Here is a 144,179-nt window from a genome sequence, read left to right as displayed (position 1 = left end):
TACCTCTACTCTATCTCTACTCCACCTCTAATCTACCTCTAATCTACCTCTAATCTACCTCCTATCTACCTCTAATCTACCTCCTACCTCTACTCTACCTCTAATCTACCTCTACTCTACCTCTAATCCACCTCTACTCTACCTCTACTCTACCTCTACTCTACCTCTACTCTAATCTACCTCCTATCTACCTCTAATCTACCTCCTACCTCTACTCTACCTCTACTCTAATCTACCTCTACTCTACCTCTACTCTACCTCTACTCTACCTCTACTCTACCTCTACTCTAATCTACCTCCTATCTACCTCTAATCTACCTCCTACCTCTACTCTACCTCTAATCCACCTCTAATCCACCTCTACTCTACCTCGACTCTACCTCTACTCTACCTCTACTCTACCTCTACTCTACTCTACCTCTACTCTACCTCTACTCTACCTCCTATCTACCTCTACTCTACCTCTACTCTACCTCCTACCTCTAATCTACATCTAATCTACCTCTAATCTACCTCTAATCTACCTCTAATCTACCTCTACTCTACCTCTACTCTATCTCTACTCTACCTCTACTCTAATCTACCTCTACTCTACCTCTACTCTAATCTACCTCTACTCTACCTCTACTCTACCTCCTACCTCTACTCTACCTCTAATCCACCTCTAATCCACCTCTACTCTACCTCTACTCTACCTCTACTCTACTCTACCTCTACTCTACCTCTACTCTACCTCTACTCTACCTCTACTCTATCTCTACTCTACCTCTACTCTAATCTACCTCTACTCTACCTCTACTCTAATCTACCTCTACTCTACCTCTACTCTACCTCCTACCTCTACTCTACCTCTAATCCACCTCTACTCTACCTCTACTCTACCTCTACTCTACTCTACCTCTACTCTACCTCTACTCTACCTCTACTCTACCTCCTATCTACCTCTAATCTACCTCTACTCTACCTCTACTCTACCTCCTACCTCTACTCTACCTCCTACCTCTACTCTACCTCTACTCTACCTCTAATCTACCTCTACTCTACCTCTACTCTACCTCTACTCTATCTCTACTCTACCTCTACTCTAATCTACCTCTACTCTACCTCTACTCTAATCTACCTCTACTCTACCTCTACTCTACCTCCTACCTCTACTCTACCTCTAATCCACCACTACTCTACCTCTACTCTACCTCTACTCTACTCTACCTCTACTCTACCTCTACTCTACCTCCTATCTACCTCTAATCTACCTCTACTCTACCTCTACTCTACCTCCTACCTCTACTCTACCTCCTACCTCTAATCTACCTCTAATCTACCTCTACTTTACCTCTACTCTACCTCTACTCTACCTCTAATCTACCTCTAATCTACCTCTAATCTACCTCTACTCTACCTCTACTCTACCTCCTACCTCTACTCTACCTCCTACCTCTAATCTACCTCTAATCTACCTCTACTTTACCTCTACTCTACCTCTACTCTACCTCCTATCTACCTCTACTCTACCTCTAATCCACCTCTACTCTACCTCTACTCTACCTCCTATCTCTACTCCACCTCTAATCTACCTCTAATCTACCTCCTATCTACCTCTAATCTCTACTCTACCTCTAATCTACCTCTACTCTACCTCCTATCTCTACTCCACCTCTAATCTACCTCTAATCTACCTCTAATCTACCTCCTATCTACCTCTAATCTACCTCCTACCTCTACTCTACCTCTAATCCACCTCTACTCTACCTCTAATCCACCTCTACTCTACCTCTACTCTACCTCTACTCTACCTATACTCTACCTCTACTCTAATCTACCTCCTATCTACCTCTAATCTACCTCTAATCTACCTCCTATCTACCTCTAATCTACCTCCTACCTCTACTCTACCTCTACTCTACCTCTAATCTACCTCCTATCTACCTCTAATCTACCTCCTACCTCTACTCTACCTCTACTCTACCTCTACTCTAATCTACCTCTACTCTACCTCTACTCTACCTCTACTCTAATCTACCTCTACTCTACCTCCTACCTCTACTCTACCTCTAATCCACCTCTAATCCACCTCTACTCTACCTCGACTCTACCTCTACTCTACCTCTACTCTACCTCTACTCTACTCTACCTCTACTCTACCTCTACTCTACCTCTACTCTACCTCCTATCTACCTCTACTCTACCTCTACTCTACCTCCTACCTCTAATCTACCTCTAATCTACCTCTAATCTACCTCTACTCTACCTCTACTCTACCTCTACTCTACCTCCTATCTACCTCCTATCTACCTCTAATCTACCTACCTCTACTCTACCTCTACTCTACCTCTACTCTACTCTACCTCCTACCTCTACTCTACCTCTACTCTACCTCTACTCTACCTCTACTCTACCTCTACTCTAGCTCTACTCTACCTCCTATCTACCTCTAATCTACCTCTACTCTACCTCTACTCTACCTCCTACCTCTACTCTACCTCTAATCTACCTCTAATCTACCTCTACTCTACCTCTACTCTACCTCTACTCTACCTCTAATCCACCTCTACTCTACCTCTAATCCACCTCTACTCTACCTCTACTCTACCTCTACTCTACCTCGACTCTACCTCTACTCTACCTCTACTCTACCTCTACCTCCTATCTACCTCTACTCTACCTCTACTCTACCTCCTACCTCTACTCTACCTCCTACCTCTAATCTACCTCTAATCTACCTCTACTCTACCTCTACTCTACCTCTACTCTAATCTACCTCTACTCTACCTCTACTCTACCTCTACTCTATCTCTACTCTACCTCTACTCTAATCTACCTCTACTCTACCTCTACTCTAATCTACCTTTACTCTACCTCTACTCTACCTCCTACCTCTACTCTACCTCTAATCCACCTCTAATCCACCTCTACTCTACCTCTACTCTACCTCTACTCTACCTCTACTCTACCTCCTATCTACCTCTAATCTACCTCTACTCTACCTCTACTCTACCTCCTACCTCTACTCTACCTCCTACCTCTAATCTACCTCTAATCTACCTCTACTCTACCTCTACTCTACCTCCTACCTCTACCTCCTACCTCTAATCTACCTCTAATCTACCTCTACTTTACCTCTACTCTACCTCTACTCTACCTCCTATCTACCTCTACTCTACCTCCTATCTCTACTCCACCTCTAATCTACCTCTAATCTACCTCCTACCTCTACTCTACCTCTAATCCACCTCTACTCTACCTCTAATCCACCTCTACTCTACCTCTACCTCTACTCTACCTCTACTCTACCTCTACTCTAATCTACCTCTACTCTACCTCTAATCTACCTCCTATCTACCTCTAATCTACCTCCTACCTCTACTCTACCTCTACTCTAATCTACCTCTACTCTACCTCTACTCTACCTCTACTCTAATCTACCTCTACTCTACCTCCTACCTCTACTCTACCTCTAATCCACCTCTAATCCACCTCTACTCTACCTCGACTCTACCTCTACTCTACCTCTACTCTACTCTACCTCTACTCTACCTCTACTCTACCTCTACTCTACCTCCTATCTACCTCTACTCTACCTCTACTCTACCTCCTACCTCTAATCTACATCTAATCTACCTCTAATCTACCTCTAATCTACCTCTAATCTACCTCTACTCTACCTCTACTCTACCTCCTATCTACCTCCTATCTACCTCTAATCTACCTACCTCTACTCTACCTCTACTCTACCTCTACTCTACTCTACCTCCTACCTCTACTCTACCTCTACTCTACCTCTAATCCACCTCTAATCCACCTCTACTCTACCTCTACTCTACCTCTACTCTACTCTACCTCTACTCTACCTCTACTCTACCTCTACTCTAGCTCTACTCTACCTCCTATCTACCTCTAATCTACCTCTACTCTACCTCTACTCTACCTCCTACCTCTACTCTACCTCTAATCTACCTCTAATCTACCTCTAATCTACCTCTACTCTACCTCTACTCTACCTCTACTCTACCTCTACTCTACCTCCTATCTACCTCTAATCTACCTCTAATCTACCTCCTATCTACCTCTACTCTACCTCTACTCTACCTCTACTCTAATCTACCTCTACTCTACCTCTACTCTACCTCTACTCTACCTCTACTCTACCTCCTATCTACCTCTACTCTACCTTTACTCTACCTCCTATCTACCTCTAATCTACCTCCTATCTACCTCTAATCTACCTACCTCTACTCTACCTCTACTCTACTCTAATCTACCTCTACTCTACCTCTACTCTACCTCTACTCTATCTCTACTCTACCTCTACTCTACCTCTACTCTACCTCTACTCTACCTCTACTCTAATCTACCTCTACTCTACCTCTACTCTACCTCTACTCTAATCTACCTCTACTCTACCTCCTACCTCTACTCTAATCTACCTCTACTCTACCTCTACTCTACCTCTACTCTAATCTACCTCTACTCTACCTCCTACCTCTACTCTACCTCTAATCCACCTCTAATCCACCTCTACTCTACCTCTAATCCACCTCTACTCTACCTCTACTCTACCTCTACTCTACCTCTACTCTAATCTACCTCCTATCTACCTTTAATCTACCTCCTACCTCTACTCTACCTCTACTCTACCTCTACTCTACCTCTACTCTAATCTACCTCTACTCTACCTCTACTCTACCTCTACTCTACCTCTACTCTACTCTACCTCTACTCTACCTCTACTCTACCTCTACTCTACCTCCTATCTACCTCTACTCTACCTCTACTCTACCTCCTACCTCTAATCTACATCTAATCCACCTCTACTCTACCTCTAATCCACCTCTACTCTACCTCCTACCTCTACTCTACCTCTACTCTAATCTACCTCTACTCTACCTCTAATCTACCTCCTATCTACCTCTAATCTACCTCCTACCTCTACTCTACCTCTACTCTACCTCTACTCTAATCTACCTCTACTCTACCTCCTACCTCTACTCTACCTCTAATCCACCTCTAATCCACCTCTACTCTACCTCTACTCTACCTCTACTCTACCTCTACCTCTACTCTACCTCTACTCTACCTCCTATCTACCTCTACTCTACCTCTACTCTACCTCCTACCTCTAATCTACCTCTAATCTACCTCTAATCTACCTCTAATCTACCTCTACTCTACCTCTACTCTACTCTACCTCTACTCTACCTCTAATCCACCTCTAATCCACCTCTACTCTACCTCTACTCTACCTCTACTCTACCTCTACTCTACCTCTACTCTACCTCTACTCTAGCTCTACTCTACCTCCTATCTACCTCTAATCTACCTCTACTCTACCTCTACTCTACCTCCTACCTCTACTCTACCTCTAATCTACCTCTAATCTACCTCTACTCTACCTCTACTCTACCTCTAATCCACCTCTACTCTACCTCTAATCCACCTCTACTCTACCTCTACTCTACCTCTACTCTACCTCTACTCTACCTCTACTCTACCTCTACCTCCTATCTACCTCTACTCTACCTCCTACCTCTACTCTACCTCCTACCTCTAATCTACCTCTAATCTACCTCTACTCTACCTCTACTCTACCTCTACTCTAATCTACCTCTACTCTACCTCTACTCTAATCTACCTCTACTCTACCTCTACTCTACCTCCTACCTCTACTCTACCTCTAATCCACCTCTAATCCACCTCTACTCTACCTCTACTCTACCTCTACTCTACTCTACCTCTACTCTACCTCTACTCTACCTCTACTCTACCTCCTATCTACCTCTAATCTACCTCTACTCTACCTCTACTCTACCTCCTACCTCTACTCTACCTCCTACCTCTACTCTACCTCTACTCTACCTCTAATCTACCTCTACTCTACCTCTACTCTACCTCTACTCTATCTCTACTCTACCTCTACTCTAATCTACCTCTACTCTACCTCTACTCTAATCTACCTCTACTCTACCTCTACTCTACCTCCTACCTCTACTCTACCTCTAATCCACCACTACTCTACCTCTACTCTACCTCTACTCTACCTCTACCTCTACTCTAATCTACCTCTACTCTACCTCTACTCTACCTCTAATCCACCTCTAATCCACCTCTACTCTACCTCTACTCTACCTCTACTCTACCTCTACTCTACCTCTACTCTACCTCTACTCTAGCTCTACTCTACCTCCTATCTACCTCTAATCTACCTCTACTCTACCTCTACTCTACCTCCTACCTCTACTCTACCTCTAATCTACCTCTAATCTACCTCTACTCTACCTCTACTCTACCTCTACTCTACCTCTAATCCACCTCTACTCTACCTCTAATCCACCTCTACTCTACCTCTACTCTACCTCTACTCTACCTCTACTCTACCTCTACTCTACCTCTACTCTACCTCTACCTCCTATCTACCTCTACTCTACCTCCTACCTCTACTCTACCTCCTACCTCTAATCTACCTCTAATCTACCTCTACTCTACCTCTACTCTACCTCTACTCTAATCTACCTCTACTCTACCTCTACTCTAATCTACCTCTACTCTACCTCTACTCTACCTCCTACCTCTACTCTACCTCTAATCCACCTCTAATCCACCTCTACTCTACCTCTACTCTACCTCTACTCTACTCTACCTCTACTCTACCTCTACTCTACCTCTACTCTACCTCCTATCTACCTCTAATCTACCTCTACTCTACCTCTACTCTACCTCCTACCTCTACTCTACCTCCTACCTCTAATCTACCTCTAATCTACCTCTACTTTACCTCTACTCTACCTCTACTCTACCTCCTATCTACCTCTAATCTACCTCTACTCTACCTCTACTCTACCTCCTACCTCTACCTCCTACCTCTAATCTACCTCTAATCTACCTCTACTTTACCTCTACTCTACCTCTACTCTACCTCCTATCTACCTCTACTCTACCTCTAATCCACCTCTACTCTACCTCTACTCTACCTCCTATCTACCTCTAATCTACCTCCTACCTCTACTCTACCTCTAATCCACCTCTACTCTACCTCTAATCCACCTCTACTCTACCTCTACCTCTACTCTACCTCTACTCTACCTCTACTCTAATCTACCTCCTATCTACCTCTAATCTACCTCTAATCTACCTCCTATCTACCTCTAATCTACCTCCTACCTCTACTCTACCTCTACTCTACCTCTACTCTAATCTACCTCTACTCTACCTCTAATCTACCTCCTATCTACCTCTAATCTACCTCCTACCTCTACTCTACCTCTACTCTACCTCTACTCTAATCTACCTCTACTCTACCTCTACTCTACCTCTACTCTACCTCTACTCTAATCTACCTCTACTCTACCTCCTACCTCTACTCTACCTCTAATCTACCTCTAATCTACCTCTACTCTACCTCTACTCTACCTCCTATCTACCTACCTCTACTCTACCTCTACTCTACTCTACCTCCTACCTCTACTCTACCTCTACTCTACCTCTAATCCACCTCTAATCCACCTCTACTCTACCTCTACTCTACCTCTACTCTACCTCTACTCTACCTCTACTCTAGCTCTACTCTACCTCCTATCTACCTCTAATCTACCTCTACTCTACCTCTACTCTACCTCCTACCTCTACTCTACCTCTAATCTACCTCTAATCTACCTCTACTCTACCTCTACTCTACCTCTACTCTACCTCCTATCTACCTCTACTCTACCTCTACTCTACCTCTACTCTAATCTACCTCTACTCTACCTCCTACCTCTAATCTACCTCTACTCTACCTCTACTCTACCTCTACTCTACCTCTACTCTACCTCTACTCTACCTCCTATCTACCTCTAATCTACCTCCTATCTACCTCTAATCTACCTACCTCTACTCTACCTCTACTCTACTCTACTCTACCTCTACTCTACCTCTACTCTACCTCTACTCTACCTCTACTCTACCTCTACTCTACTCTACCTCTACTCTACCTCTACTCTACCTCTACTCTACCTCCTATCTACCTCTACTCTACCTTTACTCTACCTCCTATCTACCTCTAATCTACCTCCTATCTACCTCTAATCTACCTACCTCTACTCTACCTCTACTCTACTCTAATCTACCTCTACTCTACCTCTACTCTACCTCTACTCTATCTCTACTCTACCTCTACTCTACCTCTACTCTACCTCTACTCTACCTCTACTCTAATCTACCTCTACTCTACCTCTACTCTACCTCTACTCTAATCTACCTCTACTCTACCTCCTACCTCTACTCTAATCTACCTCTACTCTACCTCTACCTCTACTCTACCTCTACTCTAATCTACCTCTACTCTACCTCTACTCTACCTCTACTCTACCTCCTACCTCTACTCTACCTCTAATCCACCTCTAATCCACCTCTACTCTACCTCTAATCCACCTCTACTCTACCTCTACTCTACCTCTACTCTACCTCTACTCTAATCTACCTCCTATCTACCTTTAATCTACCTCCTACCTCTACTCTACCTCTACTCTACCTCTACTCTACCTCTACTCTAATCTACCTCTACTCTACCTCTACCTCTACTCTACCTCTACTCTACCTCTACTCTACTCTACCTCTACTCTACCTCTACTCTACCTCTACTCTACCTCCTATCTACCTCTACTCTACCTCTACTCTACCTCCTACCTCTAATCTACATCTAATCCACCTCTACTCTACCTCTAATCCACCTCTACTCTACCTCTACCTCTACTCTACCTCTACTCTACCTCTACTCTAATCTACCTCCTATCTACCTCTAATCTACCTCTAATCTACCTCCTATCTACCTCTAATCTACCTCCTACCTCTACTCTACCTCTACTCTAATCTACCTCTACTCTACCTCTAATCTACCTCCTATCTACCTCTAATCTACCTCCTACCTCTACTCTACCTCTACTCTACCTCTACTCTAATCTACCTCTACTCTACCTCCTACCTCTACTCTACCTCTAATCCACCTCTAATCCACCTCTACTCTACCTCGACTCTACCTCTACTCTACCTCTACTCTACCTCTACCTCTACTCTACCTCTACTCTACCTCCTATCTACCTCTACTCTACCTCTACTCTACCTCCTACCTCTAATCTACATCTAATCTACCTCTAATCTACCTCTAATCTACCTCTAATCTACCTCTACTCTACCTCTACTCTACTCTACCTCCTACCTCTACTCTACCTCTAATCCACCTCTAATCCACCTCTACTCTACCTCTACTCTACCTCTACTCTACCTCTACTCTACCTCTACTCTAGCTCTACTCTACCTCCTATCTACCTCTAATCTACCTCTACTCTACCTCTACTCTACCTCCTACCTCTACTCTACCTCTAATCTACCTCTAATCTACCTCTACTCTACCTCTACTCTACCTCTACTCTACCTCTAATCCACCTCTACTCTACCTCTAATCCACCTCTACTCTACCTCTACTCTACCTCTACTCTACCTCTACTCTACCTCTACCTCCTATCTACCTCTACTCTACCTCCTACCTCTACTCTACCTCCTACCTCTAATCTACCTCTAATCTACCTCTACTCTACCTCTACTCTACCTCTACTCTAATCTACCTCTACTCTACCTCTACTCTATCTCTACTCTACCTCTACTCTAATCTACCTCTACTCTACCTCTACTCTAATCTACCTCTACTCTACCTCTACTCTACCTCCTACCTCTACTCTACCTCTAATCCACCTCTAATCCACCTCTACTCTACCTCTACTATACCTCTACTCTACCTCTACTCTACCTCTACTCTACCTCCTATCTACCTCTAATCTACCTCTACTCTACCTCTACTCTACCTCCTACCTCTACTCTACCTCCTACCTCTAATCTACCTCTACTTTACCTCTACTCTACCTCTACTCTACCTCCTATCTACCTCTAATCTACCTCTACTCTACCTCTACTCTACCTCCTACCTCTACCTCCTACCTCTAATCTACCTCTAATCTACCTCTACTTTACCTCTACTCTACCTCTACTCTACCTCCTATCTACCTCTACTCTACCTCTAATCCACCTCTACTCTACCTCTACTCTACCTCCTATCTACCTCTAATCTACCTCCTACCTCTACTCTACCTCTAATCCACCTCTACTCTACCTCTAATCCACCTCTACTCTACCTCTACCTCTACTCTACCTCTACTCTACCTCTACTCTAATCTACCTCCTATCTACCTCTAATCTACCTCTAATCTACCTCCTATCTACCTCTAATCTACCTCCTACCTCTACTCTACCTCTACTCTACCTCTACTCTAATCTACCTCTACTCTACCTCTAATCTACCTCCTATCTACCTCTAATCTACCTCCTACCTCTACTCTACCTCTACTCTACCTCTACTCTAATCTACCTCTACTCTACCTCTACTCTACCTCTACTCTACCTCTACTCTAATCTACCTCTACTCTACCTCCTACCTCTACTCTACCTCTAATCTACCTCTAATCTACCTCTACTCTACCTCTACTCTACCTCCTATCTACCTACCTCTACTCTACCTCTACTCTACTCTACCTCCTACCTCTACTCTACCTCTACTCTACCTCTAATCCACCTCTAATCCACCTCTACTCTACCTCTACTCTACCTCTACTCTACCTCTACTCTACCTCTACTCTACCTCTACTCTAGCTCTACTCTACCTCCTATCTACCTCTAATCTACCTCTACTCTACCTCTACTCTACCTCCTACCTCTACTCTACCTCTAATCTACCTCTAATCTACCTCTACTCTACCTCTACTCTACCTCTACTCTACCTCCTATCTACCTCTACTCTACCTCTACTCTACCTCTACTCTAATCTACCTCTACTCTACCTCCTACCTCTAATCTACCTCTACTCTACCTCTACTCTACCTCCTATCTACCTCTACTCTACCTCTACTCTACCTCCTATCTACCTCTAATCTACCTCCTATCTACCTCTAATCTACCTACCTCTACTCTACCTCTACTCTACTCTACTCTACCTCTACTCTACCTCTACTCTACCTCTACTCTATCTCTACTCTACCTCTACTCTACCTCTACTCTACCTCTACTCTAATCTACCTCTACTCTACCTCTACTCTAATCTACCTCTACTCTACCTCTACTCTACCTCTACTCTACCTCCTACCTCTACTCTACCTCTAATCCACCTCTACTCTACCTCTAATCCACCTCTACTCTACCTCTACTCTACCTCTACTCTACCTCTACTCTAATCTACCTCCTATCTACCTCTAATCTACCTCCTACCTCTACTCTACCTCTACTCTACCTCTACTCTAATCTACCTCTACTCTACCTCTAATCTACCTCCTATCTACCTCTACTCTACCTCCTACCTATACTCTACCTCCTACCTCTACTCTACCTCTAATCCACCTCTACTCTACCTCTACTCTACCTCTACTCTAATCTACCTCTACTCTACCTCTACTCTACCTCTACTCTAATCTACCTCTACTCTACCTCCTACCTCTACTCTACCTCTAATCCACCTCTAATCCACCTCTACTCTACCTCGACACTACCTCTACTCTACCTCTACTCTACCTCTACTCTACCTCTACTCTACCTCTACTCTACCTCCTATCTACCTCCTATCTACCTCTACTCTACCTCCTACCTCTAATCTACATCTAATCTACCTCTAATCTACCTCTAATCTACCTCTAATCTACCTCTACTCTACCTCTACTCTACCTCCTATCTACCTCCTATCTACCTCTAATCGACCTACCTCTACTCTACCTCTACTCTACTCTACCTCCTACCTCTACTCTACCTCTACTCTACCTCTAATCCACCTCTAATCCACCTCTACTCTACCTCTACTCTACCTCTACTCTACTCTACCTCTACTCTACCTCTACTCTACCTCTACTCTAGCTCTACTCTACCTCCTATCTACCTCTACTCTACCTCCTACCTCTAATCTACCTCTACTCTACCTCTACTCTACCTCCTATCTACCTCTACTCTACCTCTACTCTACCTCCTATCTACCTCTAATCTACCTCCTATCTACCTATCTCTACTCTACCTCTACTCTACCTCTACTCTACCTCTACTCTAATCTACCTCTACTCTACCTCTACTCTACCTCTACTCTACTACCTCTACTCTACCTCTACTCTACCTCTACTCTACCTCTACTCTACCTCTAATCTACCTCTACTCTACCTCTACTCTACTCTAATCTACCTCTACTCTACCTCTACTCTACCTCTACTCTACCTCCTACCTCTACTCTACCTCTAATCCACCTCTAATCCACCTCTACTCTACCTCTAATCCACCTCTACTCTACCTCTACTCTACCTCTACTCTAATCTACCTCCTATCTACCTCTAATCTACCTCCTACCTCTACTCTACCTCTACTCTACCTCTACTCTAATCTACCTCTACTCTACCTCTAATCTACCTCCTATCTACCTCTACTCTACCTCCTACCTATACTCTACCTCCTACCTCTACTCTACCTCTAATCCACCTCTACTCTACCTCTACTCTACCTCTACTCTAATCTACCTCTACTCTACCTCTACTCTACCTCTACTCTACCTCTACTCTAATCTACCTCTACTCTACCTATCTACCTACTCTACTCTACTCTCCTACCTCTACTCTACCTCTAATCCACCTCTAATCCACCTCTACTCTACCTCGACACTACCTCTACTCTACCTCTACTCTACCTCTACTCTACCTCTACTCTACCTCTACTCTACCTCCTATCTACCTCTACTCTACCTCTACTCTACCTCCTACCTCTAATCTACATCTAATCTACCTCTAATCTACCTCTAATCTACCTCTAATCTACCTCTACTCTACCTCTACCTCCTATCTACCTCCTATCTACCTCTAATCTACCTACCTCTACTCTACCTCTACTCTACTCTACCTCCTACCTCTACTCTACCTCTACTCTACCTCTAATCCACCTCTACTCTACCTCTACTCTACCTCTACTCTACTCTACCTCTACTCTACCTCTACTCTACCTCTACTCTAGCTCTACTCTACCTCTAATCTACCTCTACTCTACCTCTACTCTACCTCCTACCTCTACTCTACCTCTAATCTACCTCTACTCTACCTCTACTCTACCTCTACTCTACCTCTACTCTACCTCCTATCTACCTCTACTCTACCTCTACTCTACCTCTACTCTAATCTACCTCTACTCTACCTCCTACCTCTAATCTACCTCTACTCTACCTCTACTCTACCTCCTATCTACCTCTACTCTACCTCTACTCTACCTCCTATCTACCTCTAATCTACCTCCTATCTACCTCTAATCTACCTACCTCTACTCTACCTCTACTCTAATCTACCTCTACTCTACCTCTACTCTACTCTACCTCTACTCTACCTCTCTACTCTACCTCTACTCTACTCTACCTCTACTCTACCTCTACCTCTACTCTAATCTACCTCTACTCTACCTCTACTCTACCTCTACTCTAATCTACCTCTACTCTACCTCTACTCTACCTCTACTCTACCTCCTACCTCTACTCTACCTCTAATCCACCTCTAATCCACCTCTACTCTACCTCTAATCCACCTCTACTCTACCTCTACTCTACCTCTACTCTACCTCTACTCTAATCTACCTCCTATCTACCTCTAATCTACCTCCTACCTCTACTCTACCTCTACTCTACCTCTACTCTAATCTACCTCTACTCTACCTCTAATCTACCTCCTATCTACCTCTACTCTACCTCCTACCTATACTCTACCTCCTACCTCTACTCTACCTCTAATCCACCTCTACTCTACCTCTACTCTACCTCTACTCTACCTCTACTCTACCTCTACTCTACCTCATATCTACCTCTAATCTACCTCTAATCTACCTCCTACCTCTACTCTACCTCTACTCTAATATACCTCTACTCTACCTCTAATCTACCTCCTATCTACCTCTAATCTACCTCCTACCTCTACTCTACCTCCTACCTCTACTCTACCTCTAATCCACCTCTACTCTACCTCTACTCTACCTCTACTCTACCTCTACCTCTACTCTAATCTACCTCTACTCTACCTCTACTCTACCTCTACTCTATCTCTACTCTACCTCTACTCTATTCTACCTCTACTCTACCTCTACTCTACCTCTACTCTAATCTACCTCTACTCTACCTCTACTCTACCTCCTACCTCTACTCTACCTCTACTCTACCTCTAATCCACCTCTAATCCACCTCTACTCTACCTCGACTCTACCTCTACTCTACTCTACCTCTACTCTACCTCTACTCTACTCTACCTCTACTCTACCTCTACTCTACCTCCTATCTACCTCTACTCTACCTCTACTCTACCTCCTACCTCTAATCTACCTCTACTCTACCTCTACTCTACCTCCTATCTAACTCTACTCTACCTCTACTCTACCTCTACTCTACCTCTGCTCTACCTCCTATCTCTAATGTAATGATTCATCCATTGCAGTGCTTTTTAAAATGTTTTTAGCCTTTATTTAATTTAGGTCAGTTGGTTCTGTGTTTCTGGCACTGGGCCTAGGAGTTGTTTCTGGACTAGAGTCTGTTTGGGACCGGGTCTAGCAGTTGTTTGTGGGCATTGCCTATGTTGTGACCCGTTCTGTCTCCTCCTACCTAGTGGTGGCTCCTCCGCCAGCTCTGGCTGCAGTAGAGCAGAGCTCCAGTGGGGGGGGTCTCAACCCGTTCCTCAGCCCGGGAGCTGCAGTCCCCACATTCGGGGGCTTCGCGTTCTCACCCTTCGGTAAGTAGAAACCTAATAGTAGATAATGCTGAAACCAACTCTACAACTCTATTGGTCAAATCCAGTACTAGACGATGATAGTTGGGTTTTAGTCTGATGTGGAGACTTGCTCTACCTGTTGTTTTGAGGGAGACCGGTCGGATCAACCTGAAAGGTAGGTCTAGGAGCTAGTTGTACTTTAACATGGCTCAGCCATCCCCTACAGCAGTGTTGCTCAACTCCGGGCCCCCTTCCCACAGCCCAACTCCGGGCCCCCTTCCCACAGCCCAACTCCGGGCCCCCTTCCCACAGCCCAACTCCGGTCCAACCCCTCAACAGCCCAACTCCGGTCCCCCTCAACAGCCCAACTCCGGTCCCCCTCAACAGCCCAACTCCAGGACCCCTCAACAGCCCAACTCCGGTCCCCCTCAACAGTCCCCCTCAACAGCCCAACTCCGGTTCCCCCCCACAGCCCAACTCGGGCCCCCCCCACAGCCCATCCGGTCCCCCTCAACAGCCCAACTCCCCCTCAACAGCCCAACTCCAGGACCCCTCAACAGCCCAACTCCGGTTCCCCTCAACAGTCCCCCTCAACAGCCCAACTCCGCCCCCCCCCACAGCCCAACTCGGGTCCCCCCCACATCCCATCCGGTCCCCCTCAACAGCCCAACTCCGCCCCCACCCCCTCCCCCCCACAGCCCAACTCCGGTCCCCCTCCCCCCCAACAGCCCAACTCCGCCCCCCCCCCCCCCCCCCCCCCAAAGCCCAACTCGGGTCCCCCCCACAGCCCAACTCGGGTCCCCCCCACAGCCCAACTCGGGTCCCCCCCACAGCCCAACTCGGGTCCCCCCCACAGCCCAACTCGGGTCCCCCCCACAGCCCAACTCCGGTCCCCCCCACAGCCCAACTCCGGTCCCCCTCAACAGCCCAACTCCGCCCCCCCCTCCCCCCCACAGCCCAACTCCGGTCCCCCTCCCCCCCAACAGCCCAACTCCGGTCCCCCCCAACAGCCCAACACCGGAACAGCCAACTCCGGTCCCCCTCCCCCCAACAGCCCAACTCCGGTCCCCCTCAACAGCTCAACTCCGGAACAGCCCAACTCCGGTCCCCCTCAACAGCCCAACTCCGGAACAGCCCAACTCCGGTCCCCCCCCCCCCCACAGCCCAACTCCGCCCCACCCCCCTCCCCCTCAACAGCCCAACTCCGGTCCCCCTCAACAGCCCAACTCCGCCTCCCCCCACAGCCCAACTCCGGTCCCCCTCAACAGCCCAACTCCGGTCGCCCCCAACAGCCCAACTCCGGAACAGCCCAACTCCGGTCCCCCTCAACAGCCCAACTCCGGAACAGCCCAACTCCGGTCCCCCCCCACAGCCCAACTCCACCCCACCCCCCTCCCCCCCAACAGCCCAACTCCGGTCCCCCTCAACAGCCCAACTCCAGTCCCCCCCAACAGCCCAACTCCCGTCTCCCCCCCAACAGCCCAACTCCAGTGATCCAGTCCTCCTCAACAGCCCAACTCCAGTGATCCAGTCCCCCTCAACAGCCCAACTCCAGTGATCCAGTCCCCCTCAACAGCCCAACTCCAGTGATCCAGTCCCCCTCAACAGCCCAACTCCAGTGATCCAGTCCCCCTCAACAGCCCAACAGCCCAACGCCAGTGATCCAGTCCCCCTCAACAGCCCAACTCCAGTCCCCCACAACAGCCCAACTCCAGTCCCCCACAACAGCCCAACTCCAGTCCCCCACAACAGCCCAACTCCAGTCCCCCACAACAGCCCAACTCCAGTCCCCCACAACAGCCCAACTCCAGTCCCCCACAACAGCCCAACTCCAGTCCCCCACAACAGCCCAACTCCAGTCCCCCACAACAGCCCAACTCCAGTCCCCCATAACAGCCCAACTCCAGTCCCCCACAACAGCCCAACTCCAGTCCCCCACAACAGCCCAACTCCAGTCCCCCACAACAGCCCAACTCCAGTCCCCCACAACAGCCCAACTCCAGTCCCCCACAACAGCCCAACTCCAGTCCCCCACAACAGCCCAACTCCAGGCCCCCACAACAGCCCAACTCCATTCCCCCTCAACAGCCCAACTCCAGTGATCCAGTCCCCCTCAACAGCCCAACTCCAGTGATCCAGTCCCCCTCAACAGCCCAACTCCGGTCCCCCTCAACAGCCCAACTCCGGTCCCCCTCAACAGCCCAACTCCGGTCCCCCTCAACAGCCCAACTCCGGTCCCCCTCAACAGCCCAACTCCGGTCCCCCTCAACAGCCCAACTCCGGTCCCCCTCAACAGCCCAACTCCGGTCTCCCCTCCACAGCCCAACTCCGGTCTCCCACAACAGCCCAACTTCAGTCCCTCACAACAGCCCAACTCCATTCCCCCTCAACAGCCCAACTCCAGTGATCCAGTCCCCCTCAACAGCCCAACTCCAGTGATCCAGTCCCCCTCAACAGCCCAACTCCGGTCCCCCTCAACAGCCCAACTCCGGTCCCCGTCAACAGCCCAACTCCGGTCCCCCTCAACAGCCCAACTCCGGTCCCCCTCAACAGCCCAACTCCGGTCCCCCTCAACAGCCCAACTCCGGTCCCCCCTCCACAGCCCAACTCCGGTCTCCCCTCCACAGCCCAACTCCGGTCTCCCCTCCACAGCCCAACTCCGGTCTCCCCTCCACAGCCCAACTCCGGTCTCCCCTCCACAGCCCAACTCCGGTCTCCCCTCCACAGCCCAACTCCGGTCTCCCACAACAGCCCAACTTCAGTCCCTCACAACAGCCCAACTCCATTCCCCCTCAACAGCCCAACTCCAGTGATCCAGTCCCCCTCAACAGCCCAACTCCAGTGATCCAGTCCCCCTCAACAGCCCAACTCCGGTCCCCCTCAACAGCCCAACTCCGGTCTCCCCTCCACAGCCCAACTCCGGTCTCCCCTCCACAGCCCAACTCCGGTCTCCCCTCCACAGCCCAACTCCAGTGATCCAGTCCCCCCCAACAGCCCAACCTCTGTCCCAGGTTGTATCTAGTTTTACAGTAAAGTGAAGACACGTCACTATACAGCTGTGTCCCAGGTCTTCCTAGAGGTGTGCTGACTAACTCTTCTGTCGTCTCAGGATCCAAGCTCTCCTCCTCCAACGGCTCCAGACAGAGGATGATGCAGCGGAAGTCACGCAGGAAGCTGTAACTCAGGCAGAGAGAACGGTTTTGCTGAAGAGAGGGAGAGGGGATGCCCAAGCAGAGGTTGTGACTGTGGGAAGACCGGTTGGAGAGAACCAGACGGGACCTCTCTCTTGTCAGACATAATGTATTCACCTGATGAATCAGTACCTGTTGCTTTCAACAATGATACAGTATAACTTTTTAAAGACATGATTTACAATTATGTTGTTTTTTTCCCCAGACATATTTAATTATAATAAATCAGTCTGTAATGAATGCTTTTAAGTGACACGATGAAATAAATACACAGATCTGCTTTTAAACTCGTCTGTCTTGCTTCTTCATTCTGGTGGTGTATTCATTAGTGGGACACTGTTGCTAAATGTTTACGTCTGTTTGCTTCCTAGTCCTATAGCTGGCATCACAACACAAACACAGGCCTATGGAGGAAGTTCCTGAACAATGCGGGCAGTGTCCTGTCCCACAGAGAATAAATCACTGAGCGTGGTACTGTAGTGTTAACTACACTTTAACAAAAGTTGGAGCGATGTGTTCGGGTTAGCATGTAGTTGGAGAACAGGTTAACGTGCCGTTTCACAACGTATGCGGGAATGTCTACCTGTCCTTGTCTCCATGGTAACCATGGTTAGTCTGGGGTCTAACACACGCCTGTTATAGTGGGGTTTAACATGCCTGTTATAGTGTAGACTGGTTACTCTGGGGTCTAACACACGCCTGTTATAGTGTAGACTGGTTAGTCTGGGGTCTAACACACGCCTGTTATAGTGGGGTCTAACACGCCTGTTATAGTGTAGACTGGTTAGTCTGGGGTCTAACACACGCCTGTTATAGTGTGGACTGGTTAGTCTGGGGTCTAACACACGCCTGTTATAGTGTAGACTGGTTAGTCTGGGGTCTAACACACGCCTGTTATAGTGTGGACTGGTTAGTCTGGGGTCTAACAAACGCCTGTTATAGTGGGGTCTAACACGCCTGTTATAGTGTAGACTGGTTAGTCTGGGGTCTAACACGCCTGTTATAGTGTAGACTGGTTACTCTGGGGTCTAACACATGCCTGTTATAGTGTAGACTGGTTAGTCTGGGGTCTAACACACGCCTGTTATAGTGTGGACTGGTTAGTCTGGGGTCTAACACACACCTGTTATAGTGTAGACTGGTTAGTCTGGGGTCTAACACACGCCTGTTATAGTGTGGACTGGTTAGTCTGGAGTCTAACACGCCTGTTATAGTGGGGTCTAACACGCCTGTTATAGTGTGGACTGGTTAGTCTGGGGTCTAACACGCCTGTTATAGTGGGGTCTAACACGCTTGTTATAGTGTGGACTGGTTACTCTGGGGTTTAACACAGACTAACCAGTCCACACTATAACAGGCGTGTGTTAAACCCCAGACTAACCAGTCCACACTATAACAGGTGTGTGTTAGACCCCAGACTAACCAGTCTACACTATAACAGGCGTGTGTTAGACCCCAGACTAACCAGTCTACACTATAACAGGTGTGTGTTAGACCCCAGACTAACCAGTCCACACTATAACAGGCGTGTGTTAGACCCCAGACTAACCAGTCTACACTATAACAGGTGTGTGTTAGACCCCAGACTAACCAGTCTACACTATAACAGGTGTGTGTTAGACCCCAGACTAACCAGTCCACACTATAACAGGCGTGTGTTAGACCCCAGACTAACCAGTCTACACTATAACAGGTGTGTGTTAGACCCCAGACTAACCAGTCCACACTATAACAGGCGTGTGTTAGACCCAGTCCACACTATAACAGGCGTGTGTTAGACCCAGTCTACACTATAACAGGCGTGTGTTAGACCCAGTCTACACTATAACAGGCAAGTGTTAGGCTGATATAGTGACACAGACCTTAAGGACAAAACAAACCAATGTCAGTAAATGATCCTGTAGTGGCTAAGGTTTCTGGAATCTAAAAAGCACTTCTATCGACACAGTACAGGTTGGTCACTTACAGCCAGACACAACAATACAGGTTGGTCCCATACAGCCAGACACAACAATACAGGTTGGTCCCTTACAGCCAGACACAACAATACAGGTTGGTTCCATACAGCCAGACACAACAATACAGGTTGGTCCCTTACAGCTAGACACAACAATACAGGTTGGTCCCATACAGCCAGACACAACAATACAGGTTGGTCCCATACAGCCAGACACAACAATACAGGTTGGTCCCTTACAGCCAGAAACAACAATACAGGTTGGTTCCATCGACTCTGTCAATCACAGTATTCTTATCGGCAGACTCAATAGCCTTGGTTTCTCAAATGATTGCCTCGCCTGGTTCACCAACTACTTCTCTGATAGAGTTCACTATGTCAAATCAGAGGGCCTGTTGTCTGGGCCTCTGGCAGTCTCTATGGGGGTGCCACAGGGTTCAATTCTCGGGCCGACTCTCTTCTCTGTAAACATCAATGATGTCGCTCTTGCTGCTGGCGATTCTCTGATCCACCTCTACGCAGACGACACCATTCTGTATACTTCTGGCCCTCCCTTGGACACTGTGTTAACTAACCTCCAGACGAGCTTCAATGCCATACAACTCTTCTTCCGTGGCCTCAAACTGCTCTTAAATGCAAGTAAAACTAAATGCATGCTCTTCAACCGATCGCAACCAGCACCTGCCCGCCTGTCCAGCATCACTACTCTGGGCGGCTCTGACTTCAAATATGTGGACAACTACAAATACCTAGGTGTCTGGTTAGACTGTAAACTCTCCTTACAGACTCACATCAAGCATCTCCAATCCAAAATTAAATCTAGAATCGGCTTCCTATTTCACAACAAAGCCTCCTTCACTCATGCTGCCTAACATACCTGCATAAAACTGACTATCCTGCCGATCCTCGACTTCGGTGATGTCTTTTACAAAATAGCCTCCAACACTCTACTCAACAAATTGGATGCAGTCTATTACAGTGCCATCCGTTTTGTCACCAAAGCCCCATATACTACCCACCACTGCGACCGGTATGCTCTCGTAGGCTGGCCCTCGCTTCATATTCGTCGCCAAACCCACTGGCTCCAGGTCATCTACAAGTCTTTGCTAGGTAAAGCCCCGCCTTAACTCAGCTCACTGGTCACCATAGCAACACCCAGCAGGTACATTTCGCAGGTCACCCCCAAAGCCAATTCCTACTTTGGCCGCCTTTCCTTCCAGTTCTCGGCTGCCAATGACTGGAACGAATTGCAAAAATCACTGAAGTTGGAGACTCATTTCTCCCTCACTAACTTTAAGCATCAGCTGTCAGAGCAGCTCAGAGATCATTGCACCTGTACATAGTCAATCTGTAAATAGCCCATCCAACTACCTCATCCCCAACCTTAACGACCCAGCACCAACAACCCAACCTTTGCTCCTTTCTCCTTTATTTGTTTTGCTCCTTTGCACCCCAATATCTCTACGTGCACACATTCATCTGCACATCTATCACTCCAATGTTTAATTGCTAAATTGTAAATATTTCTCCACTATGGCCTATTTATTGCCTTACCTCCCTAATCTTAACTCATTTGCACACACTGTATATAGACTTTTATACTGTGTTATTGACAGTATGCTTGTTTATTCCATGTGTAACTCTGTTGTTGTTTGTGTCGCACTGCTTTGCTTTATCTTGGACAGGTCACAGGTGTAAATTAAAACTTGTTCTCAACTGGCCTACCTGGTTAAATAAAGGTGAAATAAAAATAAATAAACAAGATAGATGAGGGAAGTTAATGCCTGTATTATTCTCATACAGGTAGCCCATACATTCATTATTTGTAATGATTCGATTTTCATTGCTTTAAACTAGTAGCTCATCTTGACCGTGTGTTGTTCCTTCTCTCTGCAAGACATCAGTTACAAGGCAAGCATATCTTCAAACTGAGGACAGACACATATACACTAGACATATACACTAGACATATACACTAGACATATACACTAGACATAGACATATAGACATATACACTAGACATATACACTAGACATATACACTAGACATATACACCAGACATATACACTAGACATATACACTAGACATATACACCAGACACATACACTAGACATATACACTAGACATATACATCAGACATATACACTAGACATATACACTAGACATATACACTAGACATATACACTAGACATATACACTAGACATATACACTAGACATATACACCAGACATATACACCAGACATATACACCAGACACATACACTAGACATATACACCAGACATATACACTAGACATATACACTAGACATATACACTAGACATATACACCAGACATATACACTAGATATATACACTAGATATATACACCAGACATATACACTAGACATATACACCAGACATATACACCAGACATATACACTAGACATATACACCAGACACATACACTAGACATATACACTAGACATATACATCAGACATATACACTAGACATATACACTAGACATATACACTAGACATATACACTAGACATATACACTAGACATATACACCAGACATATACACCAGACACATACACTAGACATATACACCAGACATATACACTAGACATATACACTAGACATATACACTAGACATATACACCAGACATATACACTAGATATATACACTATATATATACACCAGACATATACACTAGACATATACACCAGACATATACACCAGACATATACACTAGACATATACACCAGACACATACACTAGACATATACACTAGACATATACACTAGACATATACACCAGACATATACACCAGACATATACACTAGACATATACACCAGACATATACACTAGACATAGACATATACACTAGACATATACACTAGACATATACACTAGACATATACACTAGACATATACACTAGACATATACACCAGACATATACACCAGACATATACACCAGACATATACACCAGACATATACACCAGACATATACACTAGACATATACACCAGACACATACACTAGACATATACACTAGACATATACATCAGACATATACACTAGACATATACACTAGACATATACACTAGACATATACACTAGACATATACACTAGACATATACACCAGACATATACACCAGACATATACACCAGACACATACACTAGACATATACACCAGACATATACACTAGACATATACACTAGACATATACACTAGACATATACACCAGACATATACACTAGATATTTACACTAGATATATACACCAGACATATACACTAGACATATACACCAGACATATACACCAGACATATACACTAGACATATACACCAGACACATACACTAGACATATACACTAGACATATACACTAGACATATACACCAGACATATACACCAGACATATACACTAGACATATACACCAGACATATACACTAGACATAGACATATACACTAGACATATACACTAGACATATACACTAGACATAGACACTAGACATATACACTAGACATAGACATATACACCAGACATAGACACTAGACATAGACATATACACTAGACATATACACTAAACATATACACTAGACATATACACTAGACATATACACTAGACATATACATCAGACATATACACTAGACATATACACCAGACATATACACCAGACATATACACTAGACATATACACTAGACATATACACCAGACATATACACTAGACATAGACATATACACTAGACATATACACTAGACATATACACTAGACATATACACTAGACATATACACTAGACATAGACATATACACCAGACATAGACACTAGACATAGACATATACACCAGACATATACATTAGACATATACACTAGACATATACACTAGACATATACACTAGACATAGACATATACACTAGACATATACACCAGACATATACACTAGACATATACACCAGACTTATACACTAGACATATACACCAGACATATACACTAGACATATACACTAGACATATACACCAGACAGGTCAAGGCTTTGTGCATGAATGGATTTGAGATGTTAGTTACGCTCAAAAAAATGTTGGATTGTTAAGGTTGGGTTGTTGGTGCTGGGTCGTTAAGGTTGGGTTGTTGGTGCTGGGTCATTAAGGTTGGGTTGTTGGTGCTGGGTCATTAAGGTTGGGCTGTTGGTGCTGGGTCGTTAAGGTTGGGTTGTTGGTGCTGGGTCGTTAAGGTTGGGTTGTTGGTGCTGGGTCATTAAGGTTGGGTTGTTGGTGCTGGGTCATTAAGGTTTGGTTGTTAAGTTTAGGTTGTTGGTGCTGGGTCATTAAGGTTGGGTTGTTGGTGCTGGGTCGTTAAGGTTGGGTTGTTGGTGCTGGGTCATTAAGGTTGGGTTGTTGGTGCTGGGTTGTTAAAGTTGGGTTGTTGGTGCTGGGTCATTAAGGTTGGGTCGTTAAGGTTGGGTTGTTGGTGCTGGGTCATTAAGGTTGGGCTGTTGGTGCTGGGTCATTAAGGTTGGGTTGTTAGTGCTGGGTCATTAAGGTTGAGTTGTTGGTGCTGGGTCATTAAGGTTGGGTTGTTAAGGTTAGGTTGTTGGTGCTGGGTCATTAAGGTTGGGTTGTTGGTGCTGGGTCATTAAGGTTGGGTTGTTGGTGCTGGGTCATTAAGGTTGGGTTGTTAAGGTTGGGTTGTTGGTGCTGGGTCATTATTGGGTTGTTGGTGCTGGGTCATTAAGGTTGGGTTGTTGGTGCTGGATCATTAAAGTTGGCTCATTAAGGTTGGGTTGTTGGTGCTGGTTCATTAAGGTTGGGTCACTAAGGTTGGGTTGTTGGTGCTGGGTCATTAAGGTTGGGTTGTTGGTGCTGGGTCAGTAAGGTTGGGTTGTTGGTGCTGGGTCATTAAGGTTGGGTTGTTGGTTCTGGGTCATTAAGGTTGGGTTGTTGGTGCTGGGTCATTAAGTTTGGGTCATTAAGGTTGGGTTGTTGGTGCTGGGTCATTAAGGTTGGGTTGTTAATGCTGGGTCATTAAGGTTGGGTCATTAAGGTTGGGCTGTTGGTGCTGGGTCATTAAGGTTGGGTCATTAAGGTTGGGCTGTTGGTGCTGGGTCATTAAGGTTGGGCTGTTGGTGCTGGGTTATTAAGGTTGGGTTGTTGGTGCTGGGTCATTAAGGTTGGGCTGTTGGTGCTGGGTCATTAAGGTTGGATCATTAAGGTTGGGCTGTTGGTGCTGGGTCGTTAAGGTTGGGCTGTTGGTGCTGGTTCATTAAGGTTGGGTTGTTGGTGCTGGGTCATTAAGGTTGGGTCAGTAAGGTTGGGTTGTTGGTGCTGGGTCATTAAGGTTGGGCTGTTGGTGCTGGGTCATTAAGGTTGGGTCATTAAGGTTGGGCTGTTGGTGCTGGGTCATTAAGGTTGGGTCATTAAGGTTGGGTTGTTGGTGCTGGTTCATTAAGGTTGGGCTGTTGGTGCTGGGTCATTAAGGTTGGGCTGTTGGTGCTGGGTCATTAAGGTTGGGTCATTAAGGTTGGGCTGTTGGTGCTGGGTCATTAAGGTTGGGTCATTAAGGTTGGGCTGTTGGTGCTGGGTCATTAAGGTTGGATATTCGAACCAGCCTGTGAGTTAATTCTCCCGCCACCAGTGTGTGAGTCTACCAGAACGTGAGAAAGTGTTGAGATGTGAAAACTGACTGAGTGGAAAACGCCTGCGGTTCTTTTGACAGACTAAGGGTGTTTTGGCCCTCTGACAACCGTAAAAACGGTAGATAATTAACAAATGTCATGCATTATGAATTTGATGGTCAATCAGGTCAAATAGGTTGTCCTATCACAAGGCCAGCAGCATATCACCCTGCATCCCATTGCTGGCTTGCTTCTGAAGCTAAGCAGGGTTGGTCCTGGTCGGTCCCTGGATGGGAGACCAGATGGTGTTGGAGGGCCTGAAGTAGGCACCCTTTCCTCTGGTCTACAAAAATATCCCAATACCCCAGAGAAGTGATTGGTAACAATGTACCCTTTTTTTAACTAGGCAAGTCAGGTAAGAACAATTTCTTATTTACAATGACGGCCTACACCGGCCAAACTTGGACGACGCTGAGCCAATTGTGCGCCGCCCAATGGGACTCCCAATCACGGCCCGGTTGTGATACAGTCTGGATGTAGCGGGGTGAGTGACTGGTTTCCAGGAAGTCAGGCGCAGGAGAGCAGAGATGGGTGATAACAGGATAACTTTAATATACACCCTGGCCCAAAGGTACAGGCGAGGCAGCACAAAGCACAGCCACGGTAACATGAACCGGATTAAACAAAACAAACCTAGCGCAAGCCAGCCTGTAGTGTAACACCCTACACAAAGAACAATTCCATACACAGACATGGGGGAAACAGAGGGTAATATACATTTAGTCTGATGAGGGAATGTGAACCAGGTGTGCTGGAAAACAAGACAAAACAAATGGAAAATGAATGGTGGAGCGGCGATGGCTAGAAGACCAGTAACGTTGACCGCCGAAGGCCGCCCGAACAAGGAAAGGGACCGACTTCGGCGGACACTGGATTCAAAGTCGTGACACTGGATTCAAACCAGGTTGTAGTGACGCCTCTAGCACTGAGACCACTGGGCCACTTGGGAGCCACATTGCCCTGTGTAAGGGGGCTGTCTTTCGGATGGGACGTTAAACGGGTGGCCTGACTCTCTGTGGTCACTAAAGATCCCATGGCACTTATCATAAGAGTAGGGGTGTTAACCCCGGTGTCTTGGCTAAATTCCCAATCTGGTCCTCATACCATCATGGTCACCTAATCAGCCCAGCTTACAATTGGCTCATTCATCCCACCTCCTCTCCCCTGTAACTATTACCCAGGTTGTTGCTGTAAATAAGAATGTTTTCTCATTCTACTTACCTGGTAGTAAAATAAGGGTTAAAGTGTTAGCTAACAATTGTTAGCTAGCAGCCATTTTCTGTGCAAATATCTCTGGCCAAGGATAACGTTAGCTAGCTAGATAATGTTAGCCTCGCAACTGACAGTGGCAGCTTTAGTCGGACTTGTGAAGTTGAGGAGGATGGATGCAAATTATGTTAGCTGACTAACATTAGTTTACCTTAAATTCGATGTAGCCAAGCTAGTATAGCTAGCTATGTTTCTAACCTGGCCTCTTTGATTCCAAAGTTGGAGGGTAAGTAAAATTGATAAATTACTTTTTGAGAGTGGGGACAGAGCTTTTGGGAGGGGGGGTGGCACTTATTTTCATTGACCCTGTGTAAAACAGCATCTAGGTCTTCCAGATTGTCATCGATAACCAATAGAACAACCCTAATGTAACCTTGAAAGACTAAACTTCATCAGATCCTCTTAGAACCCTGCAGCCACTTTGGGACTAGATACATTACATACACAGCTACCAGAGATAGTCTGGCCTTCATTTCACCATACTTGCTTTATTTGCACAGATATTCTGTCACAGTGACCAACCTAACACACAACACACATCACAGGCTGGGGTCAGCTCCTGGGCATTTAGGGGAACAGAGATGATGTAGCTGCCGTATCAACCCTCCCCTCAAAGTATTTCATTTAGAAATGTGGGTGAAATGATCTCTTAAGATCTCCCCCCTAGCTGTTAAGAGCATTGGGCCAGTGACTGAAAGGTCGCTGGTTCAAATCCCAGAGCCATCAAGGTGGAAAAACCTGCCATTCTACCCTTGAGCAATGCAGTTAACCCCCAACAACAACTGCTCCCCGAGCGCCGTGGATGTCGATTAAGCAGCCCCTCACACCTCTCTGATTCAGAGGGGTTGGGTTAAATGTAGAAGACACACCTCTCTGATTCAGAGGGGTTGGGTTAAATGTAGAAGACACACCTCTCTGATTCAGAGGGGTTGGGTTAAATGTAGAAGACACACCTCTCTGATTCAGAGGGGTTGGGTTAAACGCGGAAGACACATTTTAGTTGACTGCATTCAGTCGTGCATCTGACAAGGTGTCCCCCTTTCTCTTTTGCATCAGAAGTGATAGACCAGGAAGTGATAGACCAGGAAACACTTTTACTTTTTTACCTTTATATAACTAGGCAAGTCAGTTCAGGGGCAGAACAATACATTTTTACCTTGTCGGCTCGGGGATTCGATTTTGCAACCTTTCGGTTACTAGTCCAACGCTCTAACCACTAGGCTACCTGCCGCCCCACACTATAGCCTGAAGTTAAAGAAGAACATGAAAGACTTACACGCAGTGAGTATTCTGTAAACATCACCTTTTTTATACACGAGGAGAGGTCCTCAAGACACACACATAGGACTGTGGACACACCAAGCGACACAACAAGCTTGAGCAGTAGCCGAGTCTTGCCAGGTACATGTTGAGAGATTTGTGTATTTTAAAAACTGATTGTTAAAAGGAATTTATAATGAATTGAATACTTTGTGCTCACAACAGTGTCAAATGTGAGAGAGCAGCCCAGATGACCAAGTGGCTGAACAACAGCTGGCCGACCAACCAGGATGCAGAGGACATGGAGACCGTGATCCAGAGGTCTCAGTGGACCAGACAGAATGGGACAGTCAAGAGAGCGTCTGTATCCGCGTCTGCTGGATACTCTAGGCATGGTGGGTAGTTTTTTAACAAAAACATTAGACTTGAATTTGATTCTGTTTGCCTGTCTTACGCGACCCACGTGACTCACAGCGTAGGGAGAGCTGTGACCACATTGGTCCAGAAAGGAGGTTGTTCATTAATGCATTATTTGCTGATAAATTGTGCAACGAGGTTTCATTGGTTCACTCAGAGGAGATCTCTTATTGTTTAGATTAGAAAATCCAAACGTTGTAATAGAAAGGGGGCGGGGCTCAGGGGCTGTGTGTGGCCAACCAGTAAAAGCCCAGCCCCCTTCATTATCAACGCATTGTGCCAACCACATCAAAGAGCCATTCCAGACTCTGAAGTCAGGAGGTGTTAACCAGACTAGTCATTAATGGAAAAGTGATTGTTTGTCTGGCTACAACATAACACAATTTGAATCCATACGGGGCAAAATCTCAAAAGCATTACAAACAGCATTGGGTGTGTAAACGGTGGGAATGTCATTAAGGTCATTAAGGTGTAAATGTTAAGTTGTCTATTGTTTGTTTATTGTAAAAATAAATGAAAGTAAAGTATATAGTAGATCAGTACTGTTCTACATGTAACCTGGTCCCATCTGTTAGTAGATCATCAGTACTGTTCTACATGTAACCTGGTCCCATCTGTTACTAGATCAGTACTGTTCTACATGTAACCTGGTCCCATCTGTTACTAGATCAGCACTGTTCTACATGTAACCTGGTCCCATCTGTTAGTAGATCATTAGTACTGTTCTACATGTAACCTGGTCCCATCTGTTACTAGATCAGTACTGTTCTACATGTAACCTGGTCCCATCTGTTACTAGATCAGCACTGTTCTACATGTAACCTGGTCCAATCTGTTACTAGATCATCAGTACTGTTCTACATGTAACCTGGTCCCATCTGTTACTAGATCATCAGTACTGTTCTACATGTAACCTGGTCCCATCTGTTACTAGATCAGCACTGTTCTACATGTAACCTGGTCCAATCTGTTACTAGATCAGCACTGTTCTACATGTAACCTGGTCCAATCTGTTACTAGATCATCAGTACTGTTCTACATGTAACCTGGTCCAATCTGTTACTAGATCATCAGTACTGTTCTACATGTAACTTGGTCCCATCTGTTACTAGATCATCAGTACTGTTCTACATGTAACCTGGTCCCATCTGTTACTAGATCAGTACTGTTCTACATGTAACCTGGTCCCATCTGTTAGTAGATCATCAGTACTGTTCTACATGTAACCTGGTCCCATCTGTTAGTAGATCAGTACTGTTCTACATGTAACCTGGTCCCATCTGTTAGTAGATCAGTACTGTTCTAAATGTAACCTGGTCCCATCTGTTACTAGATCATCAGTACTGTTCTACATGTAACCTGGTCCCATCTGTTACTAGATCATCAGTACTGTTCTACATGTAACCTGGTCCCATCTGTTACTAGATCATCAGTACTGTTCTACATGTAACCTGGTCCCATCTGTTACTAGATCAGTACTGTTCTACATGTAACCTGGTCCCATCTGTTAGTAGATCATCAGAACTGTTCTACATGTAACCTGGTCCCATCTGTTAGTAGATCAGTACTGTTCTACATGTAACCTGGTACCATCTGTTAGTAGATCATCAGTACTGTTCTACATGTAACCTGGTACCATCTGTTACTAGATCAGTACTGTTCTACATGTAACCTGGTCCCATCTGTTAGTAGATCAGTACTGTTCTACATGTAACCTGATCCCACCTGTTACTAGATCAGTACTGTTCTACATGTAACCTGGTCCCATCTGTTACTAGATCAGTACTGTTCTACATGTAACCTGGTCCCATCTGTTACTAGATCAGTACTGTTCTACATGTAACCTGGTCCCATCTGTTACTAGATCAGTACTGTTCTACATGTAACCTGGTCCCATCTGTTACTAGATCAGTACTGCTCTACATGTAACCTGGTCCCATCTGTTACTAGATCAGTACTATTCTACATGTAACCTGGTCCCATCTGTTACTAGATCAGTACTGTTCTACATGTAACCTGGTCCCATCTGTTACTAGATCAGTACTATTCTACATGTAACCTGGTCCCATCTGTTACTAGATCAGTACTGTTCTACATGTAACCTGGTCCCATCTGTTAGTAGATCATCAGTACTGTTCTACATGTAACCTGGTCCCATCTGTTACTAGATCAGTACTGTTCTACATGTAACCTGGTCCCACCTGTTACTAGATCAGTACTGTTCTACATGTAACCTGGTCCCATCTGTTAGTAGATCAGTACTGTTCTACATGTAACCTGGTCCCATCTGTTAGTAGATCAGTACTGTTCTACATGTAACCTGGTCCCATCTGTTAGTAGATCAGTACTGTTCTACATGTAACCTGGTCCCATCTGTTACTAGATCAGTACTGTTCTACATGTAACCTGGTCCCACCTGTTACTAGATCAGTACTGTTCTACATGTAACCTGGTCCCACCTGTTACTAGATCAGTACTGTTCTACATGTAACCTGGTCCCATCTGTTAGTAGATCAGTACTGTTCTACATGTAACCTGGTCCCATCTGTTACTAGATCATCAGTACTGTTCTACATGTAACCTGGTCCCATCTGTTAGTAGATCATCAGTACTGTTCTACATGTAACCTGGTCCCATCTGTCACTAGAGCAGTACTGTTCTACATGTAACCTGGTCCCATCTGTTACTAGATCATTAGTACTGTTCTACATGTAACCTGGTCCCATCTGTTACTAGAGCAGTACTGTTCTACATGTAACCTGGTCCCATCTGTTACTAGATCATTAGTACTGTTCTACACGAAACAAAAATATAAACACAACATGTAAAGTGTTGGTCCCATGTTTCATGAGCTGAAATAAAAGATCCCAGAAATATTCCATACGCACAAACGACAAACGTATTTCTCTCCCATTTTAGCCCCAAATTTGTTTACATCCCTGTTAGTGAGCATGTCTCCTTTGCCAAGATAATCCATCCACCTGACAGGTGTGGCATATCAAGAAGCTGATTAAACAAGATGATCATTACACAGGTGCACCTTATGCTGGGGACAATAAATGGTCACTCTAAAATGTGCAGTTTTTTCACACAATGCCACAAGTTTTGAGGGAATGTGCATTTGGCATGCTGACTGCAGGAATGTCCACCAGAGCTGTTGCTAGAGAATTTAATGTTAATTTCTCTAACATAAGCTGCCTTCACTGTCGTTTTAGAGCATGTTTGGGATGCTCTGGATCGATGTGTTTGACAGCAATTCCTTTTGGAACATGTACATTTTCATGTGCAATAGCTCATAGATCTGACAGTGTGGTACCAGGACAACAACCTCTTCCTCAATGTAAGCAAGACAAAGGAGATGATCGTGGACTACAGGAAAAGAAGGGCTGAACAGGCCCCCCTTAACATCGACGGGGTTGTAGTGGAGCGGGTCGAGAGTTTCAAGTTCCTTGGTTTTCACATCACCAACAAACTATCATAGTCCAAACACACCAAGACAGTTGTGAAGAGGGCACGACAAAACCTTTCCCCTCTCAGGAGACTGAAAAGATTTGTCATGGATCCCCAGATTCTCAAAAAGTTCTACAGCTACACCATCGAGAGCATCCTGGGGTCAAGCTTCATGCCATCCAGGACCTCTATACCAGGTGGTGTCAGAGAAAGGCCCCATAAAATTGTCAAAAACTCAAGTCACCCAAGTCATAGACTGTTCTCTCTGCTACCGCACGGCAAGCGGTACCGGAGCACCAAGTCTAGGTCCAAAAGGCTCCTTAACAGCTTCTACCCCCAAGTCATAAGACTGCTGAACAACTAATCAAATGGCCACTGGACTATTTACATTGACACCCCCTCCTCCCTTTTGTTTTTACACTGCTGCTTCACGCTGTTAATTATTTATGCATAGTCACTTTACCCATACCTACATGTACAAATGACCTCGACTAACCTGTAACCCCATACATTGACTCGGTACCGGTACCCCCTGTATATAGCCTCATTATTGCTCTTTTATTGTGTTACTTTTTATTATCTTCTTAACCAACAATTCAGTTCAAGAAATATAAATAAGGGCTTGTAAGTAAGCATTTCACGGTAAGGTCTACTACACCTGTTGTATTCAGCACGTGACAAAGTTTGATTCGATTTGAATCCTACAGGTTAGTATATATATATATATATATATAAAACAATACTACAGGTTAGTATATATAATACTACAGGATAGTATATATATATATATAATAATACTACAGGATAGTATATATATATATAATAATACTACAGGTGAGTATATATATATATAATAATACTACAGGTTAGTATATATAATACTACAGGTTAGTATATATAATAATACTGCAGGTTAGTATATATAATAATACTACAGGTTAGTATATATAATACTACAGGTTAGTATATATAATACCACAACAGGTTAGTATATATAATACTACTACAGATTAGTATATATAATACTACAGGTTAGTATATATAATAATACTGCAGGTTAGTATATATAATACTACTACAGATTAGTTAGTATATATAATACTACAGGTTAGTATATATAATAATACTGCAGGTTAGTATATATATATATATATATATAAAATACTACTACAGGTTAGTATATAAAATACTACTACAGGTTCAGACATGTTTCATGACATCAGTTCAGACCAGCATATCTTTTCAGTTCATAAAGATATTTTTTACATTCATATACAGAGAAAATAACTCCTTTTTGGACACAACGATTATATACAGTGCAGTGATCTATGATTTCCATTCTAGATTTAGTCCTTTTTATTGGCAGACATTTTGGAATCATTTCAGAAAAAAACATTATTTGAAAGGAACCTATTCCACTCCTCACGTTCTTTGCAGAAATAAAGCAAATAGATACATCTAGGAGCCTTCTGTCGTATGGCGACCAACAGGCACTTTGGAATGGGAATCTATAAATGTAGAATTAAAGAAAAGACATTTGGACAACCTGGTCTCCTCAATAATAGTTTTTTTTTAAAAGAAAGAGCCTTTATAAGCTTGTTATTATAAAATACAATGTTAAAACCATATTTCTAGCCAATACATCTATTTGAGCGTAGAAGAGAAAGAGAGGATGTTTTATATTTATATCTTATATAACATAGGATGAACTCTACAGATCAGGACTCCAGATCCTCAGATGAAATGTCATCCTGAAGGACAATTCACAACATAACGGACGGCGGCTGTGCAGATCCCCTGCTGGGTGGCGATAAAAGCTGGTGATTCAACATGGAGAATCGTCTGAAAATTACCAGAAAATTAACACAGCCATCTGCTTTCAACCGTTTGTCGACAAGGTCTGTTTTGTCCTTATTAACACTGCTTATTAATATCATCATAATACCATATGATAACACCATATGATAACACCATATGATAACAGCATATGATAACAGCGCATCATAACACCCTATGATAACACCATATCATTACACCATATGATAACAGCATATGATAACAGCATATGATAACACCATATTATTACACCATATGATAACAGCATATGATAACACCGCATCATAACACCCTATGATAACACTATATCATTACACCATATGATAACACCATATGAGAACACCATATTATTACACTATTTAACACCATATTATTACACCATATGATAACACCATATGATAACAGCATATGATAACACCATATTATTACACCATATGATAACACCATATGATAACAGCATATGATAACAGCATATGATAACACCATATGATAACAACATATTATTACACCATATGATAACACCATATGATAACAGCATATGATAACACCGCATCATAACACCATATGATAACACCATATGATAACACCATATCATTACACCATATTATTACACCATATGATAACAGCAAATGATAACACCGCATCATAACACCATATGATAACACCATATGGTAACACCATATCATTACATATCAACACTGCTCAAATTGTAAAAATAAAAAACAAAGAAGCAAAACCAGTTATTACATACTACACTGAGTATATCAAACATTAAGAACACGTCCTAATATTGAGTTGCACCTCTTTTTGACCTCAGAACAGCCTCAATTCATCCGGGCGTGGACTCTACAAGGTGTTGAAATCGTTCCACAGGGATGCTGGCCCATGTTGACTCTACAAGGTGTTGAAATCATTCCACAGGGATGCTGGCCCATGTTGACTCCAATGCTTCCCACAGTTGTCAAGTTGGCTGGATGTCCTTTGGGGTGGTTGACCTTTCTTGACACACACAGGAAACTGTTGAGCGTGAAAAACCCAACAGCGCTGCAGTTCTTGACACACAAACCGGTGCGCCTGGTACCTACTACCATACCCCGTTCTAATGCATTTCAATATGTTGTCCTTATCATTCACCCTCTGGAAGGACACACACACAATCCATGTCTCAAGGCTTAAACATCCTTCTTTAACCCGTCTCCTCCCCTTCATCTACACTGATTTGAAGTGGATTTAACAAGTGACATCAATAAGGGATCATAGTTTTCACCTGGATTCACCTGGTCAGTCTGTCATGGAAAGAGCAGGTGTTCCTAATATTTTGTCCACATTGAACCATGAGCTGTTTTCATTGTGTTGACATACTGTGTACCGATGGCTGATATAGAAAATAAAGGACCACATTTCACCACCTTATTTTTCAAAGACATAAAACATCTACGTTAAAATAGTTACTGAAGCGTTTTACAGACATGTCTGAGATCTGGTTGGTCTCTCTCTCTGGATCCTGGTCATATCAGAGCTATAGAGATCTGGTTGGTCTCTCTCTCTGGATCCTGGTCATATCAGAGCTATAGAGATCTGGTTGGTCTCTCTCTCTGGATCCTGGTCATATCAGAGCTATAGAGATCTGGTTGGTCTCTCTCTCTGGATCCTGGTCATATCAGAGCTATAGAGATCTGGTTGGTCTCTCTCTGGATCCTGGTCATATCAGAGCTATAGAGATCTGGTTGGTCTCTCTCTGGATCCTGGTCATATCAGAGCTATAGAGATCTGGTTGGTCTCTCTCTGGATCCTGGTCATATCAGAGCTATAGAGATCTGGTTTGTCTCTCTCTGGATCCTGGTCATATCAGAGCTATTGAGATCTGGTTGGTCTCTCTCTGGATCCTGGTCATATCAGAGCTATAGAGATCTGGTTGGTCTCTCTCTCTGGATCCTGGTCATATCAGAGCTATAGAGATCTGGTTGGTCTCTCTCTCTATATATGGCTCTGTGTCAGGTCACGACCTCAGAGGAGACAACCTGTATGGCACTACATGATGTAGAATAACAGCAAAAGTCAGCAATATGGCATCACATTTTACATTTTTTTCCCCCACAATATTGTAATTATTTGGTGAATATATTGTTCGTGTCAAAGAATACATTTATATCACATTATATGAGACAGCCTGGCTAGTGGTAGGCGTTAGTTACTCTATGAGAGAGCCTGGCTAGTGGGAGGAGTTAGTTACTCTATGAGAGAGCCTGGCTAGTGGGAGGAGTTAGTTACTCTATGAGAGAGCCTGGCTAGTGGGAGGAGTTAGTTACTCTATGAGAGAGCCTGGCTAGTGGGAGGAGTTAGTTACTCTATGAGAGAGCCTGGCTAGTGGGAGGAGTTAGTTACTCTATGAGAGAGTCTGGCTAGTGGGAGGAGTTAGTTACTCTATTAGAGAGTCTGGCTAGTGGGAGGAGTTAGTTACTCTATTAGAGAGTCTGGCTAATGGGAGGAGTTAGTTACTCTATTAGAGAGCCTGGCTAGTGGGAGGAGTTAGTTACTCTATGAGAGAGCCTGGCTAGTGGGAGGAGTTAGTTACTCTATTAGAGAGCCTGGCTAGTGGGAGGAGTTAGTTACTCTATCAGAGAGCCTGGCTAGTGGGAGGAGTTAGTTATTCTATCAGAGAGCCTGGCTAGTGGGAGGAGTTTGTTACTATATGAGAGAGCCTGGCTAGTGGGAGGAGTTAGTTACTCTATCAGAGAGCCTGGCTAGTGGGAGGAGTTAGTTACTCTATGAGAGAGCCTGGCTAGTGGGAGGAGTTAGTTACTCTATGAGAGAGCCTGACTAGTGGGAGGAGTTAGTTACTCTATGAGAGAGCCTGGCTAGTGGGAGGAGTTAGTTACTCTATTAGAGAGCCTGGCTAGTGGGAGGAGTTAGTTACTCTATGAGAGAGCCTGGCTAGTGGAGGAGTTAGTTACTCTATGAGAGAGCCTGGCTAGTGGGAGGAGTTAGTTACTATATGAGAGAGCCTGGCTAGTGGGAGGAGTTAGTTACTATATGAGAGAGCCTGGCTAGTGGGAGGAGTTAGTTACTCTATGAGAGAGCCTGGCTAGTGGGAGGAGTTAGTTACTCTACGAGAGAGCCTGGCTAGTGGGAGGAGTTAGTAACTATATGAGAGAGCCTGGCTAGTGGGAGGAGTTAGTTACTATATGAGAGAGCCTGGCTAGTGGGAGGAGTTAGTTACTCTATTAGAGAGCCTGGCTAGTGGGAGGAGTTAGTTACTCTATGAGAGAGCCTGGCTAGTGGGAGGAGTTAGTTACTCTATGAGAGAGCCTGGCTAGTGGGAGGAGTTAGTTACTCTATTAGAGAGCCTGGCTAGTGGGAGGAGTTAGTTACTATATGAGAGAGCCTGGCTAGTGGGAGGAGTTAGTTACTCTACGAGAGAGCCTGGCTAGTGGGAGGAGTTAGTTACTCTATGAGAGAGCCTGGCTAGTGGGAGGAGTTAGTTACTCTATTAGAGAGCCTGGCTAGTGGGAGGAGTTAGTTACTCTATGAGAGAGTCTGGCTAGTGGGAGGAGTTAGTTACTCTATTAGAGAGTCTGGCTAGTGGGAGGAGTTAGTTACTCTATTAGAGAGTCTGGCTAATGGGAGGAGTTAGTTACTCTATTAGAGAGCCTGGCTAGTGGGAGGAGTTAGTTACTCTATGAGAGAGCCTGGCTAGTGGGAGGAGTTAGTTACTCTATTAGAGAGCCTGGCTAGTGGGAGGAGTTAGTTACTCTATCAGAGAGCCTGGCTAGTGGGAGGAGTTAGTTATTCTATCAGAGAGCCTGGCTAGTGGGAGGAGTTTGTTACTATATGAGAGAGCCTGGCTAGTGGGAGGAGTTAGTTACTCTACGAGAGAGCCTGGCTAGTGGGAGGAGTTAGTTACTCTATGAGAGAGCCTGGCTAGTGGGAGGAGTTAGTTACTCTATGAGAGAGCCTGGCTAGTGGGAGGAGTTAGTTACTCTATGAGAGAGCCTGGCTAGTGGGAGGAGTTAGTTACTCTATTAGAGAGCCTGGCTAGTGGGAGGAGTTAGTTACTCTATGAGAGAGCCTGGCTAGTGGAGGAGTTAGTTACTCTATGAGAGAGCCTGGCTAGTGGGAGGAGTTAGTTACTATATGAGAGAGCCTGGCTAGTGGGAGGAGTTAGTTACTATATGAGAGAGCCTGGCTAGTGGGAGGAGTTAGTTACTCTATGAGAGAGCCTGGCTAGTGGGAGGAGTTAGTTACTCTACGAGAGAGCCTGGCTAGTGGGAGGAGTTAGTTACTATATGAGAGAGCCTGGCTAGTGGGAGGAGTTAGTTACTATATGAGAGAGCCTGGCTAGTGGGAGGAGTTAGTTACTCTATTAGAGAGCCTGGCTAGTGGGAGGAGTTAGTTACTCTATGAGAGAGCCTGGCTAGTGGGAGGAGTTAGTTACTCTATGAGAGAGCCTGGCTAGTGGGAGGAGTTAGTTACTCTATTAGAGAGCCTGGCTAGTGGGAGGAGTTAGTTACTATATGAGAGAGCCTGGCTATTGGGAGGAGTTAGTTACTCTACGAGAGAGCCTGGCTAGTGGGAGGAGTTAGTTACTCTATGAGAGAGCCTTGCTAGTGGGAGGAGTTAGTTACTCTATTAGAGAGCCTGGCTAGTGGGAGGAGTTACTCTACGAGAGAGCCTGGCTAGTGGGAGGAGTTAGTTACTCTATGAGAGAGCCTGGCTAGTGGGAGGAGTTAGTTACTCTACGAGAGAGCCTGGCTAGTGGGAGGAGTTAGTTACTCTATTAGAGAGCCTGGCTAGTGGGAGGAGTTAGTTACTCTACGAGAGAGCCTGGCTAGTGGGAGGAGTTAGTTACTCTATTAGAGAGCCTGGCTAGTGGGAGGAGTTAGTTACTCTATTAGAGAGCCTGGCTAGTGGGAGGAGTTAGTTACTCTACGAGAGAGCCTGGCTAGTGGGAGGAGTTAGTTACTCTATGAGAGAGCCTGGCTAGTGGGAGGAGTTAGTTACTCTACGAGAGAGCCTGGCTAGTGGGAGGAGTTAGTTACTCTACGAGAGAGCCTGGCTAGTGGGAGGAGTTAGTTACTCTACGAGAGAGCCTGGCTAGTGGGAGGAGTTAGTTACTCTACGAGAGAGCCTGGCTAGTGGGAGGAGTTAGTTACTCTATGTTTGAACATATTATTTGTAAGAGAGCATCAACTCTTCTTATTTTCTAAAGATAACTAAATAACATGAATCTGAATTGTCTGGGAAGAAGAGGGCCTGAAGATAACTAAAGGACATGTATCTGCATTGTCTGGGAAGATAAGTGGTTGGTGAGGGGTCTGAGCCAATTACACAATCCGGTGGGCGAGTGGGGTCTCAGCCAATTCAGGTATTCTGCTTAAGGGTGGGCGAGGTCTCAGCTAGGTGTCTCAGCCAATCAGGTGGGCAGGTTGAGTGTGGACAGTGTCTCGGCCAGGGGTTTGAGACAATCAGGTGGGCAGGTTGAGTGTGGACGGTGTCTCAGCCAATCAGGTGGGCAGGTTGAGTGTGGACGGTGTCTCAGCCAATCAGGTGGGCAGGTTGAGTGTGGACGGTGTCTCGGCCAGGGGTTTGAGACAATCAGGTGGGCAGGTTGAGTGTGGACGGTGTCTCAGCCAATCAGGTGGGCAGGTTGAGTGTGGACGGTGTCTCAGCCAATCAGGTGGGCAGGTTGAGTGTGGACGGTGTCTCAGCCAATCAGGTGGGCAGGTTGAGTGTGGACGGTGTCTCGGCCAGGGGTTTGAGACAATCAGGTGGGCAGGTTGAGTGTGGACGGTGTCTCAGCCAATCAGGTGGGCAGGTTGAGTGTGGACGGTGTCTCAGCCAATCAGGTGGGCAGGTTGAGTGTGGACGGTGTCTCAGCCAATCAGGTGGGCAGGTTGAGTGTGGACGGTGTCTCGGCCAGGGGTTTGAGACAATCAGGTGGGCAGGTTGAGTGTGGACGGTGTCTCAGCCAATCAGGTGGGCAGGTTGAGTGTGGACGGTGTCTCAGCCAATCAGGTGGGCAGGTTGAGTGTGGACGGTGTCTCGGCCAGGGGGCCCACCATGCGTATCTGTAAGGCGGAGGAGCTCTTGGAACTGAGCATGGAGAGCTGTGTTCCTCCGTTGACACCGCTGCTGACCAGGGATGGGTGGCGCTGCTGATGCTTCAGATCCACGGTAAAGTACCGGTTCACCCTCCAGCTACGCCACTTCCTCTTGATCTCAGACTGCACCTGGAATAACAGACAACAACAGAGTTACAATGTAACAGTCTAGTCCACTAGGTGGTTACTAAACAATAACAGAGTTATAATGTAACAGTCTAGTCCATTAGGTGGTTACTAAACAATAACAGAATTATAATGTAACAGTCTAGTCCACTAGGTGTTTACTAAACAATAACAGAGTTATAATGTAACAGTCTAGTCCATTAGGTGTTTACTAAACAATAACAGAGTTATAATGTAACAGTCTAGTCCACTAGGTGTTTACTAAACAATAACAGTTATAATGTAACAGTCTAGTCCACTAGGTGGTTACTAACACTACTACTTAGTATAATACTGCAGGCAGTTATTCATAATGACACTGGGCTATAATCAGCTGATGCTATCATCAGATGCCATTCACATCAGATACCATGTCTAGAGAGGGTAAAGAAGCCTCCTACCTCTCCATTGAGGAAACAGTAGAGGACAGCCACAACAAATCCCTGGAAAGGGAAAGAAGAAGAGAGATGAGTTCGATTGCACTTTTCAACAATGCTCTCAGAGTTACTGCTATTCCACTAACCCACCGTCTTAGAAGGAGTGTGTTACCTGGAAAGATCCCAGGCCCAGCTCAAACACCAGCCTCTCCTTCTTGCTGACGTCCTCTGGTGAGAAGGCAAACACAGTGTAGTGGATCCCGAAGAGGGGGATGAGTAAAAGGGTGGACCGAGCCAGACGCCTGACAACAACACATCATATTGTTACTACTTATACAAAACCAATACACAACACAACATTGTCACAACCTTAGAACAACAAATACACAACGTTATACTGTTTCAACCTTAGAAAAACCAATACACAATATTGCACTGTTTCAATCTTAGCACAACTAATACAACTATAATAAAATGAACACACATCACTGTTACAAGCTTAGAACAACAAATACACAGCATACACATTACAGCAGAAACCTTAGAACAACTAAAACACAACATTACACTGTAACAATCTTAGAACAACAACCATACAACACTCTTACAACCGTCGAACAACCAATACATTCCTGTCACAACCTAAGAGAAACAAACACACAACAAAAACAACTAACAGGCAACATTATATATCCTACTAATAACAACACTACTACAGCCTGACTAAGACAAACACTCAGACATCCTCCTGACAACAACACTACTACAACCTGACTAAGACAAACACTCAGACATCCTCCTGACAACAACACCACTACAACCTGACTAACACTCAGACATCCTCCTGACAACAACACTACTACAACCTGACTAAGACTCAGACATCCTCCTGACAACAACACTACTACAACCTGACTAAGACAAACACTCAGACATCCTCCTGACAACAACACTACTACAACCTGACTAAGACTCAGACATCCTCCTGACAACAACGCTACTACAACCTGACAAAGACTAATACTCAGACATCCTCCTGACAACAACACTACTAAAACCTGACTAAGACTCAGACATCCTCCTGACAACAACACTACTACAACCTGACTAAGACAAACACTCAGACATCCTCCTGACAACAACACCACTACAACCTGACTAACACTCAGACATCCTCCTGACAACAACACTACTACAACCTGACTAAGACTCAGACATCCTCCTGACAACAACACTACTACAACCTGACTAAGACAAACACTCAGACATCCTCCTGACAACAACACTACTACAACCTGACTAACACTCAGACATCCTCCTGACAACAACACTACTTACAACCTGACTAAGACAAACACTCAGACATCCTCCTGACAACAACACTACTACAACCTGACTAAGACAAACACTCAGACATCCTCCTGACAACAACACCACTACAACCTGACTAACACTCAGACATCCTCCTGACAACAACACTACTACAACCTGACTAAGACTCAGACATCCTCCTGACAACAACACTACTACAACCTAACTAAGACAAACACTCAGACATCCTCCTGACAACAACACTACTACAACCTGACTAACACTCAGACATCCTCCTGACAACAACACTACTTACAACCTGACTAAGACAAACACTCAGACATCCTCCTGACAACAACACCACTACAACCTGACTAAGACAAACACTCAGACATCCTGCTGACAACAACACTACTACAACCTGACCAACACTCAGACATCCTCCTGACAACAACACTACTACAACCTGACTAAGACAAACACTCAGACATCCTCCTGACAACAACACTACTACAACCTGACCAACACTCAGACATCCTCCTGACAACAACACTACTACAACCTGACTAAGACAAACACTCAGACATCCTCCTGACAACAACACTACTTACAACCTGACTAAGACAAACACTCAGACATCCTCCTGACAACAACACCACTACAACCTGACTAAGACAAACACTCAGACATCCTGCTGACAACAACACTACTACAACCTGACCAACACTCAGACATCCTCCTGACAACAACACTACTTACAACCTGACTAAGACTAACACTCAGACATCCTCCTGACAACAACACCACTACAACCTGACTAACACTCAGACATCCTCCTGACAACAACACTACTACAACCTGACTAACACTCAGACATCCTCCTGGCAACAACACTACTACAACCTGACTAAGACCAACACTCAGACATCCTCCTGACAACAACACTACTACAACCTGACTAACACTCAGACATCTTCCTGACAACAACACTACTACAACCTGACTAAGACTAACACTCAGACATCCTCCTGACAAAAACACTACTACAACCTGACTAACACTCAGACATTCTCCTGACAACAACACTACTACAACCTGACCAACACTCAAACATCTTCCTGACAACAACACTACTACAACCTGAATAATACAAACACTCAGACATCCTCCTGACAACAACACTACTACAACCTGACCAACACTCAGACATCCTCCTGACAACAACACTACTACAACCTGACTAAGACAAACACTCAGACATCCTCCTGACAACAACACTACTACAACCTGACTAACACTCAGACATCCTCCTGACAACAACACTACTACAACCTGACTAAGACAAACACTCAGACATCCTCCTGATAACAACACCACTACAACCTGACTAAGACAAACACTCAGACATCCTCCTGACAACAACACTACTTACAACCTGACTAAGACTAACACTCAGACATCCTCCTGACAACAACACCACTACAACCTGACTAACACTCAGACATCCTCCTGACAACAACACTACTACAACCTGACTAAGACAAACACTCAGACATCCTCCTGACAACAACACTACTACAACCTGACTAACACTCAGACATCCTCCTGGCAACAACACTACTACAACCTGACTAAGACCAACACTCAGACATCCTCCTGACAACAACACTACTACAACCTGACTAACACTCAGACATCTTCCTGACAACAACACTACTACAACCTGACTAAGACTAACACTCAGACATCCTCCTGACAAAAACACTACTACAACCTGACTAACACTCAGACATTCTCCTGACAACAACACTACTACAACCTGACCAACACTCAAACATCTTCCTGACAACAACACTACTACAACCTGAATAATACAAACACTCAGACATCCTCCTGACAACAACACTACTACAACCTGACCAACACTCAGACATCCTCCTGACAACAACACTACTACAACCTGACTAATACAAACACTCAGACATCCTCCTGACAACAACACTACTACAACCTGACCAACACTCAGACATCCTCCTGACAACAACACTACTACAACCTGACTAAGACAAACACTCAGACATCCTCCTGACAACAACACTACTACAACCTGACTAACACTCAGACATCCTCCTGACAACAACACTACTACAACCTGACTAAGACAAACACTCAGACATCCTCCTGATAACAACACCACTACAACCTGACTAAGACAAACACTCAGACATCCTGCTGACAACAACACTACTACAACCTGACCAACACTCAGACATCCTCCTGACAACAACACTACTACAACCTGACTAAGACAAACACTCAGACATCCTCCTGACAACAACACTACTACAACCTGACTAACACTCAGACATCCTCCTGACAACAACACCACTACAACCTGACTAAGACAAACACTCAGACATCCTCCTGACAACAACACTACTACAACCTAACACTCAGACATCCTGCTGACAACAACACTACTACAACCTGACTAAGACAAACACTCAGACATCCTCCTGACAACAACACTACTACAACCTGACTAACACTCAGACATCCTCCTGACAACAACACCACTACAACCTGACTAAGACAAACACTCAGACATCCTCCTGACAACAACACTACTACAACCTAACACTCAGACATCCTCCTGACAACAACACTACTACAACCTGACTAACACTCAGACATCCTCCTGACAACAACACTACTTACAACCTGACTAAGACAAACACTCAGACATCCTCCTGACAACAACACCACTACAACCTGACTAAGACAAACACTCAGACATCCTGCTGACAACAACACCACTACAACCTGACTAACACTCAGACATCCTCCTGACAACAACACTACTACAACCTGACTAAGACAAACACTCAGACATCCTCCTGACAACAACACTACTACAACCTGACTAACACTCAGACATCCTCCTGGCAACAACACTACTACAACCTGACTAAGACCAACACTCAGACATCCTCCTGACAACAACACTACTACAACCTGACTAACACTCAGACATCCTCTTGACAACAACACTACTACAACCTGACTAAGACTAACACTCAGACATCCTCCTGACAACAACACCACTACAACCTGACTAACACTCAGACATCCTCCTGACAACAACACTACTACAACCTGACTAACACTCAGACATCCTCCTGACAACAACACTACTTACAACCTGACTAAGACAAACACTCAGACATCCTCCTGACAACAACACTACTACAACCTGACTAAGACAAACACTCAGACATCCTCCTGACAACAACACTACTACAACCTGACCAACACTCAAACATCTTCCTGACAACAACACTACTACAACCTGAATAATAAGAACACTCAGACATCCTCCTGACAACAACACTACTACAACCTGACCAACACTCAGACATCCTCCTGATAACAACACTACTACAACCTGACTAATACAAACACTCAGACATCCTCCTGACAACAACACTACTACAACCTGACCAACACTCAGACATCCTCCTGACAACAACACTACTACAACCTGACTAAGACAAACACTCAGACATCCTCCTGACAACAACACTACTACAACCTGACTAACACTCAGACATCCTCCTGACAACAACACTACTACAACCTGACTAAGACAAACACTCAGACATCCTCCTGACAACAACACTACTACAACCTGACCAACACTCAGACATCCTCCTGACAACAACACCACTACAACCTGACTAAGACAAACACTCAGACATCCTCCTGACAACAACACCACTACAACCTGACTAACACTCAGACATCCTCCTGACAACAACACTACTACAACCTGACTAAGACAAACACTCAGACATCCTACTGACAACAACACCACTACAACCTGACTAAGACAAACACTCAGACATTCTCCTGACAACAACACCACTACAACCTGACTAAGACAAACACTCAGACATCCTCCTGACAACAACACCACTACAACCTGACTAACACTCAGACATTCTCCCGACAACAACACCACTACAACCTGACTAAGACAAACACTCAGACATTCTCCTGACAACAACACCACTACAACCTGACTAAGACAAACACTCAGACATCCTGCTGACAACAACACTACTACAACCTGACCAACACTCAGACATCCTCCTGACAACAACACTACTTACAACCTGACTAAGACTAACACTCAGACATCCTCCTGACAACAACACCACTACAACCTGACTAACACTCAGACATCCTCCTGACAACAACACTACTACAACCTGACTAACACTCAGACATCCTCCTGGCAACAACACTACTACAACCTGACTAAGACCAACACTCAGACATCCTCCTGACAACAACACTACTACAACCTGACTAACACTCAGACATCTTCCTGACAACAACACTACTACAACCTGACTAAGACTAACACTCAGACATCCTCCTGACAAAAACACTACTACAACCTGACTAACACTCAGACATTCTCCTGACAACAACACTACTACAACCTGACCAACACTCAAACATCTTCCTGACAACAACACTACTACAACCTGAATAATACAAACACTCAGACATCCTCCTGACAACAACACTACTACAACCTGACCAACACTCAGACATCCTCCTGACAACAACACTACTACAACCTGACTAATACAAACACTCAGACATCCTCCTGACAACAACACTACTACAACCTGACCAACACTCAGACATCCTCCTGACAACAACACTACTACAACCTGACTAAGACAAACACTCAGACATCCTCCTGACAACAACACTACTACAACCTGACTAACACTCAGACATCCTCCTGACAACAACACTACTACAACCTGACTAAGACAAACACTCAGACATCCTCCTGATAACAACACCACTACAACCTGACTAAGACAAACACTCAGACATCCTCCTGACAACAACACTACTTACAACCTGACTAAGACTAACACTCAGACATCCTCCTGACAACAACACCACTACAACCTGACTAACACTCAGACATCCTCCTGACAACAACACTACTACAACCTGACTAAGACAAACACTCAGACATCCTCCTGACAACAACACTACTACAACCTGACTAACACTCAGACATCCTCCTGGCAACAACACTACTACAACCTGACTAAGACCAACACTCAGACATCCTCCTGACAACAACACTACTACAACCTGACTAACACTCAGACATCTTCCTGACAACAACACTACTACAACCTGACTAAGACTAACACTCAGACATCCTCCTGACAAAAACACTACTACAACCTGACTAACACTCAGACATTCTCCTGACAACAACACTACTACAACCTGACCAACACTCAAACATCTTCCTGACAACAACACTACTACAACCTGAATAATACAAACACTCAGACATCCTCCTGACAACAACACTACTACAACCTGACCAACACTCAGACATCCTCCTGACAACAACACTACTACAACCTGACTAATACAAACACTCAGACATCCTCCTGACAACAACACTACTACAACCTGACCAACACTCAGACATCCTCCTGACAACAACACTACTACAACCTGACTAAGACAAACACTCAGACATCCTCCTGACAACAACACTACTACAACCTGACTAACACTCAGACATCCTCCTGACAACAACACTACTACAACCTGACTAAGACAAACACTCAGACATCCTCCTGATAACAACACCACTACAACCTGACTAAGACAAACACTCAGACATCCTGCTGACAACAACACTACTACAACCTGACCAACACTCAGACATCCTCCTGACAACAACACTACTACAACCTGACTAAGACAAACACTCAGACATCCTCCTGACAACAACACTACTACAACCTGACTAACACTCAGACATCCTCCTGACAACAACACCACTACAACCTGACTAAGACAAACACTCAGACATCCTCCTGACAACAACACTACTACAACCTAACACTCAGACATCCTGCTGACAACAACACTACTACAACCTGACTAAGACAAACACTCAGACATCCTCCTGACAACAACACTACTACAACCTGACTAACACTCAGACATCCTCCTGACAACAACACCACTACAACCTGACTAAGACAAACACTCAGACATCCTCCTGACAACAACACTACTACAACCTAACACTCAGACATCCTCCTGACAACAACACTACTACAACCTGACTAACACTCAGACATCCTCCTGACAACAACACTACTTACAACCTGACTAAGACAAACACTCAGACATCCTCCTGACAACAACACCACTACAACCTGACTAAGACAAACACTCAGACATCCTGCTGACAACAACACCACTACAACCTGACTAACACTCAGACATCCTCCTGACAACAACACTACTACAACCTGACTAAGACAAACACTCAGACATCCTCCTGACAACAACACTACTACAACCTGACTAACACTCAGACATCCTCCTGGCAACAACACTACTACAACCTGACTAAGACCAACACTCAGACATCCTCCTGACAACAACACTACTACAACCTGACTAACACTCAGACATCCTCTTGACAACAACACTACTACAACCTGACTAAGACTAACACTCAGACATCCTCCTGACAACAACACCACTACAACCTGACTAACACTCAGACATCCTCCTGACAACAACACTACTTACAACCTGACTAAGACAAACACTCAGACATCCTCCTGACAACAACACTACTACAACCTGACTAAGACAAACACTCAGACATCCTCCTGACAACAACACTACTACAACCTGACCAACACTCAAACATCTTCCTGACAACAACACTACTACAACCTGAATAATACAAACACTCAGACATCCTCCTGACAACAACACTACTACAACCTGACCAACACTCAGACATCCTCCTGATAACAACACTACTACAACCTGACTAATACAAACACTCAGACATCCTCCTGACAACAACACTACTACAACCTGACCAACACTCAGACATCCTCCTGACAACAACACTACTACAACCTGACTAAGACAAACACTCAGACATCCTCCTGACAACAACACTACTACAACCTGACTAACACTCAGACATCCTCCTGACAACAACACTACTACAACCTGACTAAGACAAACACTCAGACATCCTCCTGACAACAACACTACTACAACCTGACCAACACTCAGACATCCTCCTGACAACAACACCACTACAACCTGACTAAGACAAACACTCAGACATCCTCCTGACAACAACACCACTACAACCTGACTAACACTCAGACATCCTCCTGACAACAACACTACTACAACCTGACTAAGACAAACACTCAGACATCCTACTGACAACAACACCACTACAACCTGACTAAGACAAACACTCAGACATTCTCCTGACAACAACACCACTACAACCTGACTAAGACAAACACTCAGACATCCTCCTGACAACAACACCACTACAACCTGACTAACACTCAGACATTCTCCCGACAACAACACCACTACAACCTGACTAAGACAAACACTCAGACATTCTCCTGACAACAACACCACTACAACCTGACTAAGACAAACACTCAGACATCCTCCTGACAACAACACCACTACAACCTGACTAATACTCAGACATTCTCCCGACAACAACACCACTACAACCTGACTAAGACAAACACTCAGACATTCTCCTGACAACAACACCACTACAACCTGACTAAGACAAACACTCAGACATCCTCCTGACAACAACACCACTACAACCTGACTAATACTCAGACATTCTCCCGACAACAACACCACTACAACCTGACTAAGACTAACACTCAGATTTCGGGTTGCTTCTGAGAATAACATTGACGGCTCAGACACGAGACCTAAGTGGCAGAGACTCCAGACAATCACGGATTACAAAGGGAAAACCAGCCACTTCGCGGACACCGGCGTCATGCTCCCAGGCAAGCTAAACTCCTTCTTCGCCTGCTTTGAGAATAACACAGTGCCAACGACGGGGGCCACACCCGAAGACTGCTCTCGCTCTGCGTGGCCAATATGAGTAAGATGTTTAAACGTGTTAACCCACGCATGGCTGCCGGCCCTGACGGCATCCCTAGCCGCATCCTCAGAGAATGCACAGACCAGCTGGTTGGAGTGTTTGCGGACATATTCAATCTCTCCCAATCCCAGTCTGCTGTCCCCACTTGCCTCAATATGTCCACCATTGTTCCTGTACCCAAGAAAGCAAAGGTAACTGAACTAAATTACTATCGCCCCGTAGCACTCACTTCTGTTATCATGAAGTGCTTTTGAGAGGCACCCTAGACCCACTTCAATTTGCATACCGCCCCAATAGATCCACAGATGATGCAATCGCCATCGCACTGCACACTGCCCTATCCCATCTGGACAAGAGGAATACCAATGTAAGATGCTGTTCATTGACTTCAGCTCAGCCTTCAACACCATAGTCCCCTCCAAGCTCATCATTAAGTTTGGGGCCCTGGGTCTGAACCCTGCCCTCTGCAACTGGGTCCTGGACTTCCTGATGGGCCGTCCCCAGGTGGTGAAGGCAGGACTCAACATGTCCACTTTGGTATTCCTCAACACGGGTCCCCTCAGGGGTGCGTGCTCAGTCCACTCCCGTAATCCATGTTCACTCATGACTGCATGGCCAGGCACGCCTCCAACTCAATCATTAAGTTTTCAGACAACACAACAGTAGTAGGTCTGATCACCAACAACAACAACGAGATAGCCTATAGGGAGGAGGTCAGAGACCTGGCCGTGTGGTACCAGGACAACAACCTCAATGTGATCAAGACAAAGGAGATGATCGTGGACTACAGGAAAAGGAGGGCCAAGAACGCTCCAATTCTCATCAACAGGGCTGTAGTGGAGCAGGTTGAGAGCTTCAAGTTCCTTTGTGTCCACATCAACAACAAACAATCATGGTACAAACACACCAAGACAGTCGTGAAGAGGAAAATACAAAATCTATTCCCCCTCAGGAGACTGAACATATTTGGCATGGGTCCTCAGATCCTCAAAAGGTTCTACAGCTGCACCATCGAGAGCATCCAGACTGGTTGCATCATATGGCAACTGCTCGGCCTCCGACCGGAAGGCACTACAGAGGGTAGTGCGTACTGCCCAGTACATCACTGGGGCCAAGCTTCCTGTCATCCAGGACCTCTATACCAGGCGGTGTCAGAGGAAGACTCTAAAAATTGTCAAAGACTTCAGCCACCCTGGTCATAAACTGTTCTCTCTGCTACTGCACGGCAAGCGGTATTGGAGCGCCAAGTACTATTTTTCAACATTGTAGAATAATAGTGAAGATGTCAAAACTATGAAATAACACATATGGAATCATGTGGTAACCAAAAAAGTGTTAAACAAATCACAATATATTTTATATTTGAGATCCTTTGCCTTGATGACTGCTTTGCAAACTCTTGGCATTTTCCCAATCAGCTTCATGAGGGAGTCACCTTCTTAAAATGTTTGAGCCAATCAGTTGTGTTGTGACAAGGTAGGGGTGGTATGCAGTAGATAGACCTATTTGGTAAAAGACCAAGTCCATATTATGGCAAGAACAGCTTAAATAAGCAAAGAGAAACAACAGTCCATCATTATTTTAAGACATGAAGTTCAGTCAATACGGAAAATGTCATGAACTTTGAAAGTTTCTTCAAGTGCAGTCGCAAAAACCATCAAGCGCTATGATGAAACTGGCTCTCATGAGGACCGCCACAGGAAAGGAAGACCCAGAATTACCTCTGCTGCAGAGGATAAGTTTATTAGAGATACCAGCCTCAGAAATTACAAACCCAAATAAATGCTTCACATAGTTCAAGTAACAGACACATTTCAACATCAACTGTTCAGAGGAGACTGTGTGAATCAGGCCTTCATGGTTGAATTGCTGCAAAGAAACCACTACTAAGGGACACCAATAAGAAGAAGAGACTTGCTTGGGCCAAGAAACACGAGCAAATGGACATTAGACCAGTGGAAATCTGTCCTTTGATCTGATGATTTTTGGTTCCCACCGCCGTGTCTTTGTGAGAAGCAGAGTAGGTGAACGGATGATCTCCGCATGTGTGGTTCTCACTATGAAGCATGGAGGAGGAAGTGTGATGGTGCTTTGTTGGTTACACTGTCTGTGATTTATTTAGAAATCAAGGCACACTTAACCAGCATGGCTACCACATCATTCTGCAGCGATATGCCATCCCATCTGGTTTGCGCTTAGTGAGACTATCATTTGTTTTTCAACAGGACAATGACCCAACACACCTCCAGACTGTGTAAGGGCTATTTGACCAAAAAGGAGAGTGATGGAGTGCTCCATCAGATGACGTGGCCTTCACAATCATCCAACCTCAACCCAATTGAGATGGTATTTTGACCGCAGAGTGAAGGAAAAGCAGCCAACAAGTGCTCAGTATATGTGGGAACTCCTTCAAGATGGTTGAAAAATAATTCCAGGTGAAGCTGGTTGAGAGAATGCCAAGAGTGGCTACTTTGAAGAATCTATTTTATATCTAAATATATTTAATATATTTTGATTTGTTTAACACTTTTTTTGGTTACTACATGATTCCATATGTGTTATTTCATAGTGTTGATGTCTTCATTATTATTCTACAATGTAGAAAATAGTAAAAATAAAGAAAAAAATTTGAATGAGTAGGTTCCGACATTGCTCGTCCTAATATTTATATATTTCTTAATTCCATTATTTTTCTTTAAGATTTGTGTGTTTTGTTGTGAATTGTTAGATATTACTGCACTGTTGGAGCTAGGAACACAGGCATTTAGCTATAACATCTGCTAAACATGTGTATGCGACAAATACAATTTTACCTGACTAAGAATAACACTCAGACTTTAACATATGAGGAAACTCACAGACACACACACACACACACACACACACACACACACACACACACACACACACACACACACACACACACACACACACACACACACACACACACACACACACAGACTTACAGTGTGATGACTGATAGCTCTGACATCCTGCAGGAATGTTGTACAGCCTGAGTGGGCTCACTGAAGCATTTCTGAGCACAGCTGCTACAATAGAGACAGACAGACAGACAGACAGACAGACAGACAGACAGACAGACACAGACAGACAGACCCAAAGACAGGCAGACAGACAGACCCAAAGACGGACAGACACAGACAGACAGACCCAAAGACAGACAGACACAGACAGACAGACAGACCCAAAGACAGACAGACACAAACAGACAGACCCAAAGACGGACAGACACAGACAGACAGACAGACAGACCCAAAGACAGACAGACACAGACAGACAGACAGACCCAAAGACGGACAGACACAGACAGACACCACCAGTAAAACACACACAGTCACACACAGAAGTCTTAACTATACAGCACATCAGACAGTCTCATTAAACACCTCTTCTAATAAAAGACTAGACCGCGGCTAATATAAACAGACCACATTATGTCGATGAGCTAAAGATTCCAGCAGCCTTCATAGACATGTGGCTATAGAGGTGGAGCTAAGACCAGGTATTTACAGGTAGATACTGGACACAGAGGATGGGCTAAGACCAGGTACTTACAGGTAGATACTGGACATAGAGGTATTAAGACCGGGTACTTACAGGTAGATACTGGACTCATTCCCTCTGATGTCAGGCGACTGCAGCTTCTGGACCAGAATGACTATGATCCCAACAAACAGGACAAAGTTGATCTAGAGAAGCACATAGCAAGGATGATTATCGTTATTACATTACTGTTATCATCATTACTTTTCAAGTTTTAACACAAGAATACACACCAAAACTCAATCTACAAAAATGCAGTAGATCTAAGACCGGTCAGACGAAGTTGTATTAATGTGGGGAGGAAAGATAATAGATTCTCAATTTTATTTGACCTTTATTTAACAAGGCAAGTCAGTTAAGAACAAATTCTTATTTACAATGACGGCCTACCAGAAGGCAAAAGGCCTCCTGCGGGAACGGGGGCTGGGATTAAAAATAAATAAATAAATGCAATATAAATATAGGACAAAACACATGACAGGAGAGACACCACAACACTACATAAAGAGAGACACCACAACACTACACAAAGAGAGATACCACAACACTACATAAAGAGAGACACCACAACACTACATAAAGAGAGAAAACACAACACAACATAAAGAGAGAAAACACAACACAACATAAAGAGAGACACCACAACACTACATAAAGAGAGACACCACAACACTACATAAAGAGAGACACCACAACACTACATAAAGAGAGACACCACAACACTACATAAAGAGAGACACCACAACACTACATAAAGAGAGACACCACAACACTACATAAAGAGAGACACCACAACACTACATAAAGAGAGACACCACAACACTACATAAAGAGAGACACCACAACACTACATAAAGAGAGACACCATAACACTACATAAAGAGAGACCTAAGACACCACAACACTACATAAAGAGAGACACCACAACACTACATAAAGAGAGACAACACAACACTACATACAGAGAGACACCACAACACTACATAAAGAGAGACACCACAACACTACATAAAGAGAGACACCACAACACTACATAAAGAGAGACACCACAACACTACATAAAGAGAGACAACACAACACTACATAAAGAGAGACACCACAACACTACATAAAGAGAGACACCACAACACTACATAAAGAGAGACAACACAACACTACATAAAGAGAGACACCACAACACTACATAAAGAGAGACACCACAACACTACATAAAGAGAGACGTAAGACAACAACACAGCATGGCAGCAACACATGACAACACAGCATGGCAGCAACACATGACAACACAGCATGCCAGCAACACATGACAACACAGCATGGCAGCAACACATGACAACACAGCATGGCAGCAACACATGACAACACAGCATGGCAGCAACACATGACAACACAGCATGGCAGCAACACATGACAACACAGCATGGCAGCAACACATGACAACACAGCATGGCAGCAACACATGACAACACAGCATGGCAGCAACACATGACAACACAGCATGACAGCAATACATGACAACACAGCATGGCAGCAACACAACATGACAACACCATGGTAGCAGCACAACATGGCAGCAACACAACATGACAACAACACAACATGACAACAACATGGTAGCAGCACAACATGGCAGCAACACAACATGACAACAACACAACATGACAACAACATGGCAGCAGCACAACATGGCAGCAACACGACATGACAACAACACAACATGACAACAACATGGCAGCAGCACAACATGGCAGCAACACAACATGACAACAACACAACATGACAACAACATGGCAGCAGCACAACATGACAACAACACAACATGACAACAACACAACATGACAACAACATGGCAGCAGCACAACATGGCAGCAACACGACATGACAACAACACAACATGACAACAACATGGCAGCAGCACAACATGGCAGCAACACAACATGACAACAACACAACATGACAACAACATGGCAGCAGCACAACATGGCAGCAACACCACATGACAACAACACAACATGACAACAACATGGCAGCAGCACAACATGGCAGCAGCACAACATGGCAGCAACACAACATGGCAGCAACACAACATGGCAATATTATAGTTATTGAGAAATGGCACCCTACTCCCTACATAGTACACTACTTTTCCTATCAAATGTTATCATGTTGTCACATGCGCCGAATACAACAAGTGTAGACCTCAACGTGCAATTCTTACTTACATGCCCAACAATGCAGTTTTACAAAAAATGAAATAAATGTAGTAAATAAACTAAAGTAAAAAAAATAACAACAACAATGAAATAACAATAACAAGGCCATATACAGGGGGTACCAGTACAGAGTCAATGTGGAGGCTATATACAGGGGGTACCGGTACAGAGTCAATGTGGAGGCTATATACAGGGGGTACCAGTACAGAGTCAATGTGGAGGCTACATACAGGGGGTACCGGAACCGAGTCAATGTGGAGGCTACATACAGGGGGTACCGGAACCGAGTCAATGTGGAGGCTATATACAGGGTGTTACGGTACAGAGTCAATGTGGAGGCCATATACAGGGGGTACCGGAACCGAGTCAATGTGGAGGCTATATACAGGGTATTACGGTACAGAGTTAATGTGGAGGCTATATACAGGGTGTTACGGTACAGAGTCAATGTGGAGGCCATATACAGGGGGTACCAGTACAGAGTCAATGTGGAGGCTACATACAGGTTGTACCGGAACCGAGTCAATGTGGAGGCTATATACAGGGTATTACGGTACAGAGTTAATGTGGAGGCTATATACAGGGTGTTACGGTACAGAGTCAATGTGGAGGCCATATACAGGGGGTACCGGAACCGAGTCAATGTGGAGGCTACATACAGGGGGTACCAGAACCGAGTCAATGTGGAGGCTACATACAGGGGGTACCGGAACCGAGTCAATGTGGAGGCTATATACAGGGTATTACGGTACAGAGTTAATGTGGAGGCTATATACAGGGTGTTACGGTACAGAGTCAATGTGGAGGCCATATACAGGGGGTACCAGAACCGAGTCAATGTGGAGGCTACATACAGGGGGTACCGGTACAGAGTCAATGTGGAGGCCATATACAGGGGGTACCGGAACCGAGTCAATGTGGAGGCTACATACAGGGGGTACCGGTACAGAGTCAATGTGGAGGCTATATACAGGGGGTACCGGTACAGAGTCAATGTGGAGGCTATATACAGGGGGTACCAGTACAGAGTCAATGTGGAGGCTACATACAGGGGGTACCGGAACCGAGTCAATGTGGAGGCTACATACAGGGGGTACCGGAACCGAGTCAATGTGGAGGCTATATACAGGGTGTTACGGTACAGAGTCAATGTGGAGGCCATATACAGGGGGTACCGGAACCGAGTCAATGTGGAGGCTATATACAGGGTATTACGGTACAGAGTTAATGTGGAGGCTATATACAGGGTGTTACGGTACAGAGTCAATGTGGAGGCCATATACAGGGGGTACCAGTACAGAGTCAATGTGGAGGCTACATACAGGTTGTACCGGAACCGAGTCAATGTGGAGGCTATATACAGGGTATTACGGTACAGAGTTAATGTGGAGGCTATATACAGGGTGTTACGGTACAGAGTCAATGTGGAGGCCATATACAGGGGGTACCGGAACCGAGTCAATGTGGAGGCTACATACAGGGGGTACCAGAACCGAGTCAATGTGGAGGCTACATACAGGGGGTACCGGAACCGAGTCAATGTGGAGGCTATATACAGGGTATTACGGTACAGAGTTAATGTGGAGGCTATATACAGGGTGTTACGGTACAGAGTCAATGTGGAGGCCATATACAGGGGGTACCAGAACCGAGTCAATGTGGAGGCTACATACAGGGGGTACCGGTACAGAGTCAATGTGGAGGCCATATACAGGGGGTACCGGAACCGAGTCAATGTGGAGGCTACATACAGGGGGTACCGGTACAGAGTCAATGTGGAGGCTATATACAGGGGGTACCGGTACAGAGTCAATGTGGAGGCTATATACAGGGGGTACCGGTACAGAGTCAATGTGGAGGCTACATACAGGGGGTACCGGTACAGAGTCAATGTGGAGGCTATATACAGGGGGTACCGGTACAGATTCAATGTGGAGACTATATACAGGGGGTACCGGTACAGAGTCAATGTGGAGGCTATATACAGGGGGTACCGGTACAGAGTCAATGTGGAGACTATATACAGGGGGTACCGGTACAGAGTCAATGTGGAGGCCATATACAGGGATTACCGGTACAGAGTCAATGTGGAGACTATATACAGGGGGTACCGGTACAGAGTCAATGTGGAGGCCATATACAGGGATTACCGGTACAGAGTCAATGTGGAGGCCATATACAGGGATTACCGGTACAGAGTCAATGTGGAGACTATATACAGGGGGTACCGGTACAGAGTCAATGTGGAAGCTATATACAGGGGGTACCGGTACAGAGTCAATGTGGAGACTATATACAGGGGGTACCGGTACAGAGTCAATGTGGAGGCTATATACAGGGTATTACAGTACAGAGTCAATGTGGAGGCTATATACAGGGGGTACCAGTACAGAGTCAATGTGGAGGCTATATACAGTGGGTACCGGTACAGAGTCAATGTGGAGACTATATACAGGGGGTACCGGTACAGAGTCAATGTGGAGGCTATATACAGGGGGTACCGGTACAGAGTCAATGTGGAGGCTATATACAGGGGGTACCGGTACAGAGTCAATCTGGAGGCTACATACAGGGGGTACCGGTACAGAGTCAATGTGGAGGCTATATACAGGGGTTACCGGTACAGAGTCAATGTGGAGGCTATATACAGAGGGTACCGGTACAGAGTCAATGTGGAGGCTATATACAGGGGGTACCGGTACAGAGTCAATGTGGAGGCTATATTCAGGGGGTACCGGTACCGAGTCAATATGGAGGCTATATTCAGGGGGTACCGGTACCGAGTCAATGTGGAGGCTATATACAGGGGGTACTGGTACCGAGTCAATGTGCGAGGGTACAGATTAGTCGAGGTAACTGAGGTAATATGTACATGTAGGTAGGAGTAAATTGATTGTAAATAGTCCATTTGATTAGCTGTTCAGCAGTCTTATGGGGCTAGAACCTGTTAAGCCGTTTGGATCTATACTGAGGTAGTATACTCCTCGATGCCATGGGATGAATCCCGGAACATATTCCAGCCTGTGCTAGCAAAACAGTCCTGTAGCTTAGCATCTGCGTCATCTGACCACTTCAGTATCCAGCGAGTCACTGGTACTTCCTGCTTTAGTTTTCACTTGTAAGCAGAAATCAGGAGGATATAACTATTGTCAGATTTACCAAATGGAGGGTGAGTGAAAGTGGTCTACAATTTGTTTTCCTCTGGTTGCACAGAAATGAGGTAAAACTAATTTAAGGTTCACGGCCACTAGGAGCACCGCCTCTGGATGAGCATTTTCTTGTTTGCCTATACTGCTCGCTATCCGAGTGGCTACTCCTGTCTATCGTCTCTGTCCCGAAGCAAGCACCAGTTAGCCTGGAACTAGCCTTGAGCTAGGCCCATCTCCCGGGTAGCCAAACAATATATTCCATATGTGAGTCTCTCACTGTTGCCGCCTGTTATAGACCCGCCTCAGCTCCCAGCTGTGCCATGGACACCATATGTGAATTGATCGCCCCCCATCTATCTTCAGAGTTCATTCTGTTAGGTGACCTAAATTGGAATATGCTTAACACCCCAGCAGTCCTACAATCTAAGCTAGATGCCCTCAATCTCACACAAATTATCAAGGAAACCACCAGGTACAACCCTAAATCCGTAAACATGGGCACCCTCATAGATATTATCCTGACCAACTTGCCCTCCAAATACACCTCCGCTATCTTCAACCAGGATCTCAGCGATTACTGCCTCATTGCCTGTGTGCGTAATGGGTCCGCAGTCAAACGACCACACCTCATCCCTGTCAAACGCTCCCTAAAACACTTCTGTGAGCAGGCCTTTCTAATCGACCTGGCCTGGGTATCCTGGAAGGATATTGACCTCATCCCGTCAGTAGAGGATGCCTGGTTGCTCTTTAAAAGTGCTTTCCTCACCATCTTAAATAAGCAAGCCCCTTTCAAAAAATGAAGAACCAGGAATAGATATAGCCCTTGGTTCACTCCAGACTTGACTGTCCTTGAACAGCACAAAACACATCCTGTGGCGTTCTGCACTAGCATTGAATAGCCCCCGCGATATGCAACTGTTCAGGGAAGTCAGGAACTAATACACTCAGATAGGAAAGCTAAGGCTAGCTTTTTCAAACAGAAATTTGCTTCCTGTAGCACTAATTCCAAAACGTTTTGGGACACTGTAAAGTCCATGGAGAATAAGAGCACCTCCTCCCAGCTGCCCATTGCACTGAGGCTAGGAAACACTGTCACCACCGTTAAATCTACGATAATCGATCATTTCAATAAGCAATTCTTCCACCGCTGGCCATGCTTTCCACCTGGTTACCCCTACCCCGGCCAACATCTCAACACCCCCGGCAGCAACTTGCACCCCCCGCTTCTCCTTCACCCGATGTTCTGAAAGAGCTGCAAAATATGGATCCCTACAAATCAGCTGGGCTAGACAATCAGAACCCTCTCTTCCTAAAATTATCCGCAGAAATGGTTGCAAACCCATTTTACTAGCTTATTCAACCTCTCTTTCATCCCCAAAGATTGGAAAGCTGCCGCGGTCATCCCCCTCTTCAAAGGGGGAGACACTCTAGACCCAAACTGTTACAGACCTATATCCATCCTGCCCTGCCTCTAGACCCAAACTGTTATAGACCTATATCCATCCTGCCCTGCCTCTAGACCCAAACTGTTATAGACCTATATCCATCCTGCCCTGCCTCTAGACCCAAACTGTTACAGACCTATATCCATCCTGCCCTGCCTCTCGACCCAAACTGTTACAGACCTATATCCATCCTGCCCTGCCTCTAGACCCAAAATGTTACAGACCTATATCCATCCTGCCCTGCCTCTAGACCCAAACTATTACAGACCTATATATCCATCCTGCCCTGCCTCTAGACCCAAACTATTACAGACCTATATCCATCCTGCCCTGCCTCTAGACCCAAACTATTACAGACCTATATCCATCCTGGCCTGCCTCTAGACCCAAACTATTACAGACCTATATCCATCCTGCCCTGCCTCTAGACCCAAACTATTACAGACCTATATCCATCCTGCGCTGCCTCTAGACCCAAACTATTACAGACCTATATCCATCCTGCCCTGCCTCTAGACCCAAACTATTACAGACCTATATCCATCCTGCCCTGCCTCTAGACCCAAACTATTACATACCTATATCCATCCTGCCCTGCCTCTAGACCCAAACTATTACAGACCTATATCCATCCTGCCCTGCCTCTAGACCCAAACTATTACAGACCTATATCCATCCTGGCCTGCCTCTAGACCCAAACTATTACAGACCTATATCCATCCTGCCCTGCCTCTCTAGACCCAAACTATTACAGACCTATATCCATCCTGCCCTGCCTCTAGACCCAAACTGTTACAGACCTATATCCATCCTGCCCTGCCTCTAGACCCAAACTGTTACAGACCTATATCCATCCTGCCCTGCCTCTAGACCCAAACTATTACAGACCTATATCCATCCTGCCCTGCCTCTAGACCCAAACTGTTACAGACCTATATCCATCCTACCCTGCCTCTAGACCCAAACTGTTATAGACCTATATCCATCCTGCCCTGCCTCTAGACCCAAACTGTTACAGACCTATATCCATCCTGCCCTGCCTCTAGACCCAAACTGTTACAGAGCTATATCCATCCTGCCCTGCCTCTAGACCCAAACTATTACAGACCTATATCCATCCTGCCCTGCCTCTAGACCCAAACTATTACAGACCTATATCCATCCTGCCCTGCCTCTAGACCCAAACTGTTACAGACCTATATCCATCCTGCCCTGCCTCTCTAGACCCAAACTATTACAGACCTATATCCATCCTGCCCTGCCTCTAGACCCAAACTGTTACAGACCTATATCCATCCTGCCCTGCCTCTAGACCCAAACTGTTACAGACCTATATCCATCCTGCCCTGCCTCTAGACCCAAACTATTACAGACCTATATCCATCCTGCCCTGCCTCTAGACCCAAACTGTTACAGACCTATATCCATCCTACCCTGCCTCTAGACCCAAACTGTTATAGACCTATATCCATCCTGCCCTGCCTCTAGACCCAAACTGTTACAGACCTATATCCATCCTGCCCTGCCTCTAGACCCAAACTGTTACAGAGCTATATCCATCCTGCCCTGCCTCTAGACCCAAACTATTACAGACCTATATCCATCCTGCCCTGCCTCTAGACCCAAACTATTACAGACCTATATCCATCCTGCCCTGCCTCAGGACCCAAACTATTACAGACCTATATCCATCCTGCCCTGCCGTTCTAAAGTCTTTGAAAGCCAAGTTAACAAACAGATCACTGACCATTTTGAATCCCACCGTACCTTCTCCATTATGCAATCTGGTTTCCGAGCTGGTCATGGGTTCACCTCAGCCACGCTCAGTCACGCTCCTAAACAATATTATAACCACCATCGATAAAAGACTGTGTACTGTGCAGCCGTCTTCATCGACCTGGCCAAGGCTTTCGACTCTGTCAATCACCGCATTCTTATCGGCAGACTCAATAACCTTGATTTCTCAAATGACTGTCTGGCCTGGTTCACTAACTACTTCTCAGATAGAGCTCAGTGTGTCAAATCGGAGGGCCTGTTGTCCGGACCTCTGGCAGTCTCTGTGGGGGTGCCACAGGGTTCAATTCTCGGGCCGACTCTTTTCTCTGTATATATCAATGATGTCACTCTTGCTGCTGGTGATTCTCTGATCCACCTCTATGCAGACGACACCATTCTGTATACATCTGGTCCTTCTTTGGACACTGTGTTAACTAACCTCCAGACGAGCTTCAATGCCATACAACTCTCCTTCCGTGGCCTCCAACTGCTCTTAAACGCTAGTAAAACTAAACGCATGCTGTTCAACCGATCGCTGCCCGCACCCTCCAGCCCGACAAGCATCACTATTCCGGACGTTTCTGACCTAGAATATGTGGACAACTACAAATACCTAGGTGTCTGGTTAGACTGTAAACTCTCCTTCCAGACTCACATTAAGCATCTCCAATCCAAAATTAAATCTAGAATCGGCTTCCTATTTCGCAACAAAGCCTCCTTCACTCATGCTGTCAAACATACCCTCATAAAACAGACTATCCTACCAATCCTTGACATCGGTGATGTCATCTATAAAATAGCCTCCAACACTCTGCTCAGCAAACTGGATTTAGTCTATCACAGTGCCATCTGTTTTATCACCAAAGCCCCATATACTACCCACCACTGCGACCTGTATGCTCTCGTTGGCTGGCCCTCACTACATATCCGTCGCCAAACCCACTGGCACCAGGTCATCTATAAGTCTCTGCTAGGTAAGCCCCACCTTATCTCAGCTCACTGGTGACCATAGCAACACCCGGCCAACACTTCCTTTGGCATTTCCTTACAGTTCTCTGCTGCCAATGACTGGAACGAATTGCAAAAATCTCTAAAGCTGTACACAGCCAATCTGTAAATAGCCCACCCAACTACCTCATCCCCATATTGTTATTTATCTGCTTGCTCTTTTGCACCCCAGTATCTCTATTTGCACATCGTCATCTGCACATCTATCACTCCAGTGTTAATGCTAAATTGTAATTATTTTCACCTCTATGGCCTATTTATTGCCTTCCTCCCTAATCTCCTACATTTGCACACACTGTACATATATATTTATATTTTTATTTTCTTTTGTGTGTTTGACTGTATGTTTGTTTATGTGTATCTCTGTGTTGTTGTTTTTGTCGAACTACTTTGCTTTATCTTGGCCAGGTCACAGTTGTAAATGAGGACTTGTTCTCAACTGGCCTACCTGGTTAAATAAAGGGTTAGGGTTATATATATAAATACCTGGTTAAATAAAGGGTTAGGGTTATATATATAAATACCTGGTTAAATAAAGGGTTAGGGTTATATATATAAATACATGGTTAAATAAAGGGTTAGGGTTATATATATAAATACCTGGTTAAATAAAGGGTTAGGGTTATATATATAAATACATGGTTAAATAAAGGGTTAGGGTTATATATATAAATACCTGGTTAAATAAAGGGTTATATATATAAATACCTGGTTAAATAAAGGGTTATATATATAAATACCTGGTTAAATAAAGGGTTATATATAATATATAAATACCTGGTTAAATAAAGGGTTATATATATAAATACCTGGTTAAATAAAGGGTTATATATATAAATACCTGGTTAAATAAAGGGTTATATATATAAATACCTGGTTAAATAAAGGGTTATATATATAAATACCTGGTTAAATAAAGGGTTAGGGTTATATATATAAATACCTGGTTAAATAAAGGGTTATATATATAAATACCTGGTTAAATAAAGGGTTATATATATAAATACCTGGTTAAATAAAGGGTTATATATATAAATACCTGGTTAAATAAAGAGTTATATATATAAATACCTGGTTAAATAAAGGGTTATATATATATATAAATACCTGGTTAAATAAAGGGTTATATATATAAATACCTGGTTAAATAAAGGGTTATATATATAAATACCTGGTTAAATAAAGGGTTATATATATATATAAATACCTGGTTAAATAAAGGGTTATATATATAAATACCTGGTTAAATAAAGGGTTAGGGTTATATATATAAATACCTGGTTAAATAAAGGGTTATATATATAAATACCTGGTTAAATAAAGGGTTATATATATAAATACCTGGTTAAATAAAGGGTTATATATATAAATACCTGGTTAAATAAAGGGTTAGGGTTATATATATAAATACCTGGTTAAATAAAGGGTTAGGGTTATATATATAAATACCTGGTTAAATAAAGGGTTATATATATAAATACCTGGTTAAATAAAGAGTTATATATATAAATACCTGGTTAAATAAAGGGTTATATATATATATAAATACCTGGTTAAATAAAGGGTTATATATATAAATACCTGGTTAAATAAAGGGTTAGGGTTATATATATAAATACCTGGTTAAATAAAGGGTTAGGGTTATATATATAAATACCTGGTTAAATAAAGGGTTAGGGTTATATATATAAATACCTGGTTAAATAAAGGGTTATATATATAAATACCTGGTTAAATAAAGGGTTATATATATAAATACCTGGTTAAATAAAGGGTTATATATATAAATACCTGGTTAAATAAAGGGTTATATATATAAATACCTGGTTAAATAAAGGGTTATATATATAAATACCTGGTTAAATAAAGGGTTAGGGTTATATATATAAATACCTGGTTAAATAAAGGGTTATATATATAAATACCTGGTTAAATAAAGAGTTATATATATAAATACCTGGTTAAATAAAGGGTTATATATATATATAAATACCTGGTTAAATAAAGGGTTATATATATAAATACCTGGTTAAATAAAGGGTTAGGGTTATATATATAAATACCTGGTTAAATAAAGGGTTAGGGTTATATATATAAATACCTGGTTAAATAAAGGGTTATATATATAAATACCTGGTTAAATAAAGGGTTATATATATAAATACCTGGTTAAATAAAGGGTTATATATATAAATACCTGGTTAAATAAAGGGTTAGGGTTATATATATAAATACCTGGTTAAATAAAGGGTTATATATATAAATACCTGGTTAAATAAAGAGTTATATATATAAATACCTGGTTAAATAAAGGGTTATATATATAAATACCTGGTTAAATAAAGGGTTATATATATAAATACCTGGTTAAATAAAGGGTTATATATATAAATACCTGGTTAAATAAAGGGTTAGGGTTATATATATAAATACCTGGTTAAATAAAGGGTTAGGGTTATATATATAAATACCTGGTTAAATAAAGGGTTATATATATAAATACCTGGTTAAATAAAGAGTTATATATATAAATACCTGGTTAAATAAAGGGTTATATATATATATAAATACCTGGTTAAATAAAGGGTTATATATATAAATACCTGATTAAATAAAGGGTTATATATATAAATACCTGGTTAAATAAAGGGTTATATATATAAATACCTGGTTAAATAAAGGGTTATATATATAAATACCTGGTTAAATAAAGGGTTAGGGTTATATATATAAATACCTGGTTAAATAAAGGGTTAGGGTTATATATATAAATACCTGGTTAAATAAAGGGTTATATATATATAAATACCTGGTTAAATAAAGGGTTATATATATATATATAAATACCTGGTTAAATAAAGGGTTATATATATAAATACCTGGTTAAATAAAGGGTTATATATATAAATACCTGGTTAAATAAAGGGTTATATATATATATATAAATACCTGGTTAAATAAAGAGTTATATATATAAATACCTGGTTAAATAAAGGGTTATATATATAAATACCTGGTTAAATAAAGGGTTATATATATATATATAAATACCTGGTTAAATAAAGGGTTATATATATAAATACCTGGTTAAATAAAGGGTTATATATATAAATACCTGGTTAAATAAAGGGTTAGGGTTATATATATAAATACCTGGTTAAATAAAGGGTTATATATATAAATACCTGGTTAAATAAAGGGTTAGGGTTATATATATAATATATAAATACCTGGTTAAATAAAGGGTTATATATATAAATACCTGGTTAAATAAAGGTGAAATACAAAATAAGATAAAAACTGTCAAGTGTCTTCACTGACATCTTCAACATCTCCCTGTCCGAGTCTGTAATGCCTACATGTTTCAAGTAGACCACCATAGTCCCTGTGACCAAAGAAGCGAAGGTAACCTGTCTAAATGACTACTGACCTGTAGCACTCACATCGGTAGCCATAAAGTGCTTTGAAAGGCTGGTAATGGCTCACATCAACACCATCATCCCAGAAACCCTAGACCCACTCCAATTCACATACCGCCCTAACAAATCCACAGGTGATGCAGTCTCTATTGCACCCCACACTGCCTTTTCCCACATGGATAAAAGGAACACCTATGTGAGAATGCTGTTCATCGACTACAGCTCAGCGTTCAACACCATAGTGCCCTCAAAGCTCATCACTATGCTAAGGACCCTGGGACTAAACACCTCCCTCTGCAACTGGATCCTGGACTTCCTGACGAGCCGCCCCCCAGGTAACAACACATCTGCCACGCTGATCCTCAACACGGGGGCCCCTCAGGGGTTCGTGCTCAATTCCCTCCTGTACTCCCTGTTCAACCACGACTGCTTGGCCAAACACGACTCTAATATCATCATTAAGTTTGATGACGACAAAACAGTGGTAGGTCTGATCACTGACAACGATGAGACAGCCCTTAGGGAGCAGGTCAGAGACCTGGCAGTGTGGTGCCAGGACAACAACCTCTCCCTCAATGTGATCAAGACAAAGGAGCTGATTGTGGACTACAGGAAAAGGTGGGCCGAACAGGCCCCCATTAACAACAACGGGGCTGCAGTGCAGCAGGTCGAGAGATTCAAGTTCCTTGGTGTCCACATCACCAACGAGCTCTCATGGTCCAAACACACCAAGACAGACGTGAAGAGGGCACGACAAAACCTTTTCCCCCTCAGGAGATTGGCATGAGATCCTCAAAAAGTTCTACAGCTGCACCATCGAGAGCATTCTGACCGCTTGCATCACCGCCTGGTATGGTAACTGCTCAGCATCTGACCATAAGGCGCTACAGAGGGAAGTGCATATGAACCAGTACAACACTGGGGCCAAGCTTTCTGCCATCCAGGACCAATATACTAGGTGGTGTCAGAGGAAGCCCCAAGTCCTAGACTGTTCTCTCTGCTACTGCACGGCAAGCCTTACCAGAGCACCAAGTCTAGGACCAAAAGGCTCCTTAACACCTTCTAACCCATAAGCCATAAGACTGCTGAACAATTAATCAATTAGCCACCTGGATTATTTACATTGACAACCCCCACCCTCCGCCATTTGTTTTTACACTGCTGCTACTCGCTGCTTATTACATATGCATAGTCACTTTACCCATACCTACAAGTACAAATTACCTCGACTAACCTGCACATTGACTCTGTACCGGTACCCCCTGTTTATAGCCTCGTTATTGTTATTTTATTGTGTTACTTTAAAAAACATGGTACTTTGCTTTAGTGCCGAATACCTGTTGTATTCGGCGCATTTGACCAATAAAATGTGATTTAATTTAATGAATCAAAATAGTTTGTGCAAAAAGGGTCAATGCAGATAGTCCGGGTAGCTGTTGGTTAACTATTTAGCAGACTTACAGGGTTGGGAGTAGAAGCTGTTTGGGGCCTGTGGTTCCAGACTTGGTACATTGGTACCGCCTTACGTGCGGTAGCAGAGAGAACAGTCTATGTGGCTGGAGTCTTTGACCATTTTTAGGGCCTTCCTCTGACACCGCCTGGTATAGAGGTCCTGGATGTCAGGAAGCTTGGCCCCAGTACTGGGCCATACACACTACCCTCTGTAGCGCCTTGCGGATGGATGCCAAAGAGTTGACATACCAGGCGGTGATGCAGCCAGTCAAGATGCTCTCAATGGTGCAGCTGTATAACTTTTTGAGGATCTGAGGACCCATACCAAATCTTTTCAGCCTCCTGAGGGGGAAGAGGCGTTGTCGTGCCTTCTTCACGACTGTGTTGGTGTGTGGACCATGTTAATTTCTTAGTGATATTTAAATTTGTAAAAAAAAAAGTTAAAAAAATGTAACCTTCATTTAAGTAGGCAAGTCAGTTAAGAAGAAATTCTTATTTACAATGACGGCCTACCCCGGCCAAACCCAGACGACGCTGGGCCAATTGTGCGCTGACCTATGGGACTCCCAATCACGGTGATACAGCCTGGATCCGGCACTGAGATGCATATAGACTGCTGCGCCACTCGGGAGCCCTGAAGAACTTGAATCTCTTGATCCGATCCACCACTGCCTCGTCAATGTGGATGGGGGTGTGCTCGGCCCTCCGTTTCCTGTAGTCCACAATCAGCTCCTTTGTCTTGCTGACATTGAGGGAGAGGTTGTTGTCCTGGCACCACACTGCCAGGTCTCTGACCTCCTCCCTATAGGCTCTCATCGTTGTTGGTTATCAGGTCTCTGACCTCCTCCCTATAGGCTCTCATTGTCATTGGTTATCAGGTCTCTGACCTCCTCCCTATAGGCTCTCATCATTGTTGGTTATCAGGTCTCTGACCTCCTCCCTATAGGCTCTCATCGTTGTTGGTTATCAGGTCTCTGACCTCCTCTTTATAGACTCTCATTGTCATTGGTTATCAGGTCTCTGACCTCCTCCCTATAGGCTCTCATCGTTGTTGGTTATCAGGTCTCTGACCTCCTCCCTATAGGCTCTCATCGTTGTTGGTTATCAGGTCTCTGACCTCCTCCCTATAGGCTCTCATTGTCATTGGTTATCAGGTCTCTGACCTCCTCCCTATAGGCTCTCATTGTTGTTGGTTATCAGGTCTCTGACCTCCTCTTTATAGACTCTCATTGTCATTGGTTATCAGGTCTCTGACCTCCTCCCTATAGGCTCTCATCGTTGTTGGTTATCAGGTCTCTGACCTCCTCCCTATAGGCTCTCATCGTTGTTGGTTATCAGGTCTCTGACCTCCTCCCTATAGGCTCTCATTGTCATTGGTTATCAGGTCTCTGACCTCCTCCCTATAGGCTCTCATCGTTGTTGGTTATCAGGTCTCTGACCTCCTCCCTATAGGCTCTCATCGTTGTTGGTTATCAGGTCTCTGACCTCCTCCCTATAGGCTCTCATTGTCATTGGTTATCAGGTCTCTGACCTCCTCCCTATAGGCTCTCATCATTGTTGGTTATCAGGTCTCTGACCTCCTCCCTATAGGCTCTCATCGTTGTTGGTTATCAGGTCTCTGACCTCCTCTTTATAGACTCTCATTGTCATTGGTTATCAGGTCTCTGACCTCCTCCCTATAGGCTCTCATCGTTGTTGGTTATCAGGTCTCTGACCTCCTCCCTATAGGCTCTCATCGTTGTTGGTTATCAGGTCTCTGACCTCCTCCCTATAGGCTCTCATTGTCATTGGTTATCAGGTCTCTGACCTCCTCCCTATAGGCTCTCATTGTTGTTGGTTATCAGGTCTCTGACCTCCTCTTTATAGACTCTCATTGTCATTGGTTATCAGGTCTCTGACCTCCTCCCTATAGGCTCTCATCGTTGTTGGTTATCAGGTCTCTGACCTCCTCCCTATAGGCTCTCATCGTTGTTGGTTATCAGGTCTCTGACCTCCTCCCTATAGGCTCTCATTGTCATTGGTTATCAGGTCTCTGACCTCCTCCCTATAGGCTCTCATCGTTGTTGGCTATCAGGTCTCTGACCTCCTCCCTATAGGCTCTCATTGTCATTGGTTATCAGGTCTACCACCGTTATATAATAGCTCAGGCTCTCATCGTTGTTGGTTATCAGGTCTCTGACCTCCTCCCTATAGGCTCTCATCGTTGTTGGTTATCAGGTCTCTGACCTCCTCCCTATAGGCTCTCATCGTTGTTGGTTATCAGGTCTCTGACCTCCTCCCTATAGGCTCTCATCGTCATTGGTTATCAGGTCTACCACCGTTATATAATAGCTCTCTAAGGTCTAAGAGGAAGAACTAAACCTTGTCTATTCTACTATTACTACTTTCAAGAGGAAGTTGAAAGCCTGACTGAGTTCCTTAAACTCAGCGCCCCCCCCCCCCCCCCCCCGCCCGACCCTTTGACCCACAGTTTGAGAACCACTGATCTAGGGAATAGGGTTCCATTTGGGTCAGCCGTGATAAAGCCTGTTCCACCCACCATGATGGAGACGACCGTAGGTCCCTTGATCACCCACCAGAGGGCAGTGGTGTTGTTGGTATCCCAGCAACTACAGGGTACAGGACAAGAGACACAGCAGGGGGTGAGAGTGATATTGTCCCAAAAGGCAACCTATGCCCTTTATAGTGCGTATGACCAGGGCCCATAGGGAATAGGGCACTATATAGGGAATAGGGCTCCGTTTGGGACACAATTATTATTATACATATTATAAGGTTCTAAACGATGACATCACATCAGCGATAATAAATAAATATATTAGGCTGTGATATAGCCTTCACCTGGTACAGGTTATTAAAGGAATTACATTAAAAACCTTCACCTGGTACAGGCTAAAGGAAGTACAATAAAATACCTTCACCTGGTACAGGCTAAAGGAAGTACAATAAAATACCTTCACCTGGTACAGGTTATTAAAGGAATTACATTAAAATACCTTCACCTGGTACAGGTTATTAAAGGAATTACATTAAAAACCTTCACCTGGTACAGGTTATTAAAGGAATTACATTAAAAACCTTCACCTGGTACAGGCTAAAGGAAGTACATTAAAATACCTTCACCTGGTACAGGCTAAAGGAATTACATTAAAATACCTTCACCTGGTACAGGCTAAAGGAAGTACATTAAAATACCTTCACCTGGTACAGGCTAAAGGAAGTACATTAAAATACCTTCACCTGGTACAGGCTAAAGGAAGTACATTAAAAACCTTCACCTGGTACAGGCTAAAGGAAGTACATTAAAAACCTTCACCTGGTACAGGCTAAAGGAAGTACATTAAAATACCTTCACCTGGTACAGGCTAAAGGAATTACATTAAAATACCTGGTACAGGCTAAAGGAAGTACATTAAAAACCTTCACCTGGTACAGGCTAAAGGAAGTACATTAAAATACCTTCACCTGGTACAGGCTAAAGGAAGTACATTAAAAACCTTCACCTGGTACAGGCTAAAGGAAGTACATTAAAAACCTTCACCTGGTACAGGCTAAAGGAAGTACATTAAAAACCTTCACCTGGTACAGGCTAAAGGAAGTACATTAAAAACCTTCACCTGGTACAGGCTAAAGGAAGTACATTAAAATACCTTCACCTGGTACAGGCTAAAGGAATTACATTAAAATACCTGGTACAGGCTAAAGGAAGTACATTAAAAAACCTTCACCTGGTACAGGCTAAAGGAAGTACATTAAAATACCTTCACCTGGTACAGGCTAAAGGAAGTACATTAAAAACCTTCACCTGGTACAGGCTAAAGGAAGTACATTAAAAACCTTCACCTGGTACAGGCTAAAGGAAGTACATTAAAAACCTTCACCTGGTACAGGCTAAAGGAAGTACATTAAAAACCTTCACCTGGTACAGGCTAAAGGAAGTACATTAAAATACCTTCACCTGGTACAGGCTAAAGGAAGTACATTAAAAACCTTCACCTGGTACAGGCTAAAGGAAGTACATTAAAATACCTTCACCTGGTACAAGCTAAAGGAAGTACATTAAAATACCTGGTACAGGCTAAAGGAAGTACATTAAAAACCTTCACCTGGTACAGGCTAAAGGAAGTACATTAAAAACCTTCACCTGGTACAGGCTAAAGGAAGTACATTAAAATACCTTCACCTGGTACAGGCTAAAGGAAGTACATTAAAAACCTTCACCTGGTACAGGCTAAAGGAAGTACATTAAAATACCTTCACCTGGTACAGGCTAAAGGAAGTACATTAAAAAGCTTGGAAGCAGCATATGTCATGTGCAGACTTTCTTTATTCAAAAGTTCACAAGTTTGTTATTGAGGTATAAACAGACAGTGAATGTGCAGTTCCTAGGTCTGTTGTAAACATCTTTACATGAGTCATGTAAAGATGTAACCCTGGTTTGGACGTACCTTGTGTCGTCAAAGTGAAGCCTCAGAGCAGCCCAGACAGTTACACAAATGGTGGGAGTACCTAAACACACAGACAGAGAGAACAGATCAGGAATCTGATCTGAATCCTGAAGACAGAGAGAACAGATGAGGAGGCTGACCTGAAACCTGAACACATTGATGTTCAGACATAGAAGAGCAAAGCGTTCAACCAGTAGATAAGAGCTGTGACATTGGGCTCAACCAGCAGATAAGGGCTGTGACATTGGGTTCAACCAATAGATAAGAGCTGTGACATTGGGTTCAACCAGCAGATAAAGGCCGTGACATTGGGCTCAACCAACAGATAAGAGCTGTGACATTGGGTTCAACCAGCAGATAAGGGCCGTGACATTGGGTTCAACCAGAAGATGAGGACAACGACATTGGGTTCAACCAGCAGATAAGGGCCGTGACATCGGGTTCAACCAGCAGATAAGGGCCGTGACATTGGGTTCAACCAGATGATGAGGACAACGACATTGGGTTCAACCAGCAGATAAGGGCCGTGACATTGGGTTCAACCAGCAGATAAGGGCCGTGACATTGGGTTCAACCAATAGATAAGAGCTGTGACATTGGGTTCAACCAGCAGATAAGGGCCGTGACATTGGGTTCAACCAGAAGATGAGGACAACGACATTGGGTTCAACCAGCAGATAAGGGCTGTGACATTGGGTTCAACCAGCAGATAAGTGCCGTGACATTGGGTTCAACCAGCAGATAAGGGCCGTGACATTGGGTTCAACCAGCAGATAAGTGCCGTGACATTGGGTTCAACCAGCAGATAAGGGCCGTGACATTGGGTTCAACCAGTGTTGGGCACGGCTCTGGTGCGACCTGCAGTGTGGCGTGGCGTTTAGTGTGGCGTTCTTTTATGTTTTTAATTTGTACACTTAGTTTACAAACAATCTGCCAACCATGGATTCACAGTGGTGGGGTATTGGACTGATCTTGTTGTTGGTGTACAAACGGACTAAATGATGAAAACGCTGCTGGCAACGGAATCCAATACAGCAGGGAGTTCAATGCAACTCAAACACAAACGCGATGGGTATCCCAATGGCACATCTAATCCCTGATTGTCTGTGAGTGGATTACAATCCCAAATGTAAATGTGGAAAACGCGGGGGAATCAGACAAAGACTTCTCTTACCCACCACCTTCTGATTAATGCCAGGTCACTGAGGGGGAAAGTGGATGAGCTGTCAGCCAATCTGCGCTTCCAACACGAATATCGGGAGGCCTGTTTGCTGGCGTTGACTGAGACTTGGCTGGATGACAGAGCCCCAGACAGGGAAGTGGAGCCGGCCGGCTTCACTCTGGTCAGAGCGGACCGTGATCTGACAGTCACAGGGAAACTTCACGGCGGGGGCGTCTGCCTGCTCGTCAGGGACCAGTGGTATAAATGGATCCTGGTAAGAGAGAGACTCTGTACCCCCGATATTGAACTGCTTTCTGTGTCACTGCGACCCTACTATCTGCCCCTCTTCCCTACTATCTGCCCCTCTTCCCTACTATCTGCCCTACTATCTGCCCTACTATCTGCCCTACTAACTACCCTACTATCTGCCCTACTATCTGCCCTACTATCTGCCCCGTGAGTTCCCCCAATTGTCTGTTACCGTTGTGTACATTCAATCTAAAGTTAATATAACAAAGGCATCAGAGATGATTCATAATCTGTCACAGAAACTGGAATCCATCTCCCCCGACGCACCAAAATGTATTTTAGGGTATTTTAACAACTGTACCTTGCACAAAGTCCTGCGCACATACCACCAGTATGTGAAATGTCACACTAGGAAAAATAAGACTCTTGATTTGTGCTATGGGACAACACCAAATGTGTTTTCTGCCATCACCAGACCTCCCCTGGGGACATCAGACCACATTGTGGTCTACCTCAGGCCAACCTACTGTCGGCTCCTGGAGAAGGAGAAACCCACAGTTAAAACTTCCTCAGGCCAACCTACTGTCGGCTCCTGGAGAAGGAGAAACCCACAGTTAAAACTTCCTCAGGCCAACCTACTGTCGGCTACTGGAGAAGGAGAAACCCACAGTTAAAACTACCTCAGGCTAACCTACTGTCGGCTCCTGGAGAAGGAGAAATCCACAGTTAAAACTACCTCAGGCCAACCTACTGTCGGCTCCTGGAGAGGGAGAAACCCACAGTTGAAACTGTCCAGATCTGGAACGACAACAGTATCACTTGTCTCCAGGGGTGTTTTGACTGTACCATGTGGGAGGTATTTGGTCTCCAGGTGTGTTTTGACTGTACCATGTGGGAGGTATTTGGTCTCCAGGTGTGTTTGGACTGTACTATGTGGGAGGTATTTGGTCTCCAGGGGTGGTTTGACTGTACTATGTGGGAGGTATTTGGTCTCCAGGGGTGGTCTGACTGTACTATGTGGGAGGTATTTGGTCTCCAGGGGTGGTTTGACTGTACTATGTGGGAGGTATTTGGTCTCCAGGGTGTTTTGACTGTACTATGTGGGAGGTATTTGGTCTCCAGGGGTGTTTTGACTGTACTATGTGGGAGGTATCTGCTCTCCAGGGGTGTTTTGACTGTACCATGTGGGAGGTATTTGGTCACCAGGGTGTTTTGACTGTACTATGTATTTGTACTATGTGGGAGGTATTTGGTCTCCAGGGTGTTTTGACTGTACTATGTGGGAGGTATTTGGTCTCCAGGGGTGTTTTGACTGTACTATGTGGGAGGTATCTGGTCTCCAGGGTGTTTTGACTGTACTATGTGGGATGTATTTGATCTCCAGGGGTGTTTTGACTACTATGTGGGATGTATTTGATCTCCAGGGGTGTTTTGACTGTACCATGTGGGATGTATTTGGTCTCCAGGGTGTTTTGACTGTACTATGTGGGAGGTATCTGGTCTCCAGGGTGTTTTGACTGTACTATGTGGGATGTATTTGATCTCCAGGGGTGTTTTGACTACTATGTGGGATGTATTTGATCTCCAGGGGTGTTTTGACTGTACCATGTGGGATGTATTTGGTCTCCAGGGTGTTTTGACTGTACTATGTGGGAGGTATTTGGTCTCCAGGGGTGTTTTGACTGTACTATGTGGGAGGTATCTGGTCTCCAGGGTGTTTTGACTGTACTATGTGGGATGTATTTGATCTCCAGGGGTGTTTTGACTACTATGTGGGATGTATTTGATCTCCAGGGGTGTTTTGACTGTACCATGTGGGAGGTATCTGGTCTCCAGGGTGTTTTGACTGTACTATGTGGGATGTATTTGATCTCCAGGGGTGTTTTGACTACTATGTGGGATGTATTTGATCTCCAGGGGTGTTTTGACTGTACCATGTGGGAGGTATTTGGTCTCCAGGTGTGTTTGGACTGTACTATGTGGGAGGTATTTGGTCTCCAGGGGTGGTTTGACTGTACTATGTGGGAGGTATTTGGTCTCCAGGGGTGGTCTGACTGTACTATGTGGGAGGTATTTGGTCTCCAGGGGTGGTTTGACTGTACTATGTGGGAGGTATTTGGTCTCCAGGGTGTTTTGACTGTACTATGTGGGAGGTATTTGGTCTCCAGGGGTGTTTTGACTGTACTATGTGGGAGGTATCTGCTCTCCAGGGGTGTTTTGACTGTACCATGTGGGAGGTATTTGGTCACCAGGGTGTTTTGACTGTACTATGTATTTGTACTATGTGGGAGGTATTTGGTCTCCAGGGTGTTTTGACTGTACTATGTGGGAGGTATTTGGTCTCCAGGGGTGTTTTGACTGTACTATGTGGGAGGTATCTGGTCTCCAGGGTGTTTTGACTGTACTATGTGGGATGTATTTGATCTCCAGGGGTGTTTTGACTACTATGTGGGATGTATTTGATCTCCAGGGGTGTTTTGACTGTACCATGTGGGATGTATTTGGTCTCCAGGGTGTTTTGACTGTACTATGTGGGAGGTATCTGGTCTCCAGGGTGTTTTGACTGTACTATGTGGGATGTATTTGATCTCCAGGGGTGTTTTGACTGTACCATGTGGGATGTATTTGGTCTCCAGGGTGTTTTGACTGTACTATGTGGGAGGTATTTGGTCTCCAGGGGTGTTTTGACTGTACTATGTGGGAGGTATCTGGTCTCCAGGGTGTTTTGACTGTACTATGTGGGATGTATTTGATCTCCAGGGGTGTTTTGACTACTATGTGGGATGTATTTGATCTCCAGGGGTGTTTTGACTGTACCATGTGGGATGTATTTGGTCTCCAGGGTGTTTTGACTGTACTATGTGGGAGGTATTTGCTCTCCAGGGGTGTTTTGACTGTACTATGTGGGTAGGTATTTGAGGACAGCAGCTCTGATCTTGATGAACTCACAGATGTTGTTTCAGACTGTTAACTTCTGTCTTGAGTCAGTTGTTCCTACTAAAACCTATAAAATCTTCCTTAACAATAAGCCTTGGGTATCAAAACATCTAAAATCACAACTTGATAGGAAGAAGGCAGTTTATGCTGAGAGTGATAAACAGGCTTTAAGAGATGTACAACGTGAGATCAGTTTATGCTGAGGGTGATGGACAGGCTTTAAGAGATCTACAATGTGAGATCAAAAGACATACTGGTGGACAAGGAGGTATACAAGGGTGGAGAGGAGCCTCTCCTCAGGAAACACAAGGTTGGAGAGGAGCCTCTCCTCAGGAAACACAATGGTGGAGAGGAGCCTCTCCTCAGGAAGCACAAGGGTGGAGAGGAGCCTCTCCTCAGGAAGCACAAGGGTGACCTGGCAAGGGATTAAATCCATGGCTAGTGCCCCCCACATAGGCAGGGGAAAACTAGTGCTGACCTTGGGAGATATGAGGGCCAGAACATATGGCTAATGAACTGAATGTTTTCTTCTCAAGATTTGAATCAGACAACTTTGTGTCGGAGGTAAAACAAATGGAAGCATCATCATAAATGTTTGAGAGAGTTGTTGTTCAGCAGTCTGAGGTTGGAGAGAGTTGTTGTTCAGCAGTCTGATGTTGGAGAGAGTTGTTGTTCAGCAGTCTGATGTTGGAGAGAGTTGTTGATCAGCAGTCTGATGTATGAGAGAGTTGTTGTTCAGCAGTCTGATGTTAGAGAGAGTTGTTGTCCAACAGTCTGATGTATGAGAGAGTTGTTGTTCAACAGTCTGATGTTAGAGAGAGTTGTTGTTCAGCAGTCTGATGTTAGAGAGAGTTGTTGTTCAGCAGTCTGATGTATGAGAGAGTTGTTGTTCAGCAGTCTGAGGTTGGAGAGAGTTGTTGTTCAGCAGTCTGATGTTAGAGAGAGTTGTTGTTCAACAGTCTGATGTTAGAGAGAGTTGTTGTTCAGCAGTCTGATGTTAGAGAGAGTTGTTGTTCAGCAGTCTGATGTTAGAGAGAGTTGTTGTTCAACAGTCTGATGTTAGAGAGAGTTGTTGTTCAGCAGTCTGATGTTAGAGAGAGTTGTTGATCAGCAGTCTGAGGTTGGAGAGAGTTGTTGATCACCAGTCTGATGTTGGAGAGAGTTGTTGTTCAACAGTCTGATGTTAGAGAGAGTTGTTGATCAGCAGTCTGATGTTGGAGAGAGTTGTTGTTCACCAGTCTGATGTTGGAGAGAGTTGTTGTTCAGCAGTCTGAGGTTGGAGAGAGTTGTTGTTCAGCAGTCTGATGTTGGAGAGAGTTGTTGTTCACCAGTCTGATGTTGGAGAGAGTTGTTGTTCACCAGTCTGATGTTAGAGAGAGATGTTGTTCAACAGTCTGATGTTGGAGAGAGTTGTTGTTCAGCAGTCTGATGTTGGAGAGAGTTGTTGTTCAGCAGTCTGATGTTAGAGAGAGTTGTTGTTCAGCAGTCTGATGTTGGAGAGAGTTGTTGTTCAGCAGTCTGATGTTGGAGAGAGTTGTTGTTCAGCAGTCTGAGGTTGGAGAGAGTTGTTGTTCAGCAGTCTGATGTTGGAGAGAGTTGTTGTTCAGCAGTCTGATGTTAGAGAGAGTTGTTGTTCAGCAGTCTGATGTTGGAGAGAGTTGTTGTTAAACAGCCTGATGTTTTAAAGTTGTTCAGGGGATGTAACAAAATAAGTGGGCATGTGTTAAAGCACTGTGCTGAACAACTGGCTGGTGTTTTTACAGACATTTCCCAATCCTCACTCAACCAGCAACACGTGCCAGTATTGTGGAAAAACTCAATAATTATATCAATTCCTAAAGCATCTAATCCCTCTGTGCTGAATGACTACCGCCCTGTCGCCTTGACATCCTTAGGAAGGAAATATCTTGAGAAACTCAGTCATATTCTCAGTATCACCCAGAAGCTTCTTGACCCATTTCAGTTTGCCTATCAGCCGAGCAGAGGAGTTGATGATGCCAGTCTTACACTCCTTAAAATGGTCTACAGACATCTAGAGGGGGTATTAACATGGTCTATAGACATCTAGAGGGGGTATTAACATGGTCTATAGACATCTAGAGGGGGTATTAACATGGTCTATAGACATCTAGAGGGGGTATTAACATGGTCTATAGACATCTAGAGGGGGTATTAACATGGTCTATAGTCATCTAGAGGGGGTATTAACATGGTCTACATGGTCTATAGGCATCTAGAGGGGGTATTAACATGGTCTATAGTCATCTAGAGGGGGTATTAACATGGTCTATAGACATCTAGAGGGGGTATTAACATGGTCTATAGACATCTAGAGGGGGTATTAACATGGTCTATAGACATCTAGAGGGGGTATTAACATGGTCTATAGACATCTAGAGGGGGTATTAACACGGTCTATAGACATCTAGAGGGGGTATTAACATGGTCTATAGACATCTAGAGGGGGTAGTAACATGGTCTATAGACATCTAGAGGGGTATTAACATGGTCTATAGACATCTAGAGGGGGTATTAACATGGTCTATAGACATCTAGAGGGGGTATTAACATGGTCTATAGACATCTAGAGGGGGTATTAATATGGTCTATAGACATCTAGAGGGGGTAGTAACATGGTCTACAGACATCTAGAGGGGGTATTAACATGGTCTATAGACATCTAGAGGGGGTATTAACATGGTCTACAGACATCTAGAGGGGGTATTAACATGGTCTATAGTCATCTAGAGGGGGTATTAACATGGTCTATAGACATCTAGAGGGGGTATTAACATGGTCTACATGGTCTATAGACATCTAGAGGGGGTAGTCTCCTTAACATGGTCTATAGACATCTAGAGGGGGTATTAACATGGTCTATAGACATCTAGAGGGGGTATTAACATGGTCTATAGACATCTAGAGGGGGTATTAACATGGTCTATAGACATCTAGAGGGGGTATTAACATGGTCTATAGACATCTAGAGGGGGTATTAACATGGTCTACATGGTCTACAGACATCTAGAGTGGGTAGTCTCCTTAACATGGTCTATAGACATCTAGAGGGGGTATGAACATGGTCTATAGACATCTAGAGGGGGTATTAACATGGTCTATAGACATCTAGAGGGGGTATTAACATGGTCTATAGACATCTAGAGGGGGTATTAACATGGTCTATAGTCATCTAGAGGGGGTATTAACATGGTCTACATGGTCTATAGGCATCTAGAGGGGGTATTAACATGGTCTATAGTCATCTAGAGGGGGTATTAACATGGTCTATAGACATCTAGAGGGGGTATTAACATGGTCTATAGACATCTAGAGGGGGTATTAACATGGTCTATAGACATCTAGAGGGGGTATTAACATGGTCTATAGACATCTAGAGGGGGTATTAACACGGTCTATAGACATCTAGAGGGGGTATTAACATGGTCTATAGACATCTAGAGGGGGTAGTAACATGGTCTATAGACATCTAGAGGGGTATTAACATGGTCTATAGACATCTAGAGGGGGTATTAACATGGTCTATAGACATCTAGAGGGGGTATGAACATGGTCTATAGACATCTAGAGGGGGTATTAACATGGTCTATAGACATCTAGAGGGGGTATTAACATGGTCTATAGACATCTAGAGGGGGTATTAATATGGTCTACATGGTCTACAGACATCTAGAGTGGGTATTAACATGGTCTATAGACATCTATAGGGGGTATTAACATGGTCTATAGACATCTAGAGGGGGTATTAACATGGTCTATAGACATATAGAGGGGGTATTAACACGGTCTATAGACATCTAGAGGGTGTATTAACATGGTCTATAGACATCTAGAGGGGGTATTAACATGGTCTATAGTCATCTAGAGGGGGTATTATCATGGTCTATAGACATCTAGAGGGAGTATTAACACGGTCTATAGACATCTAGAGGGGGTATTAACATGGTCTATAGACATCTAGAGGGGGTATTATCATGGTCTATAGACATCTAGAGGGGGTAGTAACATGGTCTATAGACATCTAGAGGGGGTATTAACATGGTCTATAGACATCTAGAGGGGGTATTAACATGGTCTATAGACATCTAGAGGGGGTATTAACATGGTCTATAGACATCTAGAGGGGGTATTAACATGGTCTATAGACATCTAGAGGGGGTAGTAACATGGTCTACAGACATCTAGAGGGGGTATTAACATGGTCTATAGACATCTAGAGGGGGTATTAACATGGTCTACAGACATCTAGAGCCAAATCCCATGTCAGGGTTCTGTTTGTTGACTTTCCTTCTGCCTTCAACACAATCCAGCCCTACATTCAGGGACTCATTCGGGACTTCTCCTTAGATGGGGGGCTAGTTTTGTGGCTGTAGGACTTCCTGAGTCAACGCTCACAGCGAGTTAAAATAGGTCCCCACGTGTCGGACATATGCACCACCAACACAGTCTCTCCACAGGGATGTGTTTTGTCTCCACTCCACCACCAACACAGGCTCTCCTCAGGGATGTGTTTTGTCTCCACTCCACCACCAACACAGTCTCTCCACAGGGATGTGTTGTGTCCCCACTCCACCACCAACACAGTCTCTCCTCAAGGATGTGTTTTGTCTCCACTCCACCACCAACACAGTCTCTCCTCAGGGATGTGTTTTGTCTCCACTCCACCACCAACACAGTCTCTCCACAGGGATGTGTTTTGTCTCCACTCCACCACCAACACAGGCTCTCTACAGGGATGTGTTTTGTCTCCACTCCACCACCAACACAGGCTCTCCTCAGGGATGTGTTGTGTCTCCACTCCACCACCAACACAGGCTCTCCTCAGGGATGTGTTTTGTCTCCACTCCACCACCAACACAGTCTCTCCTCAGGGATGTGTTTTGTCTCCACTCCACCACCAACACAGGCTCTCCTCAGGGATGTGTTTTGTCTCCACTCCACCACCAACACAGGCTCTCCTCAGGGATGTGTTTTGTCTCCACTCCACCACCAACACAGGCTCTCCTCAGGGATGTGTTTTGTCTCCACTCCACCACCAACACAGGCTCTCCTCGGGGATGTGTTGTGTCTCCACTCCACCACCAACACAGTCTCTCCTCAGGGATGTGTTTTGTCTCCACTCCACCACCAACACAGTCTCTCCACAGGGATGTGTTTTGTCTCCACTCCACCACCAACACAGGCTCTCCACAGGGATGTGTTTTGTCTCCACTCCACCACCAACACAGGCTCTCCTCAGGGATGTGTTATGTCTCCACTCCACCACCAACACAGGCTCTCCTCAGGGATGTGTTTTGTCTCCACTCCACCACCAACACAGTCTCTCCTCAGGGATGTGTTTTGTCTCCACTCCACCACCAACACAGGCTCTCCTCAGGGATGTGTTTTGTCTCCACTCCACCACCAACACAGGCTCTCCTCAGGGATGTGTTTTGTCTCCACTCCACCACCAACACAGGCTCTCCTCAGGGATGTGTTGTGTCTCCACTTCACCACCAACACAGTCTCTCCTCAGGGATGTGTTTTGTCTCCACTCCACCACCAACACAGGCTCTCCTCAGGGATGTGTTTTGTCTCCACTCCACCACCAACACAGTCTCTCCTCAGGGATGTGTTTTGTCTCCACTCCACCACCAACACAGGCTCTCCTCAGGGATGTGTTTTGTCTCCACTCCACCACCAACACAGGCTCTCCTCAGGGATGTGTTTTGTCTCCACTCCACCACCAACACAGGCTCTCTTCAGGGATGTGTTTTGTCCCCACTCCTGTACATCTTGTACACTAATTGTTGTACTAGTTCCCATCCTGACCGACACCTTGTTAAGTTCGCTGATGACACTGCCTTGATCAGCCTGTTGCATGATGACGAGGAACATCATGGCCCAGTCCTAGATGACTTTGTAGAGTGGTGTGAGGAATCACACTTGGTCCTCAATACCAACAAGACCAAAGAGATCTGCATAGACTTCAGGAAGTGTACAACACCTACCTCTGTAACATCTATCAGAGGCCAGAATATAGAGATTGTAGAGGAATACAAACACCTGGGTGTCGTCTTGGACAATAAGCTTCAGTGGAGTAAATGTACAGACCTGATCTACAAAAAGAGCCAACAGAGACTGTACTTTCTCAAAAAGCCGGGATCTTTTAATATAGACTGTACTATATGGACTCTGTTTTACAAATCTTTCATTGAGAGTATTTTAACCTTTTGTATTGTTTTTTTTGGTTTGGCAATTCCACTGTCAGCCAGAGAAACATGCTGAGAAGGATTATCACCACAACAAGCAAGGTACTTGGAGTCAAACAGACAGGCCTGGAGGAGATCTTTAAGGTCAGGGCCCTCCGCAAGGCTCACAAAATCATTTTAGACCCAAGCCACCCCCTGTACCCGGACTTTAAACTACTCCCCTCTGGGCGTAGGTATAGGGCACCCCTCAGCAGGAAAAACACAACTAGACAATAATTTGTGCCAGGCTAATGTTCCTATAGACCTAGTAAGACCAGCAGGCTAATGTTCCTATAGACCCAGTAAGACCAGCAGGCTAATGTTCCTATAGACCCAGTAAGACCAGCAGGCTAATGTTCCTATAGACCCAGTAAGACCAGCAGGCTAATGTTCCTATAGACCCAGTAAGACCAGCAGACTAATGTTCCTATAGACCCAGTAAGACCAGCAGGCTAATGTTCCTATAGACCCAGTAAGACCAGCAGGCTAATGTTCCTATCCACTTAGTAAGACCAGCAGGCTAATGTTCCTATAGACTCAGTAAGGCCAGCAGGCTAATGTTCCTATCCACTCAGTAAGGCCAGTAGGCTAATGTTCCTATCCACTCAGTAAGACCAGCAGGCTAATGTTCCTATAGACCCAGTAAGACCAGCAGGCTAATGTTCCTATAGACCCAGTAAGACCAGCAGGCTAATGTTCCTATAGACCCAGTAAGGCCAGCAGGCTAATGTTCCTATAGACTCAGTAAGGCCTATATGAACATTAGCCTGCTGGCCTTACTGAGTCTATAGGAACATTAACCTCCTGGTCTTACTGGGTCTATAGGAACATTAACCTGCTGGTCTTACTGGGTCTATAGGAACATTAACCTGCTGCTCTTACTGACAACATTTCCCCATGGGGACAATAAAGTCAGTAAGTAAGAAAGGGCCGTGACATTGGGTTCAACCAGTAGATAAGGGCTGTGACATTGGGTTCAACCAACAGATGAGGGCCGTGACATTGGGCTCAACCAGCAGATGAGGACAACGACATTGGGCTCAACCAGAAGATGAGGACAACGACATTGGGTTCAACCAGCAGATAAGGGCAGTGACATTGGGTTCAACCAGCAGATGAGGGCCGTGACATTGGGCTCAACCAGCAGATGAGGACAACGACATTGGGCTCAACCAGCAGATGAGGACAATGACATTGGGCTCAACCAGAAGATGAGGACAACGACATTGGGTTCAACCAGACGATGAGGACAAGGGCTGTGACATTGGGTTCAACCAGCAGATAAGGGCCGTGACATTGGGCTCAACCAGAAGATGAGGGCCGTGACATTGGGTTCAACCAGCAGATACCACACTCCGAGGGTGAGGGCCCTTGGAGTGTGGTGTCGGGAAAATAACCTCACACTCAACGTCAACAAAACAAAGGAGATGATTGTGGACTTCAGGAAACAGCAGAGGGAGCACCCTCCTATCTGCATCGATGGGACAATAGTGGAGAGGGTAGTAAGTTTTAAGTCCCACGGCGTACACATCACAGACAAACTGAATTGGTCCACCCACACAGACAGCATCGTGAAGAAGGAGCAGCAGCGCCTCTTCAACCTCAGGAGGCTAAGGAAATTCGGCTTCTCTCCATAAGCACTCACAAACTTTTACAGTTGCACAATCGAGAGCATCCTTTCGGGCTGTATCACCACCTGGTACAGCAACTGCATCGCCCACAACCGTAAGGCTCTCCAGAGGGTAGTGAGGTCTGCACAACGCATCACCGGGCAAACTACCTGCCCTCCAGGACACCTACACCACCCGATGTCACAGGAAGGCCAAAAAGATCATCAAGGACAACAACCACCCGAGCCATTGCCTGTTCACCCCGCTATCATCCAGAAGGCGAGGTCAGTACAGGTGCATCAAAGCAGGGACCGAGCAACTGAAAAACAGCTTCTATCTCAAGGCCATCAGACTGTTAACCAGCCACCACTAACATTGAGTGGCTGCTGCCACTTTAAACAATGCCACTTCATATGTTTACATACCCTACACTACTCATCTCATATGTATATACTGTACTCAATACCATCTACTGCATCTTGCCTATTCATTTGTCTTTATGTACATATTCTTCATCCCTTTACACTTGTGTGTATAAGGTAGTTGTTGTGGAATTGTTAGGTTAGATTACTCGTTGGTTATTACTGCATTGTCGGAACTAGAAGCACAAGCATTTCGCTACACTCGCATTAACATCTGCAAACCATGTGTATGTGACAAATAACATTTCATTTGATTTGATAAGGGCCGTGACATTGGAAATATGACATTTGAGTAATTTAGCAGACGCTGTTATCGAGAGCGACTTACAGGAGCAATTAAGGTTAAGTGCCTTGCTCAAGAGCACATCGACAGATTGATTAAACAGTCAGGTCGGGAATTCAAACCAGCGACCTTTTCGGTTGTAGGCCCAACACTCTTAACCGCTAGGCTGCCTGCCACCCTGTAATAATGGACCAGGAACAAAGCCAACCAGGAACCAAAAGCTGTAACAGCCAATATTCAGAAAAAAGTAGCTGTGGGCTAGCAGAGATCAAACCCAGTTGGTAGCAGTTTATTCTACTCACCCCACCCTACCACGGTGTACCAGTAGAAGTACCGCCTCTCTGGGAAGAAGGTTTGGACCAGCAGGGTGAAGAGGTACAGGCCTTCGATGAACAGCCAGAAGTAGTTGGACATCACACAGTAGTGGAATAATACCATGACTGCTTTACACTCCACCTAGTGGACACATACAGTATAACAGCATGACTGCTTTACACCCCACCTAGTGGACACATACAGTATAACACCATGACTGCTTTACACTCCGCCTAGTGGACACATACAGTATAACACCATGACTGCTTTACACTCCACCTAGTACAGAGTGTGAGTGTGTGTGTGTGTGTAACTCACGGTGTGTGTGTGTGTGTAACTCATGGTGTGTGTGTGTGTGTGTGTGTGTGTGTGTGTGTGTGTGTGTGTGTGTGTGTAACTCACGGTGTGTCTGAAGCAGTGGTTTTCTTCCTCCTGGGTGTACAGAACCCCGTCCTTGATGAACACAGAGATAGCTCTCAGCATGAAGGAGACGAACAGGTTCATATGGATATAGTTCCTGGTACAGTGGAGCTTCCTGAGGGAGAGGAGGGAGGAGAGAGATGGAAGAGGTGGTTAAAAACCTGGCAACTATGATTCAAATGAGAGCCAGGCGGAGCTGAGATCCAGTACCTTTTCGTTACTTGAATTATCTAATAAAAAATGGTTGTCCACATCTCATTTTCCACAGCAAGCAACAGCAAAATCAGACAACCCCATAATAGAAAATTTCACCTATTAAATTGTTCAGCTGTTACAATCAAATGGCTAGAGGCACACAGGGAGAGATATATGCAGATATATCCTGCCATGTAGACTATTCCTACAACATTCATATGTCCTGTCATGTGGACTATTCCTACAATCATATGTCATTACATACAGAACCAGTTTGGTCCATACTAACATTACATACAGAACCAGTTGGGTCCATACGGAACCAGTTGGGCCCAAACTAACATTACATACAGAACCAGTTGGGTCCATACTAACATTACATACAGAACCAGTTGGGTCCATACTAACATTACATACAGAACCAGTTGGGTCCATACAGAACCAGTTGGGCCCAAACTAACATTACATACAGAACCAGTTGGGTCCATACTAAAATTACATACATAATCAGTTGGGACCATACAGAACCAGTTGGGTCCAAACTAACATTACATACAGAACCAGTTGGGTCCATACTAACATTACATACAGAACCAGTTGGGTCCATACTAACATTACATACAGAACCAGTTGGGTCCAAACTAACATTACATACAGAACCAGTTGGGTCCATACTAACATTACATACAGAACCAGTTGGGTCCATACTAACATTACATACAGAACCAGTTGGGTCCAAACTAACATTACATACAGAACCAGTTGGGTCCATACAAACATTACATACAGAACCAGTTGGGTCCAAACTAACATTACATACAGAACCAGTTGGGTCCATACTAACATTACATACAGAACCAGTTGGGTCCAAACTAACATTACATACAGAACCAGTTGGGTCCATACTAACATTACATACAGAACCAGTTGGGTCCAAACTAACATTACATACAGAACCAGTTGGGTCCATACTAACATTACATACAGAACCAGTTGGGTCCATACTAACATTACATACAGAACCAGTTGGGTCCAAACTAACATTACATACAGAACCAGTTGGGTCCATACTAACATTACATACAGAACAAGTTGGGACCATACAGAACCAGTTGGATCCAAACTAACATTACGTACAGAACCAGTTGGGTCCAAACTAACATTACATACAGAACCAGTTGGGTCCAAACTAACATTACATACAGAACCAGTTGGGTCCAAACTAACATTACGTACAGAACCAGTTGAGTCCAAACTAACATTACATACAGAACCAGTTGGGTCCAAACTAACATTACATACAGAATCAGTTGGGACCATACAGAACCAGTTGGGTCCAAACTAACATTACATACAGAACCAGTTGGGTCCAAACTAACATTACATACAGAACCAGCTGGGTCCATACTAACATTACATACAGAACCAGTTGGGTCCATACTAACATTACATACAGAACCAGTTGGGTCCAAACTAACATTACATACAGAACCAGTTGGGTCCAAACTAACATTACATACAGAACCAGTTGGGTCCAAACTTACATTACATACAGAACCAGTTGGGTCCATACTAACATTACATACAGAACAAGTTGGGACCATACAGGACCAGTTGGATCCAAACTAACATTACATAAAGAACCAGTTGGGTCCAAACTAACATTACATACAGAACCAGTTGGGTCCAAACTAACATTACATACAGAACCAGCTGGGTCCATACTAACATTACATACAGAACCAGTTGGGTCCATACTAACATTACATACAGAACCAGTTGGGACCATACAGAACCAGTTGGGTCCAAACTAACATTACATATAGAACCAGTTGGGTCCATACAGAACCAGTTGGGTCCATACTAACATTACATACAGAACCAGTTGGGTCCATACTAACATTACATACAGAACCAGTTGGGACTATACTAACATTACATACAGAACCAGTTGGGTCCATACTAACATTACATACAGAACCAGTTGGGTCCATACAGAACCAGTTGGGTCCATACTAACATTACATACAGAACAAGTTGGGCCCATACAGAACCAGTTGGGTCCAAACTAACATTACATACAGAACCAGTTGGGTCCATACAGAACCAGTTGGGTCCATACTAACATTACATACAGAACCAGTTGGGTCCATACAGAACCAGTTGGGTCCAAACTAACATTACATACATAACCAGTTGGGTCCAAACTAACATTACATACAGAACCAGTTGGGACCATACTAACATTACATACAGAACCAGTTGGGTCCAAACTAACATTACATACAGAACCAGTCGGGTCCAAACTAACATTACATACAGAACCAGTTGGGTCCATACTAACATTACATACAGAACCAGTTGGGTCCATACTAACATTACATACAGAACCAGTTGGGACCATACAGAACCAGTTGGGTCCAAACTAACATTACATACAGAACCAGTTGGTCCATACTAACATTACATACAGAACCAGTTGGGTCCATTCTACATTACATACAGAACCAGTTGGGTCCATACAGAACCAGTTGGGTCCATACTAACATTACATACAGAACCAGTTGGGACCAAACTAACATTAGACATAGTTCCCGGTTCAGCCTAAGCATGAGTAAATTCTAATTGTCTGAAATGTAGTGGTAATATTGGTCTGTTTGTTAGGAGAATATTCTATAAACGTCCCACCAAACATACACAGAACATGGTTTTCATGTTTTTAGAAAATAAGATATTAATGTTTTAGAGACGTTTCATGGGAATGTGACAAAAACATGAATGTGTCTAGTTTTCTGTAGGTTAGGAGAATATTCTATCAACGTCCCACCAAACATACCCAGAACGTGATTTTCATGTTCTCAAAACGTGGTTTTCATGTTCTCAGAACGTGGTTTTCATGTTTTCAGAACGTGGTTTTCATGTTTTCAGAACGTGGTTTTCATGTTCTCAGAGCGTGGTTTTCATGTTTTCAGAACGTGGTTTTTATGTTTTCATGTTCTCAGAACGTGGTTTTCATGTTCTCAGAACGTGGTTTTCATGTTCTCAGAACGTGTTTTTTATGTTCTCAGAACGTGGTTTTCATGTTCTCAGAATGTGGTTTTCATGTTCTCAGAATGTGGTTTTTATGTTCTCAGAACGTGGTTTTCATGTTCTCAGAATGTGGTTTTCATGTTCTCAGAACGTGGTTTTCATGTTCTCAGAACGTGGTTTTCATATTTTCATGTTCTCAGAACGTGGTTTTCATGTTCTCAGAACGTGGTTTTCATGTTCTCAGAACATGGTTTTCATGTTTTCATGTTCTCAGAACGTGGTTTTCATGTTTTCATGTTCTCAGAACGTGGTTTTCATGTTCTCAGAACGTGGTTTTCATGTTCTCAGAATGTGGTTTTCATGTTCTCAGAACGTGGTTTTCATGTTCTCAGAACGTGGTTTTCATGTTTTCATGTTCTCAGAACGTGGTTTTCATGTTTTCATGTTCTCAGAACGTGGTTTTCATGTTCTCAGAACGTGGTTTTCATGTTCTCAGAACGTGGTTTTCATGTTCTCAGAACGTGGTTTTCATGTTCTCAGAACGTGGTTTTCATGTTCTCAGAAAGTGGTTTTCATGTTTTCATGTTCTCAGAACATGAGATATTAATGAAAAATATTACACATCACTTTATTATTCCTCAGCCAATCAAGGCCCTGATTGGTGAACTACTGCTCCTGTCATAGCTCTTTGTCTGTTGTCAAGGATACTCACACACACAGTGCATTTAGCATAGTGTTTTCAACTTACATATTTGACATACATTGTGCATGTTCATTTATACAGTAATTATTATACAACACGTCCTCTCCTGGGATTTGAACTCACAACCTCTTGGTTCATGGCATTCACATCTTCCTGCTACGCCACCATGTTTGCCAGGTATCAATTCATCTGACTATTCTCTCATCATTGATTTTATTAAGTTATTTCAGCAATTTAAGGGTTTTCTGTATAGTTGTCTAATGTTGGCGGGGCATATTAACCTGTTTTAATGATACTCCTGAATCACTATGATCAATAAAAGTTGCAATGAGCTGATGTGCCAAGAGTATGCAGAGCTTTCATCAAGACAAAGGGTGGATCCTTTGAAGAATCTCAAATATAAAATATATTTTGATTTGTTCAACACTTCTTTTGGTTACTACATGATTCCACATGTGTTATTTCATAGTTGTGATGTCTTCACTACTTTTCTACAATGTAGACAATAGTAAAAATAAAGAAAAACCCTGGAATAATTAGGTGTGTCCAAACTTTTGACTGGTACTGTAGAGAGAGATATACAGTATATGTTTATTTATATATACATATAACAGTGCATTCGGAAAGTATTCAGACCCCTTGATTTCCCCCACATTTTATTACGTTACAGCCTTATTCTGTAATGATGTCAGTGATCACTGTGCAATTGTTTGTTTTAGAAATACAAAAATGACCAAAGCCAAACCCCGTTATATTTTTAAAAGACATTTTAGACAGTTTGATTAACAGGCGTTCTTACATGGTCTGTACCAAAATATTGACAGAGTAAGTTTGATTCCCAATGTTGACACTGCCTGGGACTATTTTTATATGACATTTGTGTTGATGTGTGATAAGAATGCCCCTGTGAAGAAATGTAGAATCAGTGGAAGGGAATCCCTGGTTTTCAGAAAACTTGGCAGAATTAATTAGAAAGAGAAATATCTCTTGGGCTCAAGCTAGACATACAAATGCTCCTGTTGACTGGGCCTCCTTCAGAGCGCTAAGAAACAAATGCACAGGATTGACCAGGAAGTCCAAATCAGATGACTATTTAAATGCAGTCCACAGAGAACCTAAAACAACCCTACCAAGTTCTGGAAGCCAATCAAATCAGGGTCAGGTTCTAATGTCTCCTCTGGCCTTCCTGACCATTTAATGATGGATTCTAATGAAGTGAAGGATAAAGCCGATACTGTAGGGGTTTTAACAAGCACTTCATATCTGCTGGTTCAGTTGTTGATAATGGCCCAGGCCTCTAATGCCAGCTCTGTTACAGTCAACTATGATTTGGCCCTTATGTCAACCATTTGAACTTTGAGCCTGTTTCTTATACTGAGGTCTATAAAGCACTAAAAGGCAATAGACACTAAAACGTCTGCAGGTCCAGACAACCCGGACCCCCTACCTCTTAAAGATAGCAGCTGGTATTATTACTGAACCTGTGGCTCACATTTTCAACCTGATTCTCTTGACCAATTCCATACCCAGCATTTGGAAATCAGCTTATGTCCTCCCACTGCTAAAGGGTGGAGATCCCTCAGATGCTAATAACTATCATCCTATCTCCAAACTTCCTATCCTGGACTAAGTCTATGAATCCCTAGTGAACTCCCTATCCTGGCCAAAGTCTATGAATCCCTAGTGAACTCTGTATCCTGGACAAAGTCTATGAATCCCTAGTGAACTCCCTATCCTGACCAAAGTCTATGAATCCCTAGTGAACTCTCTATCCTGGCTAAAGTCTATGAATCCCTAGTGAACTCCCTATCCTGGCCAAAGTCTATGAATCCCTAGTGAACTCCCTATCCTGGCCAAAGTCTATGAATCCCTAGTGAACTCCCTATCCTGGCCAAAGTCTATGAATCCCTAGTGAACTCCCTATCCTGACCAAAGTCTATGAACCCCTAGTGAACTCCCTATCATGGCCAAAGTCTATGAATCCCTAGTGAACTCCCTATCCTGGCCAAAGTCTATGAATCCCTAGTGAACTCTGTATCCTGGACAAAGTCTATAAATTCATAGTGAACTCTGTATCCTGGACAAAGTCTATGAATCCATAGTGAACTCAGTTTAACATCTTAATTGAAATGAACCTACTGAGCAGGGTTCAGTCTGGCTTTAGATTGGGACACAGCACCACAACTGCAGCTATGGCAGTGGCACATGACATCATTAATGCACTTGATAAAAAGCAACACTGTGCTGCTCTGTTTGTGTATTTATCAAAAGGCCTTTGATTCAGTTGACCATGAATAGTTGCTAGCTAGACTCATTGGTCTCAGTGAAGGGGCAGTAAATTGGCTTAGGAACTATCTTTCTGACAGAACACAATGTGTATATACTGACAATCACAAGTCTAGCTGTCTAGAGATTAATAGAGGTGTGCCCCAGGGTTCCATTTTAGCTCCTGTGTTGTTCTCAATTTGTATTAATGATTTGGGAAATGGGATGCAACCAGTTAAGTTCCATCTATATGCAGATGATACAGTCATCTATTCATGTGCTCCTCCTCTGGTTCAGGCTGTTGAAGAGCTCCAGACTGCGTTTCAATCACTGTAGGCCTCCCTTTATGGTCTCAAACTGGTCTTGAATGTACAAACAACTAAATGCATGACCTTTACCAGAGCTAGAACTCTGCCAGAGAACGTTAGCATTGTCACATGTGGTGGCTTATCCATTGAATAAATGTCATCCTACAAATACCTAGGTATTCGATTGGATGACAAGTTGTCCTTTAAAGTTCATGTGGATAATCTTGTGACAAAGCTTCAATTTAAATTGTTATTTTCGTAATAAGGCTTGCTTCCCGCTTATGGCTAGAAAGAAGCTTGTTCAGGCCACTTCTCTCTGTAATTGATTATGGTGACTTGTTGTATGTGCATGCAGCCTCCTCTGTTTATCATGTAGCCTCCTCTGTCTTACAGAGACTGGACTCTGTTTATCATGCAGCCTCCTCTGTCTTACAGAGACTGGACTGTTTATCATGCAGCCTCCTCTGTCTAACAGAGACTGGACTCTGTTTATCATGCAGCCTCCTCTGTCTAACAGAGACTGGACTCTGTTTATCATGCAGCCTCCTCTGTCTGACAGAGACTGGACTCTGTTTATCATGCAGCCTCCTCTGTCTAACAGAGACTGGACTCTGTTTATCATGCAGCCTCCTCCGTCTTACAGAGACTGGACTCTGTTTATCATGCATCCTTGGGCTTTATTACAAATGCCAAGTCACTCACCCACCATTGCACATTGCACCAAATAGAAGGTTGGACTTTACATTATATTCTCAGAAAGCTACATTTGTATGTGTTCATCTACAAAGCCCTTTTGGGTAAACTCCCTCTTAACATCTGTAGTCTGGTCTCCAGCAGTTACCATACCCGGTCTGCTAGGTGGTTGCTATGTTACCATACCCGGTCTGCTACGTGGTTGCTATGTTACCATACCCTGTCTGCTAGGTGGTTGCTATGTTACCATACCCGGTCTGCTAGGTGGTTGCTATGGTACCATACCCGGTCTGCTTGGTGGTTGCTATGTTACCATACCCGGTCTGCTAGGTGGTTGCTATGTTACCATACCCGGTCTGCTAGGTGGTTGCTATGTTACCATACCCGGTCTGCTAGGTGGTTGTTACTTAAAGTCCCCAGGACATTCACAGTATTAGGCATGACTGCCTTCTCTTCTTGAACCAGACACATGGAATAGTCTGCAATCCATGCTTCATCTGGACATGTTAATGCCACTGAATGAATTTAAAATATTGATGGGAGACTCTGCTATGGAGTGTAAAGGCTTTTTTTTAGGCTGGATCATGTTTTAATGTTTTAATGTATTGATTATTGCTGCTACCTTGGCCAGGTCTCCCTTAAAAAAGAGACTCTGGGTCTCAATGGGCTTTTCCTGTTAAATAAAACAAATAAAACATTCTAAAATGGATTGAATAAAATATATACACAGTAATTGAAATGCCTTACTTACATAAGTATTCAGACCCTTTGCTATGAGACTCGAAATTGAGCTCAGGTGCATCCATCCATTGATTATCTTTGAGATGTATCTACAACTTCATTGGAGTCCACCTGTGGTAAACTAAATTCATTGAAGAGATTTGGAAATGCACACACCTGTCTATATAAGGTCCCACAGTTCACAGTGCATGTCAGAGCAAAAACCAAGCCATGACGTCAAAGGAATTGTCCGTAGAGAGAAAGGATTGTCTCGAGGCACAGATCTGGGGAAATGTTTAATGGATCAGTTGTCATTGTAATCTGGTATTTATCGTTTTCCCACCTGACTTTACATGGCTAGGCCTGGTATCATGAGGAACAGCTGGTTGACTTTACATGGCTAGGCCTGATATCATGAGGGACAGCTGGTTACTTTACATGGCTAGGCCTGATATCATGAGGGACAGCTGGTTGACTTTACATGGCTAGGCCTGGTATCATGAGGAACAGCTGGTTGACTTTACATGGCTAGGCCTGATATCATGAGGGACAGCTGGTTGACTGTACATGGCTAGACCTGGTATCATGAGGGACAGCTGGTTGACTTTACATGGCTAGGCCTGGTATCATGAGGAACAGCTGGTTGACTTTACAAGGCTAGGCCTGATATCATGAGGGACAGCTGGTTGACTTTACATGGCTAGGCCTGGTATCATGAGGGACAGCTGGTTACTTTACATGGCTAGGCCTGGTATCATGAGGGACAGCTGGTTACTTTACATGGCTAGGCCTGGTATCATGAGGGACAGCTGGTTGACTTTACATGGCTAGGCCTGATATCATGAGGAACAGCTGGTTACTTTACATGGCTAGGCCTGATATCATGAGGGACAGCTGGTTGACTTTACATGGCTAGGCCTGATATCATGAGGGACAGCTGGTTGACTTTACATGGCTAGGCCTGGTATCATGAGGGACAGCTGGTTGACTTTACATGGCTAGGCCTGGTATCATGAGGGACAGCTGGATACTTTACATGGCTAGGCCTGGTATCATGAGGGACAGCTGGTTACTTTACATGGCTAGGCCTGGTATCATGAGGGACAGCTGGTTACTTTACATGGCTAGGCCTGGTATCATGAGGGACAGCTGGTTACTTTACATGGCTAGGCCTGGTATCATGAGGGACAGCTGGTTACTTTACATGGCTAGGCCTGGTATCATGAGGGACAGCTGGTTACTTTACATGGCTAGGCCTGGTATCATGAGGGACAGCTGGTTACTTTACATGGCTAGGCCTGGTATCATAAGGGACAACTGGTTACTTTACATGGCTAGGCCTGGTATAATGAGGGACAGCTGGTTACTTTACATGGCTAGGCCTGGTATCATAAGGGACAACTGGTTACTTTACATGGCTAGGCCTGGTATAATGAGGGACAGCTGGTTACTTTACATGGCTAGGCCTGGTATCATGAGGGACAGCAAGTTACTTTACATGGCTAGGCCTGGTATCATGAGGGACAGCTGGTTACTTTGCATGGCTAGGCCTGGTATCATAAGGGATAGCTGGTTACTTTACATGGCTAGGCCTGGTATCATGAGGGACAGCTGGTTACTTTACATGGCTAAGCCTGGTATCATGAGGGACAGCTGGTTACTTTACATGGCTAGGCCTGATATCATGAGGGACAGCTGGTTACTTTACATAGATAGGCCTGATAACATGAGGGACAGCTGGTTACTTTACATGGCTAGGCCTGGTATCATGAGGGACAGCTGGTTACTTTACATGGCTAGGCCTGATAACATGAGGGACAGCTGGTTACTTTACATGGCTAGGCCTGGTATCATGAGGGACAGCTGGTTACTTTACATGGCTAGGCCTGGTATCATGAGGGACAGCTGGTTACTTTACATGGCTAGGCCTGATATCATGAGGGACAGCTGGTTACTTTACATGGCTAGGCCTGGTATAACGAGGGACAGCTGATTGACTTTACATGGCTAGGTCTGATATCATGAGGGACAGCTGGTTGACTTTACATGGCTAGGCCTGATAACATGAGGGACAGCTGGTTACTTTACATGGCTAGGCCTGGTATCATGAGGGACAGCTGGTTACTTTACATGGCTAGGCCTGGTATCATGAGGGACAGCTGATTGACTTTACATGGCTAGGTCTGATATCATGAGGGACAGCTGGTTACTTTACATGGCTAGGCCTGATAACATGGGGGACAGCTGGTTGACTTTACATGGCTAAGCCTGATATCATGAGGGACAGCTGGTTGACTTTACATGGCTAGGTCTGATATCATGAGGGACAGCTGGTTACTTTACATGGCTAGGCCTGATATCATGAGAGGGACAGCTGGTTGACTTTACATGGCTAGGTCTGATATCATGAGGGACAGCTGGTTGACTTTACATGGCTAGGCCTGGTATCATGAGGAACAGCTGGTTGACTTTACATGGCTAGGCCTGATATCATGAGGGACAGCTGGTTGACTTTACATGGCTAGGCCTGGTATCATGAGGGACAGCTGGTTGACTTTACATGGCTAGGCCTGGTATCATAAGGCACAGCTGGTTACTTTACATGGCTAGGCCTGGTATCATGAGGGACAGCTAGTTACTTTACATGGCTAGGCCTGATAACATGAGGGACAGCTTGTTACTTTACATGGCTAGGCCTGGTATCATGAGGGACAGCTGGTTACTTTACATGGCTAGGCCTGATAACATGAGGGACAGCTGGTTACTTTACATGGCTAGGCCTGGTATCATGAGGGACAGCTGGTTACTTTACATGGCTAGGCCTGATATCATGAGAGACAGCTGGTTACTTTACATGGCTAGGCCTGATATCATGAGGGACAGCTGGTTACTTTACATGGCTAGGCCTGGTATAATGAGGGACAGCTGATTGACTTTACATGGCTAGGTCTGATATCATGAGGGACAGCTGGTTGACTTTACATGGCTAGGCCTGATAACATGAGGGACAGCTTGTTGACTTTACATGGCTAGGCCTGATAACATGAGGGACAGCTGGTTACTTTACATGGCTAGGCCTGATATCATGAGGGACAGCTGGTTGACTTTACATGGCTAGGCCTGATAACATGAGGGACAGCTGGTTACTTTACATGGCTAGGCCTGATAACATGAGGGACAGCTGGTTGACTTTACATGGCTAGGCCTGATAACATGAGGGACAGCTGGTTACTTTACATGGCTAGGCCTGATATCATGAGGGACAGCTGGTTGACTTTACATGGCTAGGCCTGATAACATGAGGGACAGCTGGTTACTTTACATGGCTAGGCCTGATATCATGAGGGACAGCTGGTTACTTTACATGGCTAGGCCTGGTATCATGAGGGACAGCTGGTTGACTGTACATGGCTAGACCTGGTATCATGAGGGACAGCTGGTTGACTTTACATGGCTAGGCCTGGTATCATGAGGAACAGCTGGTTGACTTTACAAGGCTAGGCCTGATATCATGAGGGACAGCTGGTTGACTTTACATGGCTAGGCCTGGTATCATGAGGGACAGCTGGTTACTTTACATGGCTAGGCCTGGTATCATGAGGGACAGCTGGTTACTTTACATGGCTAGGCCTGGTATCATGAGGGACAGCTGGTTGACTTTACATGGCTAGGCCTGATATCATGAGGAACAGCTGGTTACTTTACATGGCTAGGCCTGATATCATGAGGGACAGCTGGTTGACTTTACATGGCTAGGCCTGATATCATGAGGGACAGCTGGTTGACTTTACATGGCTAGGCCTGGTATCATGAGGGACAGCTGGTTGACTTTACATGGCTAGACCTGGTATCATGAGGGACAGCTGGATACTTTACATGGCTAGGCCTGGTATCATGAGGGACAGCTGGTTACTTTACATGGCTAGGCCTGGTATCATGAGGGACAGCTGGTTACTTTACATGGCTAGGCCTGGTATCATGAGGGACAGCTGGTTACTTTACATGGCTAGGCCTGGTATCATGAGGGACAGCTGGTTACTTTACATGGCTAGGCCTGGTATCATGAGGGACAGCTGGTTACTTTACATGGCTAGGCCTGGTATCATGAGGGACAGCTGGTTACTTTACATGGCTAGGCCTGGTATCATAAGGGACAACTGGTTACTTTACATGGCTAGGCCTGGTATAATGAGGGACAGCTGGTTACTTTACATGGCTAGGCCTGGTATCATAAGGGACAACTGGTTACTTTACATGGCTAGGCCTGGTATAATGAGGGACAGCTGGTTACTTTACATGGCTAGGCCTGGTATCATGAGGGACAGCAAGTTACTTTACATGGCTAGGCCTGGTATCATGAGGGACAGCTGGTTACTTTGCATGGCTAGGCCTGGTATCATAAGGGATAGCTGGTTACTTTACATGGCTAGGCCTGGTATCATGAGGGACAGCTGGTTACTTTACATGGCTAAGCCTGGTATCATGAGGGACAGCTGGTTACTTTACATGGCTAGGCCTGATATCATGAGGGACAGCTGGTTACTTTACATAGATAGGCCTGATAACATGAGGGACAGCTGGTTACTTTACATGGCTAGGCCTGGTATCATGAGGGACAGCTGGTTACTTTACATGGCTAGGCCTGATAACATGAGGGACAGCTGGTTACTTTACATGGCTAGGCCTGGTATCATGAGGGACAGCTGGTTACTTTACATGGCTAGGCCTGGTATCATGAGGGACAGCTGGTTACTTTACATGGCTAGGCCTGATATCATGAGGGACAGCTGGTTACTTTACATGGCTAGGCCTGGTATAACGAGGGACAGCTGATTGACTTTACATGGCTAGGTCTGATATCATGAGGGACAGCTGGTTGACTTTACATGGCTAGGCCTGATAACATGAGGGACAGCTGGTTACTTTACATGGCTAGGCCTGGTATCATGAGGGACAGCTGGTTACTTTACATGGCTAGGCCTGGTATCATGAGGGACAGCTGATTGACTTTACATGGCTAGGTCTGATATCATGAGGGACAGCTGGTTACTTTACATGGCTAGGCCTGATAACATGAGGGACAGCTGGTTACTTTACATGGCTAGGCCTGGTATCATGAGGGACAGCTGGTTACTTTACATGGCTAGGCCTGATATCATGAGAGACAGCTAGTTACTTTACATGGCTAGGCCTGATATCATGAGGGACAGCTGGTTACTTTACATGGCTAGGCCTGGTATAATGAGGGACAGCTGATTGACTTTACATGGCTAGGTCTGATATCATGAGGGACAGCTGGTTGACTTTACATGGCTAGGCCTGATAACATGAGGGACAGCTGGTTGACTTTACATGGCTAGGCCTGATAACATGAGGGACAGCTGGTTACTTTACATGGCTAGGCCTGATATCATGAGGGACAGCTGGTTGACTTTACATGGCTAGGCCTGATAACATGAGGGACAGCTGGTTACTTTACATGGCTAGGCCTGATAACATGAGGGACAGCTGGTTGACTTTACATGGCTAGGCCTGATAACATGAGGGACAGCTGGTTACTTTACATGGCTAGGCCTGATATCATGAGGGACAGCTGGTTGACTTTACATGGCTAGGCCTGATAACATGAGGGACAGCTGGTTACTTTACATGGCTAGGCCTGATATCATGAGGGACAGCTGGTTACTTTACATGGCTAGGCCTGGTATCATGAGGGACAGCTGGTTAACTGTACATGGCTAGACCTGGTATCATGAGGGACAGCTGGTTGACTTTACATGGCTAGGCCTGGTATCATGAGGAACAGCTGGTTGACTTTACAAGGCTAGGCCTGATATCATGAGGGACAGCTGGTTGACTTTACATGGCTAGGCCTGGTATCATGAGGGACAGCTGGTTACTTTACATGGCTAGGCCTGGTATCATGAGGGACAGCTGGTTACTTTACATGGCTAGGCCTGGTATCATGAGGGACAGCTGGTTGACTTTACATGGCTAGGCCTGATATCATGAGGAACAGCTGGTTACTTTACATGGCTAGGCCTGATATCATGAGGGACAGCTGGTTGACTTTACATGGCTAGGCCTGATATCATGAGGGACAGCTGGTTGACTTTACATGGCTAGGCCTGGTATCATGAGGGACAGCTGGTTGACTTTACATGGCTAGACCTGGTATCATGAGGGACAGCTGGATACTTTACATGGCTAGGCCTGGTATCATGAGGGACAGCTGGTTACTTTACATGGCTAGGCCTGGTATCATGAGGGACAGCTGGTTACTTTACATGGCTAGGCCTGGTATCATGAGGGACAGCTGGTTACTTTACATGGCTAGGCCTGGTATCATGAGGGACAGCTGGTTACTTTACATGTCTAGGCCTGGTATCATGAGGGACAGCTGGTTACTTTACATGGCTAGGCCTGGCATCATGAGGGACAGCTGGTTACTTTACATGGCTAGGCCTGGTATCATAAGGGACAACTGGTTACTTTACATGGCTAGGCCTGGTATAATGAGGGACAGCTGGTTACTTTACATGGCTAGGCCTGGTATCATAAGGGACAACTGGTTACTTTACATGGCTAGGCCTGGTATAATGAGGGACAGCTGGTTACTTTACATGGCTAGGCCTGGTATCATGAGGGACAGCAAGTTACTTTACATGGCTAGGCCTGGTATCATGAGGGACAGCTGGTTACTTTGCATGGCTAGGCCTGGTATCATAAGGGATAGCTGGTTACTTTACATGGCTAGGCCTGGTATCATGAGGGACAGCTGGTTACTTTACATGGCTAAGCCTGGTATCATGAGGGACAGCTGGTTACTTTACATGGCTAGGCCTGATATCATGAGGGACAGCTGGTTACTTTACATAGATAGGCCTGATAACATGAGGGACAGCTGGTTACTTTACATGGCTAGGCCTGGTATCATGAGGGACAGCTGGTTACTTTACATGGCTAGGCCTGATAACATGAGGGACAGCTGGTTACTTTACATGGCTAGGCCTGGTATCATGAGGGACAGCTGGTTACTTTACATGGCTAGGCCTGGTATCATGAGGGACAGCTGGTTACTTTACATGGCTAGGCCTGGTATCATGAGGGACAGCTGGTTACTTTACATGGCTAGGCCTGGTATCATGAGGGACAGCTGGTTACTTTACATGGCTAGGCCTGGTATCATGAGGGACAGCTGGTTACTTTACATGGCTAGGCCTGGTATCATGAGGGACAGCTGGTTACTTTACATGGCTAGGCCTGGTATCATGAGGGACAGCTGGTTACTTTACATGGCTAGGCCTGGTATCATGAGGGACAGCTGATTGACTTTACATGGCTAGGTCTGATATCATGAGGGACAGCTGGTTACTTTACATGGCTAGGCCTGAAAACATGGGGGACAGCTGGTTGACTTTACATGGCTAAGCCTGATATCATGAGGAACAGCTGGTTACTTTACATGGCTAGGCCTGATATCATGAGAGGGACAGCTGGTTGACTTTACATGGCTAGGTCTGATATCATGAGGGACAGCTGGTTACTTTACATGGCTAGGCCTGATATCATGAGAGGGACAGCTGGTTGACTTTACATGGCTAGGTCTGATATCACGAGGGACAGCTGGTTGACTTTACATGGCTAGGCCTGGTATCATGAGGAATAGCTGGTTGACTTTACATGGCTAGGCCTGATATCATGAGGGACAGCTGGTTGACTTTACATGGCTAGGCCTGGTATCATGAGGGACAGCTGGTTACTTTACATGGCTAGGCCTGGTATCATGAGGGACAGCTGGTTACTTTACATGGCTAGGCCTGGTATCATGAGAGGGACAGCTGGTTACTTTACATGGCTAGGCCTGGTATCATAAGGGACAGCTGGTTACTTTACATGGCTAGGCCTGGTATCATGAGGGACAGCTGGTTACTTTACATGGCTAGGCCTGGTATCATGAGGGACAGCTGGTTACTTTACATGGCTAGGCCTGATATCATGAGGGACAGCTGGTTACTTTACATAGATAGGCCTGATAACATGAGGGACAGCTGGTTACTTTACATGGCTAGGCCTGGAATCATGAGGGACAGCTGGTTACTTTACATGGCTAGGCCTGGTATCATGAGGGACAGCTGGTTACTTTGCATGGCTAGGCCTGGTATCATAAGGGACAGCTGGTTACTTTACATGGCTAGGCCTGGTATCATGAGGGACAGCTGGTTACTTTACATGGCTAGGCCTGATATCATGAGGGACAGCTGGTTACTTTACATAGATAGGCCTGATAACATGAGGGACAGCTGGTTACTTTACATGGCTAGGCCTGGTATCATGAGGGACAGCTGGTTACTTTACATTGCGAGGCCTGATAACATGAGGGACAGCTGGTTACTTTACATGGCTAGGCCTGGTATCATGAGGGACAGCTGGTTACTTTACATGGCTAGGCCTGGTATCATGAGGGACAGCTGGTTACTTTACATGGCTAGGCCTGATATCATGAGAGACAGCTGGTTACTTTACATGGCTAGGCCTGATATCATGAGGGACAGCTGGTTACTTTACATGGCTAGGCCTGGTATAATGAGGGACAGCCGATTGACTTTACATGGCTAGGTCTGATATCATGAGGGACAGCTGGTTGACTTTACATGGCTAGGCCTGATAACATGAGGGACAGCTGGTTACTTTACATGGCTAGGCCTGATATCATGAGGGACAGCTGGTTACTTTACATGGCTAGGCCTGGTATCATGAGGAACATCTGGTTACTTTACATGGCTAGGCCTGGTATCATGAGGGACAGCTGATTGACTTTACATGGCTAGGTCTGATAGCATGAGGGACAGCTGGTTACTTTACATGTCTAGGCCTGATAACATGGGGGACAGCTGGTTGACTTTACATGGCTAAGCCTGATATCATGAGGGACAGCTGGTTACTTTAAATGGCTAGGCCTGATATCATGAGAGGGACAGCTGGTTGACTTTACATGGCTAGGTCTGATATAATGAGGGACAGCTGGTTACTTTACATGGCTAGGCCTGATATCATGAGAGGGACAGCTGGTTGACTTTACATGGCTAGGTCTGATATCATGAGGGACAGCTGGTTACTTTACATGACTAGGTCTGATATCATGAGGGACAGCTGGTTACTTTACATGGCTAGGCCTAATATCATGAGAGGGACAGCTGGTTACTTTACATGGCTAGGCCTGATATCATGAGAGGGACAGCTGGTTGACTTTACATGGCTAGGTCTGATATCACGAGGGACAGCTGGTTACTTTACATGACTAGGTCTGATATCATGAAGGACAGCTGGTTACTTTACATGGCTAGGCCTGATATCATGAGGGACAGCTGGTTGACTTTACATGGCTAAGCCTGATATCATGAGGGACAGCTGGTTGACTTTACATGGCTAGGCCTGATATCATGAGGGACAGCTGGTTTCTTTACATGACTAGGTCTGATATCATGAGGGACAGCTGGTTACTTTACATGGCTAGGCCTGATATCATGAGGGACAGCTGGTTGACTTTACATGGCTAAGCCTGATATCATGAGGGACAGCTGGTTGACTTTACATGGCTAGGCCTGATATCATGAGGGACAGCTGGTTTCTTTACATGGCTAGGCCTGATAACATGAGGGACAGCTAGTTACTTTACATGGCTAGGCCTGATATCATGAGGGACAGCTGGTTGACTTTACATGGCTAGGCCTGATATCATGAGGGACAGCTGGTTGAGTTTACATGGCTAGGTCTGATATCATGAGAGGGACAGCTGGTTGACTTTACATGGCTAGGCCTGATAACATGAGGGACAGCTGGTTACTTTACATGGCTAGGTCTGATATCATGAGGGACAGCTGGTTACTTTACATGGCTAGGCCTGATATCATGAGGGACAGCTGGTTACTTTAAAATGGCTAGGCCTGATATCATGAGGGACAGCTGGTTGACTTTACATGGCTAGGCCTGATATCATGAGGGACAGCTGGTTACTTTACATAGATAGGCCTGATAACATGAGGGACAGCTGGTTACTTTACATGGCTAGGCCTGGTATCATGAGGGACAGCTGGTTACTTTACATGGCTAGGCCTGATAACATGAGGGACAGCTGGTTACTTTACATGGCTAGGCCTGGTATCATGAGGGACAGCTGGTTACTTTACATGGCTAGGCCTGGTATCATGAGGGACAGCTGGTTACTTTACATGGCTAGGCCTGATATCATGAGAGACAGCTGGTTACTTTACATGGCTAGGCCTGGTATCATGAGGGACAGCTGGTTACTTTACATGGCTAGGTCTGATATCATGAGGGACAGCTGGTTGACTTTACATGGCTAGGCCTGATAACATGAGGGACAGCTGGTTACTTTACATGGCTAGGCCTGATATCATGAGGGACAGCTGGTTACTTTACATGGCTAGGTCTGATATCATGAGGGACAGCTGGTTGACTTTACATGGCTAGGCCTGATAACATGAGGGACAGCTGGTTACTTTACATGGCTAGGCCTGATATCATGAGGGACAGCTGGTTACTTTACATGGCTAGGCCTGGTATCATGAGGGACAGCTGGTTACTTTACATGGCTAGGCCTGGTATCATGAGGGACAGCTGATTGACTTTACATGGCTAGGTCTGATATCATGAGGGACAGCTGGTTACTTTACATGGCTAGGCCTGATAACATGGGGGACAGCTGGTTGACTTTACATGGCTAAGCCTGATATCATGAGGGACAGCTGGTTACTTTACATGGCTAGGCCTGATATCATGAGAGAGACAGCTGGTTGACTTTACATGGCTAGGTCTGATATCATGAGGGACAGCTGGTTACTTTACATGACTAGGTCTGATATCATGAGGGACAGCTGGTTACTTTACATGGCTAGGCCTGATATCATGAGATGGACAGCTGGTTGACTTTACATGGCTAGGCCTGATATCATGAGGGACAGCTGGTTACTTTACATGACTAGGTCTGATATCATGAGGGACAGCTGGTTACTTTACATGGCTAGGCCTGATATCATGAGGGACAGCTGGTTGACTTTACATGGCTAAGCCTGATATCATGAGGGACAGCTGGTTGACTTTACATGGCTAGGCCTGATATCATGAGGGACAGCTGGTTTCTTTACATGGCTAGGTCTGATATCATGAGGGACAGCTGGTTACTTTACATGGCTAGGCCTGATATCATGAGGGACAGCTGGTTGACTTTACATGGCTAGGCCTGATATCATGAGGGACAGCTGGTTTCTTTAAATGGCTAGGCCTGATAACATGAGGGACAGCTAGTTACTTTACATGGCTAGGCCTGATATCATGAGGGACAGCTGGTTGACTTTACATGGCTAGGCCTGATATCATGAGGGACAGCTGGTTGAGTTTACATGGCTAGGTCTGATATCATGAGAGGGACAGCTGGTTGACTTTACATGGCTAGGCCTGATAACATGAGGGACAGCTGGTTACTTTACATGGCTAGGTCTGATATCATGAGGGACAGCTGGTTACTTTACATGGCTAGGCCTGATATCATGAGGGACAGCTGGTTACTTTACATGGCTAGGCCTGATATCATGAGGGACAGCTGGTTGACTTTACATGGCTAGGCCTGATATCATGAGGGACAGCTGGTTGCTCGGTCACTTTAGCTAGCTGCAATTTTACATCTTTAAACCACCCAGTAAAAGGTAACGGGTTCTTTCTCATTTAAATCAACTTAAAGTAGATATCGTCTTTCTTCAGGAGACACATCTCCGCACTTTTGACCACTATCGTTTAAAAGGAAAGTGGATCGGTCAATCATATTCCAATTTTCATTCTAAAAACATGAGGAGCAGCCATTTTAATTAGTAAAAACATACCGTTCGCATAAGACCTTCTCACGTAGACCTCTTTTTCCAGGACAATAGATTTCTGCCACTTATCGCGGAGTGTGATTACCAAGCTATAGTCATTTCGAATCATTATCCTCTTACTATGAAACTACTTATACCAAATACACAGCCCAGTTATCACCCTTGTAGCCTTAAAGGGAAGCAGGTAGCCTAGTGGATAGAGCACTGGGCGAGTAACCGCAAGGTTGCTGGATCGAATCCCAGTTGAATGCATGCAGTCGTACATCTGACTAGGTATCCCCCTTAACTCACTACTGCTACCAGAAGAAACCTTTGTTGCTTTTATATAATCTCAAATTGAGCTGTTTATTGAGCTTAATCAACCCCCTGGAATGTCTCCTACCACAGTATAGGAATCAATGAAGGCTTATCTAAGGGGCCAAATTATTTAGTACAGCGCAAGATTAAGGAAGTGCAATATTCAACTACTCGGGGAACTTACAAATAACATCTGGGATTTGGATATGGCATATTCACACTCTTCATCCGCAGATTTACTAAAACAACAGTTTGACACTTCAGACAAAGTTTAATCTTCTTTCAACTCGATAAACAGAAAATCGAATTAGTAAATCTCGATACAAAAATTATGAACATGGAGAGAAACCAGGGAAAATGCTGCGTCAGAGAACAAATCAAACCATACCTGAGATAACTGATGAGCTGGGTAACACATGTATTGATCATTTAGAGGTCAATTCATGCTTTCATAATTCTTTTACTCATAATTATACACTTCAGAATCAGCTGGTAATGCCACCTTACTCCACACCTTTGAGAACTTAGATGTTCCTACAGTTGAACCTGAGACAGCTGCTAAACTAGAAGAGCAGCTCTCTGTAGAAGAGATTGTGTTGCCAATTAAATCCCCGATGGATTTCAGAGCTAATTCTTAAAATAAATTCTCAGATCGGGCCTCCCGAGTGGCGAGCTAACTGTGCCACTAGAGATTCTGGGTGTGAGCCCAGCCTTTGTTGCAGCCGGCCACGACCGGGAGACCCATGGGGCGGCACATAATTGGCCCCAGCGTCGTCTGGGTTAGGGGAGGGTTTGGCCGACAGGGATGTCCTTGTACCATCAAGCACTAGCGACCGGGCGGATGCGCGCTGTGTTAAGAAGCAGTGCGGCTTGGTTGGTTTGTGTTTTGGAGGACGCATGGCTCTAGACCTTCGCCTCTCTCGAGTCCGTACGGGAGTTGGAGCGATGACAAGACCGTAACTACCAATTGGATACCATGAAATTGGGGAGAAAAAGGGTAAAAAAATAAAAATAAAAAATAAACAAAGGAAAATTTATATTTTTATTCTCAGATCAACTCTCTCCTCTCTTTCCGTATTTGGGGAATCATTCTCCTTAAAATCTTTACCCTCAACAATAAGACAAGCATGTATTTCACTTATTCTGAAAATGGTAAAAAAAACCTTGTGTGGTTCATGTAGGCAAATTTCTTTACTTAATTGAAATGTAAAGATACTTTCTATGATTCCCTGCCGTTTTGAGTCAGTTCTTCCCTCCGTTATCCTTAAAAATCGTCATTCTTTTTAAACATCAGACATCTTTATAATATACTTTATATACTTTATAACCCTTCTTCATCTGACACTCCAGAGATATTGTTATCACTTGATGCTGAGATGGAGTTTGATCAGGTTGAGTGGGATTATCTGTTTTATATCCTCAAACAATTTGGATTCGGTCCCAATTTTATGTCCTGGATCAAAGTTCTTTACTCCTCCCCTATGCCTGCAGTGCCCACACATATTAACCTTTCATCCTATTTCCAACTTCAACATGGGACAAGACAGGGTTGTCCTCTATCCCCTCAGCTGTTTGCTTTCACAATTGAGCCTTTAGCCTTAACAATATGTGAATAACACTACTATACGGATGACATTATATTATAAATGTCTGACCCTTTAACTGGTCTTCCAGAGATCCAGGTTCTACTAAAGACAGTTGGTAAATATGAGGTTCATCTATAAAAACGTGAATTGATGTGTATTAATCCTTCTGACAGGCACACATATTTTAGTCATGTGCCCTTCAGAGTCACTACACAGAAACTGTATTTTGGAATTTGAGTCACACTCAACTTAAACTTTTTCTTCGCGAGGAATGAATGTATTACCTACGTTTTTATACTCATTTCAAATGTATTACTATCTTTCTGACAAAATATATATTTTTTATCTCCATAGATAAAAGCAGATATTAGTTTATCTGGAACAAGAAAAACCCTCGGACACGTAGGAGCGTATTGCAGAGACTCGTCCCCAGGGTGGTCTAGAGCTACCCAACTTTCAATATTATTACTGGGCAGCTGACATAAGAAAATGGTTGACCTTGGAGATCTCATCCTGTGGCCCCACCTCCTTAGCAGCCTTACTTTGCTCTAAACTAGCTGAGCCTGTTTCCAAATACTTTAAAAACCCTATTCAAATCAAATCAAATCACATTTATTTATACAGCCCTTCGTACATCAGCTGATATCTCAAAGTGCTGTACAGAAACCCAGTCTAGGGTCACTCTCCTGCCTAGGGTCACTCTCCTGTCTATGTCAGTACTATTGACTTCCTGTCTAAATCAAATAAAATCAAATCACATTTATTTATATAGCCCTTCGTACATCAGCTGATATCTCAAAGTGCTGTACAGAAACCCAGTCTAGGGTCACTCTCCTGCCTAGGGTCACTCTCCTGTCTATGTCAGTACTATTGACTTCCTGTCTAAATCAAATCAAATCACATTTATTTATACAGCCCTTCGTACATCAGCTGATATCTCAAAGTGCTGTACAGAAACCCAGTCTAGGGTCACTCTCCTGCCTAGGGTCACTCTCCTGTCTATGTCAGTACTATTGACTTCCTGTCTAAATCAAATCAAATCAAATCACATTTATTTATATAGCCCTTCGTACATCAGCTGATATCTCAAAGTGCTGTACAGAAACCCAGCCTAAAACCCCAAACAGCAAGCAATGCAGGTGTAGAAGCACGGTGGCTAGGAAAAACTCCCTAGAAAGGCCAAAACCTAGGAAGAAACCTAGAGAGGAACCAGGCTCTGAGGGGTGGCCAGTCCTCTTCTGGCTGTGCCTGGTGGAGATTATAACAGAACATGGCCAAGATGTTCAAGATGTTGTATGGTTTTTTAATTATGGGGCAGAAGTTGAAAATTCACTGAGACCAAAAGATCTCCTTAACTGTTTCCAGATCAGCTAATGTAAGTAGGGTATTTCATATCTGGTCTGGAAAAGGGATCTCCTCACTGAACGACCTGTACATACAGTTTGGGGAGGCAGGTGGCTAGCCTAGTGGTTAGACTGTAGGGCCGGCAGGTAGCCTAGTGGTTAGAGTGTAGGGGTGGCAGGTAGCCTAGTGGTTAGAGTGTAGGGGCGGCAGGTAGCCTAGTGGTTAGTGTAGGGCCGGCAGGTAGCCTAGTGGTTAGTGTAGGGCCGGCAGGTAGCCTAGTGGTTAGAGTGTAGGGGAGGCAGGTAGCCTAGTGGTTAGTGTAGGGCCGGCAGGTAGCCTAGTGGTTAGAGTGTAGGGGAGGCAGGTGGCCTAGTGGTTAGTGTAGGGCCGGCAGGTAGCCTAGTGGTTAGTGTAGGGGAGGCAGGTGGCCTAGTGGTTAGTGTAGGGCCGGCAGGTAGCCTAGTGGTTAGTGTAGGGCCGGCAGGTAGCCTAGTGGTTAGTGTAGGGCCGGCAGGTAGCCTAGTGGTTTGAGTGTAGGGCCGGCAGGTAGCCTAGTGGTTTGAGTGTAGGGCCGGCAGGTAGCCTAGTGGTTTGAGTGTAGGGCCGGCAGGTAGGCTAGTGGTTTGAGTGTAGGGCCGGCAGGTAGCCTAGTGGTTTGAGTGTAGGGCCGGCAGGTAGCCTAGTGGTTTGAGTGTAGGGCCGGCAGGTAGCCTAGTGGTTTGAGTGTAGGGCCGGCAGGTAGCCTAGTGGTTTGAGTGTAGGGCCGGCAGGTAGCCTAGTGGTTTGAGTGTAGGGGAGGCAGGTAGCCTAGTGGTTTGAGTGTAGGGCCGGCAGGTAGCCTAGTGGTTAGAGTGTAGGGGCGACAGGTAGCCTAGTGGTTTGAGTGTAGGGCCGGCAGGTAGCCTAGTGGTTAGAGTGTAGGGCTAGTAACTGAAAGGTTGCTGGATCAAATCTCCGAGCTGACAGGGTAAAACACACTGTCGTTCTGTTGTTCTGCCCCTGAACAGGCAGTTAACCCACTGTTCCCCGGTAGGCTGTCATTGTAAATAAGAATTTGTTCTTAACTGACTTTCCTAGTTAAATAAAAAATATCAGAGGGGGCATGAGTGTGATCTGCATGTTATTAAACTTCCACAATCTGGATTCCCTGAACTCTCAAGAACCAATGGGAAGAGGACTTAGGTGAACAACTTTCAGACAAAACTCATCAGAGTATGCTTCATACTCTGACATTCTTCATCTATATATGTCTATCTTAGAAAACGTCTCAAGAATTGATATCCAGAAATCTGTAAATTCTGTGCATATGCTGCTACTTTATTACACATGTTTTGGAAATGTTTTGGAAATTCCTGAATTCTTCTCAACGGCTGGCCATGCCTTCCTCCTGGCTACTCCAACCTCGGCCAACAGCTCCGCCCCCCCCCGCCCACCTCGCAGCTACAAATTTACCCAAATCCAGATAGCAGATGTTCTGAAAGAGCTGCAAAACCTGGACCCATACAAATCAGCTGGGCTTGACAATCTGGACCCTCTACTTCTGAAACTGTCCGCCGCCATTGTCGCAACCCCTATTACCAGCCTGTTCAACCTCTCCTTCGTATCATCTGAGATCCCCAAGGATTGGAAAGCTGCCGCGGTCATCCCATTCTTCAAAGGGTGAGGCACACTGGACTCAAACTGTTACAGACCTATATCCATCCTGCCCTGCCTATCTAAGGTCTTCGAAAGCCAAGTCAACAAACAGATCACTAACCATCTCGAATCCCACCGTACCTTCTCCACTGTGCAATCCGGTTCATAGGCCCGTCACGGGTGCACCTCAGCCACGCTCAAGGTACTAAACGATATCATAACCGCCATCGAGAAGAGACATTACTGTGCAGCCGTCTTCATCGACCTGGCCAAGGCTTTCGACTCTGTCAATCACCATATTCTTATCGGCAGACTCAGTAGCCTCGGTTTTTCTAATGACTGCCTTGCCTGGTTCACCAACTACTTTGCAGACACAGTTCAGTGTGTCAAATCGGAGGGCATGTTGTCCGGTCCTCTGGCAGTCTCTATGGGGGTACCACAGGGTTCAATTCTCAGGCCGACTCTTTTCTCTGTATATATCAATAATGTTGCTCTTGCTGCGGGCGATTCCCTGATCCACCTCTATGCAGACGACACCATTCTGTATATTCTGTATACTTCTGGCCCTTCCTTGGACACTGTGCTATCTAACCTCCAAACGAGCTTCAATGCTCTTAAACGCTTGTAAAACCAAATGCATGCTTTTCAACCGTTCGCTGCCTGCACCCACACGCCCGACTAGCATCACCACCCTGGATGGTTCCGACCTAGAATATGTGGACATCTATAAGTAGCTAGGTGTGTGGCTAGACTGAAAACTCTCCTTCCAGACTCATATCAAACATCTCCAATCCAAAATCAAATCGAGAGTCGGCTTTCTATTTCGCAACAAAGCCTCCTTCACTCACGCCGCCAAACTTACCCTAGTAAAACTGACTATCCTAACGATCCTCGACTTCGGCGATGTCATCTACAAAATAGCTTCCAATACTCTACTCAGCAAACTGGATGCAGTTTTCACAGTGCCATCCGTTTTGTTACTAAAGCACCTTATACCACCCACCACTGCGACCTGTATGCTCTAGTCGGCTGGCCCTCGCTACATGTTCGTCGCCAGACCTACTGGCTCCAGGTCATCTACAAGTCTATGCTAGGTAAAGCTCCGCCTTATCTCAGTTCACTGGTCACGATGGCAACACCCACGAGCACGCGCTCCAGCAGGTGTATCTCACTGATCATCCCTAAAGCCAAAACCTAATTTGGCCGCCTTTCCTTCCAGTTCTCTGCTGCCTGCGACTGGAACGAATTGCAAAAATCTCTGAAGTTGGAGACTTTTATCTCCCTCACCAACTTTAAACATCTGCTATCTGAGCAGCTAACCGAGCTGTACATAGTCCATCTGTAAATAGCCCACCAAATCTACCTACCTCATCCCCATACTGTTTTTATTTTATTTACTTTTCTGCTCTTTTGCACACCAGTATCTCTACCTGTACATGACCATCTGATCATTTATCACTCCAGTGTTAATCTGCTAAATTGTAATTATTCACTCCTATGGCCTATTTATTGCCTACCTCCCCATGCCTTTTGCACACAATGTATATAGATTCTCTTTTTTTTCTACTATGTTATTGACTTGTTTATTGTTTATTGTTTACTCCATGTGTAACTCTGTGTTGTTGTCTGTTCACACTGCTATGCTTTATTTTGGCCAGGTCGCAGTTGCAAATGAGAACTTGTTCTCAACTAGCCTACCTGGTTAAATAAAGGTGAAATAAATATATATAAAAAATATATATATATTACTCATTGTATATCATGCCGCATTAAGTCTGGTTTTGCGGTGGGGCTCTGTTAGAGCATGGGGGGTTGGGGTGGGGCTCTTTTAGAGCATGGGGGGTTGGGCTCTGTTAGAGCATGGGGGGTTGGGGTGGGGCTCTTTTAGAGCATGGGGGGTTGGGGTGGGGCTCTTTTAGAGCATGGGGGGTTGGGCTCTGTTAGAGCATGGGGGGTTGGGGTGGGGCTCTTTTAGAGCATGGGGGGGGGTTGATTTGGTAGGGGATCTGTGTGTTCTGTTAGAGCATGGGGGGGGGGTTGATTTGGTAGGGGATCTGTGTGTTCTGTCCTGCTGTTCTGTCTTATTTGTATAATCATAAAAAATGCCAAATTTAAAAAAAAAAATTGAAGAAAAAATGAAAAACAGAAACAACTTGACGGGTAAGTTCAGGGATTCATTCCGAGTGTTTAAGTTAAATAGTTTGGGATAGGCAAAAAAAAAAATTAAATACACCATCCCTGTCCAAAACACCCTAGCAAGCCACAAGACTACTTGATGGTAATAATGCAAACCGTTGCCCCCTAGTGGCCGGTTATCTGAACCTGCAGAGTATAGTCATGGATGTGGTGAGAGAGACCAGATCTAACCTGAACCTGCAGAGTATAGTCATGGAGGTGGTGAGAGACCAGATCTAACCTGAACCTTCAGAGTATAGTCATGGAGGTGGTGAGAGAGCAGATCTAACCTGAACCTGCAGAGTATAGTCATGGCGGTGGTTAGAGAGACCAAAGAGGTGCTGTATCCTGCTGTGTACAGAGCTTTCACAGACTCATAGTGCATGTCCTGGAAGAGACAGAGAGACACTGTTATAGTATATGTCCTGGAAGAGACAGAGAGACACTGTTATAGAACATAGTATATGTCCTGGGACAGACAGAGAGACATTGTTATAGTACATGTCCTGGAAGAGACAGAGAGACATTGTTATAGTATATGTCCTGGGAGAGACAGAGATACATTGTTATAGAACATAGTATATATCCTGGAAGAGACAGAGAGACACTGTTATAGAACATAGTATATGTCCTGGGAGAGACAGAGAGACACTGTTATAGAACATAGTATATGTCCTGGGAGAGACAGAGAGACATTGTTATAGTATATGTCCTGGGAGAGACAGAGATACATTGTTATAGAACATAGTATATGTCCTGGGAGAGACAGAGAGACACTGTTATAGAACATAGTATATATCCTGGAAGAGACAGAGAGACACTGTTATAGAACATAGTATATGTCCTGGGAGAGACAGAGAGACATTGTTATAGTATATGTCCTGGGAGAGACAGAGATACATTGTTATAGAACATAGTATATGTCCTGGGAGAGACAGAGAGACACTGTTATAGAACATAGTATATATCCTGGAAGAGACAGAGAGACATTGTTATAGTATATGTCCTGGGAGAGACAGAGAGACACTGTTATAGAACATAGTATATGTCCTGGAAGAGACAGAGAGACATTGTTATAGAACATAGTATATGTCCTGGGAGAGACAGAGAGACATTGTTATAGTATATGTCCTGGGAGAGACAGAGAGACACTGTTATAGAACATAGTATATGTCCTGGAAGAGACAGAGAGACATTGTTATAGAACATAGTATATGTCCTGGAAGAGACAGAGAGACATTGTTATAGTACATAGTATATGTCCTTGGTGAGACAGAATAGCACATGGTTCTACTGTTTGCACTGTTCAACGGAAGTATACATTGTGAAAGAAGGTCCTGTTCTAGGTTCTATATACTAGGTTTTAGAGGTTCTATGTTGTTACCTGTCTGATTCTAGGAGTTAGATTCTAGGTTCTTACCTGTCTAGTTCTAGAAGTTAGGTCCTAGGTTCTTACCTGTCTAGTTCTAGGTTCTAGAGGTTAGGTTCTAGGTTCTTACCTGTCTAGTTCTAGGTTCTAGAGGTTGGGTTTTAGGTTCTTACCTGTCTAGTTATAGGTTCGAGAGGTTGGGTTCTGGGTTCTTACCTGTCTAGTTCTAGGTTCTAGCGGTTGGATTCTAGGTTCTTACCTGTCTAGTTCTAGGTTCTAGCGGTTGGATTCTAGGTTCTTACCTGTCTAGTTCTAGGTTCTAGAGGTTGGGTTCTAAGTTCTTACATGTCTAGTTCTAGGTTCTAGAAGTTAGGTTCTAGGTTCTAACCTGTCTGGTTCTAGGTTCTAGAGGTTAGGTTCTAGGTTCTTACCTGTCTAGTTCTATGTCCTAGAGGTTAGGTTCTAGGTTCTTACCTGTCTAGTTCTATAGGTTGGGTTCTAGGTTCTTACCTGTCTAGTTCTAGGTTCTAGAGGTTAGGTTCTTACCTGTCTAGTTCTAGGTTCTAGAGGTTAGGTTCTAGGTTCTTACCGGTCTGGTGGTGTTATCGTCTGACAGACAGGCGTCAACGTAGTGAGGAAATGTTTCTGACCAGCCCTCTGCTGTACAGTTCCTACTGATCCAACCAATCTCTGAAACACACACACACACACACACACACACACACACACACACACACACACACACACACACACACACACACACACACACACACACACACACACGTCAATCTACAAAATGCTATAGCACTTCAACCCATATAAATATGCCAAGCCATACTGTTTGAATCACTAGTACAGTAGAAGCCATGCTACAAACCATCGTCAGGACTCAGGAGGTCATGAAAGACTTCAGGACATCTGACTGATACCACTTCACCTACGGCTGCATCCTGCCAACAAGCCAGGTCGTCCCACATCCACGGACAGCCTGAAACACACAGGGTATATCCAGTATCTCATACAGTAGCAGGATCTCTGTCTGGTGGTCTGGATGAAGCCAATGACCTTTTAAAGACCCGAGACGAGCGAGGCGCACTGAGCCAGACAGACAGACCCAGAGCTAACCAATTAAACCGGTCTATACTATCACTGTGAATAACACACACGCACAGGCACACACACTAACACACACACTAACACACCCACTAACACACACCCACTAACACACACCCACTAACACACACCCACTAACACACACCCACTAACACCCACTAACACACACCCACTAACACACACACTAACACACACCCACTAACCCACTCCTACTAACACACACCCACTAACACACACACTATCACAAGTAATAATGCAATCCCTCTTGAGGGGAATGACTAGTGTTGATCTGAATAATATTTCAGGATTCTGTGTCCAGTATAAAGGAAGGTAGAGGTAGTTTCGGGAGCCAATGCAAACAAGCGTCAGCGCTATGCATATCTACTAGATACCCATAGACCTCCAGCAATTAGTTAGTTCCTGCAACTTCCTTCATACTGGACACAGAGACATAAAAGTGGTTTCCACGAGTTCATCTGACTCTGGGTCAGTAGATAAAGGGCCTCATCTGACTCTGGGTCAGTAGATAAAGGGCCTCATCTGACTCTGGGTCAGTAGATAAAGGGCCTCATCTGACTCTGGGTCAGTAGATAAAGGGCCTCATCTGACTCTGGGTCAGTAGATAAAGGGCTTCATCTGACTCTGGGTCAGTAGATAAAGGGCTTCATCTGACTCTGGGTCAGTAGATAAAGGGCCTCATCTGACTCTGGGTCAGTAGATAAAGGGCCTCATCTGACTCTGGGTCAGTAGATAAAGGGCCTCATCTGACTCTGGGTCAGTAGATAAAGGGCCTCATCTGACTCTGGGTCAGTAGATAAAGGGCCTCATCTGACTCTGGGTCAGTAGATAAAGGGCCTCATCTGACTCTGGGTCAGTAGATAAAGGGCCTCATCTGACTCTGGGTCAGTAGATAAAGGGCCTCATCTGACTCTGGGTCAGTAGATAAAGGGCCTCATCAGACTCTGGGTCAGTAGATAAAGGACCTCATCTGACTCTGGGTCAGTAGATAAAGGGCTTCATCTGACTCTGGGTCAGTAGATAAAGGGCCTCATCTGACTCTGGGTCAGTAGATAAAGGGCCTCATCTGACTCTGGGTCAGTAGATAAAGGGCCTCATCTGACTCTGGGTCAGTAGATAAAGGGCCTCATTGCTAATTTCACAGTATCCCTTTAAATGACCATAGAAACAGCATAAAAACAACAGACCTGAGTGACATCTACTGAGCCTTCAACATCACACCATGATGTCCTAGAGAAGTGTGAGACAGCTGGACTACAGTCAACCTGAGACAGTAGCTGCTTTAAGCTGTAGCTCAACCAGACAAGCTAATAAGACAGTCTATCCCCAGCTCTGCTATACTCCTCTCTCTCCTGCAGTCAGTCTGAGGCTGACTGATGTTTATCCTCCCCACTGATGTTGTCAACAGAAACAGAGGCAAAGGGAGTGTGGTGTCAGGAAAATAACCTCACACTCAACGTCAACAAAACTAAGGAGATGATTGTGGACTTCAGGAAACAGCAGAGGGAACACCCCCCTATCCACATCGATGGAACAGTAGTGGAGAGGGTAGCAAGTTTTAAGTTCCTCGGCATACACATCACAGACAAACTGAATTGGTCCACTCACACAGACAGCATCGTGAAGAAGGCGCAGCAGCGCCTCTTCAACCTCAGGAGGCTGAAGAAATTCGGCTTGTCACCAAAAGCACTCACAAACTTCTACAGATGCACAATCGAGAGCATCCTGGCGGGCTGTATCACCGCCTGGTATGGCAACTGCACCGCCCTCAACCGTAAGGCTCTCCAGAGGGTAGTGAGGTCTGCACAACGCATCACCGGGGGCAAACTACCTGCCCTACAGGACACCTACACCACCCGATGTCACAGGAAGGCCATAAAGATCATCAAGGACATCAACCACCCGAGCCACTGCCTGTTCACCCCGCTATCATCCAGAAGGCGAGGTCAGTACAGGTGCATCAAAGCTGGGACCGAGAGACTGAAAAACAGCTTCTATCTCAAGGCCATCAGACTGTTAAACAGCCACCACTAACACTGAGTGGCTGCTGCCAACACACTGACACTGACTCAACTCCAGCCACTTTAATAATGGGAATTGATGGGAAATGATGTAAATATATCACTAGCCACTTTAAACAATGCTACCTTATATAATGTTACTTACCCTACATTATTCATCTCATATGCATACGTATATACTGTACTCTATATTATCGACTGTATCCTTATGTAATACATGTATCACTAGCCACTTTAAACTATGCCACTTTGTTTACATACTCATCTCATTTGTACATACTGTACTCGATACCATCTACTGTATCTTGCCTATGCTGCTCTGTACCATCACTCATTCATATATCCTTATGTACATATTCTTTATCCCCTTACACTGTGTACAAGAAAGTCGTTTTGGAATTGTTAGTTAGATTACTTGTTATTACTGCATTGTCGGAACTAGAAGCACAAGCATTTCGCTACACTCGCATTAACATCTGCTAACCATGTGTATGTGACAAATAAAATTTGATTTGATTTGATTTGATTTGATTTGCTTTACAGAGCTATTATAGGGTTACTACAGGAAGTCAGATGCACTGCCATAGGCAGGAGAGTGGCCCTAGACAGGAAGTCAGTAGCACTGCCATAGACAGGAGAGTGGCCCTAGACAGGAAGTCAGTAGCACTGCCATAGGCAGGAGAGTGGCCCTAGACAGGAAGTCAGTAGCACTGCCATAGACAGGAGAGTGGCCCTAGACAGGAAGTCAGTAGCACTGCCATAGGCAGGAGAGTGACCCTAGACAGGAAGTCAGTAGCACTGCCATAGACAGGAGAGTGACCCTAGACAGGAAGTCAATAGTACTGCCATAGACAGGAGAGTGACCCTAGACAGGAAGTCAGTAGCACTGCCATAGGCAGGAGAGATGATTACAGTGTACAGGAAGACAGTAGCACTGCCATAGGCAGGAGAGATGATTACAGTGTACAGGAAGTCAGATGCACTGCCATAGACAGGAGAGTGGCCCTAGACAGGAAGTCAGTAGTACTGCCATAGACAGGAGAGTGGCCCTAGACAGGAGAGTGGCCTTAGACAGGAAGTCAGTAGCACTGCCATAGACAGGAGAGTGACCCTAGACAGGAAGTCAGTAGCACTGCCATAGGCAGGAGAGTGACCCTAGACAGGAAGACAGTAGCACTGCCATAGGCAGGAGAGTGACCCTAGACAGGAAGTCAGTAGCACTGCCATAGACAGGAGAGTGACCCTAGACAGGAAGTCAATAGTACTGCCATAGACAGGAGAGTGACCCTAGACAGGAAGTCAGTAGCACTGCCATAGGCAGGAGAGATGATTACAGTGTACAGGAAGACAGTAGCACTGCCATAGGCAGGAGAGATGATTACAGTGTACAGGAAGTCAGATGCACTGCCATAGACAGGAGAGTGGCCCTAGACAGGAAGTCAGTAGTACTGCCATAGACAGGAGAGTGGCCCTAGACAGGAGAGTGGCCTTAGACAGGAAGTCAGTAGCACTGCCATAGACAGGAGAGTGACCCTAGACAGGAAGTCAGTAGCACTGCGATAGACAGGAGAGTGACCCTAGACAGGAGAGTGACCCTAGACAGGAGAGTGACCCTAGGCAGGAGAGTGACCCTAGACAGGAGAGTGACCCTAGACAGGAGAGTGACCCTAGGCAGGAGAGTGACCCTAGACAGGAAGTCAATAGTACTGCCATAGACAGGAGAGTGACCCTAGACAGGAAGTCAGTAGCACTGCCATAGGCAGGAGAGATGATTACAGTGTACAGGAAGACAGTAGCACTGCCATAGGCAGGAGAGATGATTACAGTGTACAGGAAGTCAGATGCACTGCCATAGACAGGAGAGTGGCCCTAGACAGGAAGTCAGTAGTACTGCCATAGACAGGAGAGTGGCCCTAGACAGGAGAGTGGCCTTAGACAGGAAGTCAGTAGCACTGCCATAGACAGGAGAGTGACCCTAGACAGGAAGTCAGTAGCACTGCCATAGGCAGGAGAGTGACCCTAGACAGGAAGACAGTAGCACTGCCATAGGCAGGAGAGTGACCCTAGACAGGAAGTCAGAAGCACTGCCATAGACAGGAGAGTGACCCTAGACAGGAAGTCAATAGTACTGCCATAGACAGGAGAGTGACCCTAGACAGGAAGTCAGTAGCACTGCCATAGGCAGGAGAGATGATTACAGTGTACAGGAAGACAGTAGCACTGCCATAGGCAGGAGAGATGATTACAGTGTACAGGAAGTCAGATGCACTGCCATAGACAGGAGAGTGGCCCTAGACAGGAAGTCAGTAGTACTGCCATAGACAGGAGAGTGGCCCTAGACAGGAGAGTGGCCTTAGACAGGAAGTCAGTAGCACTGCGATAGACAGGAGAGTGACCCTAGACAGGAGAGTGACCCTAGACAGGAGAGTGACCCTAGACAGGAAGTCAGTAGCACTGCGATAGACAGGAGAGTGACCCTAGACAGGAGAGTGACCCTAGACAGGAGAGTGACCCTAGGCAGGAGAGTGACCCTAGACAGGAGAGTGACCCTAGACAGGAGAGTGACCCTAGGCAGGAGAGTGACCCTAGGCAGGAGAGTGACCCTAGGCAGGAGAGTGACCCTAGACAGGAGAGTGACCCTAGACATGAAGACAGTAGCACTGCAATAGGCAGCAGAGTGACCCTAGACAGGAGAGTGACCCTAGACAGGAGAGTGACCCTAGACAGGAGAGTGACCCTAGACAGGAAGACAGTAGCACTGCATAGGCAGGAGAGTGACCCTAGACAGGAGAGTGACCCTAGAAAGGAGAGTGACCCTAGGCAGGAGAGTGACCCTAGACAGGAGAGTGGCCCTAGACAGGAGAGTGACCCTAGACAGGAGAGTGACCCTAGGCAGGAGAGTGACCCTAGACAGGAGAGTGACCCTAGGCAGGAGAGTGACCCTAGTCAGGAGAGTGACCCTAGTCAGGAGAGTGACCCTAGACAGGAGAGTGACCCTAGACAGGAGAGTGACCCTAGACAGGAAGAGAGTAGCACTGCCATAGGCAGGAGAGTGACCCTAGACAGGAGAGTGACCCTAGGCAGGAGAGTGACCCTAGTCAGGAGAGTGACCCTAGTCAGGAGAGTGACCCTAGACAGGAGAGTGACCCTAGACAGGAGAGTGACCCTAGACAGGAAGAGAGTAGCACTGCCATAGGCAGGAGAGTGACCCTAGACAGGAGAGTGACCCTAGACAGGAAGTCAGTAGCACTGCCATAGGCAGGAGAGTGACCCTAGACAGGAAGTCAGTAGCACTGCCATAGGCAGGAGAGTGACCCTAGACAGGAGAGTGACCCTAGACAGGAAGACAGTAGCACTGCCATAGGCAGGAGAGTGACCCTAGACAGGAGAGTGACCCTAGACAGGAGAATGACCCTAGGCAGGAGAGTGACCCTAGGCAGGAAGTCAGTAGCACTGCCATAGGCAGGAGAGTGACCCTAGACAGGAGAGTGACCCTAGACAGGAGAGTGACCCTAGGCAGGAGAGTGACCCTAGACAGGAGAGTGACCCTAGACAGGAGAGTGACCCTAGACAGGAGAGTGACCCTAGACAGGAAGTCAGTAGCACTGCCATAAGCAGGAGAGTGACCCTAGACAGGAAGTCACTGCCATAGGCAGGAGAGTGACCCTAGACAGGAAGTCAGTAGCACTACAATAGGCAGGAGAGTGACGCTAGACAGGAGAGTGACCCTAGACAGGAGAGTGACCCTAGGCAGGAGAGTGACCCTAGACAGGAAGTCAGTAGCACTGCCATAGGCAGGAGAGTGACCCTAGGCAGGAGAGTGACCCTAGGCAGGAGAGTGACCCTAGACAGGAAGTCAGTAGCACTGCCATAGGCAGGAGAGTGACCCTAGACAGGAAGACAGTAGCACTGCCATAGACAGGAGAGTGACCCTAGACAGGAAGTCAGTAGCACTGCCATAGGCAGGAGAGTGACCCTAGACAGGAAGTCACTGCCATAGGCAGGAGAGAGACCCTAGACAGGAAGTCAGTAGCACTGCCATAGGCAGGAGAGTGACCCTAGACAGGAAGTCAGTAGCACTGCCATAGACAGGAGAGTGACCCTAGACAGGAAGTCAGTAGCACTGCCATAGGCAGGAGAGTGACCCTAGACAGGAAGTCACTGCCATAGGCAGGAGAGAGACCCTAGACAGGAAGTCAGTAGCACTGCCATAGGCAGGAGAGTGACCCTAGGCAGGAGAGTGACCCTAGGCAGGAGAGTGACCCTAACCAGGAAGTCAGTAGCACTGCCATAGGCAGGAGAGTGACCCTAGACAGGAAGTCAGTAGCACTGCCATAGACAGGAGAGTGACCCTAGACAGGAAGTCAGTAGCACTGCCATAGGCAGGAGAGTGACCCTAGACAGGAAGACAGTAGCACTGCCATAGGCAGGAGAGTGACCCTAGACAGGAAGTCAGTAGCACTGCCATAGACAAGGGAGTGACCCTAGACAGGAGAGTGACCCTAGGCAGGAGAGTGACCCTAGACAGGAAGTCAGTAGCACTGCCATAGGCAGGAGAGTGACCCTAGACAGGAAGACAATAGCACTGCCATAGGCAGGAGAATGACCCTAGACAGGAAGTCACTGCCATAGGCAGGAGAGTGACCCTAGACAGGAAGTCAGTAGCACTGCCATAGGCAGGAGAGTGACCCTAGACAGGAGAGTGACCCTAGGCAGGAGAGAGACCCTAGACAGGAAGACAGTAGCACTGCCATAGGCAGGAGAGTGACCCTAGACAGGAAGTCACTGCCATAGGCAGGAGAGTGACCCTAGACAGGAAGTCACTGCCATAGGCAGGAGAGTGACCCTAGACAGGAAGTCAGATGCACTGCCATAGGCAGGAGAGTGACCCTAGACAGGAAGTCAGTAGCACTGCCATAGGCAGGAGAGTGACCCTAGACAGGAAGTCAGTAGCACTGCCATAGACAGGAGAGTGACCCTAGACAGGAAGACAGTAGCACTGCCATAGGCAGGAGAGTGACCCTAGACAGGAAGTCACTGCCATAGGCAGGAGAGTGACCCTAGACAGGAAGTCAGTAGCATTGCCATAGGCAGGAGAGTGACCCTAGACAGGAGAGTGACCCTAGACAGGAGAGTGACCCTAGACAGGAGAGTGACCCTAGACAGGAGAGTGACCCTAGACAGGAGAGTGACCCTAGACAGGAGAGTGACCCTAGACAGGAGAGTGACCCTAGACAGGAGAGTGACCCTAGACAGGAGAGTGACCCTAGACAGGAGGAGAGATGCAGATGTTAAAGGTGTGGGTATGAAACAGTGAAAACAGACACTTTTTTGTTGTTGTCCGAAGCGACATGCATCTTGGGATTTGTAATTTGTTTTAAACACCTAAATCAGATCCAAGAGTCTGTATCTGTCAGTGATATTCATTGTGGTTCTTTATGATTTGGTAATAAGAACAGGATAAAGTGATCATCTTAGCCCAGGCTTCCTATAAACATCCACACTGAGCTACAGACAGAAACCATTTAATTGGATATACAGAACCACAGAGACAACTCCAAATGCTGCTTCTCTGCTCTTAGAATGACCTTTAAAACACACCATGATACATTATCTGAACTTCAACCTGTTTAAATTGGTTGTTTTCAGACTGAGTCAGACTTCTCCTCTCCAATCCTCTCCTATTCTCTCCTATCATATCCTCGTCTCTTCTCTCCTATCCTCTCCTCGTCTCTTCTCTCCTATCCTCTCCTCTCCTCTTCTCTTCCATCCCGCCTTCTCCTCGCCCCAGCCTCTCCTCTCATCTCCCATCCTCTCCTCTCCCGTCCTCTCCTCTCATCTCCCACCCTCTCATCTCATCTCCCACCCTCTCATCTCATCTCCCATTCTTTCCTCTGTCCTCTTTTCTCATCTCATCCTTTTCTCTCCTCTCCCATCCTTTCCTCTCCTCTCCTCTCCCATCCTCTCTCTCTACCATCCTCTCCTCTCCAATCCTCTGTTTTCCACCATCCTCTCCAATCCACCATCCTCTCCCATCCTCTGCTCTCCTGTCCCATCCTCTGCTCTCCTCTCCCATCCTCTGTTCTCCACCATCCTCTTCTCTCCTATCCTCTCTTCTCTCCCATCCTCTCACCTCTTCTCCCTTCTCATCCTTTCCTCTCCTCTCCACCATCCTCTCCTCTCCCATTCTATCCTCTCCTCTCCTCTCCTCTCCCATCCTTTCCTCTCTTCATCTCCTCTGTTCTCCTCTCCCATCCTTTCCTCTCTTCTCTCATCCTCTCCTCTGTTCTCCTCTCCCAGCCTCTCTACCATCCCCTCCTCTCCCATCCTCTCCTCTACCATCCTTTCCTCTCCGTCCTCTCTTCTTTTCTCCCACCCTTTCCTCTCGTCTCCCATCCTTTCCTCTCCCATCCTCTCTTCTCCACCATCCCCTCCTCTCCTCTCCCATCCTTTCCTTTCCTCTCCTTTTCCATCCTTGCCTCTCCCATCCTCTTTTCTCTACCATGCTCTCCTCTCCCATCCTCTCCTCTCCTTTCCCATCCTCTCCCATCCTTTTCTCCACCATCCTCTCCTCTCCCATCCTCTCCTCTCCTTTCCCATCCTTTTCTCTACCATGCTCTCCTCTCCCATCCTTTCCTCTCCCAGCCTCCTTTCCAATCCTCTCCTCTTCTCCACCATCCTCTCCTCTCCAATCCTCTCATCCACCATCCTCTTCTCCACCATCCTCTCCTCTCCCATCCTCCTCTCCCACCCTCTCCTCTCCCACCCTCTCCTCTTCCTCTCCTTTCCTATCCTCTCCTCTCCCATTCTTTTCTCCACCATGCTCTCCTCTCCTCTCCCATCCTCTCCTCTCCTCTCCCATCCTCTCCTCTCCCATCCTCTCCTCTCCTTTCCCACCCTCTCCTCTCCTCTCCCATCCTTTTCTCCACCATCCTCTCCTCTCCCATCCTCTCCTCTCCTTTCCCATCCTCTCCTCTCCGATCCTTTTCTCCACCATGCTCCCCTCTCCCATCCATTCCTCTCCCAGCCTCCTCTCCCACCCTCTCCTCTCCTTTCCCATCCTCTCCTCTCCCATCCTCTCCTCTCCCATCCCATCCTCTCCTCTCCCATCCTTTTCTCCACCATCCTCTCCTCTCCCATCCTTTCCTTTTCCATACTCTTCTCCACCATCCTCTCCTCTCTCAACCTCTCCTCTCCGCTCCTCCACCATCCTCTCGTCTCCCATCCTCTCCTCTCCCATCCTCTCCTCTCCCATCCTCTCCAATCCTCTCTCTTCTCCCATCCTCTTATCTACCATGCTTTACTCTCCTCTCCCATGCTCTCCTCTCCCATCCTTTTCTCCACCATCCTCTCCTCTCCCACCCTTTCCTTTCACATCCTCTTCTCCACCATGCTCTCCTCTCCAATCCGCTCCTCCACCATGCTCTCCTCTCCAATCCTCTCTCTCCCATCCTCCTCTCCAATCCTCTCTCTCTCCCATCCTCCTCTCCCATCATCCTCCCCATCATCCTCTCCTCCTCTCCCATCCTCTCTTCCATCATTTCCTCTCCCATGATTGTTTCCAGATTTGTCCTCCCAGAGTTCCTTGGAAAGGAAACATGTGAAAGAGAGACAATACCACCTGGAGAGTGTGGAGGAGGATGAGACACTCAGAGGAGAGTGATTATACACATGCAAGCACAAACACACACACAAACACACAGTCCTACCATTATCCAGGTAGTGTGTTAGGTTGTGCAGGGCGATCCTCTCCATACATCTCTCCTGCTGTCTTTTGACCACACAGTCTGAGTTCTCGGAATACATGGAGCACACCTGGAACTCTCACACACACACACACACACACACACACACACACACACACACACACACACACACACACACACACACACACACACACACACACACACACACACACACACACGCACACACACGCACACACACACACACACACACACACACACACACACACACTGAGTAAATTAAAATTGACTTGAACTGTGTAGCTGTTTTTAACGTCATCTGTCTATTTATAAAAAACTATTTGCAATTTGCCTAGAAGCAGGTAACCAGCCAGCCAGTCAACCAATTAGTCAGCAAACCAGACAGTCAGCCAGCCAACCAGCCATCCAACCTGTCAGTCAGCCTTCCAGTCAGCAAGCAACCAGTCAGCTAGCCAGTCAGCCAACCAGTCAGCTAGCCAGTCAGCCAACCAGTCAGCCAACCAGTCAGCTAGCCAGTCAGCCAACCAGTCAGCTAGCCAACCAGTCAGCTAGCCAGTCAGCTAGCCAGTCAGCCAACCAGTCAGCCAGCCAGTCAGCTAGCCAGTCAGCCAACCAGGCAGCCAGCCAACCAGTCAGCCAACCAGTCAGCCAGCCAGTTAATCCGCCAGCCATTTAATCAGTCAGCCAGTCAGCCAGCCAGCCAACCAGGCAGCCAGCCAACCAGGCAGCCAACTAGGCAGCCAACCAGTCAGCCAACCAGTATGTCAGCCAACCAGTCAGCCAAGCAGCCAGCCTGTCAACCTTCCAGTCAGTCAGCCAACCTTCCAGACAGTCAGCCAACCAGCCAGTCAGCCAGCTAGCCAGCCAGCCTATGAATCAGCCAGCCATTTAATCAGTCAGTCAGCCAGCCATCCAGTCATCCAACCAGACAGTTAATCAGACAGCCATCCAGTCAGCCAGCCATCCAGTCAGCCAACCTGCCAGACAGTCAGCCAGCCAATCAGCCAGCCAGTTAATCAGCCAGCCAGCCAGTTAATCAGCCAGCCTGACAGTCAGGATTTCCCAGAAACAATAATGTGCAGAATAGTAAATAGTGCTGCTGATCATTCATGTTCTCTCTGAGAATCTCTGAGCTCTCCACTGCACTACATCTAGCAGCAACACTTTGGCCACGTGTTCACAAAGAGCTATTTGGAATGGCTTGTCTACTGAAGGTGAATGTCTATATGTCTATCCTATCCAGTCCTTCTCCACTGTGTGTCCTATCTATCCTTCTCCACTGTGTGTCCTATCTAGTCCTTCTCCACTGCGTGTCCTATCCAGTCCTTCTCCACTGTGTCCTATCCAATCCTTCTCCACTGTGTCCTATCTAGTCCTTCTCCACTGTGTGTCCCATCTAGTCCTTATCCACTGTGTGTCCTATCTATCCTTTCTCCACTGTGTGTCCTATCTATCCTTCTCCACTGTGTGTCCTATCTAGTCCTTCTCCACTGCGTGTCCTATCCAGTCCTTCTCCACTGTGTGTCCTATCCAATCCTTCTCCACTGTGTGTCCTATCCAATCCTTCTCCGCTGTGTCCTATCTAGTCCTTCTCCACTGTGTGTCCCATCTAGTCCTTCTCCACTGTGTGTCCTATCTAGTCCTTCTCCACTGTGTGTCCTATCTAGTCCTTCTCCACTGTGTGTCCTATCTAGTCCTTCTCCACTGTGTGTCCTATCTATCCTTTCTCCACTGTGTGTCCTATCCAATCCTTCTCCACTGTGTGTCCTATCCAATCCTTCTCCGCTGTGTCCTATCTAGTCCTTCTCCACTGTGTGTCCCATCTAGTCCTTCTCCACTGTGTGTCCTATCTAGTCCTTCTCCACTGTGTGTCCTATCTAGTCCTTCTCCACTGTGTGTCCTATCTATCCTTTCTCCACTGTGTGTCCTATCTATCCTTCTCCACTGTGTGTCCTATCTAGTCCTTCTCCACTATGTGTCCTATCTATCCTTTCTCCACTGTGTGTCCTATCCAATCCTTCTCCACTGTGTGTCCTATCCAATCCTTCTCCACTGTGTCCTATCTAGTCCTTCTCCACTGTGTGTCCCATCTAGTCCTTATCCACTGTGTGTCCTATCTATCCTTTCTCCACTGTGTGTCCTATCTATCCTTCTCCACTGTGTGTCCTATCTAGTCCTTCTCCACTGCGTGTCCTATCCAATCCTTCTCCACTGTGTCCTATCCAATCCTTCTCCACTGTGTGTGTGTCCTGGTTTACTCACCACCGGCAGGAGGAGAATGGTAATCAGCAGGAGGCCTCTCATCTTGACCAGAGAGGTTTACAGCAAGGGTGTGTGTGTGTGTGTGTGTGTGTGTGTGTGTGTGTGTGTGTGTGTGTGTGTGTGTGTGTTCCAAGTAATCCACAGAAAAAGCTCCTGTCAGCTCGACTGCACTCCAGCAGTCATTAGAACACAGAGGATCTGAAACAGAGACAAGGACCTGACATTAGACCTAATATGAAGACATTACAACACAAACATAGGGTATACTCTACTGTTTAGTCTTCTACAGTCCTCTACTGTTTAGTCTTCTACAGTCCTCTACTCTACTGTTTAGTCTTCTACAGTCCTCTACTGTTTAGTCTTCTCCAGTCCTCTACTGTGTAGTCTTCTACAGTCCTCTACTCTACTGTGTAGGTTTCTACAGTCCTCTACTGTTTAGTCTTCTACAGTCCTCTACTGTTTAGTCTTCTACAGTCCTCTACTGTTTAGTTTTCTACAGTCCTCTACTGTTTAGTCTTCTACAGTCCTCTACTCTACTGTTTAGTCTTCTACAGTCCTCTACTCTACTGTTTAGTCTTCTACAGTCCTCTACTGTTTAGTTTTCTACAGTCCTCTACTGTTTAGTCTTCTACAGTCCTCTACTGTTTAGTCTTCTACAGTCTTCTACTGTTTAGTCTTCTACAGTCCTCTACTGTTTAGTCTTCTACAGTCCTCTACTGTTTAGTCTTCTACAGTCCTCTACTGTTTAGTCTTCTACAGTCCTCTACTGTTTAGTCTTCTACAGTCCTCTACTGTTTAGTCTTCTACAGTCCTCTACTGTTTAGTCTTCTACAGTCCTCTACTCTACTGTTTAGTCTTCTACAGTCCTCTACTGTTTAGTTTTCTACAGTCCTCTACTGTTTAGTCTTCTACAGTCCTCTACTGTTTAGTCTTCTACAGTCCTCTACTGTTTAGTCTTCTACAGTCCTCTACTGTTTAGTCTTCTACAGTCCTCTACTCTACTGTTTAGTCTTCTACAGTCCTCTACTGTTTAGTCTTCTACAGTCCTCTACTCTACTGTTTAGTCTTCTACAGTCCTCTACTGTTTAGTCTTCTACAGTCCTCTACTGTTTAGTCTTCTACAGTCCTCTACTGTTTAGTCTTCTACAGTCTTCTACTGTGTAGTCTTCTACAGTCCTCTACTGTTTAGTCTTCTACAGTCCTCTACTCTACTGTTTAGTCTTCTACAGTCCTCTACTGTTTAGTCTTCTACAGTCCTCTACTCTACTGTTTAGTCTTCTACAGTCCTCTACTGTTTAGTCTTCTACAGTCCTCTACTGTTTAGTCTTCTACAGTCCTCTACTCTACTGTTTAGTCTTCTACAGTCCTCTACTGTTTAGTCTTCTACAGTCCTCTACTGTTTAGTCTTCTACAGTCCTCTACTCTACTGTTTAGTCTTCTACAGTCCTCTACTCTACTGTTTAGTCTTCTACAGTCCTCTACTGTTTAGTCTTCTGCAGTCCTCTACTCTACTGTTTAGTCTTCTACAGTCCTCTACTGTTTAGTTTTCTACAGTCCTCTACTGTTTAGTCTTCTACAGTCCTCTACTGTTTAGTCTTCTACAGTCCTCTACTGTTTAGTCTTCTACAGTCCTCTACTGTTTAGTCTTCTACAGTCCTCTACTGTTTAGTCTTCTACAGTCTTCTACTGTTTAGTCTTCTACAGTCCTCTACTGTTTAGTCTTCTACAGTCCTCTACTCTACTGTTTAGTCTTCTACAGTCCTCTACTGTTTAGTCTTCTACAGTCCTCTACTGTTTAGTCTTCTACAGTCCTCTACTGTTTAGTCTTCTCCAGTCCTCTACTGTTTAGTCTTCTACAGTCTTCTACTGTTTAGTCTTCTACAGTCCTCTACTGTTTAGTCTTCTACAGTCCTCTACTGTTTAGTCTTCTACAGTCTTCTACTGTTTAGTCTTCTACAGTCCTCTACTCTACTGTTTAGTCTTCTCCAGTCCTCTACTGTTTAGTCTTCTACAGTCCTCTACTCTACTGTTTAGTCTTCTACAGTCCTCTACTCTACTGTTTAGTCTTCTACAGTCCTCTACTGTTTAGTCTTCTACAGTCCTCTACTGTTTAGTCTTCTACAGTCCTCTACTGTTTAGTCTTCTACAGTCCTCTACTGTTTAGTCTTCTACAGTCCTCTACTGTTTAGTCTTCTACAGTCCTCTACTGTTTAGTCTTCTACAGTCCTCTACTGTTTAGTCTTCTACAGTCTTCTACTGTTTAGTCTTCTACAGTCCTCTACTGTTTAGTCGTCTGTATCCTGTGCATATGACAAATATACATCGATTTTATTTGATACAGTGCATGTTTACCAGAGACGGTAATGTGAAGAACAACCTGACCTGCACCAAAGTCAGATGAAGTGTATTTTAGCCTGGAGTTTTTCCTTATTGTAGGCTACTACTTTTACCACTTTTAGTCCTGAAGTCTTTGGTTGTTTACTACACTACTCACTCTGTTTAGTACATGGCCTCACATGTGAATCCTTAGAGATGGGTGGGGCTAAGGCTTAAGAGGGTGTGAACGATGCTGAATGGGTGAAGACAAAGAGCTCTCCAGTAGGTGTACCAAAACATTCAAAGGCCATTTTCTCAAAAGTGGGGTTACAAGTTAATAAACTTTCAAAGCAGCATTGCTTTCCCATTGTTCCTTAACTGTAGATATATCAAACACATTTCTAGGTTTGAGTCTCTACTTTCATCCAATGTAAAAAAAAAAAAAAAAAAAACATAAAACCAAATCGAAGTGGCCAGTCACATATGGAACTGACCCTGTATATGGCTTCTTACTTTCTCGTGTTTTTCTTATTGCTTATTTTTATTTGTTGTGTTTTTGTTCTACCTTATGTTATTTGTTGCATTACATTGTTATTGATTACTGCATTGTTGGGTTTAGACAAAGAAAGGCACTTCACTCTACATTAAAACTTGAAACAGGCTGTTTGAGAAGGTTTGAATCCTAAGCAACCTGTCTACATATAGTTTGAAGAACAATAGAACAACATGGCTACTGTCGTAGGAAAACCTTGGTAGAGCATGGGTGGAATAGGCATTGTGGTGCTGTAAAACCTTGGTAGAGCATGGGTGGAATAGGCATTGTGGTGCTGTGAAACCTTGGTAGAGCATGGGTGGAATAGGCATTGTGGTGCTGTAAAACCTTGGTAGAGCATGGGTGGAATTGGCATTGTGGTGCTGTAAAACCTTGGTAGAGTATGGGTGGAGTAGGCATTGTGGTGCTGTAAAACCTTGGTAGAGCATGGGTGGAATAGGCATTGTGGTGCTGTAAAACCTTGGTAGACCATGGGTGGAATAGGAGGGCTAGAATTTGTTCTGGAACTTCTACCAGTGACACGTCTGTCTGGAGTGTGCATTATAAATTAGCCCCGTAGGCAGTTTTCCCAAAGTTTGGTCTCGACTATGAACTGAACATACTCATGCTTTGTGGAAGAATGTGGGTTATATTGTGAACATTGAGTTGTGGTGCACGATTTGATACAGCTGTTAGTCTCGTTGGCTTGTAGCTACAGGCAAACAGCAGCCAAGGACGCTCACTAGATTATTTGTGCTTATTTGTTTGTGCTCTGATTATCAGACTTGTATGAAAAAACATATTTGGCAAAGTATAGCTAGCTACCTTTTCTCGCTAGTTGTTGAGTTAGCTATCCAGCGTTGATTTGTAGCTACTGGCTGGCTAGCTAGCTAACTGGCTAATAGCAGCCGAGGATGTTCACTAGATTATTTGTTTGTGCTCTGACTACACACACGTTTCCAGGGGTGTATTCATTACGCTGATTATGTTGCAAAATGTTTTGTCTGTTGCAAAGTGTTATGCCTTTTTTATTGATTTAATTTAACCTTGCTAGCTACCTTGCTTTTGCTTCTCACCCAACTGGTGTTAGCTATCTAGCTACAGCTGCTAGCCTTCTTCTAGATAGCTGCTAGCCTTCTTCTAGATAGCTGCTAGCCTTCTTCTAGATAGCTGCTAGCCTTCTTCTAGATAGCTGCTAGCCTTCTTCTAGATAGCTGCTAGCCTTCTTCTAGATAGCTGCTAGCCTTCTTCTAGATAGCAGCTACTGCTGCGCAGCAACCGAGTCGCTGGACCCGTTTTTAGAACTCTGAGATGCGACTGAAAAGATGTTAGCATTGGCAGAAATGCTATTTGGCAGAAATGTGCTCGTGAGAGCGATAACTTGTGAATTTAATACAAATTGTGACACCTACAAACTAATTCAGTATAGTGCATGCTGTAGCCTCATTTTAATCTGAATTCCAGAATTTGAGCTAGGTTTGGGCAAAACTTTGTCTGACTGTAATGCTAATGACCCTGTCGAAAATCTGGAATAGTGGTTCCTGGTGAGGGCCGGACGCCTCATGAGGAGGCAGGGAGTATGTTGTGTATAACCAATCCAGTTGATTTGTGAATTTTAATCGACCTTGGTGCCACATTCGCTTAGATATGATGGTAAGAAGATTTGAATTTAGCATTGAGCTTCAACCAATGCATACTATAGTCGCGAGGACTGCTTCTTACTGTATATACCAGTTTATTAGTGTGTGTGTGTGTGTGTGTGGGGGGGGGGGGGGGGGGGGGGGGGGGGGGGGCGAGAGAGAGAGAGAGAGATTGTTATGTTCTGTGTTAGTTTATTGCTCAGACAGGGAGAGCTTCTTGTCCTGAGTTAGTTGTTTGTTTCTCAGAGTTTTTATTTTTTTCAGTATTTTGTAGTGGTCCTGCGGAGGTATGTTTATGTCCTTGCTTAGACAAGAGGCCTGCGGGCATACATATACCCGTAGTATTTACTGTCTAGACACACTAGGTAAGACCAGGGCGAACCACCCCCTGTATTTTGGTTAGCGCACCAGGTGGTGCTAAGTTAGGTAAGTAGTGGGTAGGCAGGTTAGTGGGTAGGCAGGGTAGTGGGTAGGCAGGTTAGTGGGTAGGCAGGTTAGTGGGTAGGCAGGTTAGTGGGTAGGCAGGTTAGTGGGTAGGCAGGTTAGTGGGTAGGCAGGGTAGTGGGTAGGCAGGTTAGTGGGTAGGCAGGTTAGTGGGTAGGCAGGTTAGTGGGTAGGCAGGTTAGTGGGTAGGCAGGGTAGTGGGTAGGCAGGTTAGTGGGTAGACAGGGTAGTGGGTAGGCAGGGTAGTGGGTAGGCAGGGTAGTGGGTAGGCAGGGTAGATAGGTGAGGGGGCTTGGACATTTACTTTCTTTGCTTTGGTTCCACTCAGCCCCTCTTCCCAAAATTACAGTGGGTAGGCAGGGTAGGCAGGGTAGTGGGTAGGCAGGTTAGTGGGTAGGCAGGTTAGTGGGTAGGCAGGTTAGTGGGTAGGCAGGGTAGTGGGTAGACAGGTTAGTGGGTAGGCAGGGTAGTGGGTAGGCAGGTTAGTGGGTAGGCAGGTTAGTGGGTAGACAGGGTAGTGGGTAGGCAGGTTAGTGGGTAGGCAGGTTAGTGGGTAGGCAGGTTAGTGGGTAGGCAGGGTAGGCAGGGTAGTGGGTAGGCAGGTTAGTGGGTAGGCAGGTTAGTGGGTAGGCAGGTTAGTGGGTAGGCAGGGTAGTGGGTAGACAGGTTAGTGGGTAGGCAGGGTAGTGGGTAGACAGGGTAGTGGGTAGGCAGGTTAGTGGGTAGGCAGGTTAGTGGGTAGGCAGGGTAGTGGGTAGGCAGGTTAGTGGGTAGGCAGGGTAGTGGGTAGGCAGGTTAGTGGGTAGGCAGGTTAGTGGGTAGGCAGGTTAGTGGGTAGGCAGGTTAGATAGGTAGGCAGGTTAGTGGGTAGGCAGGTTAGTAGGTAGGCAGGTTAGTGGGTAGGCAGGTTAGTGGGTAGGCAGGTTAGTGGGTAGGCAGGGTAGTGGGTAGGCAGGTTAGTGGGTAGGCAGGGTAGTGGGTAGGCAGGTTAGTGGGTAGGCAGGTTAGTGGGTAGGCAGGTTAGTGGGTAGGCAGGTTAGTGGGTAGGCAGGGTAGTGGGTAGGCAGGTTAGTGGGTAGGCAGGTTAGTGGGTAGGCAGGGTAGTGGGTAGGCAGGTTAGTGGGTAGGCAGGTTAGTGGGTAGGCAGGGTAGGCAGGGTAGTGGGTAGGCAGGGTAGATAGGTAGGCAGGTTAGTGGGTAGGCAGGGTAGATAGGTAGGCAGGTTAGTGGGTAGGCAGGGTAGTGGGTAGGCAGGGTAGATAGGTAGGCAGGTTAGTGGGTAGGCAGGGTAGTGGGTAGACAGGGTAGATAGGTAGGCAGGTTAGTGGGTAGGCAGGGTAGTGGGTAGGCAGGTTAGATAGGTAGGCAGGGTAGTGGGTAGGCAGGGTAGATAGGTAGGCAGGGTAGTGGGTAGGCAGGGTAGATAGGTAGGCAGGTTAGTGGGTAGGCAGGTTAGTGGGTAGGCAGGGTAGTGGGTAGGCAGGGTAGTGGGTAGGCAGGGTAGTGGGTAGGCAGGGTAGTGGGTAGGCAGGGTAGATAGGTAGGCAGGGTAGTGGGTAGGCAGGTTAGTGGGTAGGCAGGTTAGTGGGTAGGCAGGGTAGTGGGTAGGCAGGGTAGATAGGTGAGGGGGCTTGGACATTTACTTTCTTTGCTTTGGTTCCGCTCAGCCCCTCTTCCCAAAATTACAGTGGGTAGGCAGGGTAGGCAGGGTAGTGGGTAGGCAGGTTAGTGGGTAGGCAGGTTAGTGGGTAGGCAGGTTAGTGGGTAGGCAGGGTAGTGGGTAGACAGGTTAGTGGGTAGACAGGTTAGTGGGTAGGCAGGGTAGTGGGTAGACAGGGTAGTGGGTAGGCAGGTTAGTGGGTAGGCAGGTTAGTGGGTAGGCAGGGTAGTGGGTAGGCAGGTTAGTGGGTAGGCAGGGTAGTGGGTAGGCAGGTTAGTGGGTAGGCAGGTTAGTGGGTAGGCAGGTTAGTGGGTAGGCAGGTTAGATAGGTAGGCAGGTTAGTGGGTAGGCAGGTTAGTAGGTAGGCAGGTTAGTGGGTAGGCAGGTTAGTGGGTGGGCAGGTTAGTGGGTAGGCAGGTTAGTGGGTAGGCAGGGTAGTGGGTAGGCAGGGTAGATAGGTGAGGGGGCTTGGACATTTACTTTATTTGCTTTGGTTCCGCTCAGCCCCTCTTCCCAAAATTACAGTGTGGGGCCAGACAGGCTATGTGCACACTGCCCACAAATTGAGGTGGAAATTGAGCTGCTTTCCTATCCTCCTCCCATATTAGACACATATTTCCCTCAGATTACACAGATCCACAAAGAATTAGAAAACAAATCCAATTTTGATAAACTCCCATATCTACTGGGTGAAATACCACAGTGTGCCATCACAGCAGCAAGATCTGTGACCTGTTGCCACAAGAAAAGGGCAACCAGTGTAGAACAAACACCATTGTAAATACAACCCATATTTATGGTTATTTATTTTCCCTTTTGTAGTTGAACTATTTGCACATTTGAAATGTCTATTATTTTTTAAACTTTTGTGAGTGTAATATTTACTGTGAATTTTTGTATATTTAACTTTTGTTTATTATCGAATTCACTTGCTTTGGCAATGTTAACATATGTATGCCATGCCAATAAAGCTCTTAAATTAAATTGAATTGTGAGAGAGGTTGAAGTTGAACTGAAAATTGACAGAGAGCGAGAGAGGGATTGAAATTGAACTGACAATTGAGAGAGAGGGATTGAAATTGAACTGAAAATTGACAGAGAGCGAGAGAGAGGGATTGAAATTGAACTGAATGTTGAGAGAGATTGAGAGGGATTGAAATTGAACTGAAAATTGACAGAGAGCGAGAGAGGGATTGAAATTGAACTGAATGTTGAGAGAGATTGAGAGAGAGGGATTGAAATTGAACTGAAAATTGACAGAGAGCGAGAGAGGGATTGAAATTGAACTGAATGTTGAGAGAGATTGAGAGAGAGGGATTGAAATTGAACTGAAAATTGACAGAGAGCGAGAGAGGGATTGAAATTGAACTGAATGTTGAGAGAGATTGAGAGAGAGGGATTGTAATTGAACTGAATGTTGAGAGAGATTGAGAGAGAGGGATTGTAATTGAACTGAAGAGAGCATATTCCGAGGCTACATTATCAGGTAAGTAGGCTATAATAAACAATCAGTTTAACCAATCAGGTAACTATGTAGTATATAAGCATCCTATAGGCTACTATCCAACGCACTACCCCCCATTGCGCGCACACAGCCATGCCTAAACTATATAGATAGCCTGTTTGGGTAAGAGACAATTTATGCTTGATCCGAAATGTGGTCGGAGGCGTCCAATGGATGGTTTGTCGCAAAGCGGAGCCTCTAGAGGCAAGCAGAGGAGGGCTCCATATAGCTCCGCATTGACATGACTAGTTGACCGTAGGTGAGGGCGGGAGGTCCTGTATAAACGCAAACTCACTTCCTTGACATCTTCCTTCACAACACTAATGTGCTGCTCGACAAAGAACAGGTATGCCTGCCCTGACTTCTGCAGAGGCCGTACCACTAAATGCTGGATGGCCAATGCATAAATCAGATCGATCATGTAGCACCTTTCAGCCGCGATCATGCAGAGTAAACATCCCAGCACAGAATGAAACTATAAAAAAAAAACTCTCCCTTACCATGAAGCCATCGGTGTCCAGTCGGAGGGGGTTTGGGCCGGTATGTTCTCAGTTCCCGTTCCCAGTAAATCCTCCGTTCAGTCGGTAATATCAAGCACGCAGCGCAGCTAGTAAGAGATGACAGGTATTTGATCACTGCAGCCGCAGCACGCGCTCAACGTGCACCCTCCTGCGCACGAGGGGAGACGGTACCTCCAGCTCGACCAGAGACATCTTTACCTTCACAGACCTGAGACAGCGGGACAGACAGGAGACAGACAGAGACAACTTCTGAGTTCCCACAGCGAGTCTGTCCATGGGTTTCCCATACTGTAGAATCAACCTACTCAGATCTTTACGGTAGCCTACAGTTTCCCATTTGTTGCTGCATAAATGTAAATACGGTATTTTAGGGCAGCGGTGTTGTGGAGACTTAGAAGACAAAACTCGGACTAGTCCGTTGGGCTGATGTGAATCCGCATATTACTGTATTCAGCCGCAGAGCAGAGCGGCCGGTAGATGGAGATATGGAGTCTTACCGTCCAAATGCATTGTATGCAGCGGAAATACACTCGTATCCCCAGTGAATTCGTACCTAAAACATTCTTCATTCAGTCTGCTGCAAAGAACTTGATTTCCTCCTTAACTAGATTTCACGGAGGGGGAAAAACGGGGAAAATTGTACTTTCTTTAATGAAACACAATTTTCCATCACCATGCTAAAGTGGCTAACGCCTAGACATGCTAGTCCCGAATGTTTAATATAGCGTTTAGCCAATCAGGTTGCAGCAGTCTGTTTCATGTATTATTAGTTTAGCAACAAAACAAATACAACTTTTCAAATTGTACAGAAAAATAAATATACAGTACCAGTCAAACGTTTGGACACCTACTCATTCAAGGGTTTTTCTTTATTTTTACTATTTTCTAGAATAATAGTGAAGACATCAAAACTATGAAATAACACATATGGAATCATGTACAAACAAAAAAGTGTTAAATAAATCTAAATATATTATATATTTGAGATACTTCAAAGTAACCACCCTATGCTTTGATGACATCTTTGCACACTCTTGACATTCTCTCAACCAGCTTCATGGGGTAGTCACATGGAATGCATTTCAAATAACAAGTGTGCCTTGTTCATTTGTGGAATTTCTTTCCTTAATGCGTCTGTGCCAAGGAAATTGAAACTCTTGACCCGCTCTACTTCAGTCCCGTCGATGTTAATGGGGGCCTATTCCGTCCTCCTTTTCCTATAGTCCAGGATCAGCTCCTTTGTCTTGCTCACATTGAGGGAGAGGTTGTTGTCCTGGCACCACACTGCCAGGTCTCTGACCTCCTCCCTATAGGCTCTCATCGTTGTCGGTGATCAGGCCTACCACTCTTGTGTCATCAGCAAACTTAATGATGGTGTTGGAGTCATGCCTGGCCATGCAGTCGTGGGTGAACAGGGAGTACAGGAGGGGACTGAGCACACACCCCTAAGAGGCCCCAGTGTTGAGGATCAGCGTGGCAGATGTGTTGCTACCTACCCTCACCACCTGGGGGCAGCCCGTCAGGAAGTCCAGGATCCAGTTGCAAAGGGAGGTGTTTAGTCCCAGGGTCCTTAGCTTAGTGATGAGCTTTGTGGGCACTATGGTGTTGAACGCTGAGCTGTAGTCGATGAACAGCATTCTCACATAAGTGTTCCTTTTGTCCAGGTGGGAAAGGGCTTTGTGGAGTGCAATAGTGATTGCGTCATCTGTGGATCTGTTGGGGCGGTATGCGAATTGGAGTGGGTCTAGGGTTTCTGGCGTGATGGTGTTGATGTGAGCCACGACCAGCCTCTGAAAGCACATCCTGGCTACCCACGTGAGTGCTACGGGGCGGTAATCATTTAGGCAGGTTACCGTCACTTTCTTTATCACAGCGACTTTGGTGGTCTGTTTGAAACATGTAGGTATTACAGACTCGGTCAGGGAGAGGTTGAAAATGTCAGTGAAGACACTTGCCAGTTGGTCCGCGCATGCTTTGAGTGTACGTCCTGGTAATTTGTCTGGCCCAGCGGCTTTGTGAATGTCGACCCGTTTTAAGGTCTTGCTCACATCGGCTACGGAGAGCATGATCACACAGTCGTTCAGAACAGTTGGTGCTCTCATGCATGATTCAGTGTTGCTTGCCTTGAAGCGAGCATAAAAGTAATTTAGCTCGTCACTGGGCAGCGTCTGGGTTTCCCTTTGTAGTCCATAATAGTTTTCAAGCCCTGCCACAGACGGTGTATCTGATAATCTATCATTTGTTTTTTAACAGGACAATGACCCAACACACCTTCAGGCTGTGTAAAGGATATTTGACCAGGAAGGAGAGTGATGGAGTGCTGCATCAGATGACTCCTGACCTAGCCTCCACAATCACCCAACCTCAACCCAATTGATATTGTTTGGGATGAGTTGGACCACAGAGTGAAGGAAAAGCAGCCATATGTGGGAACTACTTCAAGACTGTTGGAAAAGCATTCCAGGTGAAGCTGGTTGAGAGAATGCCAAGAGTTTACAAAACTGTAATCAAGTCAAAGGGTGGCTAATTTGAAGGATCTCAAATATATTTTGATTTGTTTAACACTTTTTTAAAGACGTTATTCCATATGTGTTATTTCATAGTTTTGATGTCTTCACTAATATTCTACAATGTAGAAAATAAGTAGCTGTCCAAACTTTCAACTGGTACTGTAGTACTGTAGCTACATCAGAAAAACTACAGTGGCTTTGGAAAGTATTCAGACCCCTTCACCCTTTCCACATTTTCCTGCGTTACAGCCTTACTCTAAAATTGATTATTAAAAAAAAAATTCCTCAGTAATCTATGCACATTACCCCATAATGACAAAGCGAAAACAGGTTTTTAGACATTTTTGAAAATGTATTAAAAATAAAAAACAGATATACCTTATTTACATAAGTATTCAGAGACCCTTTGCTATGAGACTTGAAATTGAGCTCAGGGTGTTTCCATTTGGTAGTTGGTATTTTAGTAGGATCCTGTTGCATAAGCAGCAGCTACTCTTCCTGGGGTCCACACAGAACATGAAACATAATACAGAATTACATAATACAGAACATCATTAGACAAGAACAGCTCAAGGACAGATCTACATACATTTTTAAAAAGGCACACGTGGCCTACATATCAATACATACACACAAACTATCTGGGTCAAATAGGGGAGAGGCGTTGTGCCGTGAGGCGTTGCTTTATCTGTTTTTTGAAACCAGGTTTGCTGTTTATTTGAGCAATATGAGATGGAAGGGAGTTCCATGCAATAACGGCTCTATATAATACTGTATGTTTTCTTGAATTTGTTCTGCATTTGGGGACTATGAAAAGACCCCTGATTGACTGAGAAACAAGATTCTCTGGTGAGATGAAACCAAGATTGAACTCTTTGGCCTGAATGTCAAGCGTCATGTCTGGAGGAAACCTGGCACCATCCCTATGGTGGAGCATGGTGGTGGCAGCATCATGCTGTGGGGATGTTATTCAGCGGCAGGGGCAGGGAGACTAGTCAGGATCGAAGGAAAGATGAACGGAGAGAAAAGTACAGAGAGCTCTTTGATGTAAACCTGCTCCAGAACGTTCAGGACCTCAGACTGGGGCGAAGTTTCACCTTCTCTCTGATATTCTCTCTATAATACAGTAGCTACAGCAGTGGAGAGGAGAACATACTTGATGACACTCTTAGAGCAAATGGTTGCTGAACAGGCAGTTAACCCACTGTTCCTAGGCCGTCATTGAAAATAAGAATTTGTTCTTAACTGACTTGCCTAGTAAAATAAAGGTAAAATAAAAAATATATATATATGGTACCGCTAAATGTTCTATATAGAACCGGTATATATGAAGCAGGCGATAATGTTCTATATAGAACCGGTATATATGAAGCAGGCGATAATGTTCTATATAGAACCGGGTATATATGAAGCAGGCGATAATGTTCTATATAGAACCGGTATATATGAAGCAGGCGATAATGTTCTATAAAGAACCGGTATATATGAAGCAGGCGATAATGTTCTATATAGAACCGGTATATATGAAGCAGGCGATAAGGTTCTATATAGAACCGGTATATATGAAGCAGGCGATAAGGTTCTATATAGAACTGGTATATATGAAGCAGGTGATAATGTTCTATATAGAACCGGTATATATGAAGCAGGCGATAAGGTTCTATATAGAACCGGTATATATGAAGCAGGCGGTAATGTTCTATACAGAACCGGGTATATATGAAGCAGGCGATAATGTTCTATATAGAACCGGCATATATGAAGCAGGCGATAATGTTCTATAAAGAACCGGTATATATGAAGCAAGCGATAATGTTCTATATAGAACCGGTATATATGAAGCAGGCGATAAGGTTCTATATAGAACCGGTATATATGAAGCAGGCGATAATGTTCTATAAAGAACCGGTATATATGAAGCAAGCGATAATGTTCTATATAGAACCGGTATATATGAAGCAGGCGATAAGGTTCTATATAGAACCGGTATATATGAAGCAGGCGATAAGGTTCTATATAGAACCGGTATATATGAAGCAGGCGATAAGGTTCTATATAGAACCGGTATATATGAAGCAGGCGATAATGTTCTATATAGAACCAGTATATATGAAGCAGGCGATAAGGTTCTATATAGAACCGGTATATATGAAGCAGGCGATAAGGTTCTATATAGAACCGGTATATATGAATCAGGCGATAATGTTCTATATAGAACCGGTATATATGAATCAGGCGATAATGTTCTATATAGAACCGGTATATATGAAGCAGGCGATAATGTTCTATATAGAACCGGTATATATGAAGCAGGCGATAATGTTCTATATAGAACCGGTATATATGAAGCAGGCGATAAGGTTCTATATAGAACCGGTATATATGAAGCAGGCGATAAGGTTCTATATAGAACCGGTATATATGAAGCAGGCGATAATGTTCTATATAGAACCGGTATATATGAAGCAGGCGATAATGTTCTATATAGAACCGGTATATATGAAGCAGGCGATAATGTTCTATATAGAACCGGTATATATGAAGCAGGCGATAATGTTCTATATAGAACCGGTATATATGAAGCAGGCGATAATGTTCTATATAGAACCGGTAGATATGAAGCAGGCGATAAGGTTCTATATAGAACCAGTATATATGAAGCAGGCGATAAGGTTCTATATAGAACCAGTATATATGAAGCAGGCGATAAGGTTCTATATAGAACCAGTATATATGAAGCAGGCGATAAGGTTCTATATAGAACCAGTATATATGAAGCAGGCGATAAGGTTCTATATAGAACCGGTATATATGAAGCAGGCGATAGAACCCCTTTTTTGGTTGTATACTGTATATAACTTTTATTTCTAATAGTTTATTGTAACGTTAGAGAGAGACAGTAGACATTATACTATACACTGCAGTATGCTAACAGTCAATAACATTTATCTGTATCTCCCCCCTCACTCCGTCACCATAGTAACTATGACCTGCTCCGTCTGGACTGTCTCACCTCTGGCTCCAGACCTGCTGAACACAAAGCTCTAGAGTGAGTGTGTGTGTGTGTTAGTCCTAGTAGAGCCAGACACAGGGTGGTGACAGCAGCAGCCCAGCTCTCAAACCAGATGGTCCAGACAGGAGAGCACTTTACCACTCAACAGTGCTAGGTTAAACCGTACAGAACACACACACACACACACACACACACGCACACACACACACACACACACACCTCATCCCTGCCTTCTCTGCCCCTGTCTAACTCTCTGTCCTCTCTCAGTCTGTCTCATTTTCTCTGACTTTCTTCCTCTCCTTCATCTCATCTCCCATCCCGCCCTCTGTCTCCCAGCTGGTGGTGTCTGTCTGTGACAGCATGAAAGATGTCAGGTGCTGTGTCTTAGGTGCTGTGTCTTAGATGCTGTGTCTTAGATGCTGTGTCTTAGGTGCTGTGTCTTAGGTGCTGTGTCTCCGGTGCTGTGTCTCTGGTGCTGTGTCTCAGATGCTGTGTCTCAGATGCTGTGTCTCAGGTGCTGTGTCTTAGATGCTGTGTCTTAGATGCTGTGTCTCCGGTGCTGTGTCTTAGATGCTGTGTCTCAGATGCTGTGTCTTAGATGCTGTGTCTTAGGTGCTGTGTCTCCGGTGCTGTGTCTTAGATGCTGTGTCTCAGATGCTGTGTCTCAGGTGCTGTGTCTTAGATGCTGTGTCTTAGATGCTGTGTCTTAGATGCTGTCTCAGATGCTGTATCTTAGACGCTGTGTCTCAGATGATGTGTCTCAGGTGCTGTGTCTCAGATGCTGTGTCTCAGATGCTGTGTCTCAGATGCTGTGCTCCCTTCTGCAGAGGAGAGAAGAAGAGGGATGAATAAAACATCCCTCGCTTCTCTCCTTTCTCCTCTTCTCTCCTTTCTCCTCTCCTCTTCTCTCCTTTCTCTTCCCTGCTATTCTCATCTCTCCTCTTCTCCTCTCCTATTTCCTCTTCTCTTCTCTCCTTTCCCCTCTCTTTTCTTCTCTCCTCTCCTCTCCCCTTTCGTCTCCTCTTTCCCCTCCTCTCCTTTCCCCTCTCCTTTCTTTCTCCTCTCCTCTTCTCTCCTTTCTTCTCTCCTCTCCTCTCCCCTTTCGTCTCCTCTTTCCTCTCCTCTCCTTTCCCCTCTCCTTCCTCCTCTCCTTTCTCCTCTTCTCTCCTTTCTTCTCTCCTCTCCTCTCCCCGTTCGTCTCCTTTCCCCTCTCCTTTCTTTCTCCTCTCCTCTTCTCTTTCCTCTTCTTTTCAACAAGGTGCCTTTTCAAACTCCAAGCGGCCTGTCTCGGAGGTCTACGGACAATTCCTTCGACCTCATGGCTTGGTTTTAACTCTGACATGCATTGTCAACTGTGGGACCTTATATAGACAGGTGTGTGCCTTTCAATATCATGTCCAATCAATTAAATTTACCACAGATGGACTCCAATCAAGTTGTAGATACATCTCAAGGATGATCAATGGAAACAGCTCAATTTCGAGTCTCATAGCAAAGATTTAAGGAGTCCCATGGCTTTAGGACTCAGGTTATCCTGCCTGTTTGGCCCTGTCCGGGGGTGTCGTCGGACGAGGCCACAGTGTCTCTTGACCCCTCCTGTCTCAGCCTCCAGTATTCATGCTGCAGTAGTTTAGGTGTCGGGGGGCTAGGGTCAGTCTGTTATATCTGGAGTATTTCTCCTGTCTTATCCGGTGTTCTGTGTGAATTTAAGTATGCTCTCTCTAATTCTCTCTCTCTTTCTCTCATTTTCTCTTTCTTTCTCTCTCTCTCGGAGGACCTGAGCCCTAGGACCATGCGTCAGGACTACCTGGCCTGATGACTCCTTGCTGTCCCCAGTCCACCTGGCCGTGCAGCTGCTCCAGTTTCAACTGTTCTTCCTGTGGCTATGGAAATGTATGTAGTTCTGTCCTTGACTGACAACGTTTAGTGCAACTATCCGTGAGACAACTGAGGTAAGACCTATGATTGGAGGACCAATGGCTTTGGTAGGGAGTGTCTTTGAAAGATGTATCTTTGACTGAAAGATTCTCTCTAACAGTAGTTCATGTCTTCATCTGTTTATAATGTATGCGCTGCTTGGTTCTAGAAGTTATTTACGACAAAAAGTTCATCTAATAGGTAAAAACCAATCTACACCAAAGTGCTGATATTTTTTGCTTGTACATAATTGCACATTGTAATTTTCCATTTAGAAATAATAATATTGATAATGTACAATATTTACACCGGACGTGCTACCTGTCCCAGACCTGCTGTTTTCAACTCTCTAGAGACAGCAGGAGCGGTAGAGATACTCTGAATGATCGGCTATGAAAAGCCAACTGACATTTACTGACTTGCTGCACCCTCGACAACTACTGTGATTATTATAATTTGACCATGCTGGTCATTTATGAACATTTGAACATCTTGGCCGTGTTCTGTTATAATCTCCACCCGGCACAGCCAGAAGAGGACTGGCCACCCCTCATAGCCTGGTTCCTCTCTAGGTTTCTTCCTAGGTTTTGGCCTTTCTAGGGAGTTTTTCCTAGCCACCGTGCTTCTACACCTGCATTGCTTGCTGTTTGGGGTTTTAGGCTGGGTTTCTGTACAGCACTTTGTGACCTAGCAGGACAAATTCAGACTTAGTGTAAGGGGCCAGGAGAGAGCTTAGGGCAGGTAGGGTACCGGCCAGTGCTGATGGTGGACGATAACACCCAGCAACAGTCAAAAAAGAGCTATTTGAAAGTTAAATGCTTAAAACCAGCAAATCAAATTGT

General features: G+C 45.1%; 2 protein-coding genes across 2 annotated transcripts in view; one reads left to right on the top strand and one right to left on the bottom strand.

The window, feature by feature from the left end:
- Positions 1 to 18,252, top strand: part of LOC139377199 (E3 ubiquitin-protein ligase TRIM47-like) — a 31,993-nt gene extending 13,741 nt beyond the window's left edge. Inside the window, exons 6-7 of the mRNA XM_071120200.1 lie at positions 14,673 to 14,795; positions 17,884 to 18,252. Of these exons, the coding sequence (XP_070976301.1) occupies positions 14,673 to 14,795; positions 17,884 to 17,954 (194 nt within the window). The 3' untranslated portion in view covers positions 17,955 to 18,252. The remainder of the gene's footprint in view (positions 1 to 14,672; positions 14,796 to 17,883) is intronic.
- Positions 18,253 to 39,695: 21,443 nt separating this feature from the next.
- On the bottom strand, positions 39,696 to 127,322 carry LOC139377198 (adenylate cyclase activating polypeptide 1a (pituitary) receptor type I). The gene is made up of 14 exons (XM_071120198.1): positions 127,281 to 127,322; positions 125,004 to 125,109; positions 115,020 to 115,130; positions 114,732 to 114,832; positions 113,064 to 113,161; positions 85,911 to 86,043; positions 85,496 to 85,649; positions 72,283 to 72,343; positions 70,374 to 70,443; positions 53,427 to 53,518; positions 52,775 to 52,858; positions 40,638 to 40,767; positions 40,490 to 40,531; positions 39,696 to 40,052 (listed from the first exon to the last, which is right to left on the bottom strand). Exons 1-14 carry the CDS (start codon positions 127,320 to 127,322, stop codon positions 39,834 to 39,836), a joined length of 1,443 nt encoding a protein of 480 aa, XP_070976299.1. The 3' UTR covers positions 39,696 to 39,833.
- Between the last annotated feature and the right edge of the window lie 16,857 nt (positions 127,323 to 144,179).

Source organism: Oncorhynchus clarkii, chromosome 20 (genome assembly GCF_045791955.1).
Source record: "Oncorhynchus clarkii lewisi isolate Uvic-CL-2024 chromosome 20, UVic_Ocla_1.0, whole genome shotgun sequence".
In the NCBI taxonomy this organism is placed as follows: Eukaryota; Metazoa; Chordata; class Actinopteri; order Salmoniformes; family Salmonidae; genus Oncorhynchus; species Oncorhynchus clarkii.
The sequence above is the reverse complement of the archived record's forward strand: the minus strand, read 5'-3'. Positions and strand labels throughout refer to the sequence as shown.

What these genes read in the sequence shown, in the direction of transcription:
- LOC139377198 (XM_071120198.1), bottom strand. Translation starts at nt 127,322, where the DNA reads ATGAGAGGCCTCCTGCTGATTACCATTCTCCTCCTGCCGGTG. An exon ending in ACCACTGCTTCAGACACACC is followed by an intron (nt 85,650 to 85,910) that starts GTGAGTTACACA and finishes TGTGTCCACTAG; the next exon opens with GTGGAGTGTAAAGCAGTCAT. An exon ending in ACTGTTTCCTCAATGGAGAG is followed by an intron (nt 40,053 to 40,489) that starts GTAGGAGGCTTC and finishes CTGTTATTCCAG; the next exon opens with GTGCAGTCTGAGATCAAGAG.